The 144,179-nt window shown below is 39.6% G+C and overlaps 1 protein-coding gene and 1 pseudogene across 2 annotated transcripts; one reads left to right on the top strand and one right to left on the bottom strand.

The window, feature by feature from the left end:
* Positions 1-8,018: 8,018 nt before the first annotated feature.
* Positions 8,019-8,159, bottom strand: LOC142435316 (small nucleolar RNA SNORA70; annotated as a pseudogene).
* A 16,064-nt stretch (positions 8,160-24,223) lies between these two features.
* On the top strand, positions 24,224-111,032 carry SCML2 (Scm polycomb group protein like 2). Of its 2 annotated transcripts, none has more exons than XM_075538995.1 (15): positions 24,224-24,275; positions 35,060-35,105; positions 38,689-38,751; positions 48,351-48,421; positions 51,183-51,417; positions 54,625-54,713; positions 75,551-75,794; positions 93,308-93,459; positions 96,907-97,030; positions 99,454-99,657; positions 100,312-100,488; positions 104,041-104,151; positions 104,713-104,901; positions 108,312-108,457; positions 109,382-111,032. In XM_075538995.1, exons 2-15 carry the CDS (start codon positions 35,075-35,077, stop codon positions 109,511-109,513), a joined length of 1,968 nt encoding a protein of 655 aa, XP_075395110.1. In that variant the 5' UTR covers positions 24,224-24,275; positions 35,060-35,074; the 3' UTR covers positions 109,514-111,032. The 2 variants fall into 2 exon arrangements, with proteins under 2 accessions (XP_075395110.1, XP_075395109.1); XM_075538994.1 differs by lacking the exon at positions 24,224-24,275 and adding an exon at positions 24,924-25,045.
* The last annotated feature ends 33,147 nt before the right edge of the window (positions 111,033-144,179 follow it).

Raw genomic sequence — 144,179 nt, 5'->3', positions numbered from 1 at the left:
CAAGCATGATGGTGATGGGTCCTGGCTCAAATTCCTATGGAGACCTGCATGAGGATTTTTTTTAATGGTCATTTTATACACCTTCATCTTCAGGGTCTTGACCTTCTGAGACTTGACACCTTAATCTATTGGCTGCTGACGTTTCAGTGTGATTTTCCAACGCATGTTATTTCTCTTTTGTGGCTGTTTCCACTGAGTCCATTTGGGGGGTTTCTCTTCACTTCCTTCTGATCTAAAAATGACACGCCAAGAAAGCTGCTGAAAGCCAGAGTTGGTGGTGCGACAGGTCAAATGGTTGGCAGGTCAACTGCCAGTTGACAGTTAGGTCAGCTGCTTGGCAGGTCAAAAGGTTGGCTGTTCAAACCCACCCACCTACCCATCGGAAGAAAGGCCTGGCAATCTTCTCCCATAAAGATTGCCCAGATGTATTGCTGTCAAGTGCTCATCTGTCTCCCTCAGAGCAGCTGGTGAGTTCGAACCACTGAGTTTGTACTTAGCAAAAGCAAAACAAACAAATAATATCTACCAAATTTACTGCTTTTGAGCCAATTCTGACTCATAGAGAATCTATAGGGCAAGGTAAAACTGACCTTGTGAGTTCCTTGTGAGTTCCACTTTATGGAGCAGCCTCGTAGTTCTCCCATGGAGCAGCTGGTGGTTTCGAACTCCAAACCTTGTGGTTAGCAGCCTAAGACATAACCACTGTGACACCAGGTCTCATTCTGTGGTTAGCAATTCAATGTTTAACCCATCACACCGCGAGGACTCCTCTCTCCAAAACATTACAGTGTAGAAGACCCTAGGGAACAGTTCTATCTACTCTGTTGCATTAGGTCACTCTAAGTCGGAATGGATTCAAGGGCACCCAATAACATTAACAACAGGGAAAAGGAGGCCATTGACCAGGTCTTTCCACTGTGCCACACTGTCTGCCTAAGAGGCCAGACACAGACTTATTCTCACAACTTGAGCACTGGGAGGCTTGTTAGTTATGGTGATCTAATGTAGCCTCAAGTGATCACGGTAGCTGCTCCCACAGCTTAAGAATTGCACTCCAACTTCCTCAAGGACTATACAATCAATAGAGTGTGTACCTTTGCATTTTCTATAGTGCAAAGGTCAGTTCAACAAATTAACTGAATAACCAAGATTATTTCATGAAGAGCCTGTTTTCAATCCCTTTAGAGGGAATCATTCACATACAGCATGTAAACAACAATCCTAAATATAAGCACCAAGTCAGAATGCTGACAGCAAAAAGGTCTACTTGCTTGAAAGAGTTTCCTGGGTAATGCATCTTTAATCCAATTAAAGATGCTATGTATATGAGGGAGCTTCAAAAAGTTCGTGGAAAATAGAATGAATAGATATTGGAATTTTTCCCTGAATATTTTAAAGCCCCCCCCCCCTTGTGTGCATAATGGGAGAAAGATGTTTTTTTAAACTCCTGTAAAGAGTTAGTCTTGAAAACTCACAAGGGCAGTTCTACACTATCCTGTATAGTCACTATGAGTCAGAATCAACTCGATTGCAGTGAGGTTTTTCAGAAGGAGGGGGTTTGTATATGTGTGTGTGTGTGTATGTAACATCATCATAAATTGTGAAAAGGTTGAAGTTGTCAAGGATTTTGTCTTGCTTGGATCCACAAACAATGCTCATGGAAGCAGCAGTCAAGAGATCAAAAGCTGAGTTGCCTTAGGTAAATCTGCAGCACACAACCTCTTTAGAGTATTGAAAATCAAGGATATTATCTTGAGGATTAAAGTGTGCTTCACCCGTGCCATGCTATGTTCCATTGTCTCACATGCATGTGACAGGTGGACATTGAATAAGGAAGGCCAAAGAAGAATTGATGCATAGGAATTGTGGTGCTGGAGAAGAATACTGAAAATAACAGGGACTGCTAAAAGGACAAACCAATCTATCTCAGAAAAAGTATGGTCAGAGTGCTCCTTAGAGGCAAGAGTGGCAAAACCTCCCATCTTACATACTTCAGACATATTGTCAGGAGAGACCATTCCCTGGAGAAGGAGAGGCAGCAAAACAGAAGTTTCTCAATGAGATGGATTGACACAGTGTTGCAGCCACTGTGTCAATCCATCTCATTGATGGACTCGGGCATAGGAACAATGGGGAGGAGGGCACAGAACCGGGCAGTGTTTTGTTCTGCTGTGCCTGAACCAACTCAATGGCACCAAATAACCGCAAGACTTGAAATCATAAAAACTTTATCTGTGTAAGGTCAAAATAGTCATACTGTTCGCTAAATGAAGTGTGGCTCTTAATTAATAAAGTATGAAACTTGACTATTTCTGAAGTCACAGGGGAGTCCTTCAGTGGCACAGAAGATTAAAAGACTTGACTGTAAACTGAAAAGTTAGTGGTTCAAGCCCACCCATAGACACTTCAGAAGAAAAGCCTGGCATACTCATATCTTATTTCATTTCATTGTGCTTCCTATACATTGCTTAAAAAAACAATTCAAGGTTTGAGACAAGTCTATCAGAGTTATTTTTCCAATAGTGTGTGTTTGCTTCATGTCTATGTGTCACATTTTCATCATTCTCAAGAGTTCACACTTTTTTCATCATGCTATTGGGCACTTAATTGACTACCCGAACCCAAACCCATGCCATTAGGTCGATGCTGACTCATAGTGACTCTGTAGAACAAAGTTACACTGCTTCATAGGGTTTCCAAGACTAAATCTTTATGGAGGCAGACAGTCTCATCTTGCTCCCAAAGTGTGTCTTGTGGGTTTGAACCACTGACCTTAAGGTTAGTAGCCAAATGCCTAGTCACAACACGAACAGGGCTATTTAACAGACTACTCGCTCTCACTGTCACTGGGTCAATTCTGACTCATAGCAATCCCTTTAGGACAGGGTAATACTAATTCCATGAGTTTATAAGTCTCTAATTCTTTATAGGAGTAGAAAGCCCAGTTTTTTCCCAAAACGCTGGCTGGTGGTTTCAAGCTGCTGACCTTGTGATTAGCAGTCTAACATATAAGCACCAGGGGTCCCTTAATAGACTACTGTATAGTGTAAAACATAACTTTTTTCTGTTTCTTTAAAAAAATAGTTTTATTGATATAAAATTCACATATGACACACTTCCGTAGGTAAGTCACCTTTAAAAGGAATGGGATATACATCATCACAATCAATTCTAGTGCTCCCTCCCCCTCCCACATTCAGTTTTTACTCCAAGTTCCCTTTCCCTCCCTCCCCCAAATCCCTATAATTATCTCTATGGATTCACTCTGTCTGTGCTTCATAAAGTGGGAAACTAAAAGAAGCAATTTTTAAAAGGACACAGTTAAAGAAAAATAAATAATAAGAATATAAGCATAACGGGTAAGAAAGAAAAGACCACTAGCAAAATTAAAAACGTCAGAGAAGAAATTTCCGTTGTGACCAAGGAAACAATATTTAAGCCTAGAACAAACTCGGACTGGGTCAAGAAGAAGGTCAACTGACCAAGTATTATATTACACTGAAGATTGATCTACCATAATCAAGTTTACAATACTCTGTCTGATAGCAAAGCTGTTTGTGTCCCTCACCTCTGGCCAGAGTGGATCTACCTGAGGTTTGATCTTCAGATGGGTTTGCGGCTCCCATGTCTTCCATAGCCTTCTAAAAATTGGGAATTCACAATTTAAGCTCTGATACTTTCCCCTTCATCATATTTGGATTTTGTTATCATCATCTTTGGATCAAACAGGCTGCTGGGCTTCTTTTGGTGTGCACATCGTTGATGCCTCACTTAAATGGCTGCTTATTTGAAGACAAGCCTTTATGATCCCAGACAATCTTCCAACTGATAGCCAGGCACCATCTGCTTTCTTCACCACACTTTGCTGCAGCACCTTGACCTCCAGTGATCTCTTCACAAAGGTATGGAGCAGGGCCACGTGAACATACTTTTATTGGGACTTTCTGTTCAAGCTCATGGTCCTCGAGTCCATTCTGACTCATAGAGAACCTGTGAGATAGAGTAGAACTGTCCCTATGGGGTTCTGAGACTGGGTTTCAAACTGCTTGTTTGTTTGAGGCAAGGCACTGGGAAACCCCCAAACTTGTGTGACTTGCTTTATTATAATACTCGCTACTTTTTTGTGGTGATCTGGAACCAAGCCCCTAATATCTCCGAGATCTGTCTGTACTTACAAAAAAATACCCAAACACCCCAGCCATTGAAAACCCCAGTGGTGCCTAGCTGAATTCTGACTCAGGGTGGGTAACCACAATCAGTCAGGTCGATGACAACTGGGAATCATCCTGGTTTGCAGGTCCCCAAACGAAATCCTCCAAAAATGCTGAAGGTAGTGGGGTGGGCAGGACACATGAGGGCATCCTGTCTTTTCCTCTAACCTCCTCTGCAGCAATTTTGTAATCATCTCTCCGGCTCACCTTCTCACGGTGGCTGCCTTAAGTCAGGTGGGCATGCCAGCTCTCCATGTCTGCTCCTGTGCACCCAGAGATGTTCACCGCTCCTCCCCACCCACTTACAGTAGCTCCCCATTTCCTACTGAGTAACATTCAAACTCCGCTGCCTCCCATTCAAGGGCTACATGAAATGGAGTCAGCCTGCTTTTTAAAAAAAATCATTTTCTTGGGGGTTAGTACAACTCTGATCACAATCCATACATCCATCCATTGTGTCAAGCACTTTTGTATATTTCTTTCTCTCATCATTCTCAAAACATTTGCTTTCTGCTGAGCCCTTGGTATCAGCTCCCCATTTCCCCCTCCCTCCCTGCTCCCCCTCCCTCATGAACCCTTGATAATTTATACATTATTATTATTTTGTCATATCCTACACTGTCCAATGTTTCCCTTCACCAACTTCTCTGCTGTCTGCCCCCCAGGGAGGAGGTTACATTTAGATCCTTGTAATCTGTTCTCCCTTTCCACCCAACCTTCCCTCCACCCTCTTGGTATTTCCACTCTCACCACTGGTCCTGAGGGGTTCATCTGTCCTGGATTCCCCGTGTCTCCAGTTGCTATCTGTACCAGTGTACATCCTCTGGTCTAGCCAGATTTTTAAGGTAGAATTGGGATCATGATAGTGGGGAGGGGCATGGTGGCAGGAAGCATTTAGGAATTAGAGGAAAGTTGTATGTTTCATTGTTGCTACACTGCACCCTGACTGGCTCATCTCCTCCCCATGGCCCTTCTGTAAGGGGATGTCCAATTTCCCACAGATGGACCCTGGGTCCCCTCTCCGCACGCCCCCTCATTCACAATGCTATGATTTTTTTTTCTTTGATGCCTGATACCTGATCCCTTTGACACCTCATGATCACACAGGCTGGTGTGCTTCTTCCTTTAACCAAACCACTCCATTCTATGTTCCTGGATCCAGTCAAGTGGAAGGACTAGCTTTTCCCCCTCCTGAAGCATCCACCCTTCTTTCTCTGTGGAACTCTCTAGGTATTTGACCTTCCCTCTGCCTGCTTTGCAGTAGCCCTGATGGTGTCATGGTTAGGTGTTGGGCTGCTAGCCTCAAGGTGAGCAGTTCAAAACCACCAACCGCTCCTCAGGAGAACAATGGCACTTTTTACTCCAGTGAAGTTACAGACTTGGAAACCCATGGGGGACAGTTCTGCTCTGTCCTTTAAAGTCTCTATGTGCCGTATTCAGCGGAGGCAGGATCAGTGTCCTCTGGCTGACAGGGAGGCGAGGCCTGCAACTGAGCTGTGAAATGGATACCTGGCAGGCGGGGGAGGTGCTGAAAAGACAGTGCAGTTGGACAAATGCGATGGCAGGGGTGGGGGGTAGCGGTAAGAGACAATGATAACACTATATCACAGACCATAAAGGGGGACGTAGAATCCAGGCTGCATCCCCACTCCATCCCAGTAAGCCCAGGAAGATGATGTTGGAAAGTGTATTTCTGGGAAACAGAGAGCATTCTCAAGAACAAGCCAGGCCAAACCCCAGATTAGGCCTGGCAAAGACTCCTGGTCAAAGAGGAGCTATCGTGAGAACATGACAAGAACTAACCGCGAGGGGCAGAGGCCAATGAGCAGACCTAGAGCCCCTAGGACAGTGATTCTCAACCTTCCTCATGCCATGACCCTTTCATACAGCTCCTCATGTTGTGGACCCCCAAACCATAAAATTATTTTCTTTGCTACTTCACCACTCATTTTGTTCCTGTTATGATTTGGGCGACCCCTGTGAAAGGATCCTTCGAACCCCAAAGGGGTCACGACCCACAGGTTGAGAACCGCTGCCCTAGGAAGAGTCAGAGATTCCCAGCAAGCTTCAAGAACAGAAGCTCAGGCCCAGGGACGAACTCGGAATCCCCGAGAAAAGAATGAAGGTCCCATGTCACAATCCAGGCATCCAGAAAAGGAAATGGGGCTTCGCTCCAGGCTTCCAGGGACTGGAGTGTGTGAAATGATTGTAGCCTCTGTACCATTCATCCTGGGATCTGGATCAGAGTTGATTTTCTAGGTGGGGACAAGACCTCCCATATTCCTCTCTGTCTTCCAATTGTTTCTGCTGTTGTTCTGCCAGCTCCCGAGTCTGATGAGAGCTCCCGAGGGCTTTGGTTCACGGCCCTTGTTACAGGGGCCATCAGCCTGACCTCAGACATTGACATGTGGCTAGTCCTGAGCAGCAGAGAGAGGAAAGGGAGAGGCCTGGGTCTCTGGTGTGAATAAGAAGGAGGTGCTGTGTGTTTGCTGGTGGATTTAGGAAACCTCATTCTCAACTTCAAGGAGCTTATCAACTTTCATTTTCACCAGACAAGCCTGAGAGCAGCAAAACTGCAGAGATGGAGGCATGAAACCCATTCTGGCAAAGCTGGCAGAACGAAGCATTGTGGGTGGAAGTCCCCTGGGTAGCTATTTGTTCAAAGTGCATATGCAGATTAAACTGGGGGAAATATATATATATCAGTATGCATGTGTGTCTGAATACAGACACACATATACACATATCAAACAGACACATAAAGCGGATACATATACATATACAAACCCATACAGAAGTCACACATGCATGCATACATGTACAAAGGAACTTCAAAAGGTTCACGGAAAAGTTTCATTGTCCTTTAGTGGGGAGGTAGGGGGTGGGAGATAGGAGATCTGTGCTTTGGGTGGGCACAGATCAGGCAGGACATGAACGCAAGGCCCACCATTTGTCCAAAGGGGCCCCACCTGCGATGTATGTGACTCCACAACTATTTGGCATGAGGTGCTTCTCAATCACCATATCTTCAAACTCATCAGCATTAAAATTGGAAAAGCCCCACTTTTTGTCAGTACGGATCTTCCAGTGCCCAGGGAACTTGAACTTGGTGCAATAGAGGACCTAGACTTCATGTTCCTTGTTTGGAAGCTTGGTACAGATGGGCATGATGGCTTGACCTATGTGGACCCAAGTGAGGTAGTTAGCTTATTGTGCCAACCTGGCCAATAAATACATGTGGGGTTAATTTGAAAGGCGGAGGGATAAATGGCTCAGTGAGCCTCGTCTTTCCAGTTCTCAGGTCTCTTGCTTTCTGATGGTCGGACTAGGGTGCAGCTGCCTTATCCAGTTCCCTGCTTTAGCTGGCAAGGCTCACTTCCTGCAAGACACCCTTGAGGAGAAGCCACATGGACCTACTCCGATGCAGCCCTGGGTGCTGGAGCAGCCGTGTGGAGACCCCTGCCAGCGCTGAGATGTTTACACATTCACTGACTGGGCTTTCCTCCTGCAGTCAGCATCATTGAGTCAGTTTTGTGAGATGGAGGAGGACTTTGTAAATTGGTGTTGGATATATGGGTTAATAGGTTAATGGTGGACTTGTGGGCTTGGGCAGCACTGGGTTGGAATGTTTTCTTGGTGTGCACTTAACCTTTATATAAAACTCTCTCTTTTACATGAGTTTCTGTGGATTTGTTTCTCTAAAGTACTCAGACTAATACACTGAGTCACATACCAAAGGCACCTCGCATCCCCATCTAGAGCCCAGATTAGGGACCATAGAGATTAGCGAGATCAGAGATATGAAAGAGCTGCTTCCATGGTCCCCAAGGGCAACCTAGATTTTCCAACAGATTTCATAGCCTACCCAGGAGGCTGCTGTTTGCAGTCATTGCCCACTAACCCCCCCCCGCCCGCCAATATGAAGACAATCAACCTAATTGACTGCCCCCAAAAAATCTCAGGCCAAACCCACTGCTATCAAGTTGATTCTGTTGCGTGGTGACCATCAGGGTTATCTGAGGCTATAACTTTTCACAGGTGCAAACAGCATCATCTTTCTCCCATGGAATCACTGGGGATTTTGAACCACAACACAGCACTTGCCTGGCAGCACCATCAATCAAGCTCGAACATGAATACATATGGACGAAAGCCTCCATTTCACTGTAATAAGTTCACTGTAATAAGTAGTGACCTCAGGGTCATTAACTCTATATTACCAGTGGTTCCGCAGCAGAAAAATAAGGCCATTTGCTCCCCTAAAAATCTATTATCTTAAGAACCCAATATAGGTTCTCAGTCAGAATGGAGCCCTGATGGTGAAGTGGTTACACGTTGACTTGTGCGTGGTCGCCAGTTGAAAACCACCAGTGGCTCGGAGGAAGAATGACTGGGCTTTCTACTCCTGCAAGCAGTTACAGTCTCAGAAGCCCACATGGGGTTGCTCTGAGTCAGCACTGGCTCCAGGGCAGTGAGTGAAATGAGTCAGAATCAGAACTGACTTGATGGCAATGGGTGGAAGACATATATATATATATGTGTGTGTGTGTGTGTGTGTGTGTGTGTGTACACGCACACACACAGACTCTCTCTCTCTCTCTCTCTCTCTCTCTCTCTCTCTCTCTATATATATATATATATATATATATATATATATATATATATATATATATATATATATACACATACTATGGTTCCAAAGTTGGGTTTTAGGTATAAATACAAAAACCTACTAATTATATAAATTGTTGTTGTTGGTAGGTGCCACACAGTCAATTCTGACGCATAGCAACCTCAATCCAACAGCAGGAAACACTGCCTGGCCCTGCACTTACTCTCCCAATGTTTGCTCTATTTGAGCCTCTTGCTTCACCCACTCTGTCAGTTCATCTCATTGAGAGTCTCCCTTTTTCAGTAACCTATTTTACCAAGTATCATTTCTTCTATGACTTCTTTCATGTTTTCACTACTCTATGATTAAGAGCAAGTTTCAGAATCTTTTCTGACAACCAAGCTAATCTTTTCTTTCTTTCCTGTCTTTTTAAAGACCTTTTGGTTTTCTCATGTACAATGGCCTTTATGTTTTCCCACAGCTCGTCATGTCTTCTTTCATTAGTGGTCAATGTGTCAAATCTGTTCTTGAGGCATTTTCTAAATTTAAGTGGTTTAGATTCAGGGGGATATTTTGGCTCTTGTGTATTTGCTTTAATTTTCTTCAGCTTCAACCTGAACTTACATATGAGCAATTGGCGATCTTCTCTATAGGCAGCTCCTGGCCTGCTTTTAGGTGCAAATATTGAGCCTCTCTGTCATCTCTTCCCACAAATGTAGTCAATTTGATTTCTGTGTATTCCTCCTACGTAAGTCCATGTGTATGGTCCCCTTTTGTGTTGTTGCCAAAAAAAGGTGTTTGTTATGAACAAGTCATTGGTCTAAATCAATTCTGTCAAAGAATACCAAAAAGATGTTTACTTGTGTTTTATTGACTAGGCTAAGGCATTTGACTGTGTGGACCATAACAAGCTATGCTACCTTTGAGAAGAATGGGAATCCCAGAACAGTACATTGTGCTTATGTGAAACCTCTATGTGGATCAAGAGGCATTTGTAGAACAGAACAAGGGAACACTGCATGGTTTAAAATCAGGAAAGGTGTGTGTCAGGGTTGCATCTTCTCACCATACTTATTCAATCTGTATGCTGAGAAAACTATCAGAGACGATGGCTTATCTGAAGAAGAACGTGCCATCAGGATTGGAGGAAGGCTTATTAGCAACCTGAGATATGCAGATGGCACTGCCTTGCTTGCTGAAAGTGAGGAGGACTTGAAGCACTTGCTGATGAAGATCATAGGTTACAGCTTCCAATATGGATTACAACCCAATGTAAAGACGACCCAAATCCTCACAACGGGACCAATAGATCACATCGTGTAAAAGAAAAGATTGAAATTGTCAAGGATTTCGGTTTGCTTCCATCTACAAGTAATGCTCATGGAAACAGCAGTCAAGAGATCAAAGCACACGTTGCGTAGGGTAAATCTGCATGAGACCTCTTTAGAGTGTTGAAAACAAGGATGCTACCAAATTAAGATGCACCTAGCTCAAGTCATGGTATTTTTAGTCACCTCCTATGCATGTGAAATGTGGACATAGAATAAGGAAGACCAGTTCCTGAAGAAGAAAACCATGCTTGGTAAAGAAGTGGTGCAGCTAAAAGGAAGACAGTCTTTAACAAAATGCATTGGCAAGTGGCTGCATCAGCGGACCATCGTGAGGATGGCACAGGAACAGGCACTTGAGAAGAATGACACTGCACCAAGTACCATGGGGACTGGTTCCTCCTGAGGATATGTCCAAAGGATGTGACAGGAACTCGCACCATCCTCGCTTCTAAGGGACCTTTTGGCTGTACATAAATTAAGAGATAGTTACAGGAATTCTGTAGGGATCATTGAAAAGGATTTGTTGTAAATTATTCCAACAAAACCAAACAAGAAAGATTCAATAAAACATCCGAGTGGGAACTGAGTCCGCAACACTTGATTTTGGGACTCTCTGAGCAGCACCGTGGAGGTTGGCAAGGACAAGTTAGGAGCCAAGTAGAAAGTGGTTGATTCATTTTCTGGGAAAGATTACTGTGGTGTGAAAGTACCTACTATGCTCACTATAAGAAATTATGGAAAAATATTAATTATCGGACTCCAAGAATCAAAATTGCATCTGATTGCCTCAAGGGTCTTGTTTGTAAGTGAGCCTTGCTGACCTGCAGAACCATGAAGTTACGTTTAGAGAATTCAAGTTAATTGCTCAGTATGCTCAGGGCATAAAGCTGCCAGGCCAAATTCCATGGCATGGATCTTACTTGCGACACAATGTGCTTCATGGTCAAAAAGTGTCAGACCATGATTGAAACTCAAGTGATGTCAAGTCTACCAATGGCTCTCTGCTTTGTCTGCCTGTGTTGTTTTTACTAAAACACTCTACAATATGATTCAGAAGACCACTTATGCTCAGCACCAACAGGTTCGCCAAATGCAAAAGAAACCGATGGAAATCATGACCCGAGAGCTGCAGACACAATGACTTGAAAGAAGTGCTCAATAAATTAATTCCAGACAATATTGGGAAAGATATAGAAAAGACTTACCAATCTATTTATCCTCTCCAGAATTTGTTTATTAGAAAAGCATGACTGCTGAAGAAGCCACAGTTTGAATTGGGAAAACTGGTGGAGCTTCTTGGTGAACGCAGGTGGTGGTGTGGGGGAATGCTAATAGAGACAAGACAGGTGCTACAGTGGAGCAGGCTGATAGCTGTGAATCGCAAGTTCAAGAATCTGTGAAATTCAGACTTTCAATGGTGACAAATGAAAGATTTTATTTGTGAAGGAAAAGAAGACATTTGGAAATGATTCTATTCCACTAGCCAAAAAAATAATAATTTTTTGCAGTTTTTAAGAAACATATCCACAATTTCAAGGGAGTGCATACTTTCTCACTTTCCTACTTTTGTTTCCATTATAAAATAGTAATACTTACAAACTTTCTTGAATTGACCGCAGGTGCAGAAATTTCAGTTCATCATAACCCTTGGTTCATGACTACTATTAGCCTTGGTCAATTCATGACCCTGCTCACATTAGAAATACTTGTGGCTTTCAGTAACACAACAATATACAGGCCACCTCAGCATGGCACACCGACAGATGGGTGGTAGTTGCTTTCCCTTTATATCATGTATATTCAGACCTAAGGAGCTAACCACAAGGTCGGCAGTTCGAAACCACTAGCTGCTCCTTGGGAGAAAGATGAGGTTTTCTACTTCTATAACAAGTTACAGGTTTAATGGGATCCTGATTTCCTATGTAAATTCTCACCAAAATACTATCTATCTATCTATCTACTCATTTGTTGTTGTTTTTTTTAAGTTACGGTTTCAGAAACCCACAGGAATAGGTCTACCCTGCTCACAGGGTCGCTATGAGTTTGAATGCATTTGATTGTGTGATTTTGTTTTGTCCATTTTTATTTTTAGTATATTCAGACCCCAAAGCTCATTTAAAATTTTAGTTGTTTTTAACTTTTAAAAGAATAACAATCCTATGGAATCTCTGCAGACCAAGTTTTTTCACTTAATACAATATCTCTAAGACTTTATTAGTATGTATTGCTGTTGTGTATTCATTTCGACCAGATAAATATTCTACCTTTGAATATACTACAGTTGATGAATCCATTCTTCTGTCAGTGGGTATTTGGGTAGTTTCAGGGTTTTGCTACTTGGGGGAAATGCTAGTATGAGCACATGTAAATGTTCCATAGGATACATGTGTAAGAGTTTCTCAGGTAAGAGGGGGTTGGTATTTAGAATTATTGGATAATGAGTATGCAAATGTTCAACTTCGTGATATGAAGTCATTCTATTTTCTAAGGTGTTATGTAAACTCACACTGTTAACAAACATTCACAGAAAGACGAGGTTATCTATTTTTGTAAAGATTTACACAGTCTAGGAAACTTACAGGGGCAGTCTACTCTGTTCTGAATTGGAATCAACTCAATGTCCGTGCAATGATACTTGTATAAAATATACTGCTGATCTATAACTTTTAAGACTTGGTCTGTTAAACTACAGTTTTCCCCTTCATGTGTGTAAAGTCGCATCTCTTTGTGGGCTGGGTTTGAAGTTCTCAGATCATGAATGACACTGGACATCTTTTTACATGTTCATTGGCCATCTGTGTTTTCTCTTCTGTGAAATGTCTTTTTGTGTCTTTTGTCCATTTTCCTGTTTGGTTGCTTGGCTTTTCTTTGTTCTTTTCTTTCATTTTTCTTATTAATGTATAGGAGTTTTTGTTGTTAATATATCATAATTGTGTGAGTAACACAGATTTTCTCCCCAGTGTGTAATTTGGGAAGGGACTCCTTTCTGGCCTCACTGGTCTGACTCAGCACCATTTAACTGTCCCAACTATCATAGTTGGTTTTTTAAAAATAATTTGACAGTTTGGGGGTCCTTTCCCTTTCATGTAAAGCTATGGTTCTCACCTGGGGATGACTTTTCCTTCTTGGGATTTTTGACAATGACAAGTTATTTTGGGTTGTCACAACTGGGGAGTGGGATTCCTACTGGCATTATAGTGAGTAGACACAAGGAATACTGTTAAACATCCCACGATGCCCAAGACTGTCAACAATTATTATGCTCCCAATATCAATACTGTTGCGGTTGAGAAACTCTGATACAAAGTGGAGAATCCACTTACAAAAGTTCTTGAAAAGCCCCTGTTGGAATTTCTACCGAAATTCCACTGAACTAACAGCTTAATCTGGAAAAAAGAAATTGATTGACGATGCCAGTCATTTGTTGTTTGTTATTTCAAGAACTAACCTTTAGCTTTGTTCACCATTCTGTTTTTTTTCCTTTTGTTGATACTCTTTTTCACTTTTCTTTCTTTATTCATCGGGGTCCCGTCTCTGATTAATAAGTATATATTTTAGGGTAGGAGTTAGAGGCTATAATCGCCCCCCCCCAAGAAACCATTTTATTTGGAGCTCTTACAGACATCATATCATTCCATAGTTCAAGCACATCAACCAGTATTATACAATTGCTACTATAATCAGTTTCAAAACATTTTCTTCTTTCTTGAACTCCTTGATATCAGCTCCCCTTTACCCCCCAGGAACCTTTATTCTACTTGCTGTCTCTATAGGTCCATTAATCCTGGGTTTCATATACCAAAAAACCCGAAAAACACGTAACAAGAAAATGACTTTTTAAAACCTTATTCTCCTTTCTATTAATAATTTTCTTCAGATTTTAAGAAATAAAGTCAATATCCCATATGGAATTCTGTCTGGTTTTATAACCTAGAAATTGGTAAAATACAGTACTCAGTTAAAATTTCACAACTGTGGTGTGGACCACAGACTAAAGAGAATTTTAGTTGTGGTTATAAGTAGTATAGACTGCTAGATTTACTTTGAATGCTTATTATATTGTACCTCAGTTTTAAAACCTAATAACCAATTGTAAAACCAGTAGTAGTTTTGCAAGCAGAATAATTTATAACAGTGGTTCCTGATTGTCTATCAGAATCCCACGGAGGTTAAAAAAAAAAACACTGACCAATCCCAGAGTTCTAAGAATTACCTGAAGTGCTCGTGAAAAAATATAAACTTCTGCTCTGAAGAGTAAAACTTTAGGCCTAGAACAAAGCCCTAAACTCTGAATTAGGGTTGAATAAGCGAGGTGATTCTCATGATCACGCCAATCGAGGAAATCCTGATTTGAACCCACACTTCTCAACTTTCAATGTGCACACCACCCACCTGGGCATTTTGTTGAAATGGAGATTCTAACTTATTATACTCTGAGGCCGGGCACAAAATTCTTTCCAAGTTCCTAGATGTATACTCTTGAAGCTTGTCCAAGTTGCTAGTTTTCCCTTGGAGTATCTAGGATTTAGAACAATTCTGTCCAGTAGAACTTTCTTTAAGATGGAAATGTTTTCTACTCTCCAATACAGCAACCACTACCTTGTTGTTTGCTGTTGTGTCTGACTCATAGTGATGTTATCTGATGAAATAGAACAGCCTCATAGAGTTTCCTAGGCTATAATCTTTACAGGAGCAAAACTTTCTCCTATTGAGTCACTAAACACAAAACAAAACAAAACAAACCCCTCACTGTCATCAAGTCAATGTCGGCTCATAGCAACCTTGTAGGACAGCATAGAACTTCTTTGAGTTTCTGAGACTGTAACTGCTTATGGGAGTAGAAAGGCCTGCCTTTCTCCCTCTGAGCAGCTGGTGGTTTCGAACTGGTAGAAAACCAGTTCGTAATACTATGCCACCAAGGCTGAGTGGGTTCAAATGCCAACCTGTTAGCATTCCAGTGCTTAACCACTATATTGCCTTATTAAACTGAGGCTAATTACTGAGAAATTAAATAGTGTTATTATGCACCATCCTGTAGGTTCTGACAGATTAATCTGGGGAATAATGATTGAATGTGTCAATAATGTGTTGTCTGTTTTCCAAGAACTAGCCGTTAGCTTTACTAATCGTTGTTTCACGTCATTGATAATCTTACTTTGTTGTTTTTTTCCTTTCTACCTTTTTTGACTTTGCTGTTTTTCTTTCAATAACTTCAGAAGTGGAAGACAGAACACAGTACTTACAAATTAGGGTGCTAACTGTAAAGTCAACAGTTCCAATCTGCCAGCCATTCCTCAGGAGAAACAGGGTTTCCACTCCTGTAAAGAACCATAACCTAGGGAACCTACAGGGGCAGTTCTACCCTGTCCTGCAGGATCACAGTGAGTCAGAATTAACTCAATGGCAGTGAGAAGAAGAAACATTATGAACCAAACCCAGACTCACTCTCGAGTTGATTCTGGTTCATAGCAACCCTCTCAGACTGAGTCAAACTGTCCCACGGGATTTCCAAGGCTGTCTTCTTTATGGAATCAGACAGTCACACCCTTTGCCCACGTGAACTGGCTGGTAGGTGCTAACCAAGGATTTTCAGTTAGCAGAATTTGATTTGCATTTAAAGTCAAATAGCCACATGTGGCTAGGGACTACAATATGAGAAGCCGGATTGAGAACATTATTCAAGATGACTTACTGCAGCGGTTCTCCACCTGTGGGTCGTCACCCCTTTGGGGGGTTGAATGACCCTTTCACAGGGGCCACCTGATTCATAACAGTAGCAAAGTGACAGTTATGAAGTTTATGGTTGGAAGGTCACTACAACATGAGGAACTGCATTAGAGGGTAGAGGCATTAGGAAGGTTGAGAACCACTGACTTACTGAAAATATTCTAGAATCATTTTTAATTTATTAAATTATACTGGTCTGTCAGACTTTTAATTTAGAAATCAACATTCTCAGATAGTAAAAACTGTGGACATAGCTTGCTCATGGCAGTCTCAATAAAGTCATGTCTTTATAACATGCTTTCTAGGAACTTTTTATTGATCTTGAGATGATTTATGCAATTTGGCTTCAAATGTCTGTTCCTCAGTAACAAAGTTTTTCAAAGTCACCAATATTTAAGAAAAGGAGAAAGGATAACCCATATTTATTGCAATCTTTATTATTGGAGAAAATGCATCGTAAAATAACACAGAATGTCCAATTCAGAAACCGTAAAACACATTTGGGACCTTTGGCAACTCATTTTACCAAAGTTTTAACATACTCCTGGCTGCTCAGACCAAAAACATTTGTAGTCATTTCTTTAAAGAGCCATCCCACCAAATAGCTGGCCTACCATGCACTGCCAACCAGTTTTATGAACATCTAGAGTTTGCTTGTTATGTGTGGAAACTGGGTGAGCAGATGGGCAGATGACAAGGCACCGATTGTTCATGACACTCAACCTTAAATTTGTTGTGTTGTGCTTTGGATATTTGTAGACTTAGGCTTGATGTCATACCTCACTACCCATGCCACCAACCTTCCATACTCACCCCTGCTTTCCTAGCCAAAGCTCCATAACAAAAATATTTGTACACTGTGGGTTCACACATAGCACCCCACAACATCGCAACTGTCTACTCTCCTTTCTCAGACACGAGGTTGAGGGCCTCTATCAGGGGAGGGGAGAGGAGAGTTGTTTCCAAGGTTGGCTGGATCCTGGTCTTATGGTTTGTGGCTGACTGACTGCCTTTCTAAATGCCTACAGACAAGGTTTGCAAAGACAGCATGCTGGGAGGTTGAAGTGTGAAGGAAGAGTTGGTTGTAATTTTCCAAAAACTAGCAACAAATCATTAACTTCTTTGAGAAAGAGAGTAAATGCTCTCTAAGTAAATTTCATGTTTGCTTGTCTAACTTCTGAATGAAGAACTAATTTTCATTCATTTACATAAACACACCGAAGTTTGTTTAACCAGCGAATGTCTATTTGTACCTATAATCAACATGCTACCTTCAGTGATTGTGCTGATCATCACACTTGCTTGTGTGAATACTGAATGCATGTAGCACAGACTTGGCTCAGGAGTGGGCTCAGCAAACACTGTATTGTCCAAATGAGGGCAAAATGGGTACTGAGAGCCATAGAGATGCGTTAAAATGCTGGGTGCTGGCTTTAAATAGGTAGCCTCGACTGGCCCCACAGGTATTTTGACCTGATGGGGGTTGGTTTCCATTCACAGGAGGAGTTCAATCCAAACCCCACTGCCATGGAGTCAGTTCTGACTCATAGCAACCCTGTCGGGCGGAGTAGAACTGCACCATAAGGGTCAGGAGCTGACAGCCACAACTTCATCCTACAGAGTGACTAGTGGGTTTAAACCGTGTATCTTCCCATTAGCAGCTCAATACTTAATCCACTGTGCCCCCAGGGATCTTTACTTTAAAATTGGGTGCATTTTAATTTAGTCCCAATCCCAGAAAATATGAGAGTCAAATTGCACCCAGGACCCTCTGACTATACATGTTCTCATAATAGAGCCCAAGTAGCCAGGAACCATGTGCATTTGAAGGAGAGTTACTGCTATAAAACCTGTATGGACTTTTTGAGTGTGGGCTCTATTTTCCTGAATTAAAGCCTTTGAATCTGTAAGTGTCCTAAATCCTGCTTTCTATTTTTTTCCAACTACTTTCTCATTAAATTATTAAATTTGTACTTCTATTGTTCTCTATAATTTTAATATTACACAGAGAGAGCCCTAGTGGCACTGTAAATTAGGCATTGGGTTTCTAAGTGCAAAGTTAGCAGTTCAAAACCACCAGTTGCTCCATGGGAGAATGATGAGGCTATCTGCTCTCATAAAAATTTGTAATCTCAGAAACTCTGAGTCAGAATCAACTCAATGACAGTAAACACACACACACACACACACACACACACACACACACACACACACACACACAGGAGTTTCAAAAAGTTCATGAAATAGATCTATGAATGGACTTTGGGCTCACAATTCTAACCCCAATCTAAGATCAAGTAGTTCTTATGACATGGCTCTGCCTAATGCTTGCCCTCATGAACAGATCAGTGAAGATGTGGGTGCTATAGCAACATATGGTGAAGACATTAGATGGTGTCTGACTCTTACAAAGAATAGCATCTGGGGTCTTAAAGGCTTATATTCAAACAAGCAACCATCTAAGTGAGGTATCAACTAAGCCACCTGGGAGAAGCACCCCAGCCAGTGGGATACAAGGATTAGAAACAATAAAATCCAAATCGGAAGGAAAGAATGGTAGATTGTGAACAGTTTTCCGAAGGCTATGGGTGACAGTGGGAACCCAAAATCCATTTGCAGAGTTCATACAGAGATTAGGCATCTGGGGAATCCCCTCTGACCATAGACCAGGGCGGTAAATAGTCTTGCTATCCTGCAGAGTGCAGTGGGTTTTTGTTTTGTTTTATCTTGTTTATATTTTGTATGTTTTTCTGTATTTGAAATCCAGGATAGGTAACACTATAGTGACAGTGGCTTCATTGATGGTTGGGGAAAAATGGGGAGCTGATGACAATGGGTACAAGAAAGAAGAAAATGTTCTAAAATCTATTTGGGGGATGATTGTACAGCTCTGTTTAATATGATTGAACTATTGAATTTTAAGATATGTTAATAATATGATGATAACACCATTTTAAAGGTTTATGAAGATTGAATTAAGAGATAAAATATAAACTTTATTTCACGACATGAGCTCCATTAATATCAAGACACTTTGTAAGAAATAATGCCAATCATGGCATCCTTTAAAGGTTTTCCATTATTAGGAAACATAAAGAAGTCAGAAGGAGTCAAAAAAAAATCTTGCAAAATTTCCCTTATTTGATGAGACAAATGAAAAGGAGGATTATCCTGGAGAAATAATGTCCTGCTAAATTTTTCTGGATGTTTTTCTAGTACTCATTGCCATCAAGTAAATTCTGATTCAGAGTAACCCTATATAAGGTTTCTGAAATTGTAAATTCTATGGGAGCAGACAGCTTTGAAAACTTTTTGAAAACATAATAAGCAAATTTTAATAAGCAAAATGATGTAATAAAATAATAAGCACATGTTTCTGAGTCACCTAAAACTCAACAAGTAAAATGCATTGAGCATCCCAGATAAGTGTTGTGATGACCTTTGCTCTCGATCGGTCTACTTTTGCCTTAACTGGACCATTTCCACTTCTTGGTAGAAATTGCTCGGAGTATGCTTTGTTTTCAGAAGCAACCAGACAAAGCCACACTTCGCCTCCTGTTACAATTCTTCTAAGGAAGGACCTAGGACCTTGACCTCGTTTGATTAACATTTACATAGAAAATTCTTCTCTTTGCTGCTGCTGATCCAGGCACACCAATTTGGGCACTCATTAAACAGAAAGTCTTCTCAACGTTAACTTTTCAGTAATACTTGTATAACTGAACCAATTGAAATGTCTATGATGTTGGGTATTGTTTCTGTGTAAATTGTCAGTCCTCTTCACGAAGATTCATTTTTCCTCACTAATTGATGCTCATGGTCTGCTGCTGTGGACTTCATCTTCAACCTTTACCTTAATTTATTCTTTCTTAAAAACAAGTTCTCCATTTATAAATTGCTGATTTCTTTCCAGCCATATCTCCACCAATTTTTACTTAAGCACAATTCTTTCATCCAAAGTTCACCATAAATTTTTTGTTTGTTCTTGCTTCAATTTGAGCCTGATTCATGTTGCTGTGATAGAGGCTCTTTTCGAACTCCTATCTTAACCTTCCTAGTGCCTCAAACTAAATGCTATTCAGGCTAGGACATATGTTAATTTTAGTGGAAAAAAAGTGCGAAGTCCATGTACAGTTTGTTCATAATATGCATTTTGCATGAACTTTTTGAAGACCCTTCATATTCCATGCATTAAAATTATTGTATTTTTTTCTTTTGTATTGTTTTTTTGAGTGACAGTTTACACAGCAAATTAGCTTCTCCTTTGACAATTCCACACACATTTTTCAGTGACATTAGTTACATTTCTCACAATGTGTCAACATTCTCCTTCATCACTTTCTGTAATCTTGCTTAACTCTTGATAGGTTTTATGGCCATCTAAAGAACCCTTTATTTACAGTGACTCAAAGAAGTAGTTAAAAATACTTTATAATCGTAACGCTTTATTTGGTTTCCTTCATGCATCCTTGCCAATTAAGCAGTGTTGATTCCATATTGGTTGTTGTATTGTCGCGTGCCATTGAGTCGGTTCTGATTCATACTGACCCTATGTACCCGAGAACGAAACATTGCCTCATCCTGCCCAAGCCCCACAATTGTAATGATGTTTGATCCCACTGCTGCATTCACCATGTCAATCCATCTACTTGGTCGTTCTCTTTTTTGCTGACTTTCTTCTTTAGCAATCATGATGTCTTTTTCCAGGGACTGGTCTCCCTTGATAAGACGTCCAAAGTACATGAAATAAAGTCTCACCATCCTCATTTCTAAAAAGCACTCTGGCTGTATTTCTTCCAAGACAGAGCTGCTTGTTCTTCTGGCGGTCCATAGTACATTCAAATTTGTCCACCAACACCATAATCCAAATTCTTTTTCTCTCTTTCCTTATTCACTCTCCAACTTTCATATGCATATGCGGCTATTGAAAATACCATTGCCTGGGTCAAGTGCACCTTAGTCTTCAAAGTGATACCCTTGCCCTTCAACAATTTAAAAGTGGGTTGTGCAGTCAATTTGCCTAATATACCAGTACTTTGATTTCTTCTTCTCTTTTTATTAGTAGGGATTTAATACATATAACATATAATTCCATATTTTAATCACATCCAGTAGAATTGTACAATTGCTACCACATTCAGTTTCCAACCATTCTTATTCTACATAGACTCCTTGATTTCATTTCCCTTTTACCCCCTGCCCCCATCACTGTACCCTTCCACCACTCCTGAACCCCTTATTCTACTTGCTGTCCGTATAGGTTCATCAATCCTGGGTTTTGTATTCTGAAAACTGGAAAAGCATGGTGGGGAATCATGATTCCATATCAAGGCTACATAATGAGGCTCCAAAAAAGGCTCTGGATACAGAAATTCTAGCGTCTTCCTGGTTGATGAAAGACATCCATTTGTGTGGAAGGGTAACAGGTTCTTTATCAGGACACAGGAGCTCTAGATCAAGGGCTCTCCTAGATCTTGCCTTATGTTCATTTACATCCTTTGGGTTGTAATAAAACTATAATTGGTAAACATAGCACTGTTATGAGTTCTTAGTTATTCCCGTCCATTCTCAAGCCTGAGTAGTTGGAGAAGTGGGAGCCAGCAGGTCAGAAGCAAGGGGGCTGGAACCCCTGAGCTTGCCAGCTGGTGACCTGAAGGGGTAGGGGCACACCCTGAACTTTATCATCTGGAGGTCAGAAGTGTGGGTGTCATATGTACAACTAAGCCTGTGGCTGGTGTCTGTGGTCTTGGGCAGACTTACAGTCTAGAGGACTGTTCCTGCACCTTGTGAGGTCTGACCTCACTCCAGGTGGTTAGGGTTTGAGGAAGAAGTGCTACCTAGGTAGCTGGTGTCAGAAGTGGAACAGAAGTGAAAGGTGGGAGTTTCTTACATTTAAACTCACCTCTTCTTGTTTCCAGCATGGTGAACCTTCTTTCACCGTGCAAATACCATGCAGTGACTTTTTATTACCTTCCACAAATGCTTGAAGTTCCTCCAACAGATTAACCCCATTTTAAAGATGGAAAAGCCAGGGCGTAGAAAGATTCAAGGCAAAAGCTCAGCTCTCTTGAGGCAGCTGGGTCCTGCTTTCACTGCAAGGTTTATTACAACCAACAATAGCATTATGAAAATAATTCATATCCTACTGGCATGAGCGCCTGGTGTAGTGGGATTGGGGAAGAGCATTTTGTAAGAAGCAATTATTTGAAGATGTCTATAATATAAACATATATGCTTTAATACATTATAATAGGTTCTTTACAATTTTAAAACTTCTGTTTTAATTCATTCATCCATTAAATGCTTATAGTGTTTTTTTTACTAAAGTGAATTTATATCAGGAAAACCTTGGAGCGCTGATCACTGCCAAACTTAGAATTCTGTGTTTAGGGAGAAAGGATCTCTCATGAAGTAGGAAAACTAGTGGCACCTTCACTAATTATCCTAGTGTCAACTTTAGCAGTGCTGTAATGAAAACCCTTGTATGCATGGGTTTTCCCTACACTGAACTTGCTTATACAGGAAAGAAGCTACTCTCTTCATTCTGGGTGACTTACTATTAAACTTCTAAAGAAAGTTACCAAAGGCAGCAATCAAATATGCTTGAGCTACAGTATTTTGCATCAGACTGGGGCTAGGAAGGATGGCGTGTCTTCTTGAAGCGTGTCACAGTTGGATTTTGTTTTTTTTTTTTGCAACTCAGGAAACTAAGCAAACTGACAGGAACAAATCTGAGGCTTGAAAAATTAACCATGAAACTTGGGTTTTTGCCAGTCTTACCTCTTACTCCTTAAATCCAAATAATCTCCTTAGTTTCATGTTTTCTAGGCAAAATTCATTGAGCATCATATTGATAGGCATTCATTCACTCACTCACTTACTCAATATTTACTGAATCCTTTCTATGTGTAAGACACTTCCATTTTTTAAAGCCTTAATTCTATTTTGGCAAAGGAGAAAAAGCAGAATATAAGTAAATAAAACAATTATTTTTGGATGTTTAAATACATTGTGTATGGTAAAACATTGATAGATTTAAATACAAAGGGGCTTCAAAAATTTCATGGAAGAATGGAATCAAAATATAGCGACCTTCTTTTCCATGACCTTTTTCAAGCCTTGTATCTGCCCCAAAGCTGACTGCCATTTACATGCTCTGTAACAATCAAGTTCTTTGGTTGTAAAATGGGAATAAGAACAGCTACCTCAAAGGAAAAATGTGAATATTGAACATTATTTTTGAAAAGAGACTAGCATAATTGTCAACACACGCTGGGTGCTCAATAATTGGTATTTATCATGATCATCGATAACTCACTTGGTAGAAAAATCCCACTTTTATAAGTGATCGTTTTAGAGTGAGGGTTTCACGCATTTCATATGGAACAGAAATATGGAAGGCAAATGAGGCATCAGAACTGTTCTACAATTTAATAAGGGTGCATGGACATAAAAAGGTAAAAAACCCCCAAATAGTTCATATGGAGAATGTAAAGATGAACCCCCAAATCTCCCTCATGTTATGATTAGCCATCGATTATCAATTCACGTTCCTTCAGTCCCACTGTAGCCCATACTAATTAAACATCTGTTTCTTTCTGCTCATCTTTCTGAAGTAAAGTTGTCAGCTTAGACCATTTCAACATTTTCTACATGATGTTTATTATACAACTGATATGACCAAGTCATTCTAATATTTGCATATCATGGCCTAGTTTTTCCTATGTGCGTTTAAAAATTGACTTGAATTTTGCATTAACATAGCTTTATGCATTTTGCAAAGGATTCGAGATCCAAACAATTCGATTTTGCACGATTTGGCAATGTTGAAGTAAATTTGGTTTTTCAAAAAAACACTTTAATTTGATTCTTCTTTAATACTATAAAAGTTGCACATGAAAAAAACTGTATTCCGCATTATTTAAAGAGGATATATTCTGTGGGTATGAAAAAGTTTTGCCGCTCTGATTTCGGAATTATGATTTAAACAGTGCATCACGCCCTGTACACGAAGTTAACATGGCCCCTGGGGCAAAAAGGAAAACCTAACTTTTCAAAGCACTGACCAGGGTAGACTCGTCAATTATCCAGAATATATTGTATTGCTTGCAAATACAAATCTCAAATCTGCTTTGATAGACCCTATTTCTCAGCTAGGGATAGGCTGGGTGTCCCCCTCCCCCATTTGCTCCCAGTCCCCAGTGCGGAGGGATTCAAGGCTGTTTTAGACCTTCCCCGCATCCGTAATCTCCACCTGCGCAACTGGCCCGGGAACCTAGTTCCTTCCTCTCGCAGGGATACAAGAGATCCGGCAAAGGGAACGCCAGAACCCACTGGAACGCTGAAGGAAGAGGACGCTCTCCAGTGCGCTCTGCTCTGAGAATCCTCCCGCGAGTGAGTACGCCTCCTGTTGCCCTTTGCTCTCGACTGGGTTAAGAAGGCATTTAATGCCAGAAAGTGGAGCTGGGAGGGGAATGCGTGGCAAAAGAAACCAACCCAAAAACCCCCGAGAGAGAAAAAAGGGGAGAAAACCCAAGTTGCCTCCAGGAATCTGAGGCAAGTCACGAAGGAGTGATTTTGCCCCCGCTGCCTTGACGGGCTGCTTTCCTGGCCACTCGAACTTCTGTGGTGGAATTTCTGGCTCAGGGTTTGCTTGACTCTTGGGATGCGTGGCCAGGGCGGGTGGTGGCCCTGAGATGAAGGGGTTGGCGAAGGGGAGCGAACTTTTCTGGGGGAATACTTGACGAAGTCCAAGTCCGGGGGTCCCACTGAAAGGTTCACCGCGGGTTTGGAAGCAAAGACGGTTGTCTGGCTTTTCTTTTTGGCGGGGTGGGGGGGCAGGGGGGCGGGGCAGGAGACGTGGGGGAAATGCCCCAGATGGTCCTGGGCGGGCGGTCTCTAACCGCGGGACTCTAACCGCCCTCTGCGAGAGGCGCCCGAGCGAGTTCAAGAGGGCTTCCGGCGGGGCTGCACGCGCTGGCGGACTCGGGCGTGCTGCGCCCACCGCAGGGCACGCGGGCGGGGGCGGGGCAGCGGTGGCGGTTGCGGGGCATGCGCGGCTTCGCGCGCGGCTTCTCAAACATGGCGGCGGTGGTGTGAAGAGCGGTGCCGGCTCGCGGGGATAGTGTGACAGAATTTGGTGCTTTGGGCGGAGGAGACCAAAGGTGCGTGGCGAATGCGGACTCCGCAAGGAACCGTGAGGCGAAGCTGCGGAGCCCAGAGGCTGGCGGCGGCTCGCGAGCGAGCGACGGGGCGCCCTCGGCGGCGCGTCCCGCGTGAGGAACGCCCCCTCGCCGCCCCGCGGCCGTCCCGCTTAGTCTCGCACCCCCTTCCCCCAGCCCTAGGCGCGCGGTCTCCTCCCGGGCGGCGAAGGGTTCCCTCGGGCCGCGTAGCTTTGGCCGCGGAGGCCCCCTCGCCAGCTCTTGGTCTCCCTCAGAGCCCCTGTCGCCCGGCACGGGCCCATCCCGCCCGTGGCGTTCAGCACGCTGCGGTTCGCGGGCGGCCACGGCCCCGCCTCACAGCACCCCCCTCCCCCCAGCACCCCCCTCCCCCCCCGCGCCCGACTCTTGAGTGGGACCGAGCTGGGGCCCCAGCTGCGCGGGTGGGCCGCCTGGCTGCGGAGCTTGGCAGCCCGTGCGGGGTCTCGGAAGGGGTCCCTTCCGGGGACTTGTGAGACAACTTTTGGAGTTTGAGAGGGAAATGTCAGCCCGGAAGGATGCGCCTGCAGCGGAGCGAGCGCGGACCGGGTCGCGATGCCAGGTGCGCGCCCCAGGCTTGGCCCGGGCTCCTGGGCTTGGGGTGGGAGGGCCAGTCATTCTACACCCCCCCCCCCCCCGAGAGGGAGGGGAGGACGCGCTTCCCTTCGTGGGGGCAGGAAGACGCTGCCTCTGCTCCTGGGAACCGCGAGGCGCCAGAGGTCGCAGTTCTCTCAAAGCAGTCAGGACCAGGTCTGGGGACCATTGGCGCTTGCGTTTACAAACAGCCCGTGCCTGGCGCCTCACTCTGGTTGAAATCCACTGGATGACAGGGCATTTGTGGCTTTTCTGAGCGATTTGTGTGCAGTAGTTGGGCTAGAGGGTGCGCTGCTAACCACGTGCTGGGCAGTTCAAACCCGGCGGCGGCTCCGCAGTAAAAAGCTGAGGCTTTCTGCTGCCTTGGACATTTCAGTCTGGGAAATCAAAAGGTAGACAGTTCGAGCCTGCCCTCTCAGAGTCTCTGAGTCAGAATCGACTCTAGCAGTGATTTTGAGTGATTTGTGGAAGGAACCCTGGTGCCTAACTGAAGGGGTTCCCACCCACCACCAGGTGCTTAGAGGGATAAAGCCCTGCTGCTTACAGCTTAAGAATTCTATGAGGCCAGTCTACTTTACCATGCCAGGTCAGTAACGGTTAGGGTTGAAGTTGACTCCAGGGCACGAAACAGGCCAAATGTCTATTGCAGTCTTATATCTTTGAGTGCCTAGGGCCTATACTTAGCCTGAAGAGCTGAACTATAATTCAGCCTTAAAAAAAAAGTTATTGCAGTACAGGTAGCTCAATTAGAACTATTGATCTCTTTTTTAAGGTAAATTTTGTTTGTCATACATCAAAAAGTATAGTTACACTTGAATATTGGCCTCTATTTTGAAGCATAGAAGATGAACTTTTATGATTTATCTGTGAGCTTAGGATCTCTAGAAAGTGAACGGGATAGTCCATAGGGGAAACTGAGGCAGAGAAAGTATCAGGATCTTATAATCAACTTACTGGAGATAGTTTTCCAAAATAATAGTAAATACCACTGCATTTGAAATACCCCCAGAGCTCATCTTATTTCTGTTTGGGGATGCACATATTCTAAAAATGCAACATTTATGAAGTGTGGTTATCTGTGACAAGAAATTACATGTAGTGTTCACAGATGAAAATTAAATTTTTCCCAATAATGATATTTGGGAATGTTATTACATAATGTCAAGTTTGCCTTCCTTTCCATTCCTTTTGTTAATTACTCATTAAATAGATCTTTTGAAGGACAAGTGTTCTTTTAGGCTGTGGTTTTGCTTATTTAATGGGAGGATTTTGAAGATGAGCTTTAGAAGAGGAGTCTAATTGGGGTTTTTCAGAAAGGAGTACATTTATGAATATTCACCTGATGCTTTATATTTGTTTTATCCCCCATCGCTTTATCCTTAACCTTCAAAATAGGGCATCAAAGGGCATGACTAAAAAAGCAAACACCATTTAAAATGGATTTAATATTTTGGAATTGCAAAACCTTACAAGTTTCTTAAGAGTATATATGTTCCCCCACAGAGAGCCTGGTTTATTTTGGAAGTGGTATTTTAGAAAGATGAATGTTATTGAACTACTTTATTTGTGAGGTTGGTTTGAAGCTGATGTCACAACTACAAAGAACATTGGAGTCAATTTTAAAGAGGTATTAAGTATTCTCATGAGGCAGCTTGTCAGCCCTTTTGATTTATTATTAAATCTACAGGTCTCAATTAAGTGCCTCTACTGTTTACACTACAGGATTAATTTCAGTTTAAAATACATTTATTCGATTACTATGTGCTGGACACAGTTACAGTTTCTGGATGTGTAAGGTTTCCTGCTCTGTAGTTTATTCATGAGAATGTCAAGGTAATAATTAAGATTGGTAAGAATGTAGGACAATAAAGGATAAACTCAAGGAGTCACTATTTTTCGTTTTCTAAAGAAAATGTTGGGTGTTACTTTAAATTACTTCTGACTTGTCTGATGTTAACCTTGTATGTTATTCACTCTTATTTTATAAGACTATAGGTCTTAAAGTGAGTGTGTTTTCTAGGACAAATGACCTATCCTGGAGGGAAGAGATGGGTTATGGGTATGAATTGAAATCAGTCTGTACTCTGGAGAGTGGGTATTTCTTTTTTTTTTTAAACGTTTTATTAGGGGCTCATACAACTCTTATCACAGTCCATACATACACATACATCAATTGTATAAAGCACATCTGTACATTCTTTGGAGAGTGGCTATTTCTTAATGCTAAGCTACTTCACTACCTGACCATGTATTTTTTGACACTATGCCTAGATATTGATGACTGATTTTTTTTGAGCTCTTCTCTGCCTGCGCTCCTCCCCCATTCCCGTGTTTCAGAAATACTTCTGAGCTCAAAAATACAACAAAAAAGTTATGATTGTCGGCTTTTAAGCCAGATGTGACTCTCAGTTTTTTTGGGGTTTGTTCCTTTATAGTTGCCTGCCTGTTCTTCCCAGATGCTTCCTATCACCCCTCTTCCTACCCCTGCTCCCTTTGCTGTTGGTGCCTGTCCGTATCAGTGAAATGGTCAGGGTAATCCTGTGCCTTCCTCACTGCGAAATAATTGATGATGGTAAAGTGCCCTGAAAAGTTTGAGTAAATGCCAAGTCTTTGGAATGGAAATGGCATATCCCCTTGTTCAATTTAAGGAAGATTTAAAATACAATTTCAATTTGAGTTCTTGGTGGAGGTGAAAAGAGAACTTCACTTAAGTATTTATCTTCAGATTAATAATATTTACTGTTAGGGATCTATACTATTTGGGTTATTTGTCACTTCTAGTTATCCTCCCAACCTACCCTTTCTGCCCCTTTCCCCTCCTTCATGCCAGCTCTGTTCTCATGCCTGTTGTGAACAGAAATCTCTAATAATTCTTCTCCCCTGGGAGTCTCATTGTCTCCTCAGTCATTCCTGGTTTTTTATTATTTAAAAGATAATGAACAAAATGAGTCTCTCTACCACCAAAGCTAGCACTTGGAGGCTAGGGTGAAAAGATTAGTCTGATATTGACCAGAAATGGTTGTTGGGGGGTGGTGGTAATCTATTAGTGTGAGCAAATCAAGCACCATGAAGAATTTTGGAACCATGACTGAAAATTACTACGTCTGAATAGCTTACATAGGGAAGGGACTGTTGGTTCCAGTAACCAAAAACTTTGAAAATGGAAAATGTTGGTGATTTTCTTTTAAAAAATTTTCCTTTCTCTGTATGGGAATCTTGTGAGCAGCTCAGTGGAAGTATGGGGATCTTAAAATTTATGATCATCCTGTCTTGGGGACATAAATGAAAGAAACAACTGCCATTTATATTAGGTTAAAATTGGCTGATATATTTTACTGTTAAGTTCTCCAGCCTCTAACTAGCTTGATCTTTGGTGAGTAAGCATAGATAAGCCCATACCACAATCATAGCATATCATTTTTTAAAAGCTAGCAGAGGTGGTAGTTATTAAAGAACAGTTTAGAAGCTGTAAAGCCATCTTTAGTTAGAAAATGTACATTTAAAATGTTCATGATTAAGACATTTTGGGTATTTTGTCTTTGATGTTGTCTAATATAAGAAAGAGGAGCCTTGTTGGCACAGAAGTTAAGCAGTCAGCTGCTAATACGAAGGTTGGCATTTTGAACTCACCAGATGCTCTATGGAAGAAAGATATGGCAAGTTGTTTCCATAACGATTACAGCCTTGCAAACCTTATGGAGTAGTTCTATCCTGTCCTGTAAGGTTTCTGAGTTGGAATCAACCTGACAGCAATGATTGGTTTGGTTTTGGGAATATAAGTAAATCGTGGTCGTTTTACAAATAATCATATTGGTGGTTTTTATGCCTAAGCTTTTTGGCTACCTTCATTTTGGCACATGATGGAAAGGTTTTGGAAGAAGAAATAGGGCTGTCTTGTGCGAAAAGTGAAAGCTCTCAGACAGTGTATATGATGGTGCTGTTCAACCTTTTATCCTGCTTATTTGAGCTAGGCTAAGTGCATTTATTTAACCAAGAAGTCAAACACTAAAATAAGCCTGTTGAATTTTTGCACAAGTATAGAGTTGGGAAACATTAGAAGATAGAGAGCATTTGACTACTTACTACTTGTGACCTGTGTTTATGACTGTGGTTCTGCCCCTTCCTAAGTTTATAGGAGCAAATTGTTGTAAGAGCGGAAAGAGTGCCCACCTCCGTAGTAACGTGCCATTGTAAACTTCAGAAAGAACAGATATATTGCAATTCTAGGATATGCCTTGAGGTTGCTTTCTTTTCTCAGGGAAAACTTGGTGGGGCTCAATGTTGCTTCTTGCTTTTAGATTACGTTTGGTTTTTCTCAAAAGGATTAACCAGTGTGAGATGTCTGACATAAACAGCTTCACCAAATTGGTATGTAACTTGTTGCTTTAGCATTATTTAATGAACATTGACAAAATACTTGCTCTTTGTTAATATTTTGTCACTTTCCTGACTTTTCATCAGTTTTAACTGCCTGAAGTTTTTGATTATATATTTAGGATAGATTGGCCACATGAATCAAGTGTGTTCTTATAATTCTCTTGCCTTTCCAAACACTGCTGAGAACCTGCTTCACTGGGATTTTTGTGTTTCTTTCTTTGCTTTTGAAAGACTTTTAAAAGCATTATTTGGAGTATTTTCCATTGTATTTTAAAGTTACTTGAAAAGTAATGTCAACATTATCAGATTTACTAGCTTGGTATAGTTTCAGAAATTCATTTAAATGAAGCATTGTCTGATGTAGCATTAAAATAATTAAAATAAAGTACTCAATAATTACATTTGTCTATTGCTTGGTTTGAGATTACTTTGGAAACTGGTGTGAGGGGTGGTAGAAAGTTAAATAGGTAATATATTGACATCTGCCTCATGCTTGAAGGTGGCATTGTCAAGGAAGTTTAGTTTTCTGGTTATTTCAGATTGTGGTGTATTGCATTTTTTCCTGTAGTTTGTTGTCTAGTAGGGCTTGTTGTTGTCATTATTGCCATTATTTCTTGTTGGCCTGGTGTTAGCCATAAATCTAGACTGCTGGGATAATAAGAACAGGCTGTAACCTGACCCATTGCTTTTGTCAAAATGTCACACCGTGAGCTGTCTGTAGTAAATTGACATGCCCTGCCATTAACTCTAGTCCTACACAAATGTTAGTGGGCAGCAGGTCTTTTGGCAGTTAGCCTGTGGCCCTTTTAAAACTTTAGGAATTTACAACTATAAACTGGAATTTTAGTAACCCTTGCCTTGTCTTTCATTTCTGTTTTCTGACAGAGCATCCTTCTTAACTAAATACATAGCCTTCACACAACTCATTTTAAGATAGATTACACGTGATTAATTATTTTACCCTGTAGATTATAGTTTTTGGATAATTTAAATGAGAAATTCTTAAATAGTTAAGTATTCTTGAGTTTCTTTTACCACAGAACAGATTTAGTTTCTAATTTGATTAATAGACTTTACTATAGCATATTTAAAATTGTCCCTGGGGGAACCTTAATTTCTTCCAGAAGATGCTAAAACCAAACTAGTTGCTGCTGTCTTGTTGCTCTCAGCTATGTATGTCAGAGTACAGAGTGTGCTCAATAGGATTTTTATGGCTAATTTGTTGGAAGTAAAAAACTTTCTTCTGAGGTGTGCCTATGACTGAACTTGACCTTACCAATGTCTTAATAGCAGCCTAGTTTAGTACTTGACCATTTGTGTTACCCAGGGGCTCCCAGTGGAGTCAAAGTTACATAATTTGAATTTATAAATGAGATTCTGGTATAACTCATAGTACAAATCTTCTCATTGAGGTTAAAAAAATGCTGTGATAGGAGGGAGCCCATGTACACTGAGTCCTGTCATGTCATGTTGAAACTTTAAATAATCTAGAAAGAGATCAAACATTGAGTTTTAAAAATAAAGTTCTGTCAGCTGTTGGGAAGGATAGGTAGGGGCTATCTCAACTCAGAATTTTCTCCGTGGCTCACTGACCTAGTTGTTAAGATGCTGTCAAGTGAATTTTGACTGATAATGACTTCATTTGAGAGAAGTGTCCCATAGAGTTTTCTAGACTTGTGATTTTGAACAAGAACGAAGCTACTAGGTGGGTTTGAACCACCAACCTTTGGTTAGTAGCTAAGTGCCATCATCATTCACTAGTGGGTCTCCTTCTTTAACTTAGATTAGTGAGTAAATTGGATCCCTGGTGGCATAGTGGTTGGACTACTACCTGCCTTTCAAAACCACCAGTCCCTCTGAAGGAAAAAGGCTTTCTATGCCCATAAAATGTTACAGTCTTGGAAACAAACCCAAAGGGGGGGCAGTTTTACTGTATAAGGTTGCTTTAATTACAGCGTTCTAAGTCTATATAGTTTATATACAAGGAACCTGTAGCTCAGTAGATTTTATTTACTCCAACAAATGTGTTGTGGGCTCTACTATGTGGTGTAAGTACTGGGCTAGTTATTCTGTTGGACACATGACTCGGCAAAAGGAGATTCAGTAAACATCATTCTCTCCTATGGGACTTCTGCCTGGGAACTGTGGTGGCAAATCTTGATGTGGGAAATAATGTTTGTTGCAGTTTAACATTTGTATTTCATTGATTTTTAAGTTATTTCAGGTTGTGCATAATTCCATCAATTTTACATTTGATCCATGACCTAAAGGTGAAAAGGGCATGAAAGATTCGGTGTCAGACTTGCCTAGTTCCTGTCCTTGTCAAAATAATTATGATAGCCTCTTCAGGTAGTGGTGATTGCTGTTAAGTTGGCCCCTACTCATGAGGAACCCCATATATAACAGAACAAAGTGTTGCCTGGTCAAGCATTGTTATGCTTGAGTTCATTTTTGTGGTCACGATAAAGTTTGCATGCCTTCCAACCCAGGGGGCTCAACTTCTTGCGCAATATCAATGTTGTGTGGGGACATACAGAATTTTCTTATTTTCTTATTTATTTATAAGACATTTTATTAGGGGCTCATACAACTCTTATCACAATCCATACATATACATACATCAATTTTATAAAGTACCTCCGCACATTCCCTGCCCCAATCATTCTCAAAGCATTTGCTCTCCACTTAAGCCCTTTGCATCAGGTCCTCTTTTTTTCCCCCTCCCTCCCCGTTCCCCCCTCCCTCATGTGGACATACAGAATTTTCATTGGCTAATTTTTGGAAGTAGATTGCCATGCTTTCCTTCCTAGTCCATTTTCGACTCTTGAGTCGTTTTCTCCAATAAACTCTGGGCGTGAATTAAGAGACCTGGTGGTTCAATGGCAAAGTACTTGGCTGCTAACCAGAAGGTCAGAGGTTAATGTCCACCAGCAGTTCAGAGTGAAAAAAGACCTAGTTATCTTAGTGAGCTGTTCTCATAAAGATCAGCCTAGGAAAACCTACTTGTCTGATAGGGTTACTGTTATTTAGAAATGGAATTAACAGCATACTAGCAGAGATACGGAATAGCTTGTTTAGTTGAGTCTGAAAGGAGAGGTTTGGGAGGTAGTGTTTGGTGAGTCATCTCTGTATACATGGCTCCTGAAGCCTTGGGTCTTGATTTTAGAGAGGAAGAGGAGGAACCTGAACAGCTCCAGTGTTGCATAAATAGATAGAGAAGGTAGGAGCCTTGTTGTAACCCCCACTGATTTTGTGTTCTAGGCCTGAAATTTCTGTCTTCCTTCTCTGCCCATTGAGATTCTATTCATCTTTAAACGACCAGTTCAAGTGTCACTTCTTTTGGAGAGCTTTCTTTTCTATTCCTGTGTTGATTGCTCCTTCTACCTTTCCATAATAATTTGTTAATATGTCTCTCCCATTAGATTTTCAGTTCTTTGATAGAAGACTGTGTCTCTTCTATCCATGCAGCATGAAGCATCTAACAAGAATTCTGTAAATACTTAAGTAATTGCTTATCTCAATGATGGCATTGGAGAAAAGAACAAGAAAGGTTTCAGGAATAAGATTGTATTTATGATAGACCAGAAAGGATGGTTATGATTTTAAGAAATAAAAGGAGAAAGAATATCCCATGCAGACAGAACATGATGAGTCATTAACATGAAGTCTTTCGGGCTAGGACACAGGAAAATTGAGGGTGGTAGATGTCAAGTGACTGAAACTATGTGAGACCTTAATTCCCCTACAGATTTTGTGCTTCATTAAGTGGTCAGTGGTAATAAGTGGGATTATTGAAACAGGAGGGTGGTCTGGTCAGAAAATTGCTCACCATGTCTGATAGTATGTAGAAGGTAGATTGGGGGGTAGAGGAATTGGGTGGCTGTGATCCTAGACTAGGCAGGAGCTAAGGATGGTGAGTAGAGAGTGAGAGGGAAATGAGGTACTGCGTGTTGGGCACTAATAAAATATATGAGTAAGGAAAGAGGAGCAAACATGCCTGGGGGTTTCAGGCCCAGTAGGCAAAAAGGAAGGGTGTTGATAAGAGAAATAATGATGTTAGAAGGAATGCGTTTTGGAGCCCTGAAGGCTTTCTAGGTAGCTTTATTAGCATACTCCTGTTGCTGCTGAGCCATTCTAAGCTCAGGACAGCTTCCTAAGCTTCCTTTAAATAACAAATGATTTTCAATTATATGAAAGGGGCTTCAAAGAGTTTGAAGAAAATTGGAATTAAAGGATAATGGACTTTTCCCATGAACGTTTTTATGATACCTTGTGTACACCGTGTTCTACAGGCACACAGAATAAAGAATAATAATAAAAGTTAATGTTCCTATGCTTTTTAAAGTGCTTTATGTACATATTTTATAGCATTTCTATCTTGTTTACATGATTATGTCCGACTGGATTAAGGCTGTCTATTGTTTTCCTTTAATGCAGAGTATCTGACATGTTAAGGACTTTCGGTTTTTCTCTCTGGATTTGCCTGTTCAGGACAGTTCATATAATCAAAATGAGATAATACATGATTTTGTGCCTGGCTTCTTTCTTATAACATAATAATTCCAAGGTTCATTTATGTTGTTAACACCATTCAATATTGCATTCCTTTTTTATGATCAAGGTAATATATTCCATCATATTGAGTATATGTTTTGTTTGTTCATTCGTTAGTTGATAGACTGTTGGGTTGTTTCCTCTTTTGGGCTATTCTGAATAATGCTGCTCTAAACCCTTGTATCCGCTTTTTTGTGTGGATAGGTTTTTGGGGTTTTTTTCTGGGTACAAATTTAGGCATGGAATTTTTGAGTTTAACTTTTTGAGTAGCTACCAAATGTTTTTCCTAAATAAGTATTTGATTCGTAATTTTTAATCAAAGGAAAGAAACAAATTGAACTGACCCTCTAATTGATTCCTAATAATAATGCTCTGCAGAAGTTAGTGTTCTGTTTCATTTATTATTTTTTGTATTGTATTGTGCTATAAGAAGGCATTAATGCATTTTTCTTATAGGGAACACCACCAGAAATGGAGTCCATGGTGCAAACAGAGCCTGCAGGTAAGATTTATTTGTCTAAAGGTGAGAGTATTTTTAGTTATTTAATTGGAATGGTATATATACTGAGCTTTTAAAATAAGAACATTTAAGGAAATATAGCTTTAGTAAGTATTTAGCCCCTCAAAACTCCCCATTTCTATCAACTTTTAAAAGTGTAACTTTATAGGACTAGATATCCTCAGCTTTCTTCCTTGGAATGGTTAGTGTGTTGAAACCTTAGACCTTCATTTTAGCAATCCAATGTTGATCCATTTTAAAAATGAACAAGCAAATACACTGCTACTGAATCCAGTGGGATTTTAGAATGGAAATCATTATTAAAGGTAATCTTGTCTTTCCTTTGTTACTTTTAACAAATAAAACAGAGGGGTTAAGTGAACAGGTCATACAGCAATCTGTTACAATGCCAAGATTAGAATCTGAATCTTCCAACTCTAAAATGAGGTATAAAAATGATTCAGTCTTGGTTTTAGTGAGAAGTCTGCTCTCACTGTCCCATAAATATTTCAGATTCACTTGCAATCTCTGCTTTGTGCTGTATTTTCCTTCCCATAACTTACTCTTCACATCTAAGTCATGTTCGTTACTCAAAACCCAGTTGAAATACTGACTTTGTTTCTGGCTAAGGCTATCCTCTGCTGCTCTCTAAATTCTGTCAAGTGTATTAGATTAATGGAGCTTCTCTAGATTCTAAGCTTTTCTTGAGTCAAAGCCATACTTTGAGTTTCACAATTTTTCCTCTTAGATAATATTACTGTAGAACTCTGTAGTAAATATAAATATGCACTTATTTTACCCATCACATTATTAGTATAAAAACTCCAAATACGAGGGGTATCCCCCCCTAAAATATTTATTTTTTAGAACTGTATTTTTTAACAAAACAACCATATCATTTTCATGTACTCCATCACACTTAGTACATTTGCCAACTCTTCTATTCCATTCTTTTTTTGTGGTATTTTCCTTTTTTTTAGCATTTATTTATTTATTTATTTTAACAATTTATTAGGGACTCATACAACTCTTATCACAATCCATACATATACATACATCAATTGTATAAAGCACATCCACACATTCCCTGCCCCAATCATTCTCAAAGCATTTGCTCTCCACTTAAGCCCTTTGCATCAGGTCCTCTTTTTATTTTTTCTATTCCATTCTTGGAAACATTTTTCAAACTCATTGTGGATGGAGGACAGCGCCTCCATATTTTTCTTCACCTCTTCTGTGTCCTCAAATCACTGTCCTTTCATGTCCGTCTTCATTTGCAGAAACAAAAAGTTGCATGGTGCCAGGTTAAGTGAGTTAGGTGTGTGCAAGAGAGGCATGCTTTTTGCACTGAGATGGCTGCGTGAGCCTGTGCACTGTTGTGGTGGCAAAACCAGTCCCCCGTTTGCCACAAATCAGACCAGTTGTCACACATTGTTATACAGTCTTTTCAGAATCTTTAAATAGAAAGCTTGATTAACAGTCTGATCTGGTGGAATGAACTCCAAATGCACTACAAGTCGACATTTTTGTCCGTTCAGGAAGTTGATAGATGTCCAGAATGAGGTTTATTGTCAATGGACATTTCACCTTTTTTGAAATAAGAAAACCGTTTCTACACTTGAGTTTTTCCCAGAGTGCTGTCCTTATAAGCTGTGTTCAACATTACAACAGTTTCTGTGGCATTTTTCCCAGACTAGGAAATAAAATTTCACAGCCCCATGCTGTTGTCTTAAATTGACCATCACAAACAAACAAAAAATGAGTTTTGGATGAAACTGCTTGTACAAAAAAATTCACTGTGACTAGAGAGAACCTTCCTAGGTGATGTCACTGGGCGCCCTAATAAATGAGCAATTATTGCCTAGTGGGGAAAAATGCGTACTATGAAAGCTCTGCTCTTCTCAGTGCAATTCTGGTTTGGGGGGTGGTTACCCCCTTGTATGCTCCCTCCCCGAAGTGTTTGATATCTCTCAGAGTCTCAGAGTAAAAAATCCATTACCTTGAGTGGTACATCTGGCGCCATACAGGTCCTTTTTAAAAGCTGAAGCAGAATCAGATTAAAATCTTCGGGATCAAAATACACAGTTTGAAGAAATATAATGGCCAGATATATACAACACCACAAAGAGGCAGTCACCAAAATCCAGACTAGAAAACTCTAAAGGACCAGCCAGCTGGTATCTACCAAAAAAAAAAAAAAACTGCAAGGAAAAGAAGAAAAGATAGGAGGGGAAAGAGTTTGTGGATAAAAAAAGAGACAGGACATTTCTTCTAGTTTCTAATACTTTCCAATTTTCAATTGAGGTTTGTGTTTTATTTTGTTGGGTTTTTAAAAATGTGCTTCTGCATATGAAATCTAGGATAGGTACATTTACAGACAGTGACTGGATTAATAGTTTCCTAAGGTATGACGGAGGAGGTTGGAGGAAATAGGGAGCCAACAACGAGTGGAAGAATGAAGAAATGTCTTAAAATTGATTACACCATTATTTTTAGAATGATTGAACTATTTAATTCTATAATACACAAATTACATGTCAGTAAAATCTTTAAAAAGTATGGGCTTTATTTGAACCTGATACAAAGAAGTTTGATGTGATTACAATTTTGTTGGGGAAATATGAACGTTGGTTATTTTGTGGTATTAAACTATTAAGTTACTTTTAGTTTTTATTACAGTGATAGTAATTTTTAAAGCCATTTTGGAGATGATATTGTGGTTTGGTGGTGTCAAGGCGATTCCTATTCTTTGCAACCTCATGTAACAGAGTAGAGCTGTTCCATAGAATTTTCTAGGCTTTAAACTTTATGGGAGTAGGTGGCCAGGTCTTTATCCTGCAGAACCATATGTTGTAGTCTAGCGTCTCTGTTATGTTATGCAGCCTCAAAAGCATATGCTTTATTGCCTAGAGCATGGTAATCTTAATATTGTAAGGATCAGTTGGCTTCATTTGTAGATTTATTCATCCAACATATGCTTGAGGGTGTTTTGCATGCCAGTTCCTATTCTAGGCACTGAGGATACTGCAGGGGACAAAACACATATAGTAAAATAAGTAAGTCCATGCCCTTTTAGAATTTAACATTTAGCCAGTGGGGGAGCCACACTAAAATTAATGAAGAAATTATAAAGTTAATGAAAAAATAAGTCAGTTACTGTTGAATGAGTTCAAAATCATGGCAACCCCATGTGTGCCCCAAGTAGAACTGGACTTCCTAGGGTTTCAATGATAGACTTTTTTGGAGCTAGTTATTCCTTCCCACACACCTTTGAATAGATTTGAACCAGCTAAGCACGGACCCATTTGTTCTACCCACTACTGCAAAATGCATAGTATATTAGAAAGTGATCAAGTTCTGTGCAGAACACAAGGGCATCAATTATGAAATTAAAACTGGTTCATATTAGAAAATAAAGTTACCACATATACTAGAGTATAAGCCGACCCCAAATTTTATTTTGAAAATTTGGGGCTGCCTTATACTTGTGTATATATGGTAGCTTCTACGTTGAAAAAGTGCTCTTTCAAATGATTGCTGTGATTATCCATCATGCTAATTATTATTATTATTATTTTCGCTTCAGTGATTATTAAGGAAGAGATCCCAGATTCGGATTCTCCCCCAGGTTCACCTCAGGTGCAAAGTGGTAGGTATTTTGGATGTGTGGGGGGGTGGTTTTGTTGATTTTACCTTTGGTCCTTATTGTAATTTGAGTTTTACATTTAAGTTTTGAAGAGATAAGATAATAGTCATGTTTGAAAAGCTACAAAAGATAAACATTAGGGAAAGAATTCTCTTCTTAGGCCAGCCACTCATTACTCTTGAGCAATCAAAGTTACAAGCTTTATTAGTGGTATTCTATGTGATAAATACCTTTCATGCTTCCCCCCACTGTATTTAGTATTTCAATTCAGTGGTAATTACTTTTGTGCAACCATCACCCATAATCACTGTCAAATTTTCTATTACAAAAAGGTTTTAAAGTCTTTAATGCAACACATTTTTACTTGTCACTCATTATTAATATGAATTATTTTATTGCTGCTTTTGGCTCAGTACATAACAATAAATTCTTGTAAATAAAAAGTCTAAACAGGAAAGATCAAAGAATTTTATTTGGAAATTTTTACTTTGTCTTTGCTTAGAAGTAAATTGGTTTAAGATAATTGCATGTTTCTGTGAAAATTTTGCAAAATTACAGCTATCTATGAATAATTACCTAGTTAAAATAATTATTAAAATGTTTATAAATAAAGCCTCTCTTCTAACACAATCAATCTTAAAATCTTTTCTTGATGGTCAGAAGACAGTGGTTAAGAATTTAGACATGAGCGGGTGGTGTTACAGACCTGTTCTAGACCCTGGCCTTACTCTTAACTGGTAATGTGACCTTAGAAAATTACTCATTGTGTCTTGGCCTTTTCTCCTTTGTACCACAAAGATAGTGAGAAAATTTCCTTAAGTTATATGCACATCAAAGATTGAGATTGAGATTTCCAGTCAAACGTGTCTCCTTGCCATTCTGTTGTACCTGTTCTGCCAACCTCAATCCTGGAGTAGTTCACACCATGACTTTCTCTTCCTACATAATGATTGTCTGTAGAAAAAAATGCTTATTGTTAGGTGCTATTGACTCAGTTCTGGCTCAAAATGACCTAACGCTACAGAATAAAACTGCCTCACAGGGTTTTCTAGATTTTTCTCCATTGGTGCTGCTGGATGAGTTTGAAGCATTACAGCACCAGGGTTCCTTCCTGTAGAGCAGTGATTCTCAACCTTCCTAATGCTGTGACCCTTAAATACAGTTCCTCATGTGGTGGTGACCACCCCCCCCCCCAAACCATAACATTATTTTTGTTGCTACTTCATAACTCTCATTTTGCCACTGTTAGGAATCGGGCGACCCCTGTGAAAGTGTCGTTCGACTCCCAGGTTGAGAATTGCTGCTATGGAGGTAATCCCATGGACTTTGTACCTGGGCCTTCTATGCTTCCATTTGCTTCCTTTCTTTGGCCACAGTTGTTCTCTCCATAGAATCCCTTAGGTGATAATGTACCTCCTCATCCCTACACATTCCTCTCCATCTTTTTTTGTGTGTGTGAAAGCTATATTGAAATAAAGTTCACATAACCATACAATTCATTCACTTAGATTATACATTTCTATGTTTTGGGGTATAAGCAGAGCTGTGCAACCATTCCTACAACCAATTTTCAAATATTTTCATTACTCCAAAAAGTACCTGTATACCCATTAACAGTCACTTGCCATTCTCCCTTGCCACAGCCTGAGATAACTACTGGTGATCTTGCACACTCTATATGAACATTTACTCTAAATGGAATATTAAAGTCTGCAGTGTTTTACAACTGGATTTATCTGTTTAGGGTTTCTTTTTCCCATCCTGTCTATCTCTGATGAGGAGGGGAGGGCAGAAACGTCCTTTATCCTGGGTCCCAACCTTTCCTTCCCTCTTAAGAACCTTGCATTATACTTTCTTTGGATTCTTTAATATCTACTGACTCTTTTCCCACGGCTATTGAACTTGTTAAAAATAATCACACCTTAAAAATTCACCTCTCTGAAAAATCATTAAAGAAATAAAAAGTAGCCACCATGAAGCCCTTTTCCCTGCTTCATTTCACAGCCAAGCTTTTTGCTTTCATGGACATGCTTTTCCTCTTTAATTCCTCATGTCCTGTAATGTGACCTCTATCTCTCCACCCTTTGTTTATTTGCTAAAGTTTCCCAAATCTTGGTCTTGCCTACACTTCTTAGTTACAGGCCCTTAATTAAGTTGAATAGGAATACCTCCAAGTCATTGTCCTATTAAAAATAGATTTTGACAAGTAGCTTTTTAACTATTAGTGATCTTAGAGGACATAGTAGAACTGCCCCCATAGGGTTTCCAAGCTTGTAAATCTTTATGGAAGCAAACTGCTACATCTTTCTTCCATGGAGTGGCTGTTAAGACTTGAGCCACTGACCTTTAGTTAGCAGCTAAAGCCCTGAATTGCTAGTGCTCCTTCATTTCCCTATATCCACTACCATCAAGTTCATTAAGACTCATAGTGGTGACCTATAGAGTTTCTGTGGCTGTAAATCTTTATGGGAGTAGCTAGTCTGAACTCTTTCCTATGAAGCAGCTGGTGGGTTTGCACTGTAGACATTATGATTAGCTCTCTAAATTTTACCCAACAGCACCACCAGGGCTTTCATTATCCTATAAGTAGTTCAAAATTATCTTGTAGTGAATTCACTTATATCGGGTCTCACATACTCCTCTTCTTTGACACTACTTCTATTTTCACTGCCACTGACTCGGTTCGGGCTCTTAGCATGTCTCTCCTAAATTGTTGTCCTGGGCCCTACTGTAGGCCTACTTCCGTTCTGGCCCTTCACCATAAAGATTCCAGAATAATTTTTATAAATCTCAAATTTCATCCATTAAAATCATTCCATGTTTCTCTGTGGCTTTTGTGGTATACTACAATCTTCCATATTTAGTGCAGAGTGTTTAATACTGTGGCCACTGAATGTCTCTCAGGTTTTGTCTCCAGCACAGCTTGCAGATTTTGGGGTTGTCAGGTTTTTCCATGCCTGTGGTCTCTTTGACTCTTGTGATTAACCTTGCTGGATATTAGTCTTCTCTCCTTCCAACCTTTCCAGTTTCTCACTATTGTTTCTTAGTGCTAATGACCATGGCATCTCTCATAACTGCTTTTGATATTGGGGATGAAATTGGGTTGTGGCAAATTGTAAGCATGAGATTGAATTATTTCTGGGTGATGGGGTCTATTGTAGTCAATTGGCTTTATATCTAGGTTCTGAGACAAGACGGAAAAGATTAAGATCCATTGAGTATTTGCTTTTTGTGAAGTAATGAGATCCATGATTCCATTCCTTTGTCTTTTGATAAGGCTTTCAATGTATAGGTAAAGATGTGTTGTTAAACTCCCCATAGCAGTTGACTTTATCAGCTTTTCTCCTCCCTTTCCCATCTACGCTACAAAACTACAAACAACACAAAAGAAAACTATACATAAGAAATGGGATAATAATTTCAAACAATGTTTGGTAGCTGAGGGCTTTGAAAGGTTAGACTTGGATGCAATAATATATGATGATTATTTTTAAATTAAGGATTTTGCTCAGCTTTAATTTGAGGTAGCCCGAAGACTAAAATTTTATGGCTTCAAGTGAACAAAGACTATTTATAATATTCATAGGTATATTGATTATAGCATTGTGACAATCCCGAACATCATGTTTGCCAGTTGATCTTTTCCAATACAGAAACATCCTTTTGGCTCATGTATATAAAACAGCTAAAATAGTTAGAAAAGGTTTTTTTTTATTTCAAAAACATTGATTGCAAACTAAACGTGATCTCAGACTAAACGACTAAACGCACTGCTGCATAAGTTTCCTATGTAGTCTCAAGTTGCAGCTGGATCCCAGATAGGTAGTAAAAAATAAGTCTGCCTTGAGCTTTATGCTCTTTTAACAACTAAATTAAACTTTAGATTTTAAGAAGACGTCAGGATATTTTTGGTTTAAGGTTTAAAGATTGTCTTGGGGCAATAGCTTCCCATGCCTGGTAAGCAGCATTTTGGGACCATACAATACTTGTGCTTTTATGCTTGATTTCTTGCACTCAGTATAATGTCCTCCAGATTTATCACATTATGTCATGTGGATTCCTCCTTGTTTCTTATAGTTGCATAGTATTCCATTGTATGAATATATAGTTTGTCTATCTATTCATGCACTGATAGGCACTTAGGTTGTTTCTATCTTTTTGCAATTGTGAATAACGCTGCAGTGAACGCTGGTGTACATATATTCTTATTACTGTAAAGCCTTCAAATGATTAACTAGTTAACAATTCGATTGAAAATGAGCACATTATAGAGCACTGGTGTAAGGATTTACTAGCTCACTTTGTAGCCCATTCAGACATTATAGGGATTTAAAAAAATCATTGTTAAATGCTGTTAAGTCAGTTCCAACTCATAACATCCCACACTACACAGCCCAGTGCCGCTTTCACAATCCTTGCTGTGTTTGAGCCCACTGCTATAGCCACTTTTTCAATCTATTTCATTGAGAATATTCTTCTTTTAACTGTGTATCTCCTTTATGATAGGGATACCAAAAAACTAAACTCTGTGTCATCAAGTTAATTATGACATATAATGACCCATAGGACTGAGAAGAACTGTCCTGTAATTTTCCAAGATTTAGCTTTTTATGGTAGTAGAAAGCCTTGTTTTTCTTCCATGGAGCAGCTGGTGATTTTGATCTGCTGGCCTTGGGGTTAGCAGGCTAACTAATGCATAACCACTATACCACCAGGGCTCCTACACAGGGATGGCTATTTAAAAATCAAATAAAACTATAGTAGGAGATGGACTAATCATTTTCTAATGTTATTGGAAATTTTTACATATATAGCAGGTTTTAGTTATTTTGTAGTAAAAATATGAGATGGTTTTAGTTTCCTAGCGCTTTTCATCCTGAGGTGTTGTATTAACAACAACCTGGTTAAAATTTTTCCCCTGTCCTTTTTTTTGTCTAGTTCTTTTTTTCAATGTCATCCTAGATCATGTGACAGAGCTTCTATTAGAACCTGAGTCTACTTATTTTCAGGTTAGTACAAAGTTGCTGAGAGACATTCTGGTTAGTTTAATTTTGGACCCAAAGAATTCAATTTTCATCTTGACAGTAATATTCAGGAGCTTCAAAAATTCATAGAAAATTCTATTGTCTTTTGGGAACATCTTTCAAAAAGTATTTTTTGTGTGTTTTTCAGAAAGGTGGTTTTGGCATTTTTGAAAACAGTCTATTTGGGGCTCATACAGCTCTTATCACAATCCATATATTCATCCATTGTGTCAAGCACGTTTGTACATCTGTTGCCATCATCATTTTCAGAACATTTTATTTCTACTTGAGCCCTTGGTATCAGCTCCTAATTTTCCCCCTCCTTACCCAGTCCTTCCTCCCTCCCAAACACTTGATAATTTATAAATTGTTATTATTTTCTCATTTCTTACATTGACCGATCTCTCCCTTTACCCACTTTTCAGTTGTCCATCCCCCAGGGAGGGGGTTATATGTGGATCATTATGATCAGTTCCCCTTAACTCCCCCCACCTTTCCCTTCCTCTCCTGGTATCGCTAATCTCATTATTGGTCCAGAGGGCTTTATCTGTCCAGGATTCCCTGTGTTTCCAGCTCTTACCTGTACCATACATTTATTAAGTATCAGGGTAACAGATGGACATTGGGCCTCTAGTCAAGTGCTCCTTCAACGCAAGAACACTTTGTCCTAATAACCTAGCATTATGTTGATGCTCACCTTGCCGACACAATAGCTGAAGACAAGATGGGTACATAGTAAATGTGGTGAAGAAAGCCGATGGTGCCAGCTATCAAAAGATATAGTGTCTGGGGTTTTAAAGGCAAACCAGCGGCCATCTAGCTTAGAAACAACAAAGTCCACATGGAAGAAGCACACCAGCCTGTGTGATCATGAGGTGTCCATGGGATCAGGCATCTAAAACTCAGAAGAAAAAACCATATCAATGTGAATGAGGGAGAGTGTAGAGACGAGACCCAAAGTCCATCTGTAGACAATTGGACATCCCCGTGCAGAAGGGTCACAAGGAAGAGATGAGCCAGTCTGGGTGCAGTATAGCACCGATGAAACATACAACTTTCCTCTAGTAGTTCTTTAATGCTTTTTCCCCCTCATTATGATTCAAATACTACCTTACAACTCTGGTTAGACCAGAGCATATTTCACAAATTTTTGAGGCCCTATTACTGGTAGCCCTCATCTTAAGATGGATTTTATTCTTATGGCCGTTGTCAGTTCTGACATAAGCTGACAGTCAAGGATTGTCTGTATTCTCATCATTTTATAGATAGAGGAACTGAAGTTGAAAAAGTGGAATGACTTGCTTAGAGTCATAGGGTGCTTGAAACAGTTCATGGAAAAATGGAATTAAGGGACAGTTGATTTTCCCCCATGACTTTTTAAAAGCCTTCTCATACAGCTAGTTGGAGGCAGAGTCAGATTGGAAATGGACAGGTGTATCCTTAACACTTTGTTGCATGCTTCAACACTGTGATACTACTGGCTTCACATTATTTAGAGATGGAATCAAACCTAGTACTTTTTTTAATGGTACAATTTCAGATTTATTAAGCTTGAAAGAAAATCAAGGTGCAAAACATTGTGCATGAGCAGTAACAATTTGATGACAACTAACATGATTAATCCCATATAATATATATATGCGTGTACACACACAAATGTGTACAAATACATATAACATTGGCTGTGCTGGAGCTGGTACATACTGAGTTAGGCGAACCAGGTATGCACAATTTTTCTCAGGTTTGTGGTTGGTGAGTTCACCATGGCATCTTCTCAGTCAGCCATGATGATAGTATTTATATCCCAGAAATGTGCAAGCAGTCAGGTTTTTTGTATTTTCTGGAAAGCTGTCTTTAAAACACTTATCACCACTCTATGATCTGTATATATGATATTTCTTGGTTGTTAAATTTTTGTAATTTTAGAAATAGGTAATCTGTTTTCCAAGAGATATCTAAAATAATTGAATTAGCTAAAGGCGCCTTTCGGTTTAAAAAAGTTAAAAAAAATTATACTCGATAATGCTCAAATATGGAATAACTGTTAAAGTAACTATTTTTGTTAGGGTCAGAAACAATTTGAAAGAGAACATGAAAGAGGCACTTAATTTTTACTAAATACTGCCAACACTTTCTAATTTTATGGATTCTAATTATAGATGAGCTTGGGTGATTTGAACTGTTCCAAATTATGGCAGCTCCACCAAAATCCTCTTTTGGGGAAAAAAGACAATCAGGTAGCTCATGTTAAGCATCCTTGAACTTTTAAAGTGGCAAGGTTGTCAGCAAAACCTGTGCCTGCAAAAGTGGAGGCGAAGCATACACAAAAAAGAAAAAGACAGGAAAGGATAAATTTAAAGATAAAAAAAGTTGAAGCAAAAGGATAAGCGGGGAGCAAACGGAAAACTAAACACAGAAACGAAAGCAGATATACCTTCTGAAAATGAAGAAATGAAAATTAAGAGTCTGATCACCTCTTGAGTTCCTCCTTTCACCACCCCTGTGGCCAAGCTGACTTTCTTCTTGGGCATCTTGCCTGTGGGGAGGGTTCTTGCGTGATACCTGTGGACTTTGGGACCCAGAGAGTTTTCTGGAAGCTGGTTGCTTGGCAGTTGCCACTCAGTTCTCTGCCTGCTGTGCTAGAACCTGAGCCCAGAGGTGTTGGTCTGGCAATCTTTCTGATCTTTTTTTCTAGCATTTTAGCATAATGACTGAGGGAGAGAAAAGTAAGAAGTTGTAGAACATGAAAATTAATCCATATCAGTGATGGCACCAATGACTGGTTTACTGCTTTGTTCTGTTACCATCTTCTTGACATGCTGGTTAGAGATCTAATGTTAGATTGAAATTTTAATTTGGCTCTCATTCTCTTTTCTTTCCTTAAAGCATTGAAAGGATAAACTTCTGTTATGACACACACCTAACCCCTTTCAGCTCCCCAGGATAAACCAAGAAGCATTTTCATGGTAATAGGATAAAATTATAAAAACACATTTCTTTTCTCTTTTTTAATAGCGGACTTTTATTTAGTTGTTGTTGTTTCTGTTTTATCATCTTTTCAAAAGTTTTTCCTTTTCCTTTTTTAAAATACTTTCATGGGGGCACTTACATCTCTTATCACAATTCGCACATTCATCCAGTGTGTCAAGCACATTTGCACATGTCACCATCATCATTTTCAAAACATTCTCTTCCCACTTGAGCCCCTGATATCAGATCCTCATTTCTTCCCCCGCCCTCCCCCACCAGCCCCCCTCACGAACCCTCGACATAGCATTCACTTCAATAGTTCGATCATTCCATCGTATCAAGGAGAAATATTAAATCATCATATCAATTATAGAACTGAAAACACATTTCTTAAGTAAATTCTTATCAGAGATAAATGGGTAGAGTTTGTTATTACTCTGTAGAACTTTCTTTAGTTGTTTCTAGAGTCCACATGTTTAGACCTACATTGAGAAGAGCTGGTTTAGCCTGCGTGATCATGAGGTGCCGAAGGGATCAGTTATCAGGCATCAAAGAACAAAAAATCATATAATTGTGTGCTCACCTCCATGATACGATCGCTGAAGACAAATGAGTGCATAAGCAAATTTGGCGAAGAAAGCTGATGGTGCTCGGCTCTTGAGAGATAAAGTGTCTGGGGTCTTAAAGGCTTGAAGGTAAACAAGCGGCCATCTAGCTCAGAAGCAACAAAGCCCCCATGAAAGAAGCACACCAGCCTGTGTGATCACGAGGTGTCAAAGCAATCAGTTATCAGGCATCATCACCCAAAGCCCATTTGTAGGCCACTGGACATCCCCTTATAGAAGGGTCTCGAGGAGACGAGCCTGTCAGGATGCGATGTAGCAACGATGAAACATACAACTTGCCTCCAGTTCCTAAATGCTTCCTTCACCACCACCCCCACTATCATGATCCCAATTCTACCTTACAAATCTGGCTAGACCAGGGGATGTACACTGGTACAGATAGGAACTGGGAACACGGAATCTAGGGCAGATGATCCCTTCAGGACCAGTGGTGTGAGTGGCGACACTGGGAGGATGGGTTGGAAAGGGGGAACCGATCCCAAGGATCTACATATAACCTCCTCCCGGGGGGGCAGACAACAGAAACGTGGGTGAAGGGAGAACGTCGGACAGTGTAAGATATGACAAAATAATAATTATTTATATATTATCAAGGATTTATGAGGGGGGGGGAAGCGTGGATGGAGGAAAAAAAATGAGTAGCTGATGCCACGGGCTTAGGTGGAGAGCTAATGTTTTGAGAATGATGAGGGCAATAAATGTACAAATGTGCTTTACCCAATTGGTGTATGTATGGATTGTGATGAGTTGCATGAGCCTCTAATAAAGTGATTTTAAAAAAGGAGAAGGGCTGGTGTGTAATTTTATATCAGAGTAATATTACAAGGAAGTTGTAAGACTTTATTTCTATGCTACTAACAATGGGATGTTTGAAATTCCTTTTGAGGAAGTATTTATTGAGATATGGAAATGAAATGCACATTATTCCTGAAAGTAAGTATATGTATGTTAAAAAGCAATTTTTCTACCCACCCCCTTCCAGATGACTTCCGATGGGATGAATACTTGAAAATGACTAGATCTGTAAGTGCTCCTCCAGAGTTTTTCAGACAGGTATGTCAAATTTTGTATGTATTATAAATATATTAATGTAAACTTGTTGAAAGGTGTCCATGTGGTTGTTCGATTTTAGTGGTATGAGTGGGATTGTAGTAGGGCCAATTAAACACCAGATGGTCTCTTTTTGCATTCGGTCATTAAGAATTTACTCTGTTAGGTATACAAGAAAGAATATGACGCCTTTATGACTGCCCATCTGGTAGGAAAGATAGTGTGATACCTTTTTTATTAGTAGTGTGATAATGTTATACTGGGGAGGATCACAGGTGGATGGGATAAGGGAAAGGATATTCAAAGCAGAGAGACCACCTGAAACAAATACACATGGGTAGGAAAGAGCCTGAGTATTGTGGGATGGTATGGGGTGACAGACTACAGCACAGAGTGGGGAGAAGTGATAGTGTGGGAACAAGGCTAAAGGTGTGCTGTAAACTACAGAGAAATTTGATAATTAAGCAATGGTGTGCTGCTGATTGACTTGATTCAAATGGAGTGGCTTAATTAGATTCTCTAGGCTTTCTACTTCCATACAGAATTACAGTCTCAGATACCCAGAGGAGGGGCAATTCTACCCTGTTCTTTTTTTTTTTTTTAACAATTTATTGGGGCTGATACAATTCTTTACACAGTTCATACATATACATACATCAATTGTATAAAGCACATCTGTACAGTCTTTGCCCTAATCATTTTTTTTCTCTTTTCTTCTTTTACATTTTATTAGGGACTCCAACAACTCTTACCACAATCCATACATATACGTACATCAATTGTATAAAGCACATCCATACATTCCCTGCCCCAATCATTCTCAAGGCATTTGCTCTCCACTTAAGCCCCTTGCATCAGGTCCTCTTTTTTTCCCCTTCCTCCCCATTCCCCCCTCCCTCATATGCCCTTGGTAATTCATACCTCGTTATTTTGTCATATATTGCCCTATTCGGGGTCTCCCTTCCCCCCTTCTCTGCTGTCCCTCTCCCAGGGAAGAGGTCACATGTGGATCCTTGTAATCAGTTCCCCCTTTCCAACCCACTCACCCTCCACTCTCCCAGCATCGTCCCTCACACCCTTGGTCCTGAAGGTATCATCCACCCTGGATTCCCTGTACCTCCAACCCTCATATGTACCAGTGTACAGCCTCTGTCCTATCCAGCCCTGCAAGGTAGAATTCGGATCATGGTAGTTGGGGGGAGGAAGCATCCAGGATCTGGGGGAAAGCTGTGTTCTTCATCAATACTACCTCATACCCTAGTTAACCCTTCTCCTCTCCTAAGCCCCTCTATGAGGGGATCTCCATTGGCCGACACTTGGGCCTTGGGTCTCCACTCTGCACTTCCCCCTTCATTTAATATAATATATATATACACATACATATATACATATACACATATATACACATACATACACACACATATCTTTTTTTTTTATTTTTGCATGATGCCTTATATCTGGTCCCTTGGGCACCTCGTGATCGCACTGGCCGGTGTGCTTCTTCCATGTGGGCTTATTTGTTTCTGAGCGGGATGGCCGCTTGTTCACCTTCAAGCCTTTAAGACCCCAGACACTATCTCTTTTGATAGCCGGGCACCATCAGCTTTCTTCACCACATTTGCTTGTGCACCCATTTGTCTTCAGCGATCCTATCATGGAGGTGTGCAGTCAATGATATGATTTTTTGTTCTTTGATGCCTGGTAACTGATCCCTTTGGGACCACTCTACCCTGTTCTATAGAGTCACTGTGAGTCAGTCAGACTTGATGGCAGTGAGTTAGTGAATTACTTTAGAAAGCCACTCAGGATGCACTATAGAGGCTGTATATGGGTTGTCTGGATGTGGGGAGATGAGTGGTTAACACTACTTGTTAAAGCCAAGGAAGGAGCCCTGGTGGCGTAGTGGGTTATGCATTGTGCTGAAAACTGCAAGGTCAGCAGTAAAGGGGGAACCGATTGCAAGGATCTACATGTGACCTCCTCCCTGGGGGATGGACAACAGAAAAGTGGGTGAAGGGAGACGTCGGACAGGGCAAGATCGGACAAATAATAATTTATAAATTATCAAGGGCTCATGAGGGAGGCGGAAAATGACCTGATGCCAGGGGCTTAAGTGGAGAGCAAATGTTTTGAGAATGATGAGGGCAATGAATGCACAAATGTGCTTGACACAATTGATGTATGTTTGGATTGTGATAAGAGTTGTATGAGCCCCTAATAAAATGATTAAAAAAAGGAAACTAAACCAGTGTGCTTGACCAGAGAAAGATGAGGCTTTCTACTCCTGAAAAGAGTCACAGTCTCCAAAACCCACGGGAGCAATTCTCGATCCTGTAGAATCACTAGGAGTTGGAATTAATGAATGGCAATGAGATGATAATGATTAAGAGAAGGTAACCCTAGGTGGCATAGTGTGTTATGCATTGGGCTGCTAACTGCAAAGTCAACAGTTTGAAATCACTGGCCACTCCTCAGGAGAAAGATGAGGCTTTATACTCCCACAAGGAATTAACAGTCTCAGAAACCCACAAAGACAATTCTACTCTGTCCCATAGGGTCACTATGAGTTAGAATCAACTGGATGATAGTGAATGAGTTAAGCCAAGGAGAATGTTTAGAAAAAAAATCTCTTCAATGACCCTTATAACATTTTATCTCACTTATCATATGCTGTCACTGTAATTAAAACATATCTCCGTTATTCTGATAACTTTATTTTCCTTAAGATACACTTTTTAACAAAACATTATTTATGTATATATAGTCCTCAACTGCACCAGATAATGACTTCAAAATTGGTATGAAATTGGAAGCTCGTGACCCTCGCAATACTACTTCAGTTTGTATTGCCACCGTCGTTGGAATTACTGGTGCCAGGCTACGTTTAAGACTGGACGGCAGCGATAACCGTAATGATTTTTGGAGACTTGTTGATTCCCCTGACATACAGCCTGTTGGGACATGTGAAAAGGAGGGGGACTTACTTCAGCCTCCCCTGGGTAAGGATAAACCATTTTCTAAAGACCATATTCTTAATAATATAATATTTTATTGAAATAGTTTAAGTGGCTTTGTAAAAAATCTCTAAAGCATTCTTGCAAATAGTCAAATGGTTACTGTGGAAAATGCATCATGAAAGAACTCAGTACTATATGTTGTGAAGTATCACTCAAGTACACATTTCTCAGATGGATGCTAAAAGTTGTCACTCTAGGAAAATTCTCAAGCAAAATTTTCAAATTTGAAATGTCAATGACAGCTCTTCTAGATTACATATTCAGACTCAGAATCCCTTCCAGGGAAGAAATTTGTAGCACTTAATATATTTTTCTCTGGAAGCCGTCGATTGAACCACTCAGCATTTTTGAGATGGGAGATATCAAGGTATCTCATCAGGCTTGTAGTTGGGAGAAACAGTGAACCAAGTGCCTTTAGGTTTCTGAAAAGGAAAAGGAGTAAGAAACTGCCAGCAAAGGCTTTTAGGTCCAAAGCAATGTAGCTCTCAATTTTGACCACATTTTTTTAAAGGTTAAAAAGTGTGTGTCTCATTTGGGGCAAGACTTTTCTTTTTGAAAATTAGACATACAGTCTGTAAAATGATAGTCCAAAATAGATCGTATTTTTTATTTTATACATTCATCAGAGAATCATGGGTATTTGTTTGTATCTGGTTCTTGTTTACTATGCTGAAAATGGGACAAAGGCAAATGCAAGCCCTTTACTGTCAACTCAGTAAAAGAATGGAGTCTGTTTCCTACTAGTACAAAATTCCCTGAGAACGAGAAATTTAAAATACTAATAATAGCCACTTTTGGTCTTATTATACTCCTCTTCCTATCCCCCTCTTATGCTAATAACTTATTTTTATACCTATTTTGGTTTAAAATACATTTTTAAAATAATAGGAGCTGTGTTACTCAAAGAAGATGCTGTACAAGTGCAGGGCACATGTGCTTTCAGCCACCTTTTTCCTAATATCACTCAATTTTTTGGCTTTTATTTTTTAATATTTATTGGATCACATAATCCTATAAGAGATCCAAGTGTAAACTTGGCGCTCAGTGCTTCCCTGTTTAGATAACTTTCATATCTGTTTGGAACACGATTATAAGCTTTTGCATTTTGTTTAAAGAGAGTAGCTTTTGTGATTGTCAGAATTTCAAATACAGTCAGATTTGTGGTCATTATCTTTTTTCCAAATTACTCTTTAGAGTTTATTCATTTAAAAACTAAGAATGAAATAAATATATTCTGATTGTAATCTATTTTGGCAGTACATAAACACAATGTATTACCTTTGTTAATTTATTCATTCATTAGCTTCTTTAACTTAAACCTTAAAAGTATTTTTTGTAAAGATTTTAAAGAGGCTTATCATCCAGACATAAAAGCGTATAAATCATGAAAGTAAGACCCCCAAATGAACCATGCCTGTATAAATAACACCTAAATGAGGAAATAGAGTGTTAACAGTATCTGGAAGCGTTCCTTCTAGTCATCCTCTCTTCCTCCATGATGGTTCTTCCTCCACAATGGTTAACTACTATCCAGATTTCTAACATCACAGATTAGTTTTGACTGATTTTGAACTTCTTATGTCCATTTTTGTCTGTTAGTACCTTTTAATCTATGTCTGGCTTTGGGTATTATAAAATTACCAAAAAATGTTACCCTAAAGAAAATCATGAAGCACGATGAAATAAGATAAGATGGAAGCTAAAAGAATGGCATTAGGACTAGAGCATAATTCCTATACAGTATTCTAATCAGAATGGGAAAATTCTTTATGTGGATAAATGTTAGAAAGAGTAAGCATGCTTTATTCTAAGACATGCGTAATGAATCAACAGTTATTTTTCTAATCTGATGATGATTTTATACAAGTTTATTATGGGAGGACTTTGTATCTTAAGTTTTCTTTTTAGGTTGTGTCCCACTGATGGGCTTGTTCGTAATTCATGTGCTTCTCAATCTTAATGCTTCTGTCCATCAGGGTGCATGGCAGGTTTTCTCCAGTTCTGACATCAAAGTAAGCCAGAGACTTCATGAAACAGTGCCTCCCACAAACAATAAAACTAGCAGACCCCTGCTCCCTACTGCATGTGCCAGATGCTGTGACCCTCATCATTACAAAGGCACCCATCGAGTGACATGTTATACAATTCTAAAATAATATGTCCAGTATGTATCTAAAAGTGAGGTCTTTTTTTGCTAACATGTTATGAAAATTTTCAAGCATACAGAAATGGTGAAAGAAATTTACAAAGGGTATCCACATATCCACTACCTAGACTTTACCATCAAGGCCGTGTTTCATTCTGTTGTATGTATATGACCACCATTAGTCAGAATCATCAACAGTACCTAACAACCATGAAAACTACTACCATTGTCATTTTACTATAGCTGATTTACTGCCCATTGTCCCTTTAAACTTTTTTGAAAGCATCAGTGATTTTGCCATTCTTCCACCCAAGCTTTACCATAAATCTGATGGTTTGCTCTTTTATTTTAACAGAATTCATGTTGCTGTAATAGAGGCTCTTTTCAAAGTGATGTCTTTATCCTTCTCAGTGCCTCAAATTAGATCCTGTTCATATATATTGTAATAAGTTAGTATAATTTGTGCAATTCTGGGGGAATTTATTTAGCATTTTTTCATAATACACTTCTCTGTGAATGTTTTGAAGATCCGATCATTAGCTTGATTTTAATGTTTATTTATAATTTTGCTTCTCTGTAGTGGTAGTTTATAAACAGCGGCACCATTGGAAGTATATGCTCACTGAGTAGTGACAGAACATTCTTTTTCTGAAGAGAATAAAACATGGCCTATAAGGAAGCGGGGTCTGAAAGTCTGCAGCCTTTTTTCTATTTAAGTGGTGTGGGTAGCTCTTCTGGGCTGTGACTAAGATCACCTCTAGTATTCTGACCCATTCCCAACGTGTTTGCTTGTTAGTGAACCACACTCAGTGACCTCTCTTAAATGAGAATTTCTGCTTACACTGGAGCATTGTTGGCAAGCAGTATAGTGGAAGCAGTAGTGCTGAGTGGAAGGTAGGTTTTCACCTTTCCTATCTCCAGCATTCTCACATAACAAGGTCATTCCCTACAGAAGTAAGATGAATGGCACCTATTTTTTATAGTAGATTTGCTGTAATATCAGAGAGACTTTGTCATGATATATAATTTATTTAATATAATAGGGTACCAGATGAATGTATCATCTTGGCCAATGTTCCTCTTACGAACACTAAGTGGATCTGAAATGGCAGCTGCGACACTGTTTAAGAAGGTAAGAGTGGCTTTATTGTTTTAATGAGGTTGCTTAAATGCTTTGTCTTCTGTGACATTAGTAAAATATGACCCACTAGTTGAAATTAATTTAACCCTTCTTGACCTTCAGGAGCCTTGGTGGCATTGTGGTTACATGTTGGGCTGGAATCTGTAGTTCAAACCACGAGTTGCTATGCGTGAGAAAGGGCATTCTATTCCCATAAACAGTTAAAGTCTCAGAAACTCAAGGGGAAGTTCTACCCTGATCGGAGTCACCATCAACTTGATGGCAATGAGTTTGGTTTTTTTTTTTTTTTTTTCTTGATCTTAGATTTGGAGAGGGTACTCTACTGAAAAAACCTATTCACTGCTGTTTTTTATTATCTAACTTCAGAACTGACATTTCATCTCACTGTACATGTGGTGTGGGAGAAAATGATCCACTCAAAAGCTATTTGAAAAAAACTGCTTGGAAAGATAAGCCTTCACAAGTGAACCAATATTTTTAAAATAGGTATCTTCTCAGAGAGAATTTGTTAATAGGAAAATACTTGCAATTTGAAAAGAGGAAAAATGGCTTATGCTTTTGATAAGATGTTGACAATAGTACATTATATCAAGAAATAGTCAAAATTGACGTGGGCTTGGTTTGGTATTCAAATTGAGAATGATAAGAATTTATTGTAGTTAAAAAACTTTTTTAATAACATTAAATGCATAAGTATAGGAAACATCAACTTAAGATGCCTTCTCCATTGGAAAGAAAATATATTTCTTTTAAATGCAGTTTTGAGTAGCATGGATGCTGAAAGAGTGGGCTTGCCCAACCACAAAGGGACAAAGGGAAATGCAAGCCCTTGGTTCAATGTGTAAAACAAATGTGAAAATAGTTAATAAAAATGTTTTGCAGTAGGATTTATTTAGTGACACTTGTTAGCCATTGGATATATTTTTTTAGCCACATAGTTTTATCATCTATCATAGTTTTATCACATGCCATATGTCACACATACTATCAAGTTTTTAATTTTTTTAATTAGGAAAGCAATTCATTTGTGTATCAAACTGCATATTTCAATAGAATGAAAAAAGAATCTTTTTACCCAATCTATTCCTCCCTTTCACTCTTCTCTCAAATTTGTCACTCTTCCAGACCTATTTTTAATTTACATTCACAAACATATGAAACTTGGGTTTCTTAAATATAAAGGAAATGTATTAAACATTCTGTAATTTAGTTATTCCGTTAATAGATATATTACTATTTTCCATTTTATTTAATATATTTTTCAGGTGATTGTATTCTCTGGTATGGATTATAAGAAATTATTGAATTTCTCCCTTTAGATGTTTAAATGTTAACCCATTGTTTGCATAATGGGTTTACATTGGGCTGCTAAGCATAAAGTCATCAGTTTGAACGTACCAGTCACTACATGGGAGAAAGATGGAGACTTTGTGCTCCCATAAAGAGCTACAGCTTCAGAAACCAGCAAAGTTCTACTCTGTGCTATGTTAGACTTAACTCAGTGGCAGTGAGTAGATGTTTGGAAGGAGCTCTGGTGGTACAGTGGTAGAGTGCTCACCTGCTATTGATTGGTCTGCTCACCAGCTGCTATACCGGTGAAGAATGTGGCTGTCTGCTTCTGTAAAGATTCTAGTCTTGGAAACTATGGAACAGATCTACTCTGTTTATGTAGTGTCTGTGAGTTGAAATTAATGGGTGGCAGTGGATGCAGATGAGTGTCGCGGTTGTTTTCTTATTGTTTAAGTTCTAAAGTGAACACTCTTGTGTTTAAGCGGGAATGTTTTTATTGGCTACTTTCTTAGAGTCGAAATGCTGGTTCAATACATACTGTTAAATTGCTGCCTAAACGAGCATATTCCAAGCTGTGCTCCATTATTTGTGTATTGAAGTTTTTGTATCCCTGTACTTTCACTGACGTTGATTAGCACCAATTGTTAAACTTTTTTGAGTTTATTTGAAGGGTGGAAATGGGGATGGTATCCATTGTTCTAATTTTCATTGCTCTTTTATTACCCGTGAAATTCAGGCATTTATTTCCTCTCTAAATTACTTGCCTTTGCCTGTTTGTTTCTAAAATTGTTATTGAGAGGACATTTGCATAATATGCCATTTTAAAGTTGATAATTCCATAGCACATAGTACACTCAGTGTGGTGTAACCACGAGCTCTCTCTAGATTCAAAACTTACTCGTTATCCCTGAAGATCACTCTGCTAGTTCTGGATTTATTTTCTTATTCTTGTGGGTTCTCTCTTCAGGAAAGCTAGAAACCTGCCTAGGAGTTATCTTAAATCCTCACTTTTTGACCTGGATAACCAATTAATTCCCATTAAGTGACTAGTTGTACTCAACTGCCATCGAGCCTGTGCCAATTCATAGCAGCCCTATAGGACAAGGTAGAACTGGCCCTTTGAATTTGCGGGACTGTAACTCTTTACGGGAATATAAAGCCCCCCATCTTTCTCCATGTTCCTATTGTTAGATGCCCTAAAGTTGATTCAGATTCTGAGTGACCCTGGCCCTGTGTACAACAGAATGAAACACTGCCAGGTCCTGTGCATTCTCACAAGGGTTGCTGTAGCCACAATGTCAACTCTCTTGTTGAGGAGAATACTCTTTTTCACTGACCCTTTACTTTGCAAGCATAACGTGTTTCTCCAAGGACTAATCTTTCCTGATAACATATCGAAGTACTTGAGCCTACGTTTCACCATCTTCGCTACTAAGGAACATTCTGGGTGTACCTCTTACAGAGCAGATTGGTTCCTTTTCTGGCAGGCCATGGCACACTCAATATTCTTAGCAACACCGTAATTAAAAAACACGCATTCTTCCTTGATCTTCCTTAGTCATTGTCCAGCTTTCACATGCCTATGAAACTGAAAATACATTAGGAAGACCCATTCAATTAACTTTCTAATTTTTGTTGTTGTTATTCTGTCTCTGTCTTCTAGTCTTATAACCACTGAAAGTCTGCCCATTACACAGACTTTTCTCTTGCTTGGACTGTTAAACTCGCCTCCTAACTGCCTCTCACCTTGACTCTTTCCCATAACTGCTAGAAATCTGTATCTGACAGGAAAGTTGTACCACATTATTCTCGTGCTTAAAAATGAAGTTCCTAGTCAAAAATAGTGCAAATTAGAAGTTTCTTAATGTGACTAATAAGGTCCTGTATGGTCTTACTACAACAGCCAAGCCTTACTTTGGAGTTTATATTTTAAATTGCTTGTGACAGTGTGTAATATTTTAGAACCGTGCTTTACCTAGTTTTGCTTGGCTATTGCCTGCTTCTCTGCTAAGGTTCACATCAGGTATTAAATCCTCCAAGATACTTCCTCTAACACCCACTATTCCATCTTAAACTTCTGAACACTTACCTTCCTATTATTATTTTCACTGTCTCTCTTGCCTTCTAGACCATGAGTCAGAACAATCAATATCTATGTATTCTTGTTGCCTACTGCAGTTCCTGGTGAAACTTGTTGAATATATGAGGAAAAGATAGAGAATACAGGAGGAATAGGTTCAGTTTGTTGCATGTTGAGGTGCCCCTGAATATTTTGAGTGAACATGATGTGTTAGGCTGCATTCTTAGGGAAGCAAAGCCAATGAGGGTGGGGATGTGTAGACAAATATTTGTTGTGTTTTTTTTAAACTTTATATCGAGAAAATGGCTCACAGAATTATAGAAGCGGAGAAGTCCAGTCTTAATTACAGTTCATGGATCAGATGTTCAGCTGGAGGCTTCTGAAATAGCATTGGGGGCTGACAAATCAGGAAAATCACAAGCTGGTGAATACAGAGACAGATGACTCCAAGGTCAGTTGTTTAGATGACATGCTGCTAATGGCTCCTGGGCTCAGCAGGCAATCTGATGTGGACCATTGGCTCATGTCTAAAAAATCCAGAGTTCAATGAGCTAGATGTAGGATCCAGGTTAGCAAAAAACCAACAAGCTCTCTACAGTATGCTACATTCCCAAGGAAACTTCCTTCCAGTTGCATGTAGGCTGTGATCTAAGTAAGGGTATTGTATTCCACACTTACCTTACCCACAACTGCTTGGCTGCTCACAGCAAAACCGATCATGGAGTTGATTGCTCTATTAGGTAACATCATAGGGGAATTATTTGCCAAACCACTGGAATCCTTCCCAGCCAACTTGACCAAAAATCAAACACAGAACCCTCTCACTATTACAGTCCACCCTTTGTGAATTTGGCACCTGTATGCATTTCCTTAAATCATACATAATCTCTAAATAAAGACAATAATAAAGTAATTCTTGAAGCTAACCTGGTATAACTAACACAAATACAACTAAAAACTTACTACCTTATTTAAATATTATATTTTGTAAATGAACAAAACAAAAATGCTCGATACATACACACAAGGAGGAAATAAAATAATTCGGTTCTCACTTCAGCAGCTGGTCACATGGCTATCTGGTATTTAGAAATACCTTCTTCTACCCATTCTGTATTCCATTTACCCTTAGCAAGGCCTCAGATTTCCATGGTTCTTTGCCTCGTAGGGTGATCCACCTCTTCATTCTTGCAAGGTCTGAACCATTAGTAGTCACGTCAGTATTGAGTTGCTATAGTTTACCATTTACTTAATAATGAGGCATAGTAGTACAGACAGCCTTAGGAATCTCCAGGATTCCAAACATATTCTTTACCTCCATTATGCAGCACCAACTCGTTTACTCCTTGGTGATCAGGATCAATCACATTTCTAAATACAGTAGCTCTTTCTTTGCTTGTTTATCTGGAGTCATGAGGACTCAGAAGTGGCTGAGAGGCTTTCTTAAAACTACCATTTCGGTGAACTACACTGTGTTGCAATGATGGATATCCTCTGGCTTCTCTATTACCAGGAGCCAAAAGTCAGACATGCCTCATGTTTCATCCTATCAAACACCTACCTTTCCTCTCTTGCCATTCTATCTATACTGAGTTTGATAATTCAGTTTGTTAAACAAAGGTCACACACAACTCAAACAGTGCTCATAATTTAGGTTGTTTTGTTTTTGTTTTAGGGAAGTCAAAGAAGCCCTGGAGTCAAAATGCTTACAAGTTGGGCTGCTAACCACAAAAGTCAGCTGTTTGAAACTACATCACTCCACAGGAGAAAGATATGAGGTTTTCAAGTCCTATAAAGAGCCCTGATAATGTGATGATTAGGTGCTGGTCTGTGATACACATGGACAGTGGTTCAAAACCACCAGCAGCTCTGAAGGAGAAAAACTAGGCTCTCTACCCTGTAAACAGTTTTATCTCAGAAACCCACCGGGAGTTCACTGTGATTCAGCATTGACTTGATAGCAGTGAGAGGAGAAGAAAGAGTTGTAGTCTCTGAAACCTACAGGGGCATGTTCTACCCAGCCCTAAAGGATCACCATGAGCCAGAATTGACTTAATAACAGGAAGTTTGGTTATTAGGGAAGTCAGTAGGTCACAAGTCAGGATCAGCAAGCAGTAAGGAAATAGTCATTGGTCTTTCTCCCTGGTTCTGTCTTTCAGCTAGGTGGTAGCCAAGTCTCTCCAGCCCTCAGCTTTTTGGTCCCTTGGCCTTTGCTTCCATGAGCCAGGAAACCAACCTGCACTTTCACACTATCCCTCAATTCCATAGTCTCAGGCCAGATGAGAAGGTACTCCACTCGATGCTGCCTCTTATGCATATGGACTCCAGAGGCCACCACTTTTGACAAATATTGAGCATGCTCCTCTAAGATCCTCAGGGTTTCTTTTCCTGCTCCTACTTCAAAGGTGACCCATCCTTGGGGATATGGAGGTAGTAATGAAAACTAACCAGTACCCTTTCTTAGTGTTATACATGCCCTCTTTCCATAATCCCACATAGTCATTTGATGTAAGTTAAATAGCCATGGGTAGAAGAGCCATATTAAGAAGTTTCACTGCACCACAGATACCTCGAGTGGGACAAAGTCTTCCAGATCCCGAATCACACAGAATCTCAGGATCAGGAAACAAAAATGTTGCTAGTGGGTCACTAGGAGTAAGTGGTCCTCCTTCCATTTCCACCCCTTGGACCCTGGACCAATGAATTCTGGCAATTAGCCATATATTGGCTGCTGGTTTAGAGCAGAGCTATTCTAAAACTGGTTTGTGACCCCCATATGGGGTGTGTAACTGAATGTGGGGGTGGGGAAATGGGCAGCAGTAAAAAGTTTCGAAACACAACACCCCCCAAATTAATTTAAAATTAAAAGTGTAATGAATCCAAGTATGTATGGCAGTGCTTACCCGAGTTGCACAGCATGACCACTACAGCCTTGTTTCTGAACACATACCACGGGCTCACATCACGATCACAATAATTAACTTTGTTAAAAGCTGTGTTTGATTTGTAAGCTATTTTATGTACCTATATACCCCGGTTTACATAAAAATTCCTCAGGTGAAAAGGTCATGAGTGGAAAAAAACTTAAGCCTTGCATAAGTGTCAGAATTGATTTGATAGCATAGGGTGATGAGAAATACAGGTGGCAATGAAAATTAATAAGTTAAATATAAAGCAGAGAGGGTGGAACAGAGGTCTTAGTTAGAAATTGGTGTTGTAGGGACTACAAGCCCCTTGTGTATTCAAAACCAAGGCTACAGTGAAGGTGGGCGATACAATACAGGCCAATGATGCTAGAAACACCACTGATTTATTGTGCATTTGTTATTTTGTAGTTGTTACATGTTCAGAAATTTTTGCTAATGCTAATTTTTCTGCCACCCCCATGTTCAGTCCCGAAACCACGTGAGGTCCACAACCACTTGAAGAAAATCTAGATTAGTACATATACAGCTTCCTGAAGAAATTGCCCCAACATTGCATGGTATTGCCACCTAGTTGGCACTTTAAATGTGTCTTTAGAATTTTATTTCATCATTCTGTCAGTCTAGCTGCTTAAGGATGATGAGGACATGGTAAGACCAGTGGATACTATGAGAAATGGGTTCATTACCATACTTCATTTGCTATGAAGCAAGTCCTTTGATCACGGTGACTATACTGCTGTTGGATAAAGCATTCTGTAAGTTCCAGATGGGTAGCTCTGGCAGAAGAATTGCATGCAGGGTGGTAGTAGGGCAGGAGGAAAGTCAAGGGAGATGGAGGAAAGAGCTAGGAGTCAAAGGGCATTCATGGAGGTCTAGACAAAGACATGTACATGCAAATATATATAGGAGGATGGAGAAATAGATCTATGTGTCTATATTTATAGGTCAAGTATTAAGGTGGCGGAAGGCCCTTGGGCCTCTACTCAAACACTCCCTCAATGCATGAATACCTTCTTTTATTAAATTGGAACTCTGTGATGCTCACTCTCCCGACACAACGGCTGGAGCCAAAGTGGGTGAACAAGTAAATGTGGTGAAGAAAGCTGATGGTGCCCGGCTATCAAAAGAGATAGTGACTGGGGTCTTAAAGGCTTGAAGATAAACAAGCGGCCATCTAGCTCAGAAGCAACAAAGTCCACATGGAAGAACACCAGCCTGTGTGATCGAGTGGTCCCAAAGGGATCAGTAACCAGGCATCAAAGAACAAAAAATCATATCATTGACTGCACACCTCCATGATAGGATCGCTGAAGACAAATGGGTGCATAAGCAAATGTGGTGAAGAAAGCTGATGGTGCCCGGCTATCAAAAGAGATAGTGTCTGGGGTCTTAAAGGCTTGAAGGTGAACAAGCGGCCATCTAGCTCAGAAGCAAAAAAGCCCACATGGAAGAAGCACACCGGCCAGTGCGATCACGAGGTGCCAAGGGACCAGGTATAAGGCATCATGCAAAAAAAAAAAACGATATAAGTGTGTGTATGTATGTGTATATGTATATGTATATATATACCATATTAAATGAAGGGGGAAGTGCAGAGTGGAGACCCAAGGCCCAAGTGTCGGCCAATGGAGATCCCCTCATAGAGGCGTTTAGGAGAGGAGATGGGTTAATTAGGGTGCGAGGTAGTACCGATGAAGAACACAGCTTTCCCCCAGATCCTGGATGCTTCCTCCCCCCAACTACCATGATCCGAATTCTACCTTGCAGGCCTGGATAGGACAGAGGCTGTACACTGGTACATATGAGGGCTGGAGGTACAGGGAATCCAGGGTGGATGATACCTTCAGGACCAAGGGTGTGAGGGACGATGCTGGGAGAGTGTAGGGTGAGTGGGTTGGAAAGGGGAAACTGATTATAAGGATCCACATGTGACCTCTTCCCTGAGAGAGGGACAGCAGAGAAGGGAGACTCCGGATAGGGCAAGATATGACAAAATAACGAGGTATAAATTACCAAGGGCACATGAGAGGGGGGGGAAAGGGGAGGGAGGGAAAAAAAAGAGGACCTGATGCAAGGGGCTTAAGTGGAGAGCAAATGCCTTGAGAATGATTGGGGCAGGGAATGTATGGATGTGCTTTATACAATTGATGTATGTATATGTATGGATGGTGATAAGAGTTGTATGAGTCCCTAATAAAATGTAAAAAAAGAAGAGAAAAAAATGATTAGGGCAAAGACTGTACAGATGTGCTTTATACAATTGATATATGTATATGTATGAACTGTGATAAGAATTGTAGGAGCCCCTAATAAATTGTTAAAATTTAAAAAAAATTACAAACAGGCCAAGGCAAAAAAAAAAAAGAATTGCATGCAGGGAAGGAAAATCAATATCCAGAGTAAGAAATGATCCCATATCATGGACTCTGTATTGATCTCTGCTGCTAGAAAATTGGGCACTCAGCAGTGGTCGTGGCCAAATTGGCCTTGGTTAGTGGAAGTACATATTATAGGGCCTACACATAACTTCCATTCCTGCCACCATGGCCATTTTGTTCCTGTGCACATTGGGCAATGACAGGAGTGAGTGCCTGAGGAAAGATGATGACTAGCTTACACAAAATGACATCCTTTCCACTGGATAAAGTCCTCCCCTTCAGAGGTAGTAATCCTTTGGTGAGCATTCACATGAAACACAAACACAAACAAACACTTCTTTTGATCACTCAACTTTATCCAGATCCTTTTCCCCTACCTCCTTGGCACCAATTTTCCAATCATACTCCTACCAAGTCCTAGGCTACCAAGCAAAGCCATTGGCCACAGCCCATGAATCGATACACCGTTGCATATCTGGCCATGTTTCCTTCTAAGCAAAATGAACAACCAGGTATACTTCTAAAAGTTCTGCCCATTGGGAGGATTTCCTTTCATCACAGTCCTTCAGAAGGGGTCCTAAAAAGTTCCTGTAGAGCTGCTGTTGGGCACTTTCTCATGGTACCTGCATATTGTGCAGAATAATCTGCTTAGCTAAGCACGTGTTTTCTTTTCCTTATGGGAGCTCCCCATAAGGGCATAGGTACACACTGGGAGAAGGAAAATAATATGAGTGGAGACCGTTGGCATTTGGGCTACTTCATGCCCTGCTAGACCGCAATCACATATATTAAATTTAATGATGGAGTGCTGCTGTGCACATTCATCTTTATGACTGTGAGTCAGAAACACCAAGTTCATGACGGGCAGTTCAGGCCACATGGTGGCTTACTGGCCCATAGTGAGGCATTCAGTCTCTACTAAGGCCCAATAACAAGCCAAAAGCGGTTTCTCTAAAGGGGAAGTAGTTACCTGCAGATAATGGAGGGCTGTGCTCCATAATCCTAAGGGTCTGTGCTGTAACTCACCAATAGGGGCCTGCCAAAGGCTAAGCTGTCATGTGCCACTGACCCTTCAAGCATCTTTGTATCATCTAGACCAGGCATCCTCAAACTTTGGCCCATGGGCCACATTCAGCCCGCCGAGGACATTTATCTGGCCTGCCGAGTGTTTTTGCCCCGTTTGTTTTTTTCATTCAAAATAAGATAAGTGCACTGTGCACAGGACTTTGTTCATAGTTTTTGGTTTTTTTTAACTATAGTCCGGCCCTCCAACGGGTCTGAGGGACAGTGAACTGGCCCCCTGTTTAAAAAGTTTTAGGACCCCTGATCTAGGTCATATTACTCAATGCCCAATCTTATACAGTAGCTTGAATCTGTTGCAGATTTGTTCTAGGCCTCACCCAAAGCTGGCAGCTTTATGAGTCACTTGATAAATAAACCAGAGTAGCATATCCAAATGAGGTATATGTCACCTCTAAAATCCAAAGAGGCTTACCAGGCAGTGTGCCGCCTTTTAAGGTGTGTGGCCACATGCAATAGGGATATCCCACTTGCCCCATACCACTAGACCCTTAGAAATTTCACTGAAGTGGATAAATCATTGATATTTGTTGCTTACTGGGTCCAATCAGCATATTATTAATACAATAAACCAATGTAGCCTTTTGTGAATGGGAAAGGTAATCAAGGTCCCTGCACATTCAATTATGACTTAGTGTTAAAGAGTTAATATAACCAGAGGGAAGACTGGGAAAGTGCACTGTGGTCCATGCAAGTTGAAGGCAAACTGTTTCTGGTGATCCTTTGAAACTGCATTTCAGAAAAAGACATTGGCTAGATCAGTAGCTGCATATTAGGTAGCAGGAGAAGTATTCATTTGTTCAAGCAATGAAATCACATATGGAACAGTACCTTCAATTGGAGTCACCACATGGTTTAATTTTTGATAATTCACTATCAATTATCCAAGATCCATCTGTTTTCTGCACATGACAAGTAGGTGAGTTAAATGGATATGTTGTGGAACTCGCCACCCCTGTTTTTGATGGTGGAACAAATCTATGCAATTCATCCAGAAATGTGATAATGGGTTTGGTTGACCATTTTCCTAGATAGAAGCTATTCTAAAGGCTTCTACTTGGCTTTCCCTGCCATAACAGCCCTTATTCCACATGTCGGGGATGCAGTATAGGAGTTCTGCCAATTGCACTTTATTCATGTAAAAGGCTATAGATGATCCCTTTGGGGAAAGCTTGGAAAAAAAACTATAAATTTGTGGTCGTGTGGTTAGGTCCTTCCCTTCATGCAAGGAATTGTAGGTCTATAAACTGACTCAAATCTGGGCATTGATTGAGGGGTTGTGACTCTGTTCTGGCTTTTTGAGTTCACTTGTCCTAAAATTCTTTCACTTAAAAAGCTAAGGTAAATATTTAGTAGGTTTCCTATCAATTTCACTCCTAGTGACATCTTGTCAAAGTAGCCCAATCTGAAAGTCCATAAGTCAGGCTGATCACTACTGTTAAGGTATCACATTCACCTTCTCTCTCTGTTGATTAGATGTTGCCAGTTAGCCCCTACTACCATGGGGAACAGTCAACCCCATTGTAGTTAGAGGTCTTAATTCATTAGGGCAGTTCCTGCTGTCAAACCTGACTTAACACAAAATAGTAATACATAGTGTAGAATAGTAATACACAGTTGTATTCAATGAAGCAGGGTCTCTTTACAAATTCGTTCCTTACTGTTGTGGCCAAAGGTTTGTCCTTAGGGCATTCCATGTGTAGGTATATATGGCTCTATCCTGATAACCAGTTTTAACATGCTAGTTTCTCTAAGTCTTTGGATACCTTTTTTGCTAAAGTACACCAAGGTAGGTCTGGTACTTAAACTAGACTCCTTGTAATCCATCTTACAATATATATTTAGTAAACCAACTAAGTATTAGATCTTCTCTTACCCTTTTGAACTGAAACATTCAAGAATCTCTACTCAGTGTGCCCAAAGCAACAAACTCAGACTGGTTCAACTTTATGTTCCTTGCACCATTATCCCACAGCCTTAATAACCATTCCCACATATTCTCCAGGCTTCTGTCTATACATACTAGAAAGTTCTAGCAGTTCTTTACAAGTATAGTGTACATCTACTTGGTCACCATTTGTACTTCATCTTTCGGGACTCACTGGAACATGTCACTGGAATATGTCCAGAAACAGTAGTAGGTGGTGAGAGTGTTTTCTGGGAAACTTAGCAATGTTTTATAAGGCATCTGCCTCAGGCAATGCTCCAGTTACAACCCCAGGTTCCATATCAGTATTCACAGTTGAGCTAATCTTAAATGTGGGTGGAGGGGACAAGTGTTGCCCAATGATGGATTAGCAGGCAAAGATGGAGTAATCTATTCAGAAGGGGAAGGGGGTGCTGTAGATTTGTCATGATTCAATAGTATTTAGGGGCCCAATGCCTCTATACTACTGGTTACCTGCCCTTATGTCCCATTCCAAATTTTAGAGTCCTAATTTATTGCCAGTCAGTGCTCTCACTCTTAACATCAGACACCATTTGAGGTTGGGAATTCAGTTTGCATTTTCATTCAGTCATTTTAATAATAAAGACCCTGGGTTGGTTGGTTGGTTGTAGGGTTTTTTGGGCAATGTAAGATCTGTTAATATAAAACATGACTTACTTTCATGGCACAAGTAGATTTTGATATATTTTATGTGGGACTTGATCTGTGCCTCATCTCTTTCCTTTATCTCTTTGTCTATTTTAAGTAGTGCCAAACAAACAGCTTCCCTATACTTCTCATACTGTCAAAATTGCAGAAAAATGTCAAACACATGATCATCCAGGTCCTCACTTCTCTTAAACATTTCATTTATGGTTGATAATATTTTGAGTCTTCATATTGCCACTTACCCCATAGATTAACAGTGATAATAATAGTCTATTTATTCGTATTAATGAGGGCAGAATTATCACTGCCATGAGAACTAACCAGACTTGAGAACCAATTTAGAAAACTCATCCTTCAGTTTTTATTTTCTGGATACCAAATGTGTTTTTTTAATAATTTTATTGGGGGCTCACACAACTCCCATCACAATCCACACACATCCATTGTGTCAAGAACACATGCACATTCATTGCCATCATCATTCCCAAAACACCTGCCCTCCACTTGAGCCCTTAATATCTGCTGCTCATTTTTCCCTCTCTCCATACTCCCCCCTACTTCATCATTCATAAATTACTATTTTGTCATATGTTACACTGTCTGATCAAATGTGTTAAACTTGAGTTCTCAGGGAAGCAAAACCAGTGATACTTTTATAAATGCATACATACACTTATACACACACATACACACATCTATTAATATATGAGAAATTGATATTAAAAATGACTTACACAATTCTAGAAGCTGATAATTCAGTCAAGTTCAAGTCTGTGGGTCATATGTTAAGCTGGAGGCTTCTCTAGACTTGCATAGTTCCAGGGGGCTGATTAACCAGGATGATCACAGACTGGTGGATTCACCCAAGATTAGCAGGTCAGACTTGTGGCTGCAGAGTCCAGTGAATCCAAGGTCAGCAAGTCAGATGGCAGGCTGCGTGTGGCTCCTGGGATCAGCAGGTAATATGGCAGGCCATTGGTTTAAGTAAAAAACCAGAGTTCACTACTACTCCATTGGGGTGATGGAACAATCCAGGGGAGCTGCAAAAGCAGACACCTACACTTTGTCCTGGATTATGTGTTGCAGTGCAAAAGTTTTTAGTTGCCAGTGGATGCTAAATATTTTTTTCTGAAAAGGGACAATATGCCAAAGAAGATTGAGAGCCTACTAGCTTAGATACAGGATCCAGAGCAGCAAGACGCAAACCAACTCTCTACAGTCTACTTAGATAAGAAGTAGACCACATCCCCAAGGAAACTTTCAATTGCATGTTGGCTGGGGCCAGAGTAACGGTGTTGTAGCCTACCCTAATCTTTCTACATTCTGGCTGCTCACAGCAAATTTCATCATTTAGTTGATTACATTAAGTTAGGTCACATCATGGGGGATTACAAACTACTGGAATGCTGGCCTAGCCAAGTTGGCACAACTTAGCTATCACAGATGACTACCGAGATGTTCAAAGTAAAGTGTTTCGAACTTAGAAACACTTAGACATGTGGATTTTGGTTTCTTCCCCCCCACCCCCATTTTTTAAAGCATAAATAGCACCTGAGGCAGCCTTGAGTATAAATGAGCTAGTCCACAGAGAACATAGGCAGTTTCTGGGTCATAAACATCTGTCTTATGCACCACTCATACTTGCCCTTTAACAGTATTCTAAAAGGTCTATTCATTAGGAACTTGTTCCTAATTACGCCTTTAAGTCAAATTTGTAGGTAAATCAGAAAAGGGTACATAAAATTCTTATTTAGACGTCACTATTACAGAAGGAGTGTGGTAGCAAGACTAGGTGTTCTACTCCTATAAACAGTTACTATCTCAGAAACCCACAGTAGGGGTTGCTATGAGTAGCATTTACTCCATGCCAGTGAGTTTAGAAGTTTATAGAAGAGAAGAGCACCAAAGTTAGAACCTTTAGAAATACACACTCACCTGTTGGGGTAAGCACTAGGATGGGAGCAGCCATAGCTGTAGAAAAGGAAGAAAGCCAGAAAGTACTGGTGTCACTGAACCCAGTGAAGCAAAGACACTTAAGGATTAGGGAGTGGTAGAAGAGGCTTGAGGTTCAAACCCACGTTACTCTGTGGGAGAAAAACTGAGGTGGTCAGCTTCCATAATGATTCAGTCTTGGAAATCCTATATAGGACTATGAATTAGAATTCAATTGATGGCAATGGATCTTGAGTTAGCAGTCTCAAGTACAATTCAGTGTTTACACAGTGCTCAGTCTGTATCAGGCACTTAATAGAACTCAGTTAAGAGGAAAGTTGATTCTTGACTATTTTATTTGGTGGATAGGAAGTCATCAGTTGTACTAGTAAGAACGAAATGCCAAATTGAAGAAGTGTCCTCAGATGTAAATTTGTAATTGTGGGGGCAGATTACTGATAGAGTTTATTCGTGATGGTTTAAATTTACTCTGTGTTCTTGTAGCTAATTGACAAAGGCTGGATGTAGCAAGAATTTATATATAGATTAAAAAAATCCATTGAGAGTCTATTATGTTCTAACACTGAGGTGTAGTGATTTTATTTTCTCATCAGGGAGAAAACCAGTTAACAAAAGTTTGGAATAGTTGTATGGGATGGGAGAAACTTAGTTGGGGACACATGACAGTATTTTGGAGGTCTTAGGTAAAGTCAGTAGACTGAAAAACATGGCATTACAGTAATAAGAATGTGTAACTTGTCTCCAGCAGTGCTTAGCTAAAACCCCAAAAGTACCATCAAGTGGTTTTTAGATAACTAAGCAAGGGCAAAGGAATACATTGGTTTAGGATGCTGAGAAGAAAGTAGTGAAATGCGGGTCTGTAAACTGGCCATGAATGGCCATGAGAGAATGTTTGAGGGTTTGGTTCTCTTCATATCAGTGGATCTTGATGGGGGAGGGAAGAGAGCATGTGTCACCTAGGTGACATTTGAGTTGTCACTGGGGCAAGGTACTACTGGTGCTTAGTGGGTGAAAGTCCTAAAAAATCTACATTGTATAGGTTAGCCCCCTTACAGGAGGAGTCTCATTTTTCTACCTTGGGGGGGGGGGTAGTCATTGACTTGAAATTAGCAGCCCAACACTTAAACCCACCATAGCAGCAGGGCTCCTTGGATGTCTTAATAGACAACTGAAACACAGCATCTCAAATTGCTCCACCAGCAGCTTTCCTCATTTCAGCCAATGGAACTCTCCTTCCAATTGCTCAGGTCAACAACTTTAGCCCTCCCTGAGCTCACTACGCCGAAGCCAGCCTCTGGGGGCATGGCACCCCATCAGACTTGACTGGAAAGCACTTGTGAAGGACAACTAAATAGACCCTGAATTCTTTATATGGTTGTTTTGTGTTGTTGTTGTAGCTATTGCTTTACTTTCTATTGTTGCCTCGTTGTCTTGTGATGGTACATAGCATGTCTACCTGGAAGGGGTAGGTGGGATAAGCAAGCCAGAAGAGAGAACAGCGGGATGACAGTTCCAGGGGGGACATGGGAGAAGGGGAGGCGGAGGAAGGGAAGTGGGTGTTAAACCCAGGGACAAGGGAACAACAAGTGATAGAAAAATAAGTGGCAAGGCAGGACTAAGAGGTCTGGCATTGCTGGATCAAGGGCACTGTAACCAAGAGGAATTCCTAAAACCCAAATGAAGGCTGAACATGGTAGTGGGGCAAGAGGAAAGTTCAAAGAAATAGAGGAAAGAACTAGGAGGCGAAGGGTAGTCATAGAGATTTAGATACGGACATATACAGATATAAATATGTTTATATATGATGAGGGGGGAAAAGATCTATGTACATATATTTATAGGTTTAGTATTAAGAAAACAGATGGACAGTGGCCCCCTGCTCAAGTACTCCCTTAACACAAGAACACTTTGTTCTAACAATTCAGCAGTCTGAGATGCTTACCTTCCTGGCACGATTGCTGAAGACAGTGTGTGCACAAGCAAATGTGAAGAAAGCTGATGGTGCCCAGCGACCAAAAGATAAAGCATCTGAAGTCTTATAAAGGCCTGAAGATAAACAAGTAGCCATCTAGCTGAGGAACAACAAAACTCACATGGAAGAAGCATACCAGCCTGCCCCGATTCCATCGCTGAGAACAAAGTAGGTGCATAAGCAAAAGTGGTGAAGAAAGCTGATGGTGCCAGGCTGTCAAAGATACAGCGTATGGGGTCTTAAAGGCTTGAAGATAATAAACAGGCAGCCATCTAGCTAAGAAACAACAAAGCCCATGTGGAAGAAGCTGCACACCAGCCTACCCTGACATAATCACTGAAGACAAAGCGGCGGGTGCATAAGAAAATGTGGTGACAGAAGCTGATGGTGCCCGGCTGTCAAAAGATAATAGACTCTGGGGACCTATAGGCTAGAAGATAAACAAGGGGCTATCTAACTGAGAAACAACAAAGCCCACATGGAAGAAGCACACTAGCCTGTGAGATCACAAGGTGTCGAAGGGATCAGGTATCAGGCATCAACCCACCCCGCCAAAAAAACCATAGCATTGTGAATAAGGGGGTGTTTGGAGTGGGGACCCAGGGCCCATCTGTGGGAAATTGGACATCCCCTTGCAGAAGGGCTGCGGGGAGGAGACAAGCCAGTCGGTGCAGTGTAGCAATGATGAAATATCCAATTTTCCTGTAGTTCTTGAATGCTTTCACCGCCACCCCACCCCCCACTGTCATGATCCCAATTCCACCTTACAAATCCGGCTGGACCGGGATGTACAGTGGTGCAGATGAGAGCTGGAAATACAGGGAATCCAGGACAGATGAACCACTCAGGACCAGTGGTGAGTGGTGATATCAGGAGGGTGGAGGGAAGGAGAGGGAGAAAGGGTGAACGGATTACAAGACTGTACATGTGGCCTCCTCCCTGGGGGGTGAACAGTGGGGAAGTGGGTGGAGGGAGACATTGGATGGTGTAAGATATGACAAAATAATAATTTCTAAAATAGCAAGGGTTCATAGGGGAGGGGGGGATCAGGGAGGGAGAGGAAATGCGAGCTGAGGGAGAGGAAATGCGAGCTGATAACAAGGGTTCAAGTGGAAAGCAATGTTTTGGTAATGATGATGGCAGCATATGTACAAATGTGCTTGACACGATGGATGGATGGATTGTGATAAGAGTTGTGCGAGCTCTCAAAATGATTTGGGGAAAAAAATATTTGAAAGCAACTTTAGATCACTACCATTCGTAGACAGCAGGGGGAACCATTTTGTCAGTTATCTTAATCTGGAGATGGCTGGTTTTGAGGGAAAGCCCTTTTATTTACTTACTATGTTTGCAGTAGGACTTTGAACCTTTTCAGCTAAACACAGAGTTATTGATATCTGAATGGGCTCAAAAATTTTAAATGTGGTGAACTGGAATGCTAACAGAACAGGAAAATTAGAGGTTGAAGCTCCTATTTGATATGTAATCTCCCTCCTAGAAAACAGTGGCAGTGTGCCCATTCCATAACAACCAGATTTTATGACCAAACTAAGTAAACACAATGGTATCCACTCAAAGATGGTGATAGACTTTGGTGTTTTGAATGTGTCATTATGATACTAGCAACAATCCAATCACCCGCATCGGGTTCCTCAAAGGGCTCACTATGACCCTTCCAAGTCTCCTGTTGCAAGGCTTCTACCCCGTAACTTTTCCCATTCCAGGTAGTATTATGGAGCATCCAAATAGTTAAAATTTGGGTCTGTTTTGGTTTTGCCATGGCTGAACTGTATTGAAAGCCTGAGCAGTACAGACCACACATCTCTCTCTTCCTGGCACCCACAGCCTAATGGGGAATGCCAACACTGACCAAGTATTTAATAATTGTAAAGGTTCAATAGGAAACCAGTGGGAAAGTACAGAATGATAATCTAGGTTTTAAAACAGACCAAAACAAAACTCAGTTGCTCTTGAGTCAGTGCCGCCTCATAATGACCCTACAGAACAGGGTAGAACTGACCCTGAGTTTCAGAGACTAACACTTTACAGGAATAGAAAGCCCAGACTTACTTCCAGAGCAACTGGAGGTTTTGAACAGCTCACCTTGCAGTTAGCAACCCAATGCACTAGGTTTTAAGGGACATTTAAAAAGGGATGAACATATCAGTTATATTTTTCTAGTTATGGTAGAAAAATTATTTGAAAAATCGATGGATTGTTTACTGTTTTTGAGGTGATTTGCTTGTTATTTGCTTGGCATTTCTAAAAAATGCTCCTTATTTGGTATTTTGCTGGAATCAACAAAAAGTGGACGTCATCAATTCACAGAAAGATTTCATTATTTTTAAATTCTATTTTGATATGAACTTTTGAGGACCCCTTGTATATGAATAAGACATAACATTCCTTTACGAATCTCTGAGACTCATAAAAGAGCACATGCATTTTAACAGAGATTTCCAAAATGAAGGTGAGAGCAGCACTTTGATGTGGCCCTAACACTGGGGAAGATTCATGGACAGCCTTCCAAGGGGCCAAGGGAACTGGGCAAGTTGGAGATTCCCAGGATGTTACTGAGTCAGAAGGCACTAATACTAAAAACGGGGGTGGGGTGGGGGGGTGGGGTGTGTGTGTGTGTGTGCGCGCGCATGTGTGCGTGTGTGTGCGCATGTGTGCGTGTGTGTGTGTAAGCCCACTGACCTTAAAGAGTTGTGTGAGTATTAAATGAATTAGTAAAACATTTACACAGTGCCTAGCACATAATAAATAGGAATTAAAGGTTAACTGTCAATGTTGTTCTTGAGAGCTAGTTGGGATACAATTGGCAGATTGTGATTTTTTTTAAATGGAATGTGACCAGTAAATGAAAAGGATGAGTCTAAAGCCGTGGGTCTCAGTCTTGGATGCATATTAGAAACACCTGGGATATGAAACAAGCTGCTGTCTAGGCCCACCTCAGACCAATTCAATCAGTATTGCTGGCGGTGTGGCCCTGGCCCTAGGTGGTTCCAATGTGCCCTGGGGTTTGAAACCACTGGGCTAGGATTACTTCCAGGCAGACTGAAAGAAAAAAATGGCTTTTAGCTTAGTACCTGGATTTCTAAGAGTCCTGTTAGTGTTAATATGCTTTAGCTTTTTGTAAATAAAGAATTTTTTATTGGTATCTGATTTGGATAGCATAAATGATCACAGACTATATGACTTTTATGCTGCTCTGTATTTAATACTTTTTCTTTTAGGATATTATTTGCTGCCCTTTCTGTGGATGTAATCACCTTTCAATATATCCTATAATTTGTGCATTTATTAGGTTTGTGTGATCCCTTATTCTAAATGTGTGGACATTCTACAGCTTACATTACACACATTTAATTTAAGGATAAATCTTACTTGCCATTTAATGTTGATGTTACATAAATTTGTGCTTGAATTTAATATTATTTAAAGTTAATGTGTGTAAATTTTCCCCTCATTGAAACTATTCAACTAATCCCCAACCCCTACTGGAAGCATATTTTTTATTGTAATCACCTTCACTTGCCTGCATGTGGCAGTTTTTAAATTAAAATGTTTTTGAGTCTTTTCTTGCACTAAACTAAATCCACTATTCACCAGTTGAACTCATAGTGATCCATAGGACTGTAGAAATGTCCCATAGTGTTTTCAAGGCTACTTAATTTTTATGGAAGCAGATTGCCATATCTTTCTCCCTTAGGAGGGTGGGTTCAAACTAATGACCTGCTGCTTAAGCAACCAATCGTTTAACCACCATGCCACCAGGGCTCATGAATTGAAAAAACAAACAAACATTGCCATGACTCAGATCTGACTAAGCGACCCTTGTGTAGGATAGGGTTTAACTGCCCATAAAGTTTCCAAGGCAGAAAAATCTTTTCCCAAGGAATGGCTGGTGTTTTTGAACTGCCAACCTTTGTTTTAGCAGTCTAATGCTTAACCACTGTGGCCCCAAGGCTCTTTTCACTTAATAAGGCTCAGTAAGAACTGCATGCACCTGTTGCAACTCACCCACAAACTTTACTTAAAAGACTGGAATGGATTTCATCATAGGCCAGACAACAAACACTTAATGCCATCAAATCCATGCTGACACATAGCAACCCTATAGGACAGGGAACTGACTGGTGAGTTTCCCAGGGGAAAATCCTGTCTTTCTCCTGTCATAGCCCAGGAACTGTTTATTGCTCCCCTTGCCCCACTGATCTTACCACCCCACCTCCCCAATACAATGGAAGACACACACCCCCCCCCACACAGCAGAGACCTTTGATGTTTTTGTGCACTAAATCTAAATGTATAGGATATAGTTGATATTTTTTGAATGATTGCATGAGTTAACTATCAGGTTGCTTGCTTCCTTTCAGATTCCAGAGTTTCAAAGAGACCTGTGGTGTGATGGCTTCTTTCTATATTAATTTGTTTATTAAACATGGAACTTGGTTTCTGGTCACTAAAGGTTGTTTGATAATCCAGTGATGCAAATTATTCTTAATGGATTTTAACAGTGAAAACTATTTTTTTAATGTTTTGATAGGAGCCACCAAAGCCAGCCCAGAATAATTTTAAAGTGGGAATGAAACTTGAAGCAGTAGACAGAAAGAACCCTTATCTCATCTGCCCTGCAACTGTTGGAGCTGTGAGAGGAGATGACGTTTATATCACATTTGATGGCTGGAGTGGAGCTTTTGACTATTGGTGCAGTTATGATTCTAGAGATATTTTCCCAGCTGGATGGTGTACAATGACAGGCGATGTATTACAACACCCAGGAGATAATGGTAAGACAATAAATAATTACATGATCTTTTGTTAATTTGTGCTAACCTGTTGGTAGCATGATGGTTAACATCGATGGTATTAAGATTTCATTTCCAACCAGAACAGCAAATAGAACATCTAGAACACTACCCAAGCTAGAGGGCAAGGCAAAAGGACAGCAGTGATTAGAATTCTTGAGAGCTATCTCAGAAACCCATAAGGGAGGGGTGGTCACTAATAAGTCAGTATTGAGTTTTTTAAGGGTATTTTGGTTTCCCAGTAGCATAGTCTGAATGATACCATTCCATAAACTCAAGCCCACTGCCATCAAGTCAATTGCAACTCAGTCATCCCAGGTAGAGTTTCTGAGGCTTCATGAATCTATATGGAAGCAAATAGCCTTATCTTTCTCCCAAAGAGTGTCTGGTGGTTTTGAACCACAGACCTTATGTTTAGCAAGCCAGCACTTACCCGACAGAGCCACCAAGACTCCTTTACCTTTCCATACTGGAGACTCATTAGCAAAGCTAAAAGTCATATTTGGACTATAGAAACCTTGTTGCTGTAAGCATTTTGGAGTCTCGGCAGCTTTTATAGTTGATAAACTACAAAATAAGCTCAATGAAAAATTATACATGGCATTTCATTACTCATCTCAAAGATAATTCTTTTAAAAAAGAGCATTACAAATGTTATATACATACGTATGTTAGGTACTTCTTAGTACCCTGTTGGAGCGCTGGTGGCGTGGTGGGTTGAAAACAGGTTGAAACCATTAGCAGCTCAGCACACTAAAGATGAAGCTTTCTATTCCAGTAGAGATTTGTTGGGCATTTTAACCCTGTCCTACATGGTCACTATGAGTCAGAATTGACTCCATAGTAGTGAGTTGAGTTCAGTACTCTGTCAGCTGTAATTCCCATTCCCTGCTGGCCATAATTCTAGGAAGCACATATTAATAGTTGATTCTGTAAAACTCAGTATGCCATATAGATCTATGTGCAAGTAATTAATAGTAAGATAGTAAAGTATGGTGTCTGCCTTCAAGAAATTCATCTATTGGTCCAGAGTGGGAGGAGTAAACTTGTTTAAAAACAAAATTAGCAATGCAAAAATAGAGATGTTTGTGAGCTAGCAAGATGGCCCACAGGCATTCAGCATTCAGTCTGAGCTGGGAGAAGGGGTGGTTGGGTAAAGGAAAGCTTCACACACACAAAAGTGTTAGTGCTGAAATTCTAAGGGAAGATTGGGATTGCCAGATAGAATAGAGATAAAGGAAGGGTGGACATGTTGCCAAGGTGTAAAATTGTGTAGTTTATCTGAGTAAATTCACTGGGTCAGATAATACAAGTATATTTTTAAAACTGAGAAAGTCTTTCAGAAAGATACACTAGATATCCTCTCCCCCAAAGTTAGGTATTATCTTTGTTACATTTTGCTAATTGTAAAAATACAAACATTTTCATTTCTTTAAATACTAATGAGGTTAAGTCTTTTTATTTCCATGAATTTTGGTCATTAATCGTCCTTTGCAATTTATCTGATAATCATTTCCTATTTTTTTTTTCTCTTTGGGTGTTCCTTTTTTTAATGATTTCTTGCAGACCATCATATTGTCATAAAAGCATAAATTTCTCATTCATTTTCTTCTTAATGTTAAATATAATTCTATTTGAAACTTACAGAAATGCTGTTTATTGACTTTAATACATAATTTCAAAAGTACAAATATTAAATGATTTTCATTTATTTGGAATATCTCATAGATACACTGAAAAGGTTTATTTTACAACCTTTATATAATCAGTTTTCCAAAATTCATGTAAAACTTACAGATACCTAATGACTAAAGATAAGTCAGTTACATACTTTGTTGAAGCATCTCTGAACTTGATTTGACATTACATTAAAAAGCTTTATTTAAGCTTTATTTTCAAGCATAGTAATAATATTTACTTAAAACTTCAACTATTTTATTTTTATTATCCTGTAATCTGAAACAACAAAATTCTTAATCAGTTTATCTTAGGTAAGAAAAATGATCAACACAACTTGACTAGAAAATGTTGCTTCAGCGAGCCAAGTGGCTTTTAGGCTCTTGTCAAGTTAGACTGTCTTGTCTTTGCTCTTGTAGTTGTTCAAAGCCCCTTCCTTCTGGGTAGTGCAGTCCCAGCTTACCAGAGTGTTTTAGGAGACCTGCCCAGGCTGTCTGGTGAGAAAGAGTTTGAAGAGACCCAGTCCCATTGTCAATTTCCCTTTTGAATAATTTATTTGATCTTTTTGTTTTCAACTTGTGCTTATGCCACCCATAGTATATTCTGTCCTTATTTTAGAAGAAATGATAGAAATATAGGTATACCTTGTAAGCGAATAGTCCCTTTGATATTGCACTTTCAATGAGCCTTTCGAGTGCTTTCGGATAAGTGTTGGACTAGACTGCTAACTCTAAGGATAGTAGTTCAAATCTACCAGCAGCTCTTCAGGAGAAAGATGAGGGAATCAGTTCTCTTAAAGCCTCAGTGAGTTGACCCAATGGCATTGAGTTTGGTTTTTTGGTTTTATGCCTCCTGTATATGTAATTAGAAGCATTTATAGCCAGTAATTTATTTAAAATATAGGTATTTTATTTATGGAAGAGCCAAGACAATTTAGCATCAGAACTGGAACTCTGCTATTTAAAAAATATATTTTTCCCATCTTTATTTTGGCAAGTTTATAAGCAAATGGATTTTATTTTGCTTCATAATTTTATTTATGAACAACATAAATGTACATTTTAAATTTTCTGAGAAAATCAGACGCAGAGAATGCCTTAAAAATCTTTGCCTTGACATTAAATTTTTAAAACTTTATGGTATCTTCACAACTTTTTGTTTGTTTTTGTAAAACGCTATATAAACCATTCTAACCTGCTTTAAAGCTACTTGAATACTTTTAAAGTAAGCATATGTATTAATTTTTGAACTTACATACTTCCTAAAACAATAACGAATTAACTTCACTTTTAAACGTTGTGCTTCATTGATTGTAAATGAATGCCTCCCCCCACCCACTTGTAAAGAGTCTTCACGTATTAATTCTTGAAGCAATTGGCACCATACAACCCAGGAAGGAGTGCAGCAAACTTGCAGATGTTTTGAGTATAGAGTTGCAGAATCCCTAGAGTATAGAGGAATTTTAATTTCTCTCCTCTAAAGGGAACTATGGAGGAGGGGAAAACCTAGAATCTGGAAGGTTTGGCAAGCATTTCCATCCTGTGTATCAGAGGCTATCAGTAACTCGTTGATTAAAACCTTTGCATATATTGGGTCCCTGCTCCCACCTTTGGTGGAAACAGCTTTAATATTTCAGTGGAACTTGGTTGTAACAGCATTTTCTTCATAGCTTTGTAAACAGTTTCTAATAATGAATATTTGAGTGGGGGGGGACAGTTGCTGTCTGCATTTTCTTCATAGCTTTGTAAACAGTTTCTGATAATGAATATTTGAGGGGGGGACAGTTGCTGTCTGCATTTTCTTCATAGCTTTGTAAACAATTTCTGATAATGAATATTTGAGTGGGGGGAAAACAGTTGCTGTCCACTCAAGTTGTTTGGCAGAACTACTATATTAAGATTTTCTTTGTTTCTAATCCCTAAGTTATAGTACTGGGAATTTATTCCTAAGGCTAAAATTTTAAATAGATTCTAAGTGTCATTATCTTGGATACTGTTAGTTTTGTCTTTGAATGCTGATTGATTTGTGTGTGTGTGTGTTGTTTAGTTTTTTTAATTAAAATTTTAAGGGGAGTGGATTTTAAAGTTAATTTTTTGGTCATTTAAGAAATCACAATTCTAATTGGTCATTTTATAGTTTTGAAATATCCCTCCTATATAACATTTTCCTTAACTGTTTCAAAATGTGTCTTTTGAAAATTATGAGGGGCTTCAGACAGTTTTACTGGAAAAATCCTATTATCTTTTAATTACATTTCCACCAACTTTTAGAAGTCCCCCCCCCCATATTTGAAAACTTCCATTGAGTAAATAAATGATCCCTATTTCCCCAAGCCATTCAGTCCTTTTAAATGAAACTAGAAATGATGTCTGCTTTTGCTCTTTGTTCAGATACGCACACAGGAGTGCATGGTTTCTGTGACTCATACTTAAGCCCTCTCTCTACTTAAAATTATGATTTTGCAGTTTTTAGGAGCATAACTTTATTCTAATTTTCCCCTCTATTTTTGTAAAATTACTACAAAAGACAGCACTTTTGCTGTTTCTGTATTTATCATGAGTCATAAGTAACATACACATATAGAGCTTTTTAAAAAGTTTAAGATTTATTTATTCCACCAGGTTTCCAAACATTTTTGTATTTGTTTAGATTTTTATTTTTAATATGGTTTATGATAAAACAGATGAATATTCAATACTCCATATATTCAGTATTCTTTGGTATAAAATGAAATGATTAGAATTGCTATCAGCCCAAATACATCAAAAACCATGAAATTTGAAACGGCTGATATTTTCTTTTTCATTTGGACAGCTTGAAACAAATGTTTAACTTGTGCAAATGAGACAGCTATTATGATGCAAAATATTTTGAAAAGCAAATGTCCTTGGTTTTAATTGTTCAGTTAAATACTGCCATAATTAAAAAATAAATAAATACTGCCGTAATTGCTAACAAAGGCTGGAGATTTTTCTTCTCTCTAGGCTTTTCTGTTATATATTTTAACAAGTCCTCATGAGACTATTAAAATGTCTTTGTTTTTAGGACATGTGGTCTAGTGGGAATAACTTTGTCTACAGATGCTATGGGTAGGCTGCTAGGTTAGATTTTGCACGTCTTCTCATTTCTTTCCAGATCCTCTGACCCAGGGTAACCTTTGGTCCTTCTCTGAAGGCAGGGGTGAAGGAAGTTTGAGCAGGTGACTGATGAGTACTGTCTATACAGCCTTTGGACAATATGCGAATTACTTCAGCAGTCTTCTTAGTCCCCTCCTCCACCCCCAGCCCCCACTAAACTAGAAATGCAAATCGCTTCATCCCTATTTGCTAGAAATTCTGGCTTGCTGGGGCAGCATGGGCTTTGTTGTAGACTTGCGCTTTCCAGAAAGGCAGTTTTATTCCTGGTAAAGGAGCAAGACTCTCAAGTGGAATCCTGTTCATCTTAATGATAAGTACAACAACAACCTGTTTCTCGGGAATATTTGTAAAGGTAGGAATTTCCCCAAACCCTTATTTATATTGTAGTTGAAGTATGATTCACGCAATTTATTGTCTGCTTTGTTAGCTTTTCTATGCTAAATATCCTAGTAATTTGTTAGCTCAAAAAAATCCTCTTAGTCGAATTGCTGCTTAGTGAAATTGTTGGCAGTATTATTTAAATAGTCATTTTTCAAAATTATTATTTATTACAGAGGAAAAGTCAGTCTGGTTATTTCCACCATTTTTTATTTGTAAGGAGTGATCTTTATTGTAAACCAACTTTGATCACCAGTCTGTAATAAAGAATATTGCCAATATTTTTTCTATAGTATCTTGGGATATGACATTAAATGCTTTTTTTACTCTTATTCAGTGAGATTTACTAAAAAGGTATTTTTATGGTATAGAAACATGGATATTTTAATAATTTTCAATTCTGTGTCAGTACATTTGATGTGTTTTGTGGAAATTGTAACAGTTACTGGTAAGTTGTTTGCTTTAAAAATTGCATAATGAAGTCAAACTAGTGAAATCACTTAATTATAAAAAAGATAACAGATGATTTAAAATTGAGTGGCTTTTAAACACTCAGTATTGTTAGATGCACTATGAATTAACCTAAACCCATGGAATTTCTTCTTTTTGTGTGCACTTCCTTCTGAAAAGATGAAAGGTTATTAAGATTGTCCTTTTTTTTGAAAAATTATGTCAATGGGACTAAGATCTGGGTTTCTTTCAAACTGAATCAATAACAATAGCAATTGTGAGATAAAACAGTCTTCACAGAAAGCACCCAGGAGGTAGAGTGAAATAGTCTACAAAGCACTTTGGTTTGCCTTTTTAAAAAACAAGCCTCTTGAAGGCTTTCTAAATTTGAATCATTAAGTATAGTTTATTCTTGCCTCTTTTATGGTTTTCTTTCTATGACGAATACCTGAGAACCAATTATTTAATAAAGTAGAAAAGCTATGTACATTTTACTAAATTAGATTTTCCTAAAGTATCCTGCATGCCACAAATAAAAAGTCATGGGCACTTAGCTATAGAAGGAAACAACTTGATTTGGACTAAAGTATATGGTGTAAGCTAGAGCCCTGGTGCAATTCACTGCTAAGTGAATAGTCCCAGCCACTGCTCCTGGGGAGAAAGGAAGGAGGCTTTCTGCTCTCAGAAAGATTTAGTCTTGCGGCCCAGCCCTCACAGGACCACTGAGTCAGAATGGTTTTTTGATGACAGTGAAGAGAGCTGCTCTTTAATCTTTTCTTTGTGTTTGAGAAATTTTTCCTAGTGACATTGTTCTAAGTTTTCAGTAACCTTAAAGCAGAAAATTCTCTACAGATTAAGGTATACAATTCTGTAAGATACTTGAAGAATTTATCCTCCATTTTTAAATGTTCTTAGATCCCAAGCACTATTTTAATCAGTGTGGATCAAAGATACAGATCCTTTTGGTATACTTCATTTAGGTTTAGTTGTCCAGATATACTTTCTCAAAACTGCTACAAAAGGCAAAGGCAGCACTTCTCAATGGGAGTGCTCTCTCAGACCCCAGCAGCAAGTGAGTGTAAGTGAAATGTGTTATTTTTTAGAGATTTATTTCTTTCATTACACTTTTAAGGTATTTTTAATATTAAAGCACCAGGATTCTTGGTGTTGAGAGGGAAGCCCTATGTGGGTCATCAAAGAAACTCCAGAAGGCCAATAGAAGAGCTGAAGGCAGAAGTCTGGGCTTGACCACTTATTAGACTCTGGGCATGCTAATTGTTTCTGCTTGGTAAACAAGCAAGGAACTGGGCTAGCCTCTAGTTGAAAAGGAGAGTTTGGTGCAAGGTGGAAAGAGGGATAAAATGTGGAAAGATGGGTTCCATTTCCTTTTAAAAACTTGGGACAGACACTACTAAAAATTGAAGACAGTTTCTCTTTGTAATTTCTCTAATAACTGCCACTTCTTTTCCTTGTAGCAATTAGTTTTAACACAAACCTTTAAAAAGGAAGGTGGGAGCGTGAAATGATGGGGGTTTTGTGCTTGATTTTAGCCACCTAGCAAAGTAGGAAGTAGAGTGAAAAACAGTATTTTTAAGAAATCAGTAATTGATGATAAGAGAAGGGAGTAAGCAGAGATCTGTGGGAGACAAGATTGAGACCAAATGGAGCAGGGGAAATATGACCCGACCAGGACAAGAGTATATAACCTGCTACTATGAATGGAGGGTTGATACTGTGCCTCTAATTGAGCAAGTGGGTAAATGTCTCTTGCTGTTGAGCTAGAGTCAATTCTGATTCATGGTGACCTTCATGTGTTATTACAGAGTAAAACTACTCTGAGAGTTTTCTGGATTATATTCTCGGTGAAAGCAGATTGCCAGGCCCTGCTTCTGAGCACTGCTGTATGAATTTGAACCTTACATCTTTTAATTAATGGCTAAGTACCTAGCTGTACTACCCAGGAATTCTTATTATTGGTTGTTATCATTGAATTCTTGTTATTTTATTTCATTGAATGATGCTGACTCATGGTGACCTTCAGTATCACAGAATGAAATACTGTCTGGTCCTTTAACATCCTCCCAGTTCCTGGTCCATTTGAACCCATTGTTGCAGCAACCATCCATTTCTTGACAGGGTTCTCAATTTCATTGACCCTGTACTTTACTAATGTCCTTTTCTATTGATCTGCTCTTATCTTTGATGTCTCCAAAATAAGTAAAAAGTCTATTCATTCTTGCTTCCTCTAAGCACTTCAGTAACTGTCACCAGGGTTCCTTGAATGGTAAAGCCTTAGGATATTTTAATCTAAAAATCTGAAATGGTCCACTAATTTGTAGCAGTTATTGAAGCCAGTTGAGGACATCTTAACACCTGCTGTATTTTCTTCCATGTACACAGAATTGTATTAATTTGGGCTCATCTTACTCTGTTCTAATAATTAGAGTGGTGTGAAGCTGTGTCTTAATGTGATTTTTATTGACACTCATTATCTTAAGTAGAAGTTAATTTTTAAAATGACTAAGTAGCATTTGAAGCACATTTTTGCCAAGAAAATTATAAAATGCATGTTCAAACTATAGTTTATTTAATGCATATGTTGATGCATATGATAATATGACATTGATTCTCCCAGGCTTATTTGGCTTACTTCCCCTTTTTCAGGGAAAACAAAAATTACTCAGCGCTCTCCTGGCAATTAAAAAAACTTTCGTACTATAGTCCAATATCCAGGATGATGTGTAGTTAGTTTGCTGCTTTTGCAGATCCCCTCCAACATACCAACACTCCTTACTGTAATCCACAGTATTACCCACTTTGTGAAACACTGATATCTGATATAAAATAAAGTCATATATTAAACATTCATTATTTCAACAAACTTTTCTTGGATGTACATATATGTGTCTGGCCCCAGACTAGGTGTTAAAGCTATAAAACAATGGAACTTAACATGATTCCCTAGGGGAACTCAAAAGTGTGGTTGGACAGAGATATACTAGTAAAAACAAGATGCTATATAAGACTCAGGCCTGTAGAGATAAACATAGTCCATGTGTGCTGTGTGAGCATCAAGGATCTCATACTGGAGAGCTTAGTGCTAGAATTTTACAGAGTTAGTAATTAAAAGTTTCAATTATACGATCCTTGAATGAACTACAACTATAAACGATCCTTGAACGAACTACAAGCCTTTCTTTTGTGAAGTATTTTGTTTTGTTCTTTGTCAGTGGTTTGTTTTTGTTGTTTTGTTGTCTGGTTGTATACTGTTGCTTTGTTTTCCTCTGTCTTGTTTTCGTGCATGTTAGTGTCTCCACAGGTCTGTCTGAATAGGACAAGCTGGATGAACTATCTGGAGGAAAAACAACGGGACCGACGGTTCCAGAAGGACTTGGGGTGGGGGATAGGGGGCGGTAAGGAAGTGGTGTTAACAAACACAGGGACAAGGGAACAACATGGGACCCAAAATGGTAGAGAGGGGGGAGTGGCAGGCCTGATGGGGAACGATCAAGGGTAAGGTTGCATAGAGAAGAGGTATAGCTGTAGCCCAGGTGGGGATGGAGCAGGGTAGTGGGGCAGGAGGAAAGTCAAGAGAGAGGGAGGAAGGAGCTGGGAGTCAAGGGGCATTTATGAAGGTCTAGACAAAGACATGTACATGCAAACATATATCTGAGGATGGGGAAATAGATCTAAGTGTACATTTATAGGTTTAATATTAAGGTGACTAAAGGACCTTGGGCCTCTACTCAAGCACTCCCTCAATGCATGAATACTTTTGTTTATTAAATTGGCACTCTATGATGTTCACTTTTCCGACACAACTGCTGAAGCCAAAGTGGGTGAACAAAGTAAATGTGGTGAAGAAAGCTGATGGTGCCCGGCTGTCAAAAGAGATAGTGACTGGGGTCTTAAAAGCTTGAAGATAAGCAACAAAGCCCACATGGAAGAACACCAGCCTGTGTGATCGAGTGGTCCCAAAGGGATCAGTTATCAGGTATCAAAGAACAAAAAATCATCATATCATTGGCTGCACACCTCCATGATAGGATCGCTGAAGACAGATGGGTGCATAAGCAAATGTGGCGAAGAAAGCTGATGATGGTGCCCGGCTATCAAAAGAGATAGTGTCTGGGGTCCTAAAGGCTTGAAGGTGAACAAGCAGCCATCTAGCTCAGAAGCAAAAAAGCCCACATGGAAGAAGCACACCAGCCAGTGCAATCACGAGGTGCCCAAGGGACCAGGTATAAGGCATCATGCAAAAAAAGGAAAAGAATATATGTATGGGTATATATATGTATATATATATGGGTATATATATATATGTGTGTGTGTATATATATATATATATATATATACACACCATATTGAATGAAGGGGGAAGTACAGAGTGGAGACCCAAGGCCCAAGTGTTGGTCACTGGAGATCCCCTTATAGAGGGGTTTAGGAGAGGAGATGGGCCAGTCAGGGTGCGAGGTAGTACCGATGAAGAACACAGCTTTCCCCCAGATCCTGGATGCTTCCTCCCCGCAACTACCATGATCCGAATTCTACCTTGCAGGCTGGATAGGGCAGAGGTTGTACACTGGTACATATGAGGGTTAGAGGCACAGGGAATCCAGGGTGGATGATACCTTCAGGACCAAGGGTGTGAGGGGCGATGCTGAGAGAGTGTAGGGTGAGTGGGTTGGAAAGGGGGAACTGATTACAAGGATCCACATGTGACCTCCTCCCTGGGAGAGGGACGGCAGAGAAGGGGGGAAGGGAGACTCTGGATAGGGCAAGATATGACAAAATAACGAGGTATAAATTATCAAGGGCACATGAGGGAGGGGGGAGTGGGGAGGGAGGGGGAAAAAAAAGAGGACCTGATGCAAAGGGCTTAAGTGGAGAGCAAATGCTTTGAGAATGATTGGGGCAGGGAATGTATGGATGTGCTTTATACAATTGATGTATGTATATGTATGGATTGTGATAAGAGTTGTATGAGTCCTTAATAAAATGTAAAAAAAGGAAAGGAAAAAAAAGAAAAGAATGATTAGGGCAAAGACTGTACAGATGTGCTTTATATAATTGATGTATGTATATGTATGGATTGTGATAAGAGTTGTATGAGCCCCTAATAAAAAAAGTGTCAAAAGTTTCAATTATAATAAAATATGCAGTAGTTTAGCACTTGACAAGGCAGAGGGAGACATTACCTGGAACAAGAATCAGCCTCTGCCAAAAGGCATAATGGTTAAGAATATGTGGGGACTTAAAGCAGATGGTTATAGCTGAGTCTATAGTGACCTTTGAGGGAGAGAAGACATGAGGCTGTGAAGATAAGCAGAGGGCAGATAGTGCAGGGCTTCAGGCACTCGGCTTATGAGTTAAGATTTTAGCATATCAGTAATTTGTCATTACTGAAAGGGAAAAGTGACATAAAATGTGTATTTTAGAACGGTCATACTTCTTTTTTTAATTATATGACATTTTAAGGGTCATAATTATTAAGACTAAATTGTGGGTTAGAAAAGGCTACCAGGAATTACCAGTAAGAGGCTCATGTAGCTACATAATGAGGTCCTAAACCAAGTTCTTTGCAATAAACCTGAAGAACACATCTGAGAAATAGTGGTGTATATGATTTGTATGCTTGACTGCTGACTGAATAAAAGGTTGGAGGTTTCACTTCACACAGAGGCAGGTCATGCCTGGTGTTCTTCTTCCCAAAAACGTATCCACTGAAAACCCAGTGGAACATAGTTTTAATTGGACACATGTAGGGTCATCATTAGTAGAAATCAATTCAGCGACTGAATTTTTAGACTTGATTCTGAAGCATTGGCCTGCTAACTGAAAGGTCATTGGTTCAAACTCACCAGATTCTCTGTGGGGGAAAGATGAAACTTTTTGCTTCTGTGAATGTAGGTAGCCTCAGAAACTTGTGTAGGGTCTTCGAGAGTCAGAATCGATTCAATGGCAGTGAGTAGACATGTAGGGAGGAAGAGTACAAGACTGACAAGATTTCTGACCTAAGATACAGAATGTCATTCATCAAGTAGGATATATATATATATAGGATAAGCACAATGACTTCTGCTTTGGGACATACTGAGTCTAAGATGGGTGCTTAGATATCTGTACGTTCTGGTGGCACAGTGGTTAATCATTTGACTCACATGCTGCCCCATGTGGTAGTCCACTCCCTTAAAGGATTGCTGTATTAAAAATGCTCAGGTAAAGTTGTATAATGTCCTATAAGGTCATTATGAGTTGGAGTTGATTTGAAGATGGTAAGTTTTACTTAATATTTATTTAGTTATCTAAAGGAGCTATGGATTCCTGGTGTTACTATTGGGTAAACATTGGGCTGCTAAACACAAGGTCGACGGTTCCAACCCCACTAATTGCTTCACAGAGAAAGAGAGAGCTGTTTGCTCTTGTAAGATTTAAACTTTATTAAACCAAAGGGGCAGTTCTCTACTCTGTCCTATAGGAACACTATGAGTCAGAATCAACTCAATGGCAGTGAGTTTTTTGTTTCTGTTTCTCCTTAAAAAATAGAAGCAGCCCATTGTAAAGTAAGAAAATAGTGATACTAGTGAATGTGGACTTTTTTTAAAAGAATGTTGGCTGTAAAGAGTAAGGAGTTAAGATGTTAGCTAGGAAAAATGTTGATAGATAGGCTCCTTTTTGTGGCAGTGCTTGGGAAGTTTTGCTTGCTGACCAAAGGGTCAGCTATTCAACCCCATCAACTGCATCATGGGAGTACAGATAAGGCAGTCTGCTCCCATAAAGATTTATAGCCTCGGGTCCAGATGAGTCAATCAATTAGATGGCAATGGGATTGAGTGTTTCTGGAGAAACTTTGCTTGCTTATGTTTGCCAGGCATACCCAGCAAGGTTTCTCCAAATATCCAAACCACTGAAGAGGATAAAGGAGTGCCCTTGGTTTGGGAAGGGAGAATGAGAATAGAGACCAGGTGTGGTGGTGGTGATACTGCTGTTACTGATAGCAAGACCTAACATTTGGTGAGTATGTACTGTGCATCTGGAGAGAGCCCAGGTTTCCTAGTGGTTATGTGTTGGGCTGCTAACTGCAAGGTCAGTAGTTCAGAACCACCACAGTTACTGTCTGGAACACCCACAGGGGGTCGCTTTGAGTCAACATTGACTAGATGGCTGTGAATCTCCTGGGAGAAAGAAATTGCCACACCTGCTAGCGTGAATGACTGACCTCCTGCTGCTGCTTCTCCTTTTTCTCCCCTGCCCAAGTGAACACAGGCTGTTAAATAAAGGGGAGGAAGTTCCCCCTGAGAGTAGCAAGGGCTTCTGGGGAATGTAGTCCCAAGATTTTGCAGGAGTTCTAAAAAAGCTAAGTCCAAATCTCCACCTTCACTCTCATGCCTTACCATATGGTACTTGGTAGTATTTTCTCTTTAAAATCATGTTTTCCCATCTGCTTTTTAAAAAGTCCAAGCCTCCCTCTGTCAGAGAGAACCTATTAACTATCTACTTCACCATCACATAGGAGTTCACACATGCACCTTAATACGAGAGTCAATTTGATAGCCTCTTTTGAAAGAAGAAAGGTGGCATAATGGAAAAAGAATAACTGATTAAATACCATGAAGAGAAAGGAAATAATTGTCATTATAATGTTCTAAAAGTACCAACGACGTTGAGTTGTTAGGGCACAAAAGAAGTTGGATTTAGAAACAAATGCAAGGAAAATATGAGAAAGCTTGGAAATAAAAATATTACATAATGGAATTGATTAAGAGATGGTTAAGGTCGCTCCTAAAAGATAGCCTTTAGTCTTCTCATAAAGTAGAAGTTGCCCATAAAGGTGGGGGAGGGAGGATAGAAACAAACATGGGGAAAAGGTTCTACCACAGGAACATACTTAGAATTCAGAATCAGAGCAGTGTAGTCTGGATTTTAGAGAGACTGTAGCATCCTAATATATAGCAAGGTTTGGCAAACCACAGCTTGAGGGCTACATTCAACTCAAGGCTTAGTTTTTATATATTGCATTAGCTAAGAACAATTTTTATAAATGAAGACTACAGACAGACATAGTATATGGCCTGCAAAATCTGGCTTGGTACCCAAAATATTTTCTTACAGACCTATTTGCTATTCTATATAGTTTGGGAGCCCTGGTTCTATAGTGATTACTTGTTGGGCTGCAAACTGCAAGATCAGCAATTCAAAGCCAGTCAAAGGGAGAAAAACTGGGCTTCCTATATCCACAAAGAGTTACAGTCTAGGAAAACCACAGGGGTAATTCTACCTTGTCCTATAGGGTCATGATGAGTTGACAGTGAGTGAGCTCAGGACCAGATAATCTTGTTGATTAGAGCTTGGAGAGCTGCTAGGTATGATCAAAGATCAAAGAAAAATGAAGGGATACTAGTTAGAAAGATATTGGTGGAGGTGGAAAGGTGGGTATAGATTGAATAGGGAGATAAGTAAATCCAGAAGAAAGCTAATGGATTGGATGAAAATAGATGCTTGTTGCTCTGACTTAATGTTCTATAATTTACCTCTAGGTCAGCGGTTCTCAACCTGTGGGTCACCACCCCTTTGGGGGGGTCGAACAACCCTTTCACACGGGTTGCCTTATTCATAACAGTAGGAAAATGTCAGGAAATAGCAACGAAAATAATTTTATGTGGGGGCTCACCACAACATGAGGAACTGTCTGTATTAAAGGGTCGAGACTTTAGGAAGGGTGAGAACCACTGCTTTGTAATGGCTGCAACAGGATTTAATAAGGATGTTAAATTCTCATGCCAGTAAGAAAGGCATCAGAGTAGTTACTTACCAGGACCAGTTTCAAAGCTTCAGGTCTGCTAATTCTCAAAGGGGCTTTGAACTTTGCTGTTAGTCTCAATTTTAAGGCTCAAGTTTTGTGACTCAGCAAAACCAGCTCCCTGAATTAAGTGCCCAAAGGCACCCCACTCCAGTAAAGCTCAGCAAGTCTAACTTTTCCAATTAAGTTCCCAGAGGGACCCCTACTCAGTAAGTGAGCCTCCTAAAGGAAAACACAGCTTTACTGGCTCCTTGGGTTGGGAAATCTGTTTCATGCTCTGGCTTTTGGTTCTGTTTCTGCTCAGCTGATATTGTAGCCGTCATGTGGATTCAGAAGGTTCACTGTGCAGGAGTCTTGGGCCCAGGGGACATGCTCCATTCCTGGATCTTGGTAGTAATGAGATTCTTCCTCCTGCTTTTCAGAGAACTAATTTTATACACAGCAGCATGCCACTCCAGGGAATCCTGTTCAATTTCTCAGAAGTGAATCCTCTCAGTGTATCTTTCCTCACCTTTTTACCAGAACCATACAGGGAAAGGTCATTTGATAATAGTTAGAAACTTTGATTAGGACCACATTAAATAATTAACTGCTCTGCACTTGTGATGAGATGTTATCATTGGAATGTAAATCATGGTCAGTCAATATGAAGTAAAGATGATGGGTGAGGAAGTTGGGAGTTTGAGGTAGAGGATGATAAAGTTAGAGTAGTGTGTTGTGTTAGAACGGGAATAAAAGGAAAGCAGAGCCAGAGCATGGGTTTTAATTAACAGGTTTTATTAGAGTTAATGACCTGCCTGGAATGAGAGTAAAGGGGGGTCGCATGAGGGGAGATTGGAAGACAGAGTAGAGACAGTAGCCTCTCTTCACTTACTTTTGAATGAAAGTAAGGGAGAGCTAGAGTGAAGAAGAGACAGAGGAACGTGTGGCCACATGAGAAAGTGAAGAAAAAGCGAACAAACGAATCTCGTGTTAATAAACTTTAAGGACAGAAACAAATTATTTTATCTAAAAGGAGCCTGTACTTCCCCCATGAGCTGTGGCACCAGCGGACCAGTGAAGAATGTGGGGAAGGTTTCTGTTTGTCTTGAAAAGGTGAGATGTCACATTATGCTCAGTGGGGATGGAGAAGGGGGTTAGAGACACTGGCTGTAGCTGAGAACCATAGAGTTACTGCTGGACCCTTTAGTTAGTTGCTATCAAGTCGTTTGCAACTCTTATGTCCAACAGAATGAAACACTACCCAGCTAACTGCCCAACTATCTTTACGTTTGAGCCAATCATCAAAGCCGTTGTGTCAATCCATCTTCGTGGGAGTCTTCCTTTTTTCCCCATGTCCTATGTTCTTCCATTTTGATTTTTTAACCTCAGGTCTTTACATGCTTCTTTATAATACTTTATTTTTTGAAGTTTTCTATTCTGTTCTTTTACTTTGTTTTCTTTTCCGTTTGTTTTAGTTACTCATAAGGCCAAGAACAAGTTTTGGTGGTTCTTCTGACATCTGTTTTGATCTTTTCTTTCTTTTCCTGTCTTTAATAACCTTTTTTTTCCTTTATGTATGATGCTCTTGATGTCCCACAGCTCATCAAATTTTTTTCTGTCATTAGTCTTAAATATGTCAAATCTGTTCTTGAGATTCACTCCACATTCAGGTGGGATAGACTTAAATTCATATTTGGCTTTCATGGACTTATTTCATTTTCTTCATCTTCACCCTGAACTTGCATGTGAGCAACTGGTGGTCTGTTCTATATTCAGCCCCTAGCCTCATTTTGGCTGCTGATAACGAGCTTCCACTAGAATTACCAAACTCACTGCTATCAAGTCAATGCCGGCTAATAGTGACCCCTTGTGGGTTTCAGAGACTGTTTACAAGAGTAGGAAACCAAGTCTCCAGAGTTGCTGCTGCTGATTTCAACTGCTGACAATGTGGATCGTAGCCCAATGAGTAATCACTACTACCAGGGCTACTTCCACTCTTATAAGAAGGTAAATTAACATGTGAGGAGGAAAGTGATCTAGGCAGTTAAATGGTCCTCAGTTTGCCCTGGCAACTTGGGAGTAAGCTGTCCTTCCTCTTGATTTATTAAGCTATAGAAGACAAATAGGACTGCAGAGAGAGTTATTATCAGGCAGATGTTATATTTACACATTTGGAGTATGGAAGGAGCAAAGTACTAGATTGATTTCAAGTTGTAAAAGGAAGTTTTCACAATACAATTGAGTTTTTTACATAGAACTATAAATGGCTTAAGTTATACAACTACGCTTATAAAAGTTTATGTAACATTATAGTATGTAAAATTTATTTTTGTAATGCGTTATAGAATTAAGAATTTAAAAAATATTATTACTTAATGGTGAAATGGATAAAAGTAATCTGGCCAGGAGCCAATAACCTTTTGAAATATTAAAACTATCTGGATTGAGCTATTAGACAATTAGTATAATCAAATTGCTTGAGTACGGTGATCTTTCCATGATAACATAAATATAGAGTCTATATGGCAGAATATGCATCTGTATTATTGGACATACTCATAGTAACTTAGTATTAACCATTAAAAATAAAGAGCAGGGAATTCCCCTGGCTTTTTAAAAGAACTAGGAGCTCTAGATGGTTGGTTCATTATGTTTTTCTACATGGATTGGTAAAAAGTTTCTGAATAAGGCATTATTGGATAGTGTTCTGAAGGAAAGACTTTTCTGTGCTAAGGACTAAAACTATGGGAAGCAGCCAAAAAGTAAATTGCTAAAAGTTTTCACTGTGCAAGATTTGAAGTTACTGGTTGTTAAATGAATCTTTATTTTGTGTTTGTGTGTATAATTAGACCTCTACTTTTGACAATATAAAATCTTAACACTTTGATTGAATTTTTATAGCCTGTAGGAATGTTTTCAAAAGGAGTTTGAATCTCTTTTGCATAATAAGACCAAAATGCCTTAGTTATGGAATTTACATTAATTTGTGTGGGTGGGTTGTATATATCTCTACACCCCCCCAGTTTCAATTAAAAATAATCTAACAAAAATTTAATCTTTCCTTTACAAAGTGTACCAACATTCAATGCCGTCTCCACAGAAAACTGAACCAGAATCAATACAGACGAAGAAAACAACTAGGACTAAATCACTTGCACAGATGACAGTCTCTAAGAAGGGCAATTCTCTTAAAAACAACACATCAAAGAAAAAAACTCAAAAGGTTAGTATTATCTCCTACTCTCTAATTTGTATTTTATGGCTTTATATAATGCCTTATTTGTAACACACAGTTTAGAAATTTTGTAAGAGGAGTATGAGACCCTTTAGGAATATACAAATGGGCTCTTTATAACTCCTCTGGTATGGAGATTGATATTTCTTATGAACAAACTTAAATTTTTAATAGTGTTGTACTTCTTCAAAACCAATATAAGCACTGCATAGATATTTTTATATTCAGTTAATTTAAAACTTGGTGTGATTTAAAGATCAACATGAGTTGAATTTTCTGTATGCAAATTATACCTCAGTAATCTGGGGACAAATCTATTTGATAAACTTGATTATGCTGAAATCAAATCCTATCTCACTGAAAACAACTCTAAAGTTTGGAAATAATACGAAAAGCAACTACCACTAAAGTCAATGAAGAGTGAACAGAAGCAGACATACCTTGATAAGAGCATATACTAGGAGGAGAGGGGTATATAAAGTGACTCCGTTTTTTCGAAACTTTTAGCCTCAGGTCACATTCACCCCATATAGCCTGCGACTCATCACAATATTAGTGGAAAATTTAAAGTCTCCGTGGTTGTGGTGTGTGTGTGTGGGGAGGCATTAGAAAAGTGAGGCCAGAAAAACTGTGACTGCTAAAAAGAATGATATCTACTCTTAGAAGGGAAAGAGCCAGAAAAGGGATCCCAAATTCTGTCTACTAACATCTATGACCGACTCCTGATCCAAGGATGCCCAAATGCATACTGGTTGGCCTAACTAAATAGAGGGAAGACTTGAGCTAAGGCTGGAATGATTCCCAAAATCAGAATTTGAAGTTCAACTGCAACCAAAATAGTTAGCTACTAAAATAAAAGAAATATTTATTAGAAAAAAAAGTTCAGAATCTCCATAAATTAGCATTCACGATGTCTGAGGTACAATCCAAAATTACCTGGCATGCAAGCATAGTAAGAGAAACATATTCTTTTTTTTTAACATTTTATTAGGGACTCATACAACTCATTACAATCCATACATACATCAATTGTATAAAGCACATCTGTACATTCTTTGCCCTAATCATTTTCAAAGAATTTGCTCTCCACTTAAGCCCTTTGCATCAAGTCCTCTTTTTCTCCCCTCCCTCCCCACTTCCCCCTCCCTCATGTGCCCTTGATAATTTATAAATTATTATTTTGTCATATCTTTCCCTGTCCAGCGTCTCCCTTCACCCTCTTCTGTTGTCCGTCCCCCAGGGAGGAGGTCACATGTAGAACATATTCTTAAAATTTACAACTGAAAGGAGAAAGTCAATTAAAATAGAACCTTTAGATGAACCTGATGTTAAGACTTCGCAAATAAGAATTTTTCAAGTGGCTGTTGATTTTTTTTTACATTGATTTTAAGTACAGGAGAGGTAGACCATCTTAGCAGAGAAACAAAAAAGATAAAAACAAATGGACTAGAAATTTAGAAACTGAAAAATGCAGTATTTAAAATAAATTTTCATTGAACAGAATTAATTGGTAGAGTTGACAGAGGAAAGAGTAAATGAACCCGAGGATAGAAGAATAAGTATTACCTAATGTGAGGAACTGAGACCATTAAAAAAAATAAGGTGAAAAATTAGAAAAGAAAACGACCAGTACCCCAGGACCTTTTGTTCAGACTTAGAGTAACCCTATGTACAACAGAAAGACACACTTCCCGGTCCTGCACCAGCATCACAGTTGTTAGTACATGTGAGCCCATTGTTGGAGCCACTATGGCAGTCCTTGTCAAGGACCTTCCTCTTTTTTTCCTTGCCTCTGTACCTTCACTAAGCATTACATCCTTCTCCAAAGACTGGTCTCTCAAGACAGTATCTCCAGAGCAGGTGAGACAAAGTTCTCACCATCCTTGCTTCTGGATATTAATGAATATAATATTTCTGTTTTCAGCTAATGTGTGCAATGTGAAGCAACACGAAAAACCATTTTTTTCAAATTAAAAATGTTTATATTCATTCTTTTATGTTAAAACAAAAATTTCTAAAAAGAAGCTAATAAGGGAACTGAAAAATGAAATATATAATACTTAAAATGTATTTTAAGACCTAAAAGATACATTAGAAGTATCAGTGATAGATATGTAATGCAGGATTTTCAGTGCCTAGACAAAAATCTCTGCGATTAATTAGTCTAATGGTGAAGAGATAATTCCAAATAGTTTATTTTTGTTCCTTTATTTTCACATAACTTTTTAAGTGCTTTTTTGACAACTCGAAAGAGATCTTTTAAAAAACATTGTTTTTTCTTAATGGGAGCAGAAATGAGATTTTTCAACTAATTTACTGAAGCACCCTCTTACAAACCTGCATTAGATTAAAAAATCAAAATGTAAAGCTCTTGTTTCCACACATATCCTCTATTCACCTCTATACACTTTTGAAAGCAATGTTTCCATGTCTTTATCCCTTCTCTGAAGAATTCTTCAATGCTCTGATTTTTACATCACACCAAAATGACATCTTTGAAGGACTCATGTTCCTTTTAAATATTTTTTCTAAGTAAATGTTCCCTTTGTTCAATTTGCACAGTTAATACAGACACTGTCTTGGTATGTCCCAACTCAGAAGATTCAGATTTTTAAAATACTAAAAGAACAAAATTATAGCAATACAATAATTGTAATTTGACTCTTAAATATAACACAAGACTTACTGGAATGCTGTGAAATTACATTCATTAGTTTTAAGAAACAAAAATTAAATGACATAGAATAGTACCCTAGTATTTTCTCTTTTGTCCTGCCTTTTATATGTTATCTATTAGCACTTTTTCTAGACACAAGCCTTGCAAGATTGAAGAGTTGTGTAAAGGTACCTCTCAGAACCCCCCCATGAGTTGGTATACAGTAAACAAATCACTAGTGTCCAGAAGACACTTGGTTCTTTTATGAAACATGCATAATTTTGTATGGACCTCAACAGACCATTTAAACTGTCAAAATTTGTATATACAATATGGAGACATGCAGGCTCATTAACAGTAAAGAGTGATTGCTGAAAGCAAGCCCTTCTGCATTCTTTTTTTTTGTTTGTATTGCCATTTGATGTTTTGCTCTGGAGTAGGGATTTATAGATTTTCTTTAGCAGTGCAAAAAATGCTCTTGCAGGGAACCTCAAAATAGAAAAGATTTGCACAATTAACTATTTTGCTTGAGGTCTGATCCCCTTGAAGCAGGGAGTAGGGCTGAAAGCCCTCTGCTTTTTTTCCTCTGACCTAGCTAGATCACCTGGGCCCCTGCAGAGTGCCCTTTGGTAAGTACTCTGTAATACATGACAAGGAGACTGTTAACTCTGAGGGCTGCTAACAACTTAAAATTTTATGCAAGTAATTTTCTGACTTCTTTATCTAGGAATTTTTAGAAGGATAATGTATCCTCTCCCCCCCCCCCCCACTTTATACAGGAAAACAATGTTTCAAGTTTGTGTTCGACATCTGAAACTGATGTAAATTTTGATGCCAGTAACTTTAGCCTTCCATATGATAAGGACACCATTCCTGGGACCTCTAAAACAGTGATGTCTACAGGTAATTTCATACATTTTTAAAGATTGTAAAATTGCTGATACACACACACACATAAATGAGGGCTTAAATAACTTCAAATATCCTTTAGGAAGATTTGCTCAAAGAGCACTTGTGTCTAACAAAAAGTATGAAATCACAACCTTGATGGCAGTACCTAAAAATTTGAGCTTTAATTCATGTTAATATTAAATACTGAGACAAATTTGGTAAATCATCTGTTTGTTCTACTGGTTCCCAAGTTAATATTTCCGAACCATGATTCCTCCACCCATGGGAGTGAAATTTTTGCTCCTCTTGAAATGAGAGGGTGGCGGGATAGTGAATTGTGGTTAAACATAATGACTGGTCAAATCCCCTGGTCAGATTACAGGCTCCTGGTATCACTGTGAATGATGCTGAGTAAGCCACCTAAACTCTGTGCTCCACATCTATAAATAGCATGTTGTGATTATAAAATGTCATAATGAGCATTAACTGAAATGAGTATATAATAATGCTCAATTAATGTTAGCTATTATAACTTTGAGGTTAATTACTCTGTCCTTTATTTTAGTTGCCATCAACTAATTTTCTGATTTTATATGTATATGTACATATATATGTATATGTATGTGTACTGAAAATTTTGGCACTAGACTATGCCCCTTTGTGTCATGTCTTGTAATTTTCTTTGGGATTTCAATGTCCTATATAAAATCCATTAAATGTCATAACCTTTGAATTCCTCCCTCTTAAACACTAGCTTATATCAAACATCACCAAGAGTCAAGTACTTTCACTATTTCCATACCATAAGCTTTGATACCAAGAACTTATAGCCACCAGAAATTCTTATCCTTCCAACATTTTATTTGCATATTATAATCTCACATCTTTCTAGTTTTCTCATGTTTTCAAATCTATGAAACCTAACATTTTACCTTATACCTGAATTTGTAGTTAATTTTTAAAAAAAAACTATTCTAAATTAGGTGAACGGTTTATTAACAGTTTTAAGATTTTATAAATTTATATTTTATATTATAGTAATACTGAAATGATTGTTCAAATACACATCACTTGAAAAGTCAGTACCCAGTACCCACAAAGCATTTTGTCTACTTTAGTAAGAGCTATAGAATTTTACATAATTTTCAAATCTATACTTGTTTTCCCTTATCTCATTTCACAATTACTTTCATCTTTTTGTATTGCATGTATGGGCTGCTTTTAAAGTTTCTACAAACTCTTAATGCTTTACAAATTATCCTTTTTTGACAGTTCTTTGTATATCAGTAGGCATAATAACTTGAAATTGTTCTCTATGTGAAAAGTATGAAACAACACAAACTCAGACAAATCCCTTTTATTTGTCACTCTGCATATTTTCCACTTTTAAACCATGCTTTATTGCTTCCTTTCCTAGATCCTTGTCCCCTTTAAGCTCTTTCCCCGTATGTTTGTTCCAAACTTTTCTTTCCTGCCTGAAAAAGAAAGTAGAATCTGCTCTGAAGTAAAACTTACTTAAAATGACTACTTAAAATTTACTTAAAATGACTACTGTAACAGCTTATTTTGTCAGTATATGAGTATTATTTCTGATATTTAATCCATTAGGGTACAGTAGCTTAATAAAGTAAAATGCAAGAGAGATAAAACATTCAAGTCCTTGTTTAGATTCCCTTAGGTTCAGTAGAATTTTCTTCATGCTGTCAACAGTACTGGTTGCTTGTTGAATGTCTTCTAATAATGTACCCACATGTTACATTATATGTTGATTTGCTTTTCTCAATGGAAAAAAAATATTGAAACGTGACATATGATGATAGCTGAATGGCTTCAATATCATAAATTTTCATTATTAAGGAAAAGTTTTTTCTTCAGTAAACCTCAGCATGTGTAGAAGGAACATTTTCCCTTAAAATTAATTAAATTAATTTCTATGTCCTTAGCACATATTGTGACATATACCTTAAATTATTTTGTTAATTTAGAAAACGTAATTAAGGAATAGCATTGGAAGTTTAAAATAAATTCACTCCAAAAGTAAGTGTATTACATATTAGTTTTGAAAGAAAATCCTCACACTATGTGTACAATTTAAAGATTAAAATATTCATCATTTATTTTCCATTTTATATAATATGGGAATACATGCAAAATTGGAATGTGATACTGTAAAACTTGAAGTTTTAGGTATAATATATTTTGGAATTTTTAAAGAAAATTGAATTAGTATTTTGATTATTTGTATGTTTAATATCTTTACTGAAATGTAAAACATTTTTACATACATATTTTAAGAGGCAGAAATGATCATTGATAGTAATTATGATTTAGGTGTTCTTTCAGGGAATTGGCTAGTGTGACATAGTAATTGATTATGTAGTGTTTTCACAAAGTTCATTTAAACCTATCTTTTTGTTATACATGTTTTCCCCAAGTCTGTGTCTATGTCAATAAACATGGAAATCCTGGCCCTCACCTGGATCAGAAAAAAATCCAGCAACTGCCAGATCACTTTGGCCCTGGCCCCGTGAATATTGTGCTCCGGCGCACCGTGCAGGCGTGTGTAGATTGCGCCATTCAAACCAAGACTGTTTTTGGGTTCCTTAAGCCGGATCATCGTGGAGGAGAAGTGATAACTGGTACACTCATCTAATCTTCTATTAAACTTCTTATCCATAATTGATTTTAGGTATTGAAAGGGCAAGATCCCTTTAATATATAATATGACTATAATGTTTATAATGTTAGCATCTTAGATATGTAGAATTTTAACACACATCTGGAAAGTTTCATTTTACTTTCAAAATAAACAATGTCATAATAGTACTGTAAATTGAAGCAAAAGGTATTGATTTTTCCTCCTACATACTGCATTGAGATCATTATAAGCCACAATGTTGATTGATAATATATTATTTTTATACACAATAGACTGATTTATAAGAACCTATAAAACTGACTCAAGAAGTCATTAAAACTTAGGGTAGAGCTGACTTCCATGATTGTGTGATCAGACATAACATTTATATGTATGGAATCAGAATAAAAGGAAGTGTTACTCTAGATCAGTAAGTTTCTGATGTTTTCTTCAAGGGTATTTTAAAATGAGAACACATTTACCAACACAGACTATATTGTGTTTGAGAGGTTCTATAATTTAGGATTATTCCTTTATGAATTGCCAAAACCACAAATTAAGACTTTTTTTTACTATTTTCAACTTGATGGGTTTTTTGTTAGTGTTGTATACCTCACCTTTCTGAGTTGTTTCATGTCTTTCCCCCCCCCAATAGCCTGGTTTGATGGGGAAATTCATTCTGTCCAGCTCCCTCCAGTAAACAGTGCATCATTTGTTCTTCGCTTTCTTGAGACCTTCTGCCAGAGCCTGCAGTGTGATAACCTTTTGAGTAGCCAGCCTTTTAGCTCTTACAGGGGCAATACTCTTATCCCCGAGGAGAATGATAATCCAGGTGAGAGAAGATAAATTTATACTGTGCGTTTGTTTTAAATTAGATTTTATAACTCGAGGATCTTGTTTAATTTGGAGTTCTTCCTTATGTCCTCCCCTCCATAAACAGTTTAGTCACAATGAACTAATTAGAAATTTATAATACATCGTAGTTAATGTTCATTCAGAATGGAAAGTAATTTTTAATTGTATTCATAATTAATCAAAATCAATAAATTATGTTTGATTTCTTTGTGATTCAATCAGTTTTATTTTTATTAGATTGGAATATGGATTCAAAGTTACTGACCTTTATAATCCTATAACAGTAGAGATTTTTGTTGCAGAGAAAAAAGTGATAAACTTAAAGTCAATATTTGAGCTATCATCTAATCTCTTCCACAAGACTGATAGCTGAATAAGAGTGTGTAGGGTAGTCCTGCAGAACCAAAGTCTGCTTTCTTACTTGTGGTCTTTGAAACAAGAAAAGTTTTGCATTATGGGGTTTGCTTATTTTTTATGTTTGTTTGTTTTTTCCAAAAGTTTTTTGAGACTGGTTTATCCAACTTCCATATGATTCATGAAGGTCTATTAATCGTGGTATGATTGTATTTGGTCTTTGAAAAGTAGCTAATGTTCTCAGTGTCTAAAGGGGAAAGATCAGGCTTGTAGGGCAACTGTGGTAAGGTTTCCCAATGCAATTCCCATATAGTACACGATCATTACTCCTTTTTCTCTAGACTTCCCTGTTACCTTTACCTTCCCCATAAACTCTGTCTCTTCTACTTTACCTGTAATCTTGTATCCATTCCCTTGCCACTATGCTTCAGGATTTTATTAGCCTCTTCTCTAGTTTAGTATAACAGTCTTCTACCTCTTTGCAGGTAGTTTTTGTACCTTGCGGGAGAAAGAGGAGTAGAAGCATCCCGTACATTTGCAAGGCTGTCATCTTTACAGAAGCATACTAGCACACGTTTTCCCCAGGGAGTAGATGGTGGATTCAATTTTCAGTTTTCAGCTAAGCACTTAGCCACCATACTGCCGGATTCTTAATAAATAGGCAGTGGGGGATAGAGAGCATACAGCTAGAGTATGTCATAATATAATCTCCTGAAAGAGCATGAAGTCTAAGATCCCTAAATCTTAATCTGAGTTCTTCCATTAACTAGCTGTTTGCCCAGGGACAGAAGCCCTGGTGGCATGGTCGTTACCTATTGGGATGCTAACCACAAGGTCAGTTCAAACCACCAACCACTTCACCTGAGAAAGATGGGCTTTCTATTGCTGTAAAGAGTTACAAACTCAGAAACTTATGGGTGTAGTACTACCCTGTCCTATATGGTCGCTATGAGTCATAATTGACTCAATTGTAGTGAGTTTTTGTTTTTGTGTGCCCATGCATAAAAGTACTAAACTTCTATGAGTCAGTCCATCAGGACACTGCCCCTGCTCATTATTTGATATTAGAAAGGACCATGTGCTGTGAGAATTTCACTGGGAAGCCTTACCCCCGTTACCTTATAGTCCTAAACTTTCCTCTTTAGACATTTTGTTCTTCAAACTCAACATGAAAAAGGAACACAATTTGAGTGCCCCAGAGGTCCCAAACTGTTCTTTTGACATGGCATATGGTATACATTGAAGAATATAGGATTCATTAGTGAAGGGCTAGATCAGGAGTGGGGTAGGTCTAGCCCTCAGGCTGTATACAGCCGGCAAAATTCATCAGTACCAGGTGACATTACATGTTTCACCAAAGAGAAGTGGTTACTGCCATCAAGTTGACCCTAACTCATAGTGACCAGATAGGACAGGGTAGAACTGTCCCCATGGGTTTCTGAGATTAACTCTTCGGGGAAATACAAAGCTTCATCTTTCTTCCTTGGAGCAACTGGTGGTTACAAGCCCAACACATAAATACTTTGCTACCAGAGCTCTTACCATCAAATTAGGGGTGACTTAATTAAATGTTTGGCCAGTATGTCTCATGAATGATGTTCCATATAGCCATATGGTCCATGGCATAAAATATGTCCCCCACCCTTGAGCTAGATATTTAGAAACACCACTTTCAGAAGTGTATAAAGTTAGATGGGAGGAGGGTATGTTGAGAAACACAAGAACCTCACATTATGATATTATTTATGCTTGGTATAACTTAGTCAAAAGTCTTCCTATACTAAGGTACATCACAAAGTAAAGCTACAAAATCATAGATCCCTTTATTAAACAATAATATTAAAACGTGAGGTGGTTCTTGTGTCAGTCGGGTTAACTAGAGAAATCCAGAGACACTTATATGTAATAGAGATCTGTATATCAAAGAGTTTATTAAGAAAACATCCCAGCCCAGTCCAGATCAAGTCTTACTTTGGCTTACTATGTATCTTAGAGGAAATAGTTTTGCATCAATTCTTTAAGTGCATATTTTATATCAGCCCCAAATAGTAGATAATACATTGTCTTTGTAAGCTTTTCATAATGAAAACAAAGAAGATAAAACTTTCCAGTCTTGCTAAGATTCTGAGATATACTGCTAAAGAAAGTTATACTTTAGTAATAGAAGTCTGTATCATTAAATATATTATGAAATCACCAGTTGATTTTTCCCCATTAGAATGTAAATAATTTTTAATTTTAGAAATATTTCTTATGCACTAAAATATATTTTGCTGGTTGCTTTTGTAGTTGCTGGCTAAAAACCAAATTCAAGTGGTTGGTTATAGCTCTCTGAATTGATGGTAGGATATGTCAGTCCATAACTGGATTGCTAAAGGTTACTCATCAGATGACTCTGAGCAGTCTGTCTGTTCCCCAGCCACACTTTTGAACCAGATAAAACTTGACTTTGGTGCTTTGTCATTGCAGTCTTTCTTCCTTGAGGCCTAGTCAACCTTGATTTAATATTCTCTACTTGTTCTAGCTAGAGGTTGAACCAGTATATTGGCTGATAGCTTGAGGTATCTACTTCTAGGATCATGCCTTTAAAAATCATTTTTTCTAGAGAAATACATTTGTTTGAATTATAAGTAAGGAATAGAGTTATTTTTAACAATACACGTAGGCCAGTATTGTCTACAGAATGGGGTCTTCATTGTACCATACTGTCTTCTCTTGCTCGTGGAGCAATTTTTCCGTGCCTTTTTAGACATAATAAATTCTCACTTCCTCTTAATGTATTTACAGAAATCTAATGACCCTACAATGACAAAGCCTAGACATACTTCTTCTCAAAGTGATTCTAACTCTTGTATGTGATATTTTTGAAATACTTAATAGGATGAAATAAAGATGTGCTATTTGCAAAAAAGATACTGAGCATTGTTGCACACTTTGAAGAAAATGCTTCTGAATTGTACATGTAGCAAATGTTTAGGTGCATGTTTTGTTATATGTGTTTCCATCCTAACAATTTTTTTTCTTTAACTTTTGAAAAAGACATATATGAACAGTCAAATAATTGGCAGATTGTTGAAGTTATATTAGATAAATGGTTTAGAGAATCTTTATGCTGATGACATAAAAATGCTCACATATGTTAGTTTTAACAGACACCTTTATTTTTTGAAAATAGAAAAAGAAGACTTATTGGGAAAGAAATGCATCAAACGAACTCAGCCAAATCTACTTTTTGATTTTCCTATATCTCCTAAATTACCCAAAACAAGCATGCTTTTCTTTAAAGGTAAATAACAGTCTCGTGACCCAGTCCTTCCTATGGTCTTGGGATGGTGGTGGTTGGGGTAGGAAGGTATATTTCCCCAAACCCTTTTGACAGTTTGGGCACTGTGGCGGTTTTGTTGCACACACCATTCACTTCCAAACTACATAGCTGCCCTTTCTCTTTAGGAAAATAATTATAACATTTCAACCATCTTTTCTATGCTAAATACTTAACAGAAAGGAATAGATAAACCTAACATTTTTAGCAAATGGAAATGTAATTAAGTCGATGTTAGAAATCTACTGTGATCATGTTATAACAAATCCTTGTAAAGAATTGAATTCCTAAGACTGAATGTTTTAGTCAGGTATTCACAGCTTTGGTGGCAAGATTAGCAAAGGATAAAGTTGCCAAGAGAAATAAAGATGAGATCATAGAATCATTTTGGACTTCAGGATGGTGATTCATTATAATGTCAGTTACTTGAACCATCCTAGGCAGTAAGTGTATTGTTTTAAACTTTTAATAGTGCTTAACCTGTAAGTCTATTGACCATAACCGTCCTTGTCTTTTTCTCCATAGAACGGTTGATGACTCCAGAAGGAAATGGCAAACCCAAAGATTTGTTTCCTGATTTCTTTAAGAAATCATTAGATGCACCATTCAGTATTAATCCTGTCAAAAGTCCTACCAGAAATCCTGTAGACACTCCGATCTCAAACATCCCGAGTTTCCCTTTCTCTGTACCAACTGCTTCAAATTCATCAATAGGTGGGCATATTTTTTGTTTTTTTGCTGGAAGTGGTCACTATAAATTGAACAGGGTGCAGCCAATACAAAGTAAACCTGGAGGTATATTCAGAAATACTACTGTTCAAGCATTGTTTTATATTTTCCCTTGAGCCAAAATTGGAGAGGCTGATCTCCCTTTCACATTGTCAGGGCCAAGGGATTATAGCATCCACAAATTTCTCTGCAGATCTGGAGAACAGACTAAGTCTCTGTAGAGACGACTCAGATCAGTGGTAACTTACCCTTTAGTTGTGTATCGTATGGGTTCAAAAACTCCTGTAACTATTAAGAGCCAGAAAGATACCTCTTCTCCTTTTTGATGTGCCCTCTGGATTGTTTCTTTTGAGACCTTTACTGACCCCCAGCTTGTATGTGTGTAGCTCTCTGATCCCAGCTCTGACATCCTGTTGCTGCAGCCACTACTTCCTCACCCTTCCCATCCTAAAGTCAGACCCTCATACTCACCAGGAAGATGTGGCCTGTATAGTCAGGCCAGCGTCTTGTTCACATGGCAGGCACTGTTTTGGTCTTCCTTTTATGTAAATGGCTACCAGCTCTTGCTCTTTTTAAGGATTCAAGTATGAGGAAGTGGGTGTGACAGTGTTTTATCCGTTCTCTCTAGGCATGGAGGCAAAGTTAAAAGAGTAGAGTAAAGGATGTGAAAACCAAGTGACTCCTTTGCCTTTCTGCATGGGTATTACCTATGGGTACTCACACCCTCCATACACTGTGACACAATATTGTCATCCTCCCCTGCTCCTAATGGATATTGTCTCTGTTTTAGAGTGCCATTGTCTGCAGAGATTCAGAGTACAGGGGAGTATATGCTGAATTTCAAATATTTTCATTAAATAGACGCTGTTGCAGTGAAGCCGCCTCAATAAAAGGTTCTACAAGGTTACCATTAATGATGAAGCTATCATTCAAAATCTTTGCCTAATAGTACTTTGCCAAAGTTGCTTGTATTGGAACTCGAAAAGATTAGCTTCTTGTCTTCCTAGGAGTAAAAAGGCTAATGGTAATATTTATTAGCATCATCTTATAATATCTACTGGACATATACATATAACATAAAACCACACATTATATACCTTCATATGTGTGTGTATATATATATATACACATATATATATGTATGTGTATATATATATATATATATATATATATATATATATATATATATATATATAACCATTAAGTCAGTTTTTTGAGATGTAGGGTACTGGTAAGCATTTTTGGTGAGAATTCTGAGAAGTCACTTGGTGTAGGTCCCTTAGCCAGGAAGTGGCTGGGCCAGTATTTGAAGCAAGGCAATCTGGTTATAGAACCATATGCACTTCACAACTGTGCTACTTGCATCTCAGAGGATAGGTAAGTATTGGAAACTAGCTAAACGTGTCAGTAGTAGTAGTCTGCAAGATACTGTAACTAAAAGCCAAGTTGACCCCTGATAAAGCACTGAAACTCATATACCTCCTCCATACAATTTCATGCCCTGCTTTCAAATTGAAATGACAAAAATAGCCTTTATTGTAAGAAAGAAATATAATACATGGTGTTGGCAGGTAAAATCATCTTTGTTTATTTCACAAATATTTAATATCCTAGTGAAAATGCTAGTCAGGAAAAAAACACATGACTGGACTTCAGTTAATTCTCTCACATATTAGATTTGCTTCCTTTATTTATGAGTAACAGTAGTATCTTGTTGCAGCCTTCTCTGAAAGTTTTGAACTATAGGCCCAAGTAAATTTTTTTCCTTTATCAACTAAAAACAGACAAAGTGTAAGTTAATTTAGAGGTGTTGCCAATAACTTTTGAATGTTAAAAATAAGTGTGTGATGACTTAAAATGGATGAAATTTGTGCCTAGATTGTCAGAATGCCATAGGTATGGCATGACATGGTCAACACCAGCACTGTCCTTACTTGGGTTGATACAGCCCATGTAGATGGGTAGATGAGACTAAGAATTTTATCTCTTGACAGATAGAGGGCAGTTTATTTTAGAGGAAAAACCATATCACATCAACCTTATAATGATGTTGAAAAAATAATAAAAATCAGAACTACACATAAAAATTAATCATTGTGAGTTTTAAACCATATTTTTAAAAATCTTTCTCTACCCTTTCCCTGGGTAGATACTCAAAAGACTTCCAAAATGACCAGAGATCAGGTGATTAAGAAGAAAGAGTAAGCTGTTGGCTAATTCTCTCACACACAAAAAGGATCAAATATGTATCGACAGTTCCTGGTTAGAGAAGTACCCTAGATGATTATAAGAATCGCTTTATTTATCATAGAGGAACATCAAGGGAATCAAGTACTCCAATTGAATAAGTGAATATTTGACAGATTTCAGTAGAATTTTATGAACAGCACAGCTACAATTTCTTAAGGTTTGAACATATATAAATTGTTTACCTGAGTGATTTTTAACATGATTTTGTTCACTAAACTTTCAACCAAATATATATATTACTGTGTATTTAAACTTTGAAATAGGGAGTAAATGTACTTCAAATCAAAAACCAAATTCACTGACATCAACTCAATTCTGACTCAGGCAGAACTGGGTAAAACTTCCCTTGTGAGTTTCCAAGACACTAACTATTTACTGGAGTGGAAAGCCTGTCTTTCCCCCACTGAGCATCTGGTGGTTTTTAACTACTGACTTTGTAACCATTGCACCACCAGGGCTCCTATTTTGGACTTTAGCTAAGCAGAAAATAATCACGTTTTCTTCAATTTTTCAATAAACATGTTAGGCCATGAGAGATGGGACTATTAAGAGTAAAATGATATAAAAACATCTGTGTTCAATACATGGTAGATAGTTGGTAAAGGAACTAATTTGATTCTTAAAGATAATAGGGATTGTTGAAAGTCATTGATTAAAATGAAAATGCATTTAAGCAATCATAAAACCATAAATTTAGGGGCTATCTAGTATATACATTTAACAAGTCAAGTACACCTAACCTATGTGGCAAAGAAAGAAGAGACCTTGACTGTGGAAATTAATTGAAATGCTTAAAGAGTAAGAGTAGTTGGTTTGATTAAATTAACCTAATTTAACCCAAGCAAAAAAACTCACTAGATTTGCAGTGAGAAGTTCTGTGGATTGCACAGTGTTTTATGATGTTTGAACCTTTAAGGTAATTTCTGAATCTGCTTTGTTAGGGGAAGGTCAGATAGAAGCTATTAGATCTTCAGGTCACCTTTGTTTTTGCTTCCACCTGATTTTCCACTTCGTTTTTTGTGTCTCATTGGATAAAAGTTCCAGAAATGAGACCATTACTCTCGATCTCATCATTCATTCCGAGTACTGTACTGATCAGGTTAACTATGACTTGTCTTTCTCTCCCCCACCCCTTCTCTTGGAAGGTATGCGTTACACATTTGGACCTGATCCAATGAGGCAAACCTTCTTTAAAGACCCTTCTAGCTGGTCTGTGGAGGAAGTAATACAGTTTATGAGAGAAACAGATCCTAAGACAACAGCTCTCCTGGAAGATCTCTTCAGAGAACATGTAATGTATCTTTTTTGTCAGGGTTTCAGGGTTTTCCTACTGTAATGCCTTTAATTGACCTATGTGGACCCTTTAGTTTGTACTGATGATTATAGTTGGTGGGAAAACCCTAACTGCCCTTTCCCTACATGTAAAAGGTTATTTCACCCAGGTGATGTAGTCTTTGCCTCTCTCAGGGTTGTCAGGAGCCCCTTTGTACTGACAGCTACACATCTCCTGCTCCTACCTCCCTAGTCAGTGTGTGATAAACAGAAGGGAGCAACTACAAGCTGTACTTGCCTGCCCTCATGCTACCCATTGAATCCAGTCACTAATTGTATTTGGCTCAGTTCTGTTAACCTTCTATTGAGGGTTTGTGATCTTCTGTTACCTGGCCAGGCCTAATTCCTTAGTTATACTTGGTTACAAAGTATAAAGGTGTCTGACAAAGATCGTAATATAAGGATTTCGGGTCTTTTCAAACAGTGATACATGATGAATGAAGTGCAGTTTCAATTAAAACCCAAACATGTGAAAATCAAAATAAGTAATTTCAGAAAGATGCTTTCTAGCTATCAAGTAATATTCCAGTGTTTTCTAATGAATTAAATGAGTGACCCAGTATCCGATATACCCCTTTCAGTAATTAGTTTTAGCATCTGATTAGCTTTTAACATAAAGCGCATTGACAGTTTGCCTTGATGTCAGCAAAGTCACATTTCCTCTTGAGAAAGGTAACATCAGAAACCCATCTCCCCTTCAAAGTTGTTGACTCTTTTTCAAGTTTCTCACTGTTTTAGTTTTAATTCTTTATATGAAACAGTTGAGTATTCACAGAATATACATCATGAATGTACAGCCCTTCTAATTTGCTTTACATGTTATGACATATAAAAGAACCTATGATTACATTTTTGATAATCCTTATAATTTTCTGATCTCTAGGAAATTGATGGGAAGGCTCTGCTACTACTCAAGAGTGACATGGTGATGAAATACTTGGGCCTCAAGCTTGGGCCTGCATTAAAGTTGTGCCACTACATTGAAAAGCTTAAAGACGGGAAAAAATATCGTTGAAAAAAGGTTTATGTAACTTCAGATTTGACATACTTTCTCAGGTGTACTGGTAATTTTTTACATTTAAAAATATGTCTTACAGCAATTTTTATTTTGCTGAACGATCCTTTTTTGCAGGCATACGTTACAGTCCAATATTCCTTTAAAAATATTTTACTTTTGGATTAACATTTAAGTTCTCAGTTTTGTGAATATATTTAATGGCAAATTTTACAAATTATACTTCATTTTAGGAAATAAGAGGAAAAACCTTTGCTTTTGGTTAATTTTATATCTAGAACCAAAACAGCTAAATTCCAAAAGGAAAATATCAGGGGCTAAAGCTTGTAAAGATTCAATCAATCCATGAGAATTTTTTCATTAGAAGACAGTTTTGAGGTGCAACTATAGCACATCTATCAAATATTTTATATGTATGGATTTTTAAAATAATGTTTTACCAATTTCCAGAAAGGGAATAGCCATATAAATGATTTCCCTTTCTGTTACTTCTCAGTATATTTGTTTATATTTAAAGAAAAAAATAAGCTTATAAGCTTTTGTGAAGTGTTCTTAACAGTTTGTTTTATAAATTATAGAATAGATAAGATGATCATTTTATGCAGGAACTATTTATACTGCAAGTTTAATGGCATCTGATTATATTTTTAATAGAATGCTTCTTAGTTTAAAACTTCATATTTTGGCTAAGCGTCCACACTTAACTACTCATTCATTATGCACATCTATCTCTATAAAAATACATACTTATGTTCAGTTTCTTAAGAGATATATATTTTAATGTGTTTATTTCTCATATGGTACTATACCATATTTATATTTTATTCTATACCTGTAGGTAGACATACAAGTAAATCTTTTCTTTTTGAATTGAAAATGGCACTTTGCACTGCCACATAGGTAATGATAAACTATGTGTATAGTTAGGTTTTTGTAAGAGATATGTGCATCGTGTACTATCACGAGTACCTCTCAGTTGACTCTTCAGGGGATAAGAAGCAATCAGTAGATTGGTTTCCATACAGGGAAGTTCTCTGTCCTATGCAATATTTTTGTTAATTTGTTTAGTTCTGAGCCATTTTGATGTAAACGTTTGGAAGCCAAATTCATCCAAACTTGTCATTTTGGACTTGTTTTCAAAGTTAAAACGTGTAAGGGGAAATGATGCTATATGTTTGTTAGAAGTTTCTACAACTTTGGGTGGTAATACCGATAAGCAATGAGAATCTGTGCTAATAGTATTAGCCATTTGTTGTAATTGCCAATAAAATGTATACCAGCGGGAAGAATTCTTTTTCTTTTTAGAAAAGTCAAATATGCTTTATATATGAATGCAACTATTTACTAGGTATATTGTGGTTCCATTTACTAGGTATATGTGGTTCCATCCATGTTGCTTTTTACATTTTAAAGGACAAGATTCTAACTTAAACATTATCTGTTTTAAAATTCTTTGTATGAAGATGTTATGCCCAGCTAAACATTCCTCAGGTGTTTCTATAAAGTGTTTTGCAGTTTTCAAATTTTGAATTACAATAAAGTTAAATAAATATAAAAAGCCTTGGGTTTTTTTTTTTACTTTTACCACATTACATTAATGTATGAATATGTTACAATGGAAAAAGACTGACTCTCTAGTGAGATTGTGGCTTTATGTGTGTGGTCTTAATAATTTGACCTCATCCTACTAGGAGCCAAAGGGTTGATGTCTTGTAGGGAACTCAAAAGAGACCCCACGGAAACAGTATAAAAGTAATAAATCCATGAGCTTTATCTGTGTCTAAAGCTTGTGTTGCTTGCAGTGTTTCATATAATTGAGCATGCTGGAAAATGCCGGTTGTTCTGGGCTACTGAGCTGATACTCAACTCATGGTGACCTCATGGGACGATTCAGAATGGCCTCCATAGGGTTTTCGAGGGTACCGTCTTAATAGGAAGAACTAGATCCTTTACTTGTGGTGTCCCTAGGTGAGTGTGAACCACCAACTTTAGGTTAGCAGCCATATGCTTAACCATCACACACACCCAGATTCCTTAGAAAAGTGCCTGTGATCTCTAGATCTTTTATCCCACTACTTTACCATTAGGGGCCAGAAGCCACATTTTTTATAAGTGTTGTTATTGCTCTGCCTTCATATTTCCTAGGTTACCAGGTGGAAGTTAAGGGTCACAGTTGAATAGACTTATTAGCATCCCTTTCCATAACCTCCACCCCCCCTGCCACCCCTACCTACTGCTATAGGACTTGGAGCCAAAAAACTGCTATTTCTCAGCTGCTGGTCTTACATCTTATTGGAAGCAATGGAGTCTCACCAAGCTAAGGGAGGTGGGGGATGGGGTAGGGTTGGGGAGGATGCTGCCCAGCCTGCTGGAATCACAGGTGTTAAGGTGCCCTCTGAACCTTGAGTGGTTTGGTAGTTTTTTCTGGTTTGTGAGATTCTAGTCCGGAGATTATCATACCATGTTAACCTTCCTGTTAATCTTCAGGCTTTGCAAAAATGGTATTGCCTCTGTATGCCCTTCCAACCCAGAGTTTTCAATGGGTCTTCTCACAATAGAGGATATCCAAATGGGCAACAAGCATATGAAAAGATAGGGACTGTCATTCGCCATTAACAAAACACCCAAACTTGCTGCCAATGAATCAATTATGACTCCTAGCAATCATGAGCAGGGTCAAACTGCCTGTTGGTTTCCTAGGCTGTAACTATGGAAACAAGTGACCTCTTAAATTATGCTCAGCAAAGTCAGCCAATCACAAAAGGACAAGAACAACATGGGTCCCCTGTGGTAAGCATAATCAGAGTAGCTGTAGAAGAAAATCCACTTACCTGAAAATAAATGGGTTGAGGTATAGGCAGTAGGGTGGAGGTCAGACCAAACCCAAGGAGGTACATGTTAATCTAACACAAAGGGAAGAGGAAAGGAGAAGGGTGCAAAAAGTGAGATGATGGCATGGGGACACGCACTAATCGACCCAGGAGGAGAGTATTGGTTATCAGAATTGGAGGTGTCCATACAGACCACCATGGTGCACCAAACTCCAAGGGCAACATAACTGGAGGAATGTATGAAAAAATTGAGCTACAGGGTTGGCCCCAACCAGAGCCAAACTGACCCCTAGAAGTATTTGAGACAGAGAACACTAAACCTACAGGTTGGGGAGAGGGCCACCATGCCATGCCCCCAAGACAGAAAAAGAAGGGATGGTAGGTAGAGAACCCATATTGACACACTAAACCTGGAGGACAATGTTCCTACATGGCGCTGCTAAGGAACAGAGAGGACTACAACAGCTCATAACTTGTCACCTTACTGGAGCATATTGTGACAAGAGGATAATACTGCAGACATGGTGGGGAGGTAGTGTGGTCTTAATCCCCCCCCCCACAGCAGGGCAAACCAAGAAAGGAGCATAACATCAGCAACAGGAGCAAAGTAATGCCAAAGAGCCCCTAAATAGACTAAAGGCTAGGAGGGGCAGCTCCGGAATTGCCCCAGGACCAGTGGGGAGAGAGTCATAAAAGTCAGTGGACAGGCCTGGAATTATGTATCTTTTTTTGGGTCTGTGTCATTGTTGCTTTGTTATAAAGACAGGCATGGGAAGCAAGCTTGAGAAGAAACCAATGGGACAAATGATCACAGGCTTGGAGAAGGTGACAGGGAAGGGTGCAGTGAGCAAACCGCCATAGATAGGAACAACTAGGATTAAAAGGATGTAGAGAAGAACCTGGGGGTATTGGAGCAACAGCAATCTAGCTGCAAGGAAGTACTTAGAGGCCAGAGGTAGGGAGAACGTGATGGTGAGGTAGGAGGAAGGTAAAGGGAAACAGGAATGACTTAGGAAGCAAAGCTATGGATAGAGGTATAAGCATAGGTGTGTACACATGTAAATACATTAATCCATAAAAATAGAGGTATTGGCCTGTGTACATATGGCAATACACTGAGGTAGTGGATGAACTTCAGGCCTCTGCTCATATTCTCCTTCAACACAAGAACACTTTTGTTCTAACAAACACATTCTGTGATGCTCACCCTCCCAACACAATCACAGAAGACAAAATGGGTGCATAGGATTATGTGAAGAAAGCGGATGATGCCTGGCTATTAAAAGATACAGCTTCTGAGGTCTTGAACGCTTGAAGTTAAACTAACAGCCATCCAGCAGAGAAGCAACAAGCCCACATGGAAGAAGCACATCGGTGCAATCATGAAGTATCAGGACTGGGTAATAGGCATCAGAAGACCCATAACAAACAAAAACATCATTGAGAAGTAGGGGGGTCGGAGCAGAAACCCAAAGCCCTTCTGCAGACAACGAGACATCCCCTCACAGAGGGGTCACAGGGAAAGGATGAGTCAGCCAGGGTGAAGTAAAGTACCAATGAAACCTAATATTCCTCTGGGTCCTTGAGATTTCCTCAGCCCCCACTATCATAACCCCAGTGCTTCTCATGTCGGATTAGGCCATAGCATGCACACAGGTATGAGATCAGAGCTAGAGAGGACCATATGGCCAGCTCCACTATGAAACACGACATCTCTCACTGACCCATAGCCCTATGGGGGACAACACTGGAGATAGTGTGGGAATTGTGCCCAGTCTGACCCCACAATACGGAGGCAGAACACTGAAGGCGTGCAACAAACCAGCAAGGGGAGCACAGCAACAAAGTCCAGAGGGAATACCAAAAATAGACTCTGGGGTCAGAGCATGGCACTCCATCACTCAACTGGATAACACTCCTAAACATCAACAGACTTTGAACTATTTACAGGTTTTTCTGGGGTTTTTTATCATTGGTTTTCTGATGTTTTATTTTCTTTTGTTGCTTTGTTTTGCTTTCTCTTGTACATATTCTCTCTGCAGGTCTATCTAGATAAGATAGGCAGGATAAACAATCTGGAGGAAAAAACAATGGTGCTGACGCCTTCCAGGGGACATGGGAGAGGGGGAGGTGGGGGAAAGGAAGTGGGAGTTAACAAACCCAGGGACAAGAGAATAACAAGTGATCCAAAATCGGTGGCATGGAGGGTGTAGGAGGCCTGGTAGGACTTGATTAAGGGCACTCTAACCAAGCTATTATCTAATTTTTTCCTAAATCATTTTATTGGGGGCTCATACACCTCTTTATCACAATCCATACATCCATGCATTGTGTCGAGCACATTTGTACATTTGTTGCCCTCATCATTCCCAAAACATTTGCTTTCTACTTAAGCCCTTGGTATCAACTCCTCATTTATTCTCCTCCATCCCCACTTCCTCATGAACCCTTGATAATTTATAAATTATTATTTTTTCATGTCTTACACTGTCCGACGAGTCCCTTCGCCCACTTTTCAGTTGTCCGTCCCCCAGGGAGAAGGTTATATGTAGATCCTTGTAATTGGTTCCCCCTTTCTACCCCACCTTCCCTCCACCCTCCTAGTATTGCCACTCTCACCACTGGTCCTGAAGGGATCATCTGTCCTCGATTCCCTGTGTTTCCAGTTCCTATCTGTCCCATTGTACATCCTGTTGTCTAGCTAGATTTGTAAGGTAGAATTGGGATCATGATAGTGGGGGGGCATTAAAGAACTAGAGGAAAGTTGTATGTTTCATCGTTGCTACACTTCCCCCTGACTGGCTCATCTCCTCCCTGCGACCCTTCTGTAAATGTCTAGTTGCCTACAGATAGGCTTTGGTTCCCCAATCTTCACTACCCCTCATTCACAATGATATGATTTTTTGTTCTTTGATGCCCGATACCTAATCCTATCGACACCTCATGATCACACAGACTGGTGTGTTTCTTCCATGTGGGTTTTGTTGCTTCTGTGTTAGGTAGCTGCTTGTTTATCTTAAGATGCTATATCTTTTGATAGTGGGGCTCCATCAGCTTTCTTCACCACATATGCTTATGGACCCACTTTGTTTCAGTGATCATGTCGGGAAGGTGAGAATCATGGAATGCCAGTTCAGTAGAACAAAGTGTTCTTGTATTGAGGGAGTACTTGAGTGGAGGCCCAATGTCCTTCTGCTACCTTAATACTAAACCTATAAATATATGCACATAGATCTATTTCCCCATCATCATATATAAATATATTTACATATGTACATGCCTGTATTTAGACCTCCATACATGCCCTTTACCTCCTAGTTCTTTCCTCTATTTCCTTTTACTTTCCTTTGTCCCACTATCATGCTCAGCCTTCATTTGGGTTTCAGTGATTCCTCTCCGTTACAGTGCCCTTAATCAAGTCCTACCAGGCCTCCTACACCTTCCTCGCCACCAATTTTGGATCATTTGTGGTTCCCTTGTCCCTGGGTTTGTTGACACCACTTCCTTTCCCCCCGCCTCCCCTTCTCCCATGCCCCCCAAAGGCATCAGCCCCATTGTTTTCTCCTCTAGATAGTTTATCCAGCCTCTCTTATCTAGACAGACCTGCAGAAATAATAATATGTACAAAAACAAGACAGCAAAAGAAAGCAACAAAAGAAACGAAAACAACAACAACAACAACAAAATGACACAAAAAAGAAAAGCCTGTAAATAGTTCAAGGTCTGTTTCTTGACTTTTAGGAGTGTTTTCCTGTTGAGTCTGATGGGGTGCCACGCCCTGGCCCGGAAGTCAATTTTGGGTACTCCCTCAGGACTTCGTTGCTCTGATTCCTTTGCTGTTCTGTTGCACACCCTTAGTGGTTTGCCTCGGTGTGGTGGGGTCAGATCTGGCGCAATTCTGACACTGTGTCTCCAGTGTTGTAAGGCTATGCGTCAACGAGGCTGTCGTGTCTCATAGTGGGACTGGCCATATGGTCTTCACTGTGCATTGGTTGCTCTGAGCAGGGATATCATCCTCAGGGCTTGGTGGGCCAGGTTGTACTCCACTCTCTCTTCCTCCCCCTTTATTTGCTCCCGTGTGCTCTGATCAAACATGTCACTCTCTCAGAGCTGTAGCTTCAGTGCTGTCCTCTAAAGTAAATTCTTCTGGGGGGAGAGGTGGGTGTCCACAAAGTTGGGATTGTGGTCGTCCCCTCAGACCACTCTACTGGTTCCCTGCTCCATGCTGGTATGCTGCATTCCCATCTTGGAGCACAGGATTGAAGTCTGGTCCCTCTTTCCCTGTGGAGATATACACAATACCCTCCCTTTGAGTTGGTTAGTACCCTGTTTCCCCGCTACCTATTTCTTTCTTTCTGCTCCCTCCTTTTTAGTTTCCCTGTCCACCTTTTTAAAAGATTATTTGTTTTTTCTCGTTGTGGGATTGATTTAGATTTTAGTAATTAGTCCTTTGTGATTTCATTGCTAAATATCTTTTCCCAACCTGTCAGCTCCCGTTTTACATTTTTGATGAGATGTTTGGATGTACACAAGTGTTTTATTTTCAGTAGGTCCCATTCATCTATTGTGTCTTCCATTGTGTGTGCTTCCTTTGCTATCTCTGGTAACCTGTGAATCTCCTGCACTAGGGCCCTTAGATTTGTCCCAATTTTCTCCTTAATGATCCTGATATCTTTAGGTTTTACATTTATGTCTCTGATCCACCTTCAGTTTGGTTTTGTGCATGAGGTTTGGGTCCTGTTTCATTCTTCTGCAGAGGGAGAGGCATGTTTTCAAGCACCATTTGTTGAAGAGGGCCTTCCCTTCCCATGTAATGTTTATTGGACTTTTTTCTAGAGTCAATTGTCCATAGGCAGATGCTTTTATTTCTGGATTTTCTGTTCTGTTACATCCATTTCTATAACATTATACTAGTACCAGGCTCTTGACAACTGTGGCTTTGTAGTAGGTTTTGAGGTCACGTAGTACAAGACTGTATACTTTGTTGAATGCTGTAAAACTTTGTGGGAGCAGATAGCCTCATCTTTTGGATTCTGGGTTTGAACCATGGACCTTGTAGTTAACTGACAGTGGTACCATGTCTCCTATTGTATGACTCAGAAATCCCAAATCCTAGGTATATACCCAAAAGTGCAAGCAGGAATGCAAACAGAAACTTTTATACCAATGTTCATTGCACATTTTCACAGTAGCCAGAATGTGGGAACAACAAAAATGTGATAAAATGTGGTCTATCCAAGTAATGAATATTCAGTTTAAAAAGAAATGGAATCTTATATATGTTGTGAAAAGGATGAACCTTGAAAGCTTTATGCAGAGTGAAGCAAATCAGACACAGACAAATACTGTATGATTTCACTTATATGAAATAAGCAAATATATAGAAACCCAAATTACTAGTGGCTACTAGCGGTGAGAGGTAGTGGGGAGAAAGGTGAAGATTTTATTTAGAGGGCAATGAGTTTATGTTAATCATTGTAGAATAACTTGGAAAAGAATCATGAAAATGGTTTCACAACTTGAAAATAATCAAAGTCCCTGAATTATACACTTCAACATTTTTGAGATGTTATGTGTTGTGCATATTTTCTGAACAATAAAAGAAGTTCTAAAACAACGACTAGAACTTTAAAACGAAGTACTAGGTGTAGTAACAAGGTAACCAAGGAGCTCTGATGGTCCAGTGGAGCCCCAGTGGCAGCATCATGGTTACTTGTTGGGTTGGTAACCACAAGGCCAGCAGTTTGAAAGTACCTTTCTTTTTGGGTGAAAGATGGGACTTTCTACTCCCATAAAAAATGACATTCTCATACTGGCCAATAAAATACAAAAGCATATAACAATAATTCATCATGACCAATTGGAATTCTTACCAGGGATGCAGGGGTGATTTGCTATATGAAAGACTATTAGTATTATTCACCACATTTACAGGAAAAAATTATAAGAACCACATGACAATATCAATAGATTCAGAAAAAGCATTTGACAACATGCAATACCCGTTCCTGTTTAAGACACTCAAGAAGCTGGGAATAGAAGGAAATTCCTTAATATTGTACAAGCTATATATGAAACACTAGTAGCCAACCTGGTAGTCAATGGAGAAAAGACAAAAGCAATTCCACTGAAAAAGGGGACCAGACAAGGATGGCCCTTGTCCTCACTCCTATTTAACATCCTACTGGAGGTCTAGTTAACAACATAAGACAAAGAAAAGACATCAAAAGTATTCGTCTGGGGAAGGAAGAGGCAAAACTCTCAATATTTTCAGATGATATAATTTTATACAACGAAAATCCCCCAAATTCCACAGATGGAGTGTTGGAAGCGATAGAGGAATATGGCAGAGTGGCAGGAAGTTCAACAAACAGAAGTCTATTAGACTGCCATACACATCAGACAGGATCACAGAAGAGGCAATTAAAAAGCCAATCACAATACAATAGTGAGGTAGTTAGTTTATTGTGCCAACATGGCCAATAAACACACATGTGGTTAATTGAAGGGCGGAGAGATAAATGACTTGGTGAGCCTCGCCTTTCGAGTTCTTGGTTGTCTTGCTTTCTGATGGTCAGACCAGGGTGCAGCTGACTTAGCCAGTTCCATGCTTCAGCTAGCAAGGCACACTTCCTGCAAGACATCTCCAAGGAAAAGCCGCATGGACCTACCCAGATGCAGCCCTGGGTGCTGGAGCAGCTGTGTGGAGACCCCTGCCAGCGCTGAGATGCTTACACATTCACTGATTTGGCTTTCCTCCTGTACTCAGCGTCATATTGTGTTATGTGAGATGGAGAAGGACATTGTGGATTGATGTTGGACATATGAATTAATGTTGGACTTGTGGACTTGGGCAGTACTGGGTTGGGGTGTTTTCTTGATGTGCACTTAACCTTTATATAAAGATCTCTCTTATACATGAGTTTCTGTGAATTTGTTTCTCTAAAGTACCCAGACTAACACAACTAGCCAATCACAAATTGAAATATCTAGGGATATACCTGACTAAAAAAAATGAAAGATATGTACGAGGAAAACTAAAGAACTCTATTACAAGAAACTAAGAGTAACCTCAACAAATGGAAGAATGTCCCATGCTCATGGATTGGAAAACTCAATATAGTAAAGAGGTCAGTTCTACCTAAGGCACTATATAAGTTTAATGCTATCCCGATACGAATATCATCATCCTTCTTCAAATAATTGGAAAAACACATTACCAACTTCACATGGAGAGGGAAGAAAGCCAGAATTAGCAAAGAACTCCTCAAGAAGAAGGACAAAGTGGGAAGGCTTGCTCTACCTGACTTTAACACGTATTATACGGCCACAGTGGTCAAAACAGTGTGGTACTGGTATAATGACAGATATTCAGACCAATGGAAAAGAGCCGAAGACCCAGAAATAAAAACATCAGCAAACAGGCAACTGATTTTTTGATAAGGGCCCAAATATATCAAATGGGAAGTGGATGCCCGCTTCAATAAATGATGCTGGAAAAAATGCATAGCTACCTGCAGAAAAATGAAGCAAGACCCTTACCTCACTCCATGTACAAGAATAAACTCAAGGTGCATCACAGACCTTGAGGTAAAACCCCAAACTATTAGGGCCATTAATGAGGGAGTTGGGACAAACCTGAGAACCTTGTCACAGGGAATACCTAGGCTATAGAGAATAGGGAAGGATACAAACACAGAGAAGTCACAAATTGACAAGTGGGATTTACTGAAGATAAATCACCTGTGTACATCGAAGGAATTTACCAAGAGAGTAATAAGAGAGTCCACAGACTGGGAAAACATCTTTAGCAACGACACATCAGACTAAGTCCTTATTACTAAAATCTACAATACTTTGCTAACTTCCAAAAAGGAAAAAACCAATTGCCCACTGAGGAGGTGGGCAAAGGACCTGAACAGAAGTTTCACAAGGGCAGAAATCCAAATTATCATTAAACATATGAGAAAATGTTCCTGATTCTTAGCCACAAGAGAAATGCAAATTAAAACAACTATAAGGTACCACCTAACACCCTCAAAGGTAGCCCAATTCAAAAAGTCAGAAAGTAACAAGTGTTGGAGGGACTGTGGGGAGATAGGAACTCTCATCCACTGCTGGTGGACTTGTAGGTATGTACAGCCACTATGGAAATCGACCTGGCGATATCTCAAACAGATGGAGATTGAACTACCATACAACCCAGCAATCCCCCTACTGGGCATATACCCAGAAAAGAGAGAAACAAACCATGGCCAGACATCTGTGCTCCAATGTTCATCACGGCACAGTTCACAATTGCAAGGAGTTGGAAACAATGCAAATTTCCATCAACAGACGAATGGATAAAAAACCTGGTACATACATACAATGGAGTACTATGCATGCCGAAGAGCAGTGATGAATGCATGAAGCACACTGCCACATGGGAAGAACTGGAGGAAACCATGCTAAGTGAAGTAAGTCAAATCCAAAAGGACAAGTACAACATGAGTCCACTGAAGTAAGCCTACAAAACAAACAAACAAACAAACAAACAAACAAAACAAACACAAAACGAGGCATAGGGGGAAAGTTACTATATACATACATCCCTGGGGTGAGGTCCAGCAACAGTGGCAGTGGCCAAACCCATTCCAGGGAAACATATGGCAACCAACTAAATAAGAGGGGGAAAGAAAGTGGAAAAAAAAGACACAGGTAGTGGGGAGCAAGTTACTAAAGGGTACTAACTCACCCAAGGGAAGGGTATTTTTTATATCTCCACAGGAGCGAGGGAGAGAGACCAGGCTTCAACTCGTTGCACCAAGACATGTATACAGCATACCGGCATGTACCAGGAAACCAATAGAAAGGTCTGCGGGGCCAGCCCCAATCCCGACTATGTGGACACCCCCCCACCCCTCAGTAGAATGCACTTCAGAGGACAGCACTGGGGCTACAGCTTGGGGAGAGGGATGCGTCAGAATAGAGCACACGGGAGAAACACAAAGGGATGGAGAAGGAGGAGAGGACATCCTGGCCCACCAAGCTCCAAGGACAATGTTCCTGCTCAGAGCAGACAATGCACAGGGAGGACAATAGGGATGGCCCCATCATGGGACATAGCATCCCTCACTGAACCATGACGCTGCAGGGGACAGCACTGGAGACACAGTGCGGGAATAGTGCATGGTCTGGCCCCAACTCACTGGGGTGAGGCACTGAGGGCATGCTGCTAAGCATCAGGGGAAGCAGAGTGATGAAACCCCTGGGGAATGCCAAAAATAGACTTGGGAGACAGAGTGTGGCACTCCATCAGACTCAACTGGAAAACACTCACAAAGGCCAAACAACAGACCTTGAACTATTTATGGGTGTTTCCGTTTTTTGTCAGTGGCTTTCTTTTTGTTATTGTTACTTTGTTCTTGCTTTCTGCTGCTTTTGTTATTGCTTTGTTAATTTTACTTCCTTTGTTGTTTATTTGGCTTAGCCTGTTTTTTTGCACTTATTAATGTATCTACATATCTATCTAGATAAGATAGGTGTGATAAACAATTTGTAGATGAAAAGAATGGGACCAATGGTTCAGAGGAGGGGGTTGAATGGGGGATAGGTGAGAAGGGAAGGTGGGAGAAAGGAAGGGGGAGGGACCAACCCAGGGACAAGGGAACAACAAGTGAACTAAAATCAAAGGAAGGAAGGTCGTAGGATGCCCAGTGGGGTTAAATCAAGGACAATGTAGTAGCGAGGAATTACTAAGCCCGAATGAAGGCAGAACATGATGGTGGGACAAGAGGGAAGTAAAAAGGAAACAGGAAAGTACCAGGAGGTAAAGGACATTTATAGAGGCCTAAATACAGACATGTACATATGTAAATATATAATATATATATAATGAGAGGGGGAATAGAACCATGTACTCATATCTCTATGTTAAGAATTAAGGTTGCAGATGGACATTGGGTCTCAACTCAAGTACACCCTTAACACAAGAACAATTTGTTCTAACAATCCGGCATTCTGTGATACTCACCTTCCCAACATGATCGCCGAAGACAAAATAGGTGCATAAGAAAATGTGATGAAGAAAGCAGATGGTGCCCAGCTATCAAAAGAAATAGTGTCTGGGGTCTTAAAGGCTTGAAGATAAACAAGTGGCCATCTAGTTAAGGAGTAACAAAGCCCACATGGAAGAAGCACACCAGCCTGTGTGATCACGAGGTGTTGATGGGATCAGGTATCAGGCATCTAACACCATACCCAAGGTGAATGGGGCGGAGGGGTGGGCGTGGAGTGGAGAGCCAATGCCCATCTGTAGACAATTGGACATCCCCTCACAGAGGGGTCACAGGGAAGAGATGAGCCAGGGTACAATATAGCACTGATGAAAAACAACTTTCCTCTAATCTTTGGTGTTTCCTTTCCCCCACTATAATGACCTCAATTCTACCTTACAAATTGGATTGGACCAGAGCATGCACACTGCTACACATAAGAGCCTGAAACACAGGGAATCCTGGATAGACAAACCCCTCAGGGCCAACAAGGAGAGTAAAGATACCAGCAGGATTCGAGGAGGGTGGGGGAAGAAAGGGGGAATCGATCACAAGGATCAACTAGAACTCCCTCCCAGGGGGACAAATAACAGAAAAATGAGTCAGAGGCGATGGAGGATGATGTAAGATATGGAAAAAATAATCTATAACTTATCAAGGGTTCTTGTGGGAGGGTGGGTGGGGGAGGTAGGGGGAAGAAATGGGGAGCTGATATCAGGAGCTCAAGTGGGAAGAGAATGCTTTGAAAATGATGATAGCGGCATATGTGAAAATGTGCTTGACACACTGGAGGAATGTATGGATTGTGATAAGAGATGCAAGAGCCCCCAATAAAAGTATTTGCAAAAAAGAGCTAAACATGGACTTAAAATAATTTATTGGGAGCTTTTACAGCTCTTATAATATTCTAAACATCAATTGTATCAAGCATATTTGTACACATGTTGCCATCATCATTTTCTAAATATTTACTTTCCATTTGAGCCCTAGATACCAGCTGCCCTTTGTTCCCTCCCTCCCCCTCTCCCACCCTAGTAATCTTTTGGAAATAACTCAAATTTCCATCAATGGATGAATAGATTAAAAAAACTTGTGGTTATGTGAGGGTGTGGGGAGGAAGGGGAATGGACCACAAGGATCTAACTAGAACTCCCTCCCAGGGGAACGCATGATGAAAAGTGGGTGAGGGGCAATGGAGGATGATATAAGATATGGAACAAATAATCTATAACTTATCAAGGGTTTGTGAGGGAGGGCGGGTGGGGGAGGGAGGGGGAAGAAAGGGGGATCTGATATCAGGGGCTCAAGTGGGAAGAGAATACTTTGAAAATGATGATGGCGGCATATGTGCAAATGTGCTTGATGTAAGACCTCCCAATAAAAGTATTTTTTTAAAAAAAGAATTACATTCTCAGAAATTCACAGGGACGGTTCTTCCCTGTCCTATAGGTCATCCACTTGATGACAGGGAGTTGATGTCCAATGGGTTAAATGTCGGGCCGATAACCACAAGTGGGTGGTCTGAACCCAGCAGTTTCTCTTTGAAAGGAAGATGATGAACCTACTCTCATAAACATGTAGTCTTAGAGAGCTACAGGAACAGTTCTCTTCAGTCCTATCGAGTCACTCAGAGTTAGAATTGAATTGTAGGCAGTGGTTGGGGTTTTTGTTTGGTGGCCCAGTGGATAAAGCGCTCAGCTGCTGAACAATACTGTTAAGTGGTCCAAGTCCACTAACCGCTCCATGGGAGAAATATGAGGCAGTTTGACTCTGTAAAGGTTTACCGCCTTGGAAACTGTATGGGGAAGTTCTGTTTGGTCCTACAGGGTCACCAGGAGGCAGAATTCTACCCATGGCAGTAGATTCAGTTGAGTTTGAACCAGGTAATTAGGAGGAAAGGTGCTATATCTTCAAACTACCAAGAAAAGGGTGCTCATGATGGATGGAGTAAATGAAGTGTGTTCAGTTTTGCAGACTCTCTCTGGAGCATGATGCTGGCTCCTGTTTAGATTTGTAAATCCTTTGGTGCTTTGATGAGGAAAGAAGTGTAAACAAGGACCCGTCAGTGGGTCTGGGGCCCTGTGGCGAATATTTCTCTTTACTTCCCTGCTCTTTCAGAATGTCAGTAAATTAATAATAAATATTTATACACCTTCCACAGGTTTTACTATTGGTCAAAACAGTTCATCTACTTAGCACTGAGCTAACACCTGCTTTTCTTGATGTGGGTGGAAATAGACAACACGGTCGCAGTAATGCATGTAAAACAGCATGGTATGAAATAAAAACTCATTCCTTTGTCAGCATATATTTGAAGGCACATAAAAATCATTTTGAAGTTTAAAAGCAAGTGATAGAATAAAATTGCACAGTATGGAATAACTGCCCCACTTTTAAAATGGAAACATGTGCTTCTAAAACTTTTGAGTGTATGGCATAATCTGAAGTGGCTTACTGGAAGGAGTGAGTGTTAGAAAGGAAGACCCTCTTCACCACCAACCCTCCATCGTCTCTTCCCAAGGCTGCCTCTTTCTGGAGCTTTCTGTGAATTCCTCTAGCATAAGGCCTGATTGTTTAAAATTGTTAACACTCCCTGTTAACTTGGTTATTCTAATTATTTCCCTAGTTATACTCATTTTTCAGACAAAGAACTTTCCTTTTCCCATTCTTTTCCTCTTACATGTGATCCAAGAGCCCTTTGTGATCCAAAATTGCCCATGTCCCAAAGCCTCACTCTTCCAGGTGAGTCTTTTTTAAAAAAATCTTTTTATTGGGGCTCATAAGGCTCTTATCACAGTCTGTACATACATCAATTGAGCAAAGCACCCTTATACATTCGTTGCACTCGTCATTCTCATAATTCACCTTCCACTTGGGTTCCTGGAATCAGCTCGGTTTCCCTTTTATCCCCCCTCCTCCACCCTCCCCGCTCCCCCCTCCCCCCTGGTCCCTTGATAGTTTATAAATAATTATTATATCTTATCTTACACTCCCAGGCATCTCCCCTCACCCGCCTCGCTGGGAGTCTTTTTACATTAACATTATTAGAAAGGATGTCACCACCAGATGGGTTTCCATAAATATTAAAACAACTGTTTCTAATATTGACTATTATATACTTTCTAAGAACATGGCCTTTGGCAACTGGACATCCTCTTACAGAAGAATCGTGGGGAGGAGATGAGCCGGTCAGGGTGCAGTGTAGCAACGATGAAACATACAACTTTCTTCTAGTTCTAGTTCTTAGACACTTCCCTCCCCCAACTATCGTGATCCCAATTCTACCTTACAAATCTGGCTGGACAAGAGGAAGTACACTAGTGCGATGGGAGCTGGAAACACACGGAATCCAGGACGGATGATCTCTTCAGGACCAGTGGTGAGGGTGGAGCAAGGGTGGGGTGGAAAGGGAGAGCCAATTGCAGGGATCTGCATGTGGCCTCCTCTCTGGAGGATGAATGGCAGAGGGGTGGGTAAGGGGAGACGCCGGACAGTTTGAGATATGACAAAATGCTTGTAACTTATGGATTGTCAAGGGTTCATGAGGGAGGGGGAATGGGGAGAGAGGAGAAAGGGTAGGGAACTGATGCCAAAGGCTCAAGCGGAAAGCAAATGTTTTGAGAATGATGAGGGAAACAAGTGTACAAAAGTGCTTGACATAATGGATGGTGGATGGATTATGATGGGTGTTGTAGGAGCCCCCAATAAAATGATTTTTTTAGAAAAGAACACAGCCTTTTCTTTAAGTGTCTGAATCAGCCTTTGACACATTGTTAGCAGTTAGCATCATGAAAACCTAGACTGACTAGTCTAGTTTTGGGACTGATTGGTCCAGTAATGAGATTTTTTTTCTTTATATTGAGGTGTAATTCATAATGAAGGCTGTGATCTTTGATCATCATCATTAAGCACCCCCAGTCCTTTGCTTTCAGCAAGCAAAGTGTTATCTGCATATTGCACACAGTTACTGAATCTTCCTCAAATTCTAATGCCACCGTCTGATTCATATAGTCCAGCTTCTCAGATTATTTGCTCAGCCTATAGATTGAATACGTATGGTGAAAGGATCCAACCCTCACACATGCTTTTTCTGATTTTAAACTGCACAGTATCCCTGTGTTATGTTGAATAGTCTGCCTTTGGGTCCATGCACAAGTTCTGCACGAGCAAAATTAAGTGTTCGCGAATTCACATTGTTCTCAATGTGATTATAATTAGTTATGATCCACAAAGTCAAATGCCATTGTAGTCAAGAAAACATAGGCTACTGACTGTGAAGTTCAGTTTCCAGGCTATTGTCCACAGGGGAACTAGCAAGCTCCAAACCCGTGTGGTTTGTTAGGGTCCAGAGATAAGCCATGGTCACACACACACACACACACACACACACACACACACACTAGCAGAGTTAAGTCACACGTTTATTAAGACAGAGTCACTTCAAAAGAGATGAAGCGGGTTCTTCTTGCAAGTTGATAAGGACACCTGAAGCATAGATAAGCTCCACCTCACTCTGGAGGTGAGGTGGGTCTCACCTCGTGAGTTAAGGTCAGGATGTTGTCTAGGGGAATACTTCTGGTTTTTATATGGCACTTTCAAATGGGGAGAGGGATGCTGCTCTACAGCTTTCCAGGCAACTTTCTAATTAGTAACTTTGTTCGTTGTTTCTTGGCTGCTGCTTTGGGTCAGTGTGTCTCAGAATTATCTTTGAGTACAGTCCTGCGTGGGAATTGTCTCACAGGGTCCTTTGTTTATCTCTTGTTTCACAGGGTTCTTTGTTCTGTCCCTTAGCAGACAGGGCAGAAGTCCCTGTTCTGTCCTTATCTTTCTTCTTGTTATTATAAACATCTTCTCTCTTCTTACAGTACTTCACATAAAGCACCTGCCAGGTAAGTACAAGTATGTCTCAAATACAATAGGAAATTAGTTTTTGCTCATAATATGAACTAGTTGGCAATTCTGGGACCCAGGTTCACAGTAAGTTGTATAATAGCAAAAAGACAGAAACAACAAAAACTCCATCTGTGGGGGAATGCTAAATAAACTCTGGTACATACATACAGTGGAATATCATGTGTCCTTAAATGACTGTCAAATACTTTATGACACGACAACATTGGAAGACATGCTCAGCTAAGTGAGTCAATTTCATAAAGAGAAATATTTCATGACACTATTATTATAGAGAAAAACACAACACAAGAAAAAATTGTTTTCAAACCAAAGGAAAAGACTTTGAAGACTATTGTGAAACTGGGGTGTGGGGAGTCCAAGAGAGGAGTAGGACAGGTAGTGAAGGAGGGAGGGTGGGGTCGAAAAACAGAAGAAGAAACAGCCACATACACTGGATGGTGGTGGTGATTTTACTGCAGTATTATGACTGTCCCGATGCCATGGGGTGTGTGACTTAGTAGGTTATGCTGTGTATGTATGATACTCCACAAAAATGTTCACGGGAAAATAGAATAGGGAGAAAATTTATTTTTTTCCTTGAAAATTTTGACTCCCCCTTGTATATGTCTGGCGGGATAGTAAAATGGCACAATCACTCTGTAAAACCATCTGGTGCTTCCGTAAAAAGTCAGAAATAGAAATATCATCTCACCCAGGTATATGCTCTAGCGAAATAAGACCCATGACACGAATAGGTAAACCCACACTAGCGTTTATCCCAGCATTATTCACAGTGGCAAATAGAGGGACCCAACTTAAATGTCCATTGTTGGGTAAACATACACACAATGGTGTATCCATGGAATGGCAAAGTACTTAAACATTAAAGATTATTGGTGAATCTGCAAACCACCTCAGATCAAGGTTGAATCTGGAGGACATGATGCTGAGTGAAATAAGTCATCACACAAGGTCAAAGGTTGTGTAAAACTACTATTGTAAGGAGTCAAGGCAAGGTTTTCATAAAGTCAGGGATAGGAGGGGATAAATTACGCTAGCCTTTAGAGGGCAGTTGTTGTTCTTAAGTGTCATCAAGTCAGTTCCAACCCATAGTGACCTTATACACAGCAGAACGAAACACTGTACCATCCTCACCATTGTTGCAGCCATGGTGTCAATTCAGCTGTAGTCAGATGAGTTTCTGTCAACTAGACAGTCCTGGCTATAGGTCGTGGCAAATCTATCAATCATGTCACAACCTGATGCTGTCTCCTTGGGAGTGTGGCCTTCCTTCCCTTTCTCTCTCTCCCTTCAGCTTCCTGCTGGCTGACCATCCAGAGTTGCCAGAGCCCTGCCATGCTTCCACTGACCGTGGATTCACACAATTCTACAGCCACCAGCCCGTGATCTTCCTGTATCACGGCACATGGTTGTGTGAATCCGAAGGTAGGACTTGATGGACTAGTATCGGACTTATAGACTTCTGTTGGACTGGGCTAGGATGCTTTCTTGATATATAATTATTTCTTGACATAAAACTCATTCTTATACATATATGGGTTTCATGGGCTTAGTTTCTCTAGTCAACGCAGTCTAATACACCATCTCACAGATTGCCTTTCTTTCCTTTGCTGCCCCTCTACATTACCAAGCATGGTGTCTTGCTCCAGGGACTGGTCTCTCCTGACAACGAGTTGTCATATATATATATATATATATATATATATATATATATATATATATATATATATATATATATATATATATATATATATATATGTTCATACAGCAAGAAGGAATATAACAACTAATTAGTTCACACAGCAATACGGAGGATTCAGTTCAACTCACTTATGTGGAACAGTTAATATACTGGAAATCCTTCAACTCACGTGGCCTGCTGGGTCCAAGATCAAGGAAGCAGACAGCAGAATCCTCCCTGGGGTAAGGCAAGGAGAGTCTCTCTACAGGCAGCAAGCAGCAGGGTGGGTCACCCACAATCAGTAGCTGGGGAGCTTAACGAAGCAGGCCTGAATGGGATATCGAATGTAAGCAATGCAAGGCGATGGAGTCACCAGCCTCAAGCTCAAGCAATGTCCACACCAGCAGCGTGGTGAAGCAGGTCTCAAAAGAGCCTCAAGCTCTAGCAACATAGTCCATAGATTGGCCTGGCCCACAGGTAGTATAGCTCCCAGGTTGTGGCAGAAAACTACCTAAAAAGCAGCACGCACGCTCCAGCATGCTCTAATCATCAGAGAGCTAGTAAGGGGGCCAGGCCTTACAGAACCATTTATCTTTCTGCCCCCCAATCAAACTGTGACCCGATTAATCCCACATGTTCCTATTGACCAGGTTGGCACAGTTACACCTCACATCATCCATCTATCATACATATAAATGAAAACATACTGAATCTAATTATCTCCGGTACATTGTACACGAACAAAGGAAAGATATTCAATAAGCACATATAAAGAAGATGAACGGACAATCCCAAACCTTGCTTTTGCAATTGATCATTTGGTTACAACTGATAGGTAGAATTACCTTCTTCTACAATCCATTCTGCATTACCTTTGCCTTGGGCTAGCACCTCAGCTGGCCCTGGTTCTTTACCTGGTGGGGTGACCCAGACCTTCATTCCTGAGGGGTCTGTGTCATTAGATGTCCTGTCAGGATTGCACTGTTGTAGTTTACCACTTAATTTAATCTTAGGGTATGGTAGCACTAAGAGTCAGCTTATAGGATCTACTGGATTCCAGACATATTCTTCTTTCCCTCCATTATGTAGCACCAGTGCAATTTCTCCTTGGTAAGAATCAATCACACCACTCAGTCCAGTGACAGCCTTCCTGCTATGTTGATGCAGAGGCATGAGGAGCCCAAAGTGGCCAGGGGACATTCTCAGCTGCCATTTCAGTGGAATCCATGCTGTGTTTCCAGGTGGAAGAGTTCCTTCCTTCGGGACTAGAACCTCCAGGCCTGAAGTGTATAGAGTTGCTGAGACAAGAAGCAGAAGTGCTGCACAGGGATCACTAGGAGTAACAGTGAGTTGTGCCACTCCAGTTTCCACCCCTTGGATCCTGGACTCATGAATTCTGGCTATTGGAGACACAGCACCATATATTGGCTGCTGGTTTAGAGCATATACAGCCTCCTAGCTGGAGCCATACTTGTGTCTTTAGGAGACTATTTCATCATTCTATCAAGCCAGCCGCTTCAGGATGACGAGGAAGATGATACAACCAGTGGATTCCATGGGCAGGGCCCCACTGCTGCACTGCATTTGCTGTGAAGTGAGTTCCTTGATCTGAAGCAATGCTATGTGGGATGCCATGCTGGTGGAGAAGGCATTCTCTAAATCCACAAATGGTACTTTTGGCAGAAGCATTGCATGCAGGGAAGGCAAATCCATATCCAGAGTAGGTGTCCATTCCAGTAAGAGCAAAATGCTGCCCCCTCCATGACAGAAGTGGTTCTATGTAACCAACCTGCCACCGGGTTGCTGGTTCAATAGTTCCATAATTTGAACTCAGTATTGGCTTCTGCTGCTGGCAGAGGGGGCATTGAGCAGTGGCAGTGGCCAAGTCAGCCTTGGTGAGTGGAAGTCCATGTTGCTGCTCTCATACATAACCTCCATCCCTGCCACCATGTCCACTTTTTTCAAGTGCCCATTGAGCAATGACAGGAATGGCAGAAGAAAGAGGAGAACCAGTCTCCACAGTGTGTGTCGTCTTCTCCACTTGATTGTTAAAGTTCTCCTCTTCAGAGGAAACCCTTTGGTGAGCATTCACAAGAGACAGGATTACCTTTACTTTCTTGGCCCATTCAGAGAGGTCTATCCTCCTCTTCTGTACACCTCCTTGGCACCAATTTTCCAATCATGTTTCTTTCAATTCCCTGAACATCCAGCCAAGCCATTAGCCATAGCCCATGAATTAGTGTACAATGGCACATTTGATCATGTCTCCTTCCAGGCAAACTGAACCTCCAGGCCCACTGCTCAAGGTTCTGCCCATTGGGAAGATTTCCCTTCACCACTGTCATTCAGGGAGACCCCAGAAAGGGGCTGTAGTGCCGCTACTGTCCACTTATGAGAGGCACCTTCATATCGTGCAGAGCCATCAGCAAAACAAGCATGACTTTTCTGTTCTTCAGTCAACTTATCAAGAAAACTGGGAAAAGGAAGGTACTGTGACAGGAGCGGAGTCTAGCTTGTCAATCAAGTCACAGCTTGATGATCTCATTTAGAGGCGCAAAGGAGATAAATAACTCACTAGAGGCAAGATACACTCTCTGCCTGCAAGACATTCCTATTGACAAGCCACATGGAGCTATGCTGATGGCAGCCAGAGCCTTGGAGCTGGAGGAGCCATGTGGAGACCCACCCCAGTGCTAAGATGCGTCCACTGCCACTGGATCCACAAGACTTTCCTGCACTCAGCATCATTGTATGTGGTGCGTGAGTCTGAAGAGGAATTTACAGACTGGTATCAGACATATGGGCTAATATCGGACTTATGGACTTGATCTGGACTGGGCTGGGATGTTTTCTTAATATACAATTACTCTTTATATAAAGCTCTTTCTTATATACATATGAATGTCTATGAATTTGTTTTTCTTTTTTTACATTTTATTAGGGGTTCATACAACTCTTATCACAATCCACACATACACATACATCAATTGTATAAAGCACATCTGTACATTCTTTTCCCTTTCACTCTCAAAGCATTTGCTCTCCACTTAAGCCCTCTGCATCAGGTCCTTTTTTATTTTCCCCTTCCTCCCAGCTCCCCCCTCCCTCATGAGCCCTTGATAATCCACAGATTGTTATTTTGTCTTATCTTGCCCTATCCGGAGTCTGCCTTTCCCCCCTTCTCTGCTGTCCATCTCCCAGGGAGGAGGTCACATGTGGATCCTTTTAATCAGTTCCCCATTTCCAACCCACTCACCCTCCACTCTCCCAGCATCCCCCCTCACACCCCTGGTCCTGAAGGTATCGTCCACCCTGGATTCCCTGTGCCTCCAGCTCCCATATGGACCAGTGTACAATCTCTGCCCTATCCAGTCCTTCAAGGTAGAATTCGGATCATGGTAGTTGTGGGGAGGAAGCATCCAGGATCTGAGGGAAAGCTGTGTTCTTCATCGGTACTACATCGCACCCTGACTGACCCTTCTCCTCTCCTAAACCCCTCTGTGAGGGGATCTCCAGTGCTCGACACTTGGACCTCGGGTCTCCACTCTGCACTTTCCCCTTCATTCACTATAGTATATATATATATATATATATATATATATATATATATACATACACACACACACATACATACATACACACAATACACACACACACATATATATGTATATATTCTTATTTTTTTTGCATGATGCCTTATAACTGGTCCCTTTGGCACCTCATGATCACACTGGCTGGTGTGCTTCTTCAATGTGGGCTTTATTGCTTCTGAGCTTGTTCACCTTCAAGCCTTTAAGACCCCAGATACTATCTCTTTTGATAACCAGGCACCATCAGCTTTCTTCGCCACATTTGCTTATGCACCCGTTTGTCTTCGGCGATCGTATCATGGAGGTGTGCAGCCAATGATATGATTTTTTGTTCTTTGATGCCTGATAACTGATCCCTTTGGGACCACGCGATCACACAGGTTGGTGTGTTCTTCCATGTGGGCTTTGTTACTTCTAAGCTAGATGGCCGCTTGTTTATCTTCAAGCCTTTAAGATCCCAGTCACTATCTCTTTTGATAGCCGGCCACCATCAGCTTTCTTCTCCACATTTACTTGTTCACCCGCTTTGGCTTCAGCAGTTGTGACGGGAGAGTGAGCATCATAGAGTGCAAATTTAATAAAAGAAAGTATTCATGCATTGAGGGAGTGCTTGAGTAGAGACCCAAGGTCCTTCCGCCACTTTAATACTAAACCTATAAATATAGACACATAGATCTATTTCCCCATCCTCATATATATATTTGCATGTACATGTCTTTGTCTAGACCTCCATAAATGCCCCTTGACTCCCAGCTCCTTCCTCCATCTCCCTTGACTTTCCTCCTGCCCCACTACCATGCTCCGTCCCCACCTGGGCTACAGCTATACCTCTTCTCTACACAACCTTACCCTTGATCATTCCCCACCAGGCCTGCCACTCCCCCCCCCTCACTACCATTGTGGGTCCCATGTTGTTCCCTTGTCCCTGTGTTTGTTAACACCACTTCCTTACCCCCCTAACCCTACCCCTCCACAAGTCCCCCCGGAACTGTCAGTCCAGTTGTTTTTCCTCCAGATAGTTCATCCAGTCTGTCCTATTCAGACAGACCTGTGGAGACACTAACATGCACGAAAACAAGACAGAGGAAAACAAAGCAACAGTATACAACCAGACAAAACGACAAAAACAAACCACTGACAAAGAACAAAACAAAACACTTCACAAAAGAAAAGCTTGTAGTTCGTTCAAGGATCGTTTGCTGGCCCTTAGGAGCATTTTCCACTCCAGTCTGTTGGGGCACCACGCCCTGGCCCCAAAGTCCACTTTCAGCATCCCTGGGGACCTTGCTACTCCATTCCCTTGCTGTTCTGCTGCACTCCCCCAGTGCTTTGCCTCGGTGTGGTGGGATCAGGTCAGGTGCAATTCCCACACTGTGTCTCCGGTGCTGTCCCCTGTATCGTCCTTAGTCACTGAGGGGCATCATGTCTCATAGTGGGGCCAGCCATGTTGTTCTCTCTGTGGACTGGCTGCTCTACTCAGGAATATCATCCTCACGGCCTGGTGGGCCAGGCTGTGTTCCACTCTCTCCTCCTGCCCCTTCATCTGCTCCCGTATGCTCTGATCAGATATGTCCATCTCCCGGAGCTGTAGAATCAATGTCGTCCTTTGAAACAAATTCTTTGTGGGGGAGGGGTAGGAATCCACTTAATTTTGGGTGCTGGGGCCAGCCTCCCAGACCTCTCCACTGGTTCCCTACTCCATGCCGGGATATTGCATTCACACCTTGCGGCACTGTGTTGAAGTCAGGTCCCACTTTCCCTGTGGAAATATAAACAATACCCTCCCCTTGGGTGGATTAGTGCCTCATGCCCCCACTCCCCTTTTCTTCCTTATATTCATCCTTTTATTTTCCTTTCCCCACCTCCTCCACCATTGTCTACCATGTGCATCCCTGGTTTGGGTCTGGTCTCTGCCATACTACACAGTCTTCACCCCAAAAATGATTGTATACAGTAGCTTTTTCCCCTATGCCACTTTTGCATTAAAATTTTTTTTAATAGTTACCTCAGCGGGCTCATGTTGTACTTGTCCTTTTGTGCCTGACTTACTTCACTTAGCATGATTTCCTCCAGTTCTTCCCATGCCGCTATGTGCCTCATACGTTCATCACTGCTTTTTAGTGATGCGTAGTTCTCCATTGTATGTATATACCACAGTTTTTTAATCCAATCGTCAGTTCATGGAAATTTGGGTTGCTTCTAGCTCCTTGCAATTGTGAACTGTGCCGCAATGAACATTGGAGCACAGATGTCTGATCTTGGTTTGTTTCCTGCCTCTTCTGGGTATATGCCCAGTAGGGGGATTGCTGGGTCATATGGTAACTCTATTTCCATCTGTTTTAGGTATCGCCAGATTGATTTCCATAGTGGCTGTACGTACTTACAGGCCCACCAGCAGTGGATGAGATTTCCTGTCTCCCCACAGTCCCTCCAACACTTGTTGCCTTCTGATTTTTTGAATTGGGCTACCTCTGAGGGTGTCTGGTGGTACCTCATTGTTGTTTTAATTTGCATTTCTCTTTTGGCTAAAGATCGGGAACATTTTCTCATATGTTTGTTGGCCATTCGGATTTCTGTCCCTGTGAAATTTCTGTTCAAGTTCTTTGCCCACCTTTCAAGTGGGCTCTTGGTTTTTTTCTTTTTGGAAGCTAGCAGAGTATTGTAGATTTTAGTAATAAGGCCTTTGTCTGATGTGTCATTGCTAAAGATGTTTTCCCAGTCTGCGGACTCTCTTATTACTCTCTTGGTGAATTCTTTAGATGTACACAAGTGTTTTATCTTCAGTATATCCCATTTGTCAATTTGTGCCTCCTCTGTTTGTTTCCTTCCCTATTTCTGATAGCCTGTGTATTCCCTGCGCCAAAGTTCTCAAGTTGGTCCCAATTCCCTCATTGATGGCCCTAATAGTTTGGGGTTTAACTTCAAGGTCTGTGATCCACCTTGAGTTTATTCTTGTGCATGGAGTGAGATGAGGTTCTTGCTTCATTTTTTTCTGCATGTTGATATCCATTTTTTCCAGCACCACTTGTTAAAGAGGGCATCGGCTTCCCATTTGATATTTTGGGGGCCCTTATCAAAGATCAGCTGTGTGTATGCTGATGCTTTTATTTCTGGGTTTTCAGTTCTTTTCCATTGGTCTGAGTACCTGTCATTGTACCAATACCATGCAGTTTTGAGAACTGTGACTGTATAGTATATGCCAAAGTCAGGTAAAGCAAGCCCTCCCACGGTGTCCTTCTTCTTGAGGAGTTCTCTGCTAATTCTGGGCTTCTTCCCTCTCCATATGAAGTTGGTAATCAGTTTTTCCATTTCTTTGAAGAAAGTTGATGGTATTTGTATTGGGATGGCATTAAACTTATATAGTGCTTTTGGCAGAACTGACATCTTAACTATATTAAGTCTCCCAATCCAAGAGCATGGAATATTCTTCCATTTGTTGAGGTCGCTCTTGGTTTCTTGTAACAGTGTTCTATAGTTTTCCCTATATAGATCTTTTGTTTTTTCAGTCAGGTGTATCCCTAGATATTTCAATTTGTGTTTGGCTATTGTGAAGGGTACCACCTTTTTGATCTCTTCTTCTGTGGCCTTATCTGATGTGTATAACAGTCCGATGGACTTCTGTTTGTTGATCTTGTATCTTGCCACTCTGCCAAACTCCTCTATTGCTTCCAGTACTCCCCTTGTGGAACTTTTGGGATTTTCCATATATAAAATCATATCATCTGCAAATAACGATAGTTTCACCTCTTCCTTCCCCAGACGAATACCTTTGATGTCACTTCTTTGCCTTACGCTGTTAGCTAAAACCTCCAGCACGATATTAAATAGGAGTGGGGACAAGGGGCATCCTTGTCTGGTCCCCTTTTTCAGTGGGATTGTGTTAGTCATTTCTCCATTGACTACCACTTTGGCTGTTGGTTTTTCATATATAGCTTGTATTGTCTTGAGGAACTTTCCTTCCATTCCTATCTTCGCTAGTGTCTTAAACAGGAATTGGTGTTGGATGTTGTCGAATGCTTTTTCTGCGTCTATTGATAGTATCATGTGATTCTTATACTTTTTCATGTCAATGTGATGAATAATATTAATGGTCTTTTGTATGTTGAACCATCCCTGTATCCCTGGTATGAATCCCACTTGGTCATGGTGAATTATTTGTTTTATATACTTTTGTTGGCTAGTATTTTGTTAAGGATTTTTGCATCAATGTTCATTAGGGATATTGGTCTGTAGTTCTTGATTCTTGTGGGATCCTTGCCCGGTTTGGGTATCAGAGTTATACTAGCTTCATAGAAGGAGTTCGGGAGTTTGCCATCTTTTTCTATGTTCTGGAAAAGTTTGTGTAGGATTGGTATTAGTTCTTCCCTGAATGCTTGGTAACATTCTCCAGTGTAGCCATCTGGTCCAGGGGATTTTTTTGTTGGTAATCCCTTCATAACCTTTTCTATTTCTTCTATTGCTATGGGTCTGTTGAGATTCTTGATGTCCACTGAGGATAGTCTAGGGAGGGATTGTTTTTCCAGGAATTTGTCCATGTCTTCCAAATTGTTGAATTCATTGGAGTACAATCCTTCATAGTACTGTGTAACTATCCTTTTGATTTCATTAGGGTCTGTTGTAATGACCCCTCTTTCATCCCTTATTGTTGCTATTGAGATTTGTTCCCTCCTTTCTTTGGTTAGGTTTGCCAATGGTCTATCGATCCTGTTTATCCTTTCAAAGAACAAACTTTTAGCGATATTAATTTTTTCCATAGTTTTTTTATTTTCCCTCTCCTGAATCTCAGCCCTGATTTTTATAATTTCTTTTCTTTTGCTATTAGTAGGCTTGTCCTGCTGACTCTGCTCTAGTTTTTGTAAATTTTGTGTCAGCGTATCCATCATGAGTCTCTCTTCCTTTCTTAGGTGTGCTTGTATTGCTCTGAACCTTCCTCTGTTGACTGCCTTTGCTGTGTCCCATAAGTTTTGGTACGTCGTGTGCTCATTTTCTTGGTTTCTAGAAATCTCCTGATTTCATCTCTGATCTGCACCTAGGCCGCCATCATGAAGAAGGTGGTCATGAGCAAGTTGCACAACCTCCACAGGGTGGGCGCCCCGAGCCAGGCTACAAGTGCCATAGTGTTGCTGGGTGGCCTGTTGGTTTTCTTTATTTAGTGTCCAACTTTTACATGTAGATTGAAATTGAAAATGGAAAAAGCAATTGAAAATACCATGGCTTGGGTCAGGTGCACTTCAGTCCTCAAAGTAACATCCTTATTTTTCAATACTGTAAAGAGGTCTTTTGCAGAATATATATGTAGTGCAAATCGTCTTTTGATCTCCTGAATATTTCTTCATGAACATTGATTGTGAATCCAAGGACGACAAACCCTTAACAACTTCAATCTTTTCTTCATGTATCATGATGTTACCTATTGGTCCAGTTGTGAGGATTTTAATATTCTTTACCTTGAGTTGTAATCTATCCTGAAGTCTGAAATCCTTGATCTTCATCACTAAGTGCTTCAAGTCCTCTTCACTTTCAGCAAACAAGGTTATGTCATCTGCCTTCTTCCAATCTTGATGCTGCTCTATTCTTCATATAATCCATATAAGCCAGCTTTTCTGATTATTTCCTCAGCTGACTGGGTCAATAAGTATGGTGAGAAGATACAACCCTGATGCACATCTTTCCTGATGTTAAACAATATAGCATTCTCTTGTTCTATTTGCACAACTGCCTCTTGATCCATGTATAAACTCCACACAAACACTTTGAAGTGTTCTGGAATTCTCAACCTTCTCAAGATATTCTATAGTTTGTTATGATCCACACAGTTGAATTGCTTGGCATAGCCAATAAAACACATGTGAACATCTCTCTAGTATCCTTTGCTTTTAGCCAAGATCCATCTGATATCAGCACTGAGATACATTGTTCCGCATCCTATTCTGAATCAGGCCTAAACATCTGGCAGCTCCCTGTGTTATGTATTGGTGCAACCGGTGTTGGATGATCTTTAGAAAAAAATTACTTGCATGTAATATTAATGATATTGTTCTATGTTCACGGTCTATGGAGTCACCTTTCTTTGAAATGGGTACAAACATGGATCACTTTCAGTCCGTTGGCCAAGTAGCTCTCTTCCAAATTACCTGCCATAGACAAATAAGTGCTTCCAGTGCATTAGCAGCTAACTAAAACATTTTGATTGGCATTCCATCATTTCCTGGAGCTTTGTTTTTGGCTAATGCTTTCAGTGCAGCTTGAATTTCTTCCTTTAGCATCATTTGGTTCTTGCTCAAATGTCCACATGTGTTAACTTGCATGAAGGGGAAGGCAAAATACAATAAGCAGGAGGTTAGCAGATAAGAGATGAAGGCAAAGGTAGATACTCAGTACAAGAGTTAAAGGAAAAAAGGTAAATACTATTACAAGCATCATCTTGCAACAGTAATAACAATAATCTACAAGATATATGTATGCTGATTAACAGAAGGAAAAAGAATAAGACTTTCTTTCTACAATTATACATAGGTTTGATATTTCTACATATATTTACTTATGCTGTCTAGATTCTAGACTCTATAGAGCATAGAGGGGGAAAAGTTATGAAAATGTCTTAGCCATAGCCCAACACTTTGAGGGAATGAGTTACTGGGCCTAGGGACTCAGGATCATATTCTCAGGGGATATCTAGGTCAATTGTCACAACACAGTCCTCAAAGAAAATATTCAACAGCCTGCTTTGGTGAGTAGTGACTGCAGTCTTGAAAGCTTGTGATGGGCCATATTAGGCACTAATCCAGACTAAAGAAGAGTGAAGAAGATCAAAGTTATATGGAAGCATTTAGTCCAGAGGACTCATGGACCACGTGAACCTCAAGTTCCACAACACAAAAATAAGAAGCCCTAGATGGTGTCTGGCTAGCACTACCTCCTCTCTGGAAGGGGTCACTTTAGAAGGTTTGGGTGGGCACAGCTTGGCACAAAATTGAAAAGCATGAAAAAGACCAAGCTTATTGGTCAGATAGAGACTAGTGGAACCACTGAGACTATAGTCTTCAGTTGCCTGTCAGGCCTAGAAGTGAACTCACCCCCATGGCTCACTTTTCATCAAATAAGAGACAGCTCTATAAGGAATATGATTCCTTAGCACAATCACCCATTTGAGATCACATGGACAACATTTGCCAGGGCAAAGTTCAGAGAGAAGGAAGGGTTAAGAAAGAAGGAGGAGCTTCTTTCATGTGGACTTTGTTGCTTCCCAGCTAAATGGCTGGTTGTTTATCTTCAAGCCTCTAAGACCCCAGATGCTATGTCTTTTAATAGCCGGGCACCATCAGTTTTCTTCACCACATTTGCATATGTGCCCATTTTGTCTTCAGCAATCATATCAGGAAGGTGAGCATCAGAGAATGTCAGATTATTAGAACAAAGTGTTCTTGCATTGAAGGGGGACTTGAGTAGAGACCCAAATTCAATCTGGTACTTTAATACTTAACATATATATACCTATATACCTATCGCTATGTATAAATATGTATGCATTTATACGTGCCAGTATTTATACCTCTACTAATGTCTTTTGTCTCCTAGTTCTTTTCTCTATTTCCTTTTCTCCTGTCTCACTATCATGTTTGACTTTCATTTGACTCTCAGTAATTCCTCATCTACATTTTGCTTGATCAAACTCCACTAGGCATTCTCTGCCCTCCTCAGCATTGCTTTGAGATCACCTGTTATTTCTTGTCCCTGGTTTTGTTGGCTCCCTCCCCCTTCCTTTCCCCTACCTCCCCTTCTCCCATGTCCCTCTGGAACTGTTGGTCCCAATGTTTTCTCCTTGGAATTGTTTACCCTGCCTATCTTATATTGAAGTGAAAAAAAATATTTTAAGACTATAAATAGTTCCAGGTCTGTATGTTGACCCATATGAATGTTTTCTGATCGAGTCTGATGAGGTGCCAAGCACCCCCGAAGTCTATTTTTGGCATTTCACAGGGACTTCATTGCTTTGCTCCCATTGCTGCTCTATTACTTTCCCTTTGTGTTTCACCCTGGTGTGGGGGATCAGACCAGGCACAATTCCCACACTATGTCTCCAGTGCTACTCCCCATAGCGTTATGGGTCAGTGAGGGGATGCTGTGTCTCCTGTCTTGTAGTGGGGGCTGCCCTAAAGTCCTCTCTGTGTATTGGCTGCTCTGAATACAAGTTGTCCACAGGATCAGGTATCAGACATCAGAAGACCCAAAACAAACAATCATACAGATGCAAATGAGGGCACCTGGAGGGGAGATGCAAATCCCATCTGTAGACAATGGGGCATCTCCTCATAGATGGGTAACAAGAGACAAGACAGCAGGGTGCAGTATAGCATTGACTGAACACACAGCATTCCTCTCAGCGGTTTTCAACCTTCCTCATGCCTCGACCCTTTAATACAGTTCCTCATGGTGTGGTGACCCCACAACCATAAAATTATTTTTGTTGCTACTTCATAACTGTAATTTTGCTACTATTATGAATCGAGCGACCCCTGTGAAAGGGTCGTTTGACACCCAAAGTGGTCATGACCCACAGGTTGAGAACTGCTGCTCTAGTTCTTTAATTTTCCTCCCTCAACAATATCATGACCCCAGTTTTATCTTACAAATCCAGCGACATGTACAATGGAACAGATAAGGGCTCTCGACACAGAATCCAGGACAGATGAAGCCCTCAGGAACAATAATGGGAATAGCGCTATGATGAACATAGAGAGAAGGTGGGGGGTGAGAAATGGGGAACCTAGGGCAATGATTCAAATATAGCATGCCTCCCCCCACCCACACAGGGTGATGAACAACAGAAATGTGGGTGAAGGGAGACAGCAGATGTTCTAATATATTAAAATAATAATTTACATTTTATCAAGGGTTCCTGAGGGTGGAAGGGTAGGGGAGGGAGGGGGAAAAGAGGAGCTGATACCAAGGACTCAAATAGAAAGAACATGTTTTGAAAAGGATGGCCACGTGTGTACAAATGTTCTTGATGCAATGGATGTATGGGTTGTTATAAGAGCTGTAAGAGCCCCGATAAAATGATTAAAATAAAAAATAGAGGAAAGGAGGAGGAATAGAAACTGGAAACACAGAAGAAAGTGGGAGGCGAGATGATCTATTGAATGAATGACATGAAACAAAATGAGTATGAATTGTTGAATGAAAATCTGATTTGCTCTGTAAAACTTCACCCAATTCACAATAAGATGTGCGCATGTGTATGTGTTTATGGGTACAAAATTGAATGGAGCACAAAACTAAAAAGCAAAACCAAAAAACCACGCCATTTCTAGTATTCTCAGTTAAAAACAATGATCATTTGGTGTTTGAAATTTATTTAATATATTGTGATAAATGTTGGTTCTAGCAAATGTTTCCTCCTTTTAAAATGTTTTATTGGCATATTTTAAGAATAGGAAAAACTATTGTTGTTGTTGTTAGGGGTCATCGATTTGATACAGACCCATAGCCACTTTATGCACAGCAGACGGAAACACACCCGATCTTGCTCCATCTTCGCTAGAATAGTAAAATGAGCCCTTACCTTTGCTTAACTCAGTAGTTATCACCTCACAGTTGATCTTGCTTTACCTACACCCTGACCCACATCCCCCCCATTGCCACATTATTTTGAAGCATGTATGAATTCTCCATTAATCTATAACTATATCAGTATAGATGTGTACATCTAAAGAAGTAGCCTTTAAAAAATTAAACATATCATTGTTGTGCTTTAAAAATTATGACCCCCAAAAAACAAAAACAAAAGAATTAAAAAACGATGACCCACATCTCCCATATCCACATTATTTTGAAGCACATAGGATTTATCATTTCATGTATAAGTATATTACTATATATTTACATATACAATGGATCAATAATCATTGAAAAATAAATGCACCATTCTCACAATTTAAAAATTAAAATTTTATTTTTAACACTATTCTCCAGTGAAAGAAATCAGGGTGTCTTGGAGAAATGGATGATTTCAGCCAAGAATATACATGATGAGATTGCAATATCTCATAGTGCCATAAGTAAGGAATTTCCTTCCAAAGAACAAAAAACCATAGTGATAGATTTAATGTCAAAGAAACCCAGGAGCTAATGGAAGGAGCTTCCAATGGTCAACAGTGGCACAATTTGAGCAATAACATTAAGTAGTATTATAATATAACCCAAAATATAAAATGAATATCCTGGATTCTCTACTGATATCCACATGAATACATGGGATAAATGGGAAAGCAGAGAGAGCTTTCACATGCAGCAAAAGTCTGTGATTTATGCAGTTCTTGACCCTCAAAGAGGTAGATCATAACTCCCCAATTCCTTAAGTATAAGCTGCACATAGTAACCTCCAGTCAAAGAGAAGGGGTCTAAATGGAACCTTCAGTGGAGAAATCTAGAAAGCAATAATTCAGTTATGTGATGAAGGCTAACATCAATTGTCATAAGTCATGTTGATGGTGTGATATGACATGATGATGAGAAGGGGTATTCACCTCCATGATCTTCCTTCTAACCACCCATAACTCCAGTCTCATCATGAAGGAAGCATATAAAAAGTCCAAATTAAGGGATGTTCCACAAAATATCTGACTATGATTACCCTTCAAAGTTCCCACACCCGGAAGGTTGAAGTAGCTGTCACAGCCAACAGGAGGCCAAGTCAAAGTGATGACAAAATTTAATGTGGGAGCCTGGATGAGATCATGGAAGAGAAAGAGGACATTCAGTAAGAAACAAGGACATTTGGATAAATTATAGTTTTTGTTAATAAGAATGTAGCAAGAAATGTTCATTAGTTTAGATAAACACAACACAATAATCTAAGAGGTCAATCATAGGAGTATATGCTGCTACTGTTTTCATAATTCTTCTGTCAAATGAAAATGATTTTTAAAATTTGATTTATAGTTAGCAATTGAAATTTTAAATGAAATGAAAATTTAATTTATAGTTAACAATTCCTTAATATCACAAATATGCATCCATTAGCCAAAGTTCCCATTATCCCAAGTATCACATTTCCTTTTTACAGTTTGACATCTATTTCTTTTATTTGTCTAATGAAATGTTGCTCAATAGATATAATACAAGCCACGTATGTCATTTAATTTTTCAGCTGATACCAAGGGCTCAGTAGAAAGTAAATGACTAGAAATGAATGAAGGCAACATATGTACAAACATGTCTGGTGCAATCAATGTATGGATTGTAACAAGAGTTGTAAGAATTCCCAATAAATTGATTTTTTAATAAAAAAGTAGAAATAGTTGGAATAATTTTTATAATAATTGTCATTTAGGTTAACATAATTTCCCCTACTCCCAAATTCACTGCCATTGAGTCAATTCCTACTCATAGTGACCCTGTATGATGTGCAGAGCTGCCCCCGTGGGCTTCTGAGAGTGTAACACTTTACAGAAGTCCAAAGCCTTGTCTTTGTTCCTCAGAACTGCTGGTGGTTTCAAACTGCTGACACTGTGGTTAGCAGACTAACAGGTAACCACTGTGCCACCAGGTTTCCTATAGGTTCATATACTCAAATGACTATTTCAACATGTAATGAATATAAAGCTTACT

The sequence above is a fragment of the Tenrec ecaudatus genome, chromosome X (assembly GCF_050624435.1).
Source record: "Tenrec ecaudatus isolate mTenEca1 chromosome X, mTenEca1.hap1, whole genome shotgun sequence".
In the NCBI taxonomy this organism is placed as follows: Eukaryota; Metazoa; Chordata; class Mammalia; order Afrosoricida; family Tenrecidae; genus Tenrec; species Tenrec ecaudatus.
The sequence above is the reverse complement of the archived record's forward strand: the minus strand, read 5'-3'. Positions and strand labels throughout refer to the sequence as shown.

Bases quoted from the DNA above. Each gene is read 5' to 3' on its own strand.
- SCML2 (XM_075538995.1), top strand. From the start codon at position 35,075: ATGGAGTCCATGGTGCAAACAGAGCCTGCAG. The intron at 38,752-48,350 runs GTAGGTATTTTG...ACCCCCTTCCAG, and splicing joins TTCACCTCAGGTGCAAAGTG to ATGACTTCCGATGGGATGAA. The intron at 48,422-51,182 runs GTATGTCAAATT...ATGTATATATAG, and splicing joins CTCCAGAGTTTTTCAGACAG to TCCTCAACTGCACCAGATAA.